Consider the following 144179-nt stretch of genomic DNA (forward strand, 5'->3'; position numbering starts at 1 on the left):
CTAAATGTGAGGAGGAACCGCTTTACTGTGAGAGTGGTAGAGCACTGGAACAAGCTGCCCAGAGAGGCGGTGGAGTCTCCTTCTTTGGAAACATTCAAAACCCGCCTCGATAAGTTCCTGTGCAACCTGCTGTAGGTGGACCCGCTCTGCCGGGGGGGCTGGACTAGATGATCTTGAGACATTCCTTCCAACCCCATATGATTCTATGATTCTATACATATACTTCACCATATGCAGTTTTAGTTATTCATATACATAATTCTTCTTTAGTGTAAGAAATAATTCTACTCTTTATGTACTTTTTTTTTTTTACTTACTGGCTTCACTAATCACATCTAATCTGTGTGCTTTGGCTTATAATTCTTGCTTGCATTTCTTGCTGTTTTCCGAGCCAATGGACCCAATCAACTTTGTCTTATGAACAAAGAACTGTCCTCTGTCTTCTTCTAAACTACATGCATTTGGCTGTGTGTGATAGTTTCAGTCAGGTATCAATCTGTTGATTAATCTTGAAAACTGAGCAAGATATGTATTTCCTTCACCCAAAAGGTCAGAAACAGCAGCAAGTAAGCTCTACTTGGAAGAATATGTAAGTGCCACTTGCTTCCCTGCTCCTTTTCACTACTGCAGCATATCTGGTTTCAAGTCACTGGGCAATGGGAGTGTTTCTGATTATTGAGCAACTAAAATATTGAAAATGCTGTTTGGTACTAATGTGTGTTGTTTTGTCTGTATCACTCTTCTGCCTTTCTGATAAGCCTTAGGGCAAGATCATCTCTGTCTCCTGCTCCCTGGCTATCTCTACAAATTACTTGGCAGCTTGTGGTCACCTAACTGTGAAGTAATATTGTACCAATGCGAGCCTCTGTCAGATACATGTTCAACATATTGTTCTCAACTGGAAAAGCTTTAGGCAATCAGTATGTGATAGCGCATCACGGCTTAGAACATTTCTATTTAATACCACTTCCAGCTATTGCTTCAGCTGTTGCTTTAGGTTTATTTTGCAGCCTGTTCTCACTAATTTCTTGTTACAGCTTTTATGCTTATGATAACCCAACAAAACATATATCTTTAAGCATACTAAATACATTGGATAAAACTGTTTAGTACCTCTTAAGAGTTCTCTTAATTTTTTTTTTTTTTTAATGTATGAAAGGAAAAAAAAGGTTGAAAGACCCCTAGTGTGGTAAGCCATTAATTCTGTAAATGATAGCAATGTATTTTAAAACAGGTCAATAAAAAAATAAGCTACAGCTGAAGCATACTTTAGAGAAGCATTTGCCCCATGTTGTCATGCACAGCATTTGTTAATATAGACTAGGTCTTCCTCCTTTAAAGAGATGATATACACAAGATAAACATTTGACTAAATTCTCCCATAGTAGTTCTGTCCTGGAAATAGTAAACTATCTAGAAAAGTAAGCAGAGGGATTTTTTTCAGTCTCTTTTAATTGTTGTTGTTCTGGTTTAAATACTTTTGTATACTTTTTCTTTTTATTTTTAAAACAAGGATTTGGAAACGGTACAGCAGGCATTGTACAAGGATGCAGATAAATACAAAAGCAGAAAGTAAAATTGCCAGTAAAGATCAGTGTGATTTGGAAATAGTTGCACTGTTGTCTTGCTTTCACTATCATATGAATTTATAATATGAATTAATGTATCAGTGTTTATTCCAGTTATTATATATGTCAAAAGAAGTAACTATTTTTCTGCATGTTAACTGAAAAAACAGGATCAATTCTAAACAACAACAAAAAATGAGAGATATTATTTTTGTATTAATATTAATATTACATATTTAATGATCAGAAAGAAAATTAAAAAACCAGAAAATTAGAAGATCTTTCACATAAAATTGGAGGAAGGGGTTATTTTTATGTATAGATTTTTTTTTATATTATATACTTCTTTTTTAAGTTATTTTTGCTGTTTTCAAGTTACACATCCCACACTTGATATTTCTTCATTGAAATTTATCAATACTTGCTTAAAAGTTCATAGCATGCAAGAAAGGAGGTATATATTTTAATTATTATTTACACACTTATTCTTTCTTTAGTTAATTGTCAAAATTTCAGCAATGAATTTTGATGGAGATCAAAGGTTTCATATTGAGCTGAGACAGAGAGCTCCATGTGACTGAGCTCTTATTTTAGCGAATATCTTCAAAAGACTGTCTATGGCAGTGCCAAACCTAAAATAAGTCACAGACAAAACTAATTATCTAAAATAATCTTATTAGCTAAAATAATGTCAGGTCTTGTCTTGGTTGTATTACCAGAAGAAAAACTCTAACACATATCCTACTGAGCATCACTGGAACAAGCAGAGTTTTTATTTCAAATTAATTGCAGTTTTTAAAGTTGAAACATGTTACAATGTTTTTCCAAGAAGACAATACAATATCAATTTTTAAAGCACTTAATACATTTCCTTACAATTATACACAGTTTTGAAATCTGATGTAGTAAAGTTGCTGTGGTGAAGTTCTTCCAGTGATCCACCTTTAAAACAACCATTATCAGAAAACATCTATAAATGAACTGTGTAATTTGAGCTGTGTTCATTTATTGTCGTGAGCAACCTGTGAACTGCATTATTATAACACTGCCATTCCCCCTACAAAGCTTGTTCTCCTGCATATAGAACTTCTGTGTTTTGGGGTGTCCCCTTTCCTTCCCCCTCATATGCCAACTTACTGACTGGGTAAAAGTTATTCTTGGAATTCAAAAGAGAGTAGTTATCATCAGGTTGGCTGGACCTTCAACTCAATTATCTTAAGTTATGTGAAAATGCTCAAATGAGTAAGCTTCACAGAAGAGAGTTCCATGTTTTCTAATTAATGTTGTGTGTTTATTATAAACATTTGTGGCACCAGTTCCTGCCTTTTTTTAATCAGTGTGTGCAGGAGCACTCTGTAAATGCTAAGATTATTTCTTTCAGAGTCATTGGTGGTATTAGACTAGTGCCTATACTTAGGTTTAAACCCTAGTCAGTTCTGTTTAGTGGATACATACCAGTTTTCAATTGAAATCAGCAGATGAAGACTTAGCTCCAGATTGAATGAAATCCAAAAGATAGACTTGAATCCAAAGTGGTGATGTTCAGAATAAACACTCTAATCACCAAGTACTAAATAAAATGAGGTCACCACTACATTCTACTCTGAAAGGTACTTTTTCTGTTCATCAGAGACGTAAGGTTACATAAGAGATTGATTGCTGGAGATGAGAAAGACGAAGGAACATCTGATGTTTTTATTCTAGTAAGGCTTTAAAGGCTCTATTTCCACACTCAGAGGCTATGGGCAGTCTGGAAGTAGAAGGAATCCTACCAGCAGAAAATGTGATGCTAGGGCTAAATAAGCATGAGGAGCGAGAGCAGTTATGCTGTATGACTAATTTATTGAACTTTGCAGTTCTTTTTTGAGACATCTAAAAGAGTCATTCACCTTCTAGTGAAATAATTCAGATCTCAGACCACAGACTGTGCCTGAAATAAAGAAAACAAGATGCAGCTCTGGAGTGAAGCTCTGGTGTGGTTTCCTATCACATTTCTTGCAGCAAGGTGTTAACCACTAAGCTATAGGATGTTCTGGACAGAGCTGCTCTAGATACTCTGCGATGGAGTTGCTCTTTCTTAACAATAGTTTAATAATGGACATGAAGGGAAAAAATATTGAGCAGCCTCATTTCAGAAATTTCTTCATCTTTAGACTTGAATAATTGTCTAATATCAAGCATATACAGCACAGAATAAAAGAGAGTGATTTTTTTTAGATGAGTTTAAGCTGTAAGACAAGTCTTTCTGAAAAATTTAAATTACCATATTTTATTAGGTAATTCCTATTACAGTATCGTAGTTTTGGTAAAAAATAAGATTAGACTCTGGTTTAAAAATTCTGTGTAGATATGAAACCTACATTACCATATAGAAAATAATCAGCATGATCTCTGAATAGAGTCTTTTATCTTCTACATTTATTTCTGTGGTAAAGTAAACATTTTTCATATTCTGAAAAAACCCCACATTTTGCTTCTAACTTTTTTAAGTATAAAGACAGAACTCTGAAATCATCAGACTCTTACTGCTGCAGAATCTGTTTATATTGCAGTCAGAGCTACACTTATTTGTACTTTTAAATGGATTCAATAAATCTATTTCTACTAACTGTAAGGAGTATTTCACAAGGTAACTTATTCTGCATCTGCTGTCTTGATACTCATTTTTTATAGTGATGTAGCCCATCAGAACCTCATATTACTACACTACTATTATTTTTTTGTGTGTAATAACTCAAAATGACATAAAGGAAAGCAGTAATTATAGGCATGAGAGCTATTTTATGCTACTTTTTCTAGTACAGACACTTTCTCCTGTGTGCACAACAGTAGTAATTAGTTTTGGTTTGTTTTCTCCCTCATCTGGGAGTTAGCAGGAATTTGGCCATAACTAATAAGTGCCTGATTAGTTTAGAACCTTTTAATCCATGCACTCCTTTCCACTGACATCCCTAATAATATTTCTAGAGGCTCCACTGGGATTCTGAGTGGTGTAATCATGTTAATACAATCAGAAAACACATTCTAGTAATCCTGCATTTATTAAATAGGATTCCCATTAGAAGAATAAATGCAGCTATTCTCATACTGGTAGATTTCAAGAAAAAATAAGTAACTTGCTTCAGGTTTCCAACTATTTCCAGTGGTTCACTAGCATTTTCATTCAAATGTAAAATGTACTCAATGCAGCCAAAACCCTGAAATCAAATGTAACTTTCCTTCCCAAGATCATATATATAACAACACATATTGGTAACAATTTAGTGATTTAGGGGGTTAATTGAATAAAGGTCTAATTTGATGAGGTCATTCTCAGATCTGTTTAAAGTCAGAATGAAAGGTTTCATCTATCTTTGCAGTCTTATGTAGACATTCAGAATATGTAGCTAAGACCAGGAACATCCACTCTTAGATGCAGCAAATACAATGAAAGACTGTCATTGCACTAAGATGTTTAGAATGGAAAAAAAAAAATACTGATCACTTTACAGAGTGGAGATGAAGAAACAAGAAGCTAAGTGACTCACTCAAGGTCATAAGCCTAGAGCAGGAACAGAAACCTACTTTACTACAAAAGTATTGAACCAGTGTTTTCTGACAGTGAAATGAATTTGAACATAAAGTATATCATTAGATAGAAGTTCTATAAAAATATAGTAACACCACTTCAGTATTATTATTAGCTTGAATGCTTGTAAACTTCAGTTATATAGCACATACCAGCTAGGGAATAGACAGTTTTGATTAACCAATACATCAACACATATATTGTGATTAAATAATAAAAGATTTCTGTAATGCAAAAAAACCCCAAGTATATGAGAAAGGGTAAAAGGAATTTTTATTGAGATGCAGTGAGGACAAGCAGGTGACCAGGCCCAGTCAGCAGGGGTTTATGAAAGGCAGGTCCTGCTTGACTGACCTGATCTCCTTCTATGACAAGGTGACTCGCTTAGTGGATGAGGGAAAGGTTGTTCTAAATGTAGAATATATTGAAATTATCTTGATTAGACATGCAAAGTAATACTGTATTCCATTTGTGCTACAATAATGCATTACTATTGCACCATACAGTACACTTAATAAGCTATTTGATCACTCTTATTGAAGAAGTTAGTATCATCGTAATTGGGTATAATTCTTACTGTGGTATTTTTGCACGTGATCTAAGAAAAGTTGACTTCAGTTTGAGAATATACCGTGTTTTGTTCTAGGAATCCTTTCATTTTTTTCCTTTTTTTTTTTTTTCACCCACGACCGTAGAAGAGCAAATAATTATTAATATGACAATTGAGGAGGGTCATGTTCCATGAGGTAGGCTGACTTGGCAACTAGTGAAGAAAAAGCAGTCAGATGGGACACGTCCTCCAGAGTTTAAGCAGAGCTAAGACATTCCTGAGTCTGTCCTGGCAGATGCTTTTACCTTGGGACAGCACTGTGCCTCTAGATAATAGGATACTGGTGAATCATTCTGGTGAAAATGAAATTACATTTTCCTTCTCCTTCCTTATAATTGATCCAATTACTGGGTTTAGAGTGTTGGAAAGAACTCTGAATGTTTAAGGCAGACATAGACTAATTCTTAGGAAAATGTGCTTATCTGGAAATAATTTGTATTGCTTCATCAGTTCAGGATGTTGGTATCAGCTCTTCTTCAATTATTATGCCACAAAGAGATAGAAAATCATATAATTATTCTTCCTTAAGCAAAGTTTAAAGGACTGCTGAAATTCATCGCCTTATTCCCGTATCTTCTATGATAATAGAGGAATACTGAAAAGAAAGATATGAAAGGAATTTATTTTTTTTTTAAGAAAAGGTAGTCTAGGCCAGTTTCACAAAACAGTGAATTATTCGTACTAGTAATAAAAGTTTTTTTTTCCAGTTTTACTGAATCACTTCAAGAGATTGTAAATTCTGCTAGTTATATAACTACTCAAATAGTTCTGTAAGAAGAATTCCATTAATCATACCCAGGATGGAACTGCCAGCAGAGCAGGAAGGGAAACCATGCTAATGCACAGAACAATTAACAGGTACATAAAATTCCTTACCTCCACTCCCAGCAATATTTATTTGTACACAAACTATGTCTGCTGCCCAGATTTAGAAAAAAAAAATTACTTCCTCAGTCTCATAACTTTGGTCACCAGGAGACATGGACTTGATGCTAAGCAACAAACTGGTTAGATTTCCCTGCTAGTTATTTTTCAGCTCCTTATGAAATGACTTTTTACATGAGCGAGTATACTGTACTTTTTCCAGAACTGGGGTGTGCCTAACTGATAAAATTAAATCACATTTATCCATTTTGACTATAATTTGTCTTCAGGCCTTACCACTTCTCTAAGAGTGGAATTTTGTTTATCTGTTAAAAGACTTGCAGTTTAGCTGCAGGTCTGGTTTCCATTCTTCACTGATATTTCCAGATTTCACAGATCTATTTGATACATATAAACTGCGAGATTTCACTGTGTCATCAGCAAAGCTGTTTCATACTCATTTCCTCCAGAATCTCTCATAAACAGATGTGTGTTAAATTGCTCAGTATTAATATTATCTGTCTCATACATAAAGACCTCAGGAAATTAGAAACACAATGCAGATGAGCAAAACTAATGTTTGTGAAATTCTGTTTCTGAAGGTTATTTTTAGAGAAACTCTTGAACAGCTTGGTTTGTTTTAAGTAATCACAGTAATGGTGCTGCAAAGCATCAATCATAAATGTTCAATTTTTACCGTTTCCCCAGAAGGTGTTTCTACTTTGCTTCCTGCTTTTCAGTCTTCAGTGATGCCTTTAGAATTACAGAGAGCATAGGTATCCGCGCTGCACCAGCAATTTAAAACACCATTGCTATCATTAACTTGCTGAAAATGAGGAATTTATGGAAGGAGAAAGGATTGATGAAACAATATTAATTTTTTTCCCATGCAATACTGGTTATTGTAAAATACCCCAAACATGTCAGGAACTAATTCCACTGTCCACTACTGTGAACTCATTTCATAGCATCTAGCCTCAAACCATTCCTGAGAAACTTTCGTCCTGAATGTTTTTTCTTGCCTGGTTCTTCTTGCCCGTAGTGTCACAATCTGGTGGAAAACAATGGTCGAAAAAAACCACTTACACAAGTGTTTGCTTTGAACATAGGCTAATGGCTGCTTTTAGAGAGAAGGAATCATTCCTGTCTACTTCACTACATAAAAAATTTGGGTTTGTTCATTGTAAATGAAAATGTTACAACACCATTCTGAGAATCCTAAAAACATCTCAAAAATTGCCCATAAACAAACAAACAAACAAATCAAAACAAAAAAACAACCACTGACCAAAGTTTTTCAGGATCTATTATTTCACCTGAAATCAGAACTAAAAGCTACATAAGGTGCTATTTGCACATTTATGTCAAACCATTAAACACAGGATGATGGTATGAAGAAAATCCACTTCTGATCCTGATATAGACATTTTTCTCATAATGGAATAATTCATGTTCACTGACTTCACTTGTTCCTTTTGCCTCAATGAATGTCAATTTTATTAGTCCAGAGATATAGACAAAAAATAAGTACCAAACATGTTCTACAGAGCTGTAGTGACCAGTGAGCTTTCTGATCCATCATAAAGGTGTGTATTAAAGAAACACTTTCCAAAGCAAACCAACAAACTAAAAACCTAAACACAAAAATTCGGAGATCTTTTGCTTTCACAGTGGATGATTTGTGGTGTGTATGTATCACTTTAATTTTCTGAGCTTTTCAAAGTATATTATGAAAAATTTGTTTTTCAAGTGTGTAGACAGCAGAGGCAGAATGTACAAAGCTTCCCTCCCTGTGGCTGCCAGTTAGCTTCAGCAACATTTCCTTTGTTTACAGTGTTTTGCAGGATGGTGTGTTTTGCTAATGAATGATAACGCCAACAAAAACAGCAAAGTAAGTTCCAGTATTTTGCCAATGTGTGTCAAAAATGATCTGTAAGGTCTCTCCCCCATATTTTAAAGATGGGACACTTTGAGGGGGAACTATATATTTTGATAGATGATGCAGTATGTTTACGACAGTGACAAACTGGTATCTGTTCTGAGAAGCTGAGACAATGTTTTGCACTAGGCTGAGGTAAAACAATGCATTTCACACATTTCATATGATCGATGTTCAAGTCTGCATGAAGCAATGAAACCACTACTAAATCAAGTATCCTAAGGTTTTAAAATGAATATAATCATACCTGGCTTTTAGAAAGTTAGACAGTTTTTAGAGAAGAAAGTAATTCAGTCTTCAGATTTAGGACTTAATTTAAAAAGAAAATATGCAAACCTACACTTCAATATTTATGTTCAATCTAGTTAAATCTGATGGAAAATACATATCTAAACTCTCTGTGAAGTCTTCTTTCTTGGCAGATACCAATGCATATGTAAAAAATACACTTAAAAAACCAATGCAAGCTAAAATCATACTGACATTGAAGTCTAAGTGTACCTTGCTTTTTTTTTGCCTTTTTTTTTTCTCCATGGAGTAAAATCATAACCACAACATACCAGTTTTGTTCTGGGTAGTTGAACCCATCATTGTGCAATGTCTGGAATTTTACATGTTTTAAGCAGAATGTTGCCAAGCTTGTAAATCTCTTGAAGGAAGCCAAGCCATCTACAATCTTAAAACAGAGGTTTATTTAAATGCTTTCAGGAAGAAATTACCATGTTATTAAACTAAGTAAGCAAAATTGTGGAAGGTTGGATTCCACTGACAATGAGATAAAACAAGAAGAACAGCGATAAAATCTAATTCTTGTAATACCGTATGTATCCTAAAAGTCTGACACAATGCAGTAAATATAAATTGATTCTCACTTATGGCAATGAAAGTGTACTGACCAAATATTCGCAATCCATTACGAATGGAAAATCTAGCTTGTACAGACACTAATTGATGCCATTACTTGGACACAGCAGGTGAATACACAAAGAATCATTGCATTGACTTTAATTAAACTGGAAACCTAGAATCAGTTCCTCAAGAATGTGATGTAGAATTCTGATGTGAAAAGGTTTTACAGATGCCAACCCTGATTCACATCTGAACATAAATGCTCACAGTTACATGCTATCACAACCACTTCTGTGAATATTTTAATTTCTGTGATGATAAACACAAATGCTTGATGAGTTATGTTAAATACGTCTTATAGACTCTTCTGGGCCGCTCCTATGGAAGAAATTACTCATACAGCTTGGTGATATATAAGGAAGGAAGGAACCTCTTCTTGACTGAAGAAGTGAGGTCACATAAATGAAATGCCCTAGCTTCTCATGTGAATATTCCAAATCTCTAAAAAGGCAGAAAAGGTTTTGCTTAAACCATGCTTAGTCTCTAGGTTAGAGTGATACAGCATAACCATACTTGAACAGCCTTCAGTACGAGCCCATAAAGTTTCATCAACTGTAGTTTGGATAATGCCAATGTCAGGAAGCAAAGCAGATGGTGATGGTGATGGACCCCTATATATTTCTTTACCAATATACTAGTTTTAGTATACTGGTAAAATCTAGCAGTGGAATCTAACAGAAAAATCTAACAGTGGAATCCTGTTCTAGTTGCCATTTATCAAAGATGTGAAATACTTTGACCCACTGTGACAGCCACATGCAGTGAAAATATTAATCTGTTTCAAGGACAAACTAACAAAGTTATGTAAGATGTTGCTGCTTCCGAATTTCAAAGCAGACCTCTGTGTCTTCCACCACCAAGGCACCCACCTCATTCATCAGTGGGCCTACATTTTCCCTAGCCTGCATGTTTTTACTGATGTACTGAAAAAAACTCTTCTTGTTATTTTTAACTGTTGTTCCCAAGTTAAGTTCTGCTTGGACTTTTGCCCTTCTAAATTTTCCCCTACATATCTTCACTACATCTTGATATTGTTCGTAAGTAGCCGACCCCCTTTTCCAGAGACTGTAGACCTTCCTTTCTCCCTGACGTCCAGCCAAAGCTCTCTATTTAGCCAGGCTGGCCTTCTTCCCTGGCGGTTCATTTTATGGGACCCGGGCATGGCCTTATCCTGAGCTTTTGAGAGCTCCTCCTTGAAGTATGACCAGCGGGCTGGCCTCAGGAGCGGACCAGCCCTTGTTGGCTGCTTCCCACAGGCCCTGCGCACGCACGCGCACGCACGCGCGCGCGCGCACGCACGCACGCGCACGCACGCACGCCCGGCACGCGCTCTTCCGCTGCCGCGGCCATAGCCGCCTTTAAATTTGCCGCGGCTCGTGCGACTCGCTCTCAGACACGTCAGCCTCTCGCTCCCTCGCGAGATTCCCGAGTCCTTTCGGGCCTCTCCGCTCTCCCTCGGCATCTCCCTCAGCGGGAAGCGCCCTCTCCGACTCGATCTAGCTCAAGTTTAAAGCCGCAGCACTCACCGCTGTCGCTGTCCGCGTGGTCATCAGCTGTCCTTGCTGATGTTTTAAGATTACTAAAATGTACTATAAAGTGCGTGTAGTAATGAAGCACACGTGTTCTCTAGGGATCTGCCGAGACTTTTCTTCAACTGCTTGGAGCAGCTGGTGTAAATAGGGTAGGGAGGAAGGGTTTTCTAGTCCCAGCTACAGTAACATATAAGGCTCTGGTCTTGATTCTTGACTGTCTAATATGTTAGCAGAAAACTTTCCAGATATTCCTGAGGTGCATTCTCTGCATTAAGAAATCATTTCTATCACAGATTCTGCAAAACCTGTATTCTACCAAACTTGAATATTTTTAACGAATATAGTTGTTCAGGATCCTTGGCTTTTGACAAACCTTTTCACATCTGTGGCAGCATATATAGACACACACATTGGCTCCGCTCAAGACAGTAGACTAAAAGAACATTTTTGTCCAGGTTCATGCAGTAAATAAAGAGTTTGGCCTTGCCAAAGTATGGTATTTGGGTTATGCTTCCACACATTTGGCATATTTAGGTGTACCTATGCCATGTAAATGTCCTGGCTTTGTTTTCTGTTTCCTGTTGCTTGTCTTCAGTGTGCAGAGCATGAAGACACAGTTTCTCCATTTTTGAATCAAAAACTGAGAACACTTAACCCTAACTTATCTAAAAAAAATTTCTTGAAGAGGTTGCTCTTTTTGCAGAGGCATGAATTTGCTCATTCCCAGAGCCAAAAAAAAAAAAAAAAAAAAAGATTCTAGGCTAGTTTGGTCAACAAACACCCTCACGATGCATTCTAGAATTCAGAGGCTATTCCTTTGCTACTGCTGTGATCATGAGGAAAGAGGAAATACAATAATATTTCGTTTCTCCCTCTCACACTAAGTTTGGTTGGACCATTAATGTGCTTAACAGCAACCACAGATCGTGAGAATGCCTTTCTATAAACTAACTGAAACAATGCGTTAGGGTGTTTCTTCCAGTGAAGGCTTTAAGTCTGACATCAGTGCCTGGAAAGGTTATGGAACAGAGTGCCATCACAGGTGATCAGGCCCAGTCAGCAGGGATTTATGAAAGGCAGGTCCTGCTTGACTGACCTGATCTCCTTCTATGACAAGATGACTTGCTTAGTGGATGAGGGAAAGGTTGTGGATGTTGTTTACCTGGACTTCAGTAAAGTCTTTGACACTGTTTCCCACAACATTCTCCTGGAGAAACTGGCTGCTCATGGCTTGGATGGGAATACTCTTTCCTGGGTAAAAAAAGCTGGCTGGATTACTGGGCCCAAGAGTGGTGGTGAATGGAGTTAAATCCAATGACTTGCTTAGTGGATGAGGGAAAGGTTGTGGATGTTGTTTACCTGGACTTCAGTAAAGTCTTTGACACTGTTTCCCACAACATTCTCCTGGAGAAACTGGCTGCTCATGGCTTGGATGGGAATACTCTTTCCTGGGTAAAAAAAGCTGGCTGGATTACTGGGCCCAAGAGTGGTGGTGAATGGAGTTAAATCCAGTCAGTGGCTGGTCACAAGTGGTGTTCCCCAGGGCCCAGTATTGGGGCTTGTTCTCCTTAATATCTTTATCAATGATGTGGATGAGGGGATCGAGTGCACTCTCAGTAAGTTTGCAGACACCACCAAGTTAGGCAGGACTGTTGATCTGCTGGAGGGTAGAAAGGCTTTACAGCGGAATCTGGACAGGCTGGATTGATGGGCCCAGGCCAGTTGCATGAGACTCAACAAGGCCAAGTGCTGGGTCCTGCACTTGGGTCATAACAACCCCATGGAGTGCTACAGGCTTGAGGAAGAGTGGCTGGAGAGCTGCTTGGCAGAAAAGGACCTGGGGATGTTGGTCAACTGTTGGCTGAACATGAGCCAGCAGTGTGCCCAGGTGGCCAAGAAGGCCAACAGCACCCTGGCCTGTATCAGGAAGTGTGTGGTGAATTGGAGTACGGAAGTGATCATCCCACTTTATTTGGCACTAGTGAGGCTCCAACTTGTTGGGTTTTTTTCCAGCCAACACGTTTCTCTCTCGCTTACTCTCTCTCACTTCCCTTCTGGGAAGGGAGAGGGCTTAACAGAGAACATCTGTCATTTGTTTAGTGGCCAGCCCAGCCTACACCTTGACACTCTCTTCCAAAAACATTTGCTCATGTGTCTTCTAATTCCATTTCTTCTTCTAGGACTGCAGGTTGGTTTCAGATGGAAATCACTGGTCTGTAATTCTCCAGAAAACGTCAGGAGATCCTTATGAACACTAATTTTATTTGCCACATTCTGTTCTTCTCATTTAGGAGCTAATTTAAATGGTATTTTGTACATCGGAGTTTGTAGTTCAGTGAGTTTACGTTCCTCTAGCATTTCTTCAGTAACTATAATCAAGTAGTGACAAGTTACTATTATTTGAATTAGTAGTTTTGAATACTTTCTATTGACACTTTTATCTGAGGCAGTTCCTCAGGTTTCTTCTCTCTGCTGTAGGAAGTCCTTCAATTTCCCTGTAGTAAATAGGTGTAGTAAACACTGAAATTACCTTCTTTGAGTATAGCGTTTCTTATGTATGCTACTTTTTCATCTTAACTATATACTGGGTTAGTGCTAGCCAGTAGAAAGCTGTTTGCTTATTATAAGATGAAAAATTTTATTATTAGTTTTAATGCCTTGAGCAATCTCCTTCTCAAAATCTCTAAAAGGTTCTTTTCTATTCTACTCATTTTGATATGGTTTCTACTTTTAAAAGGTGTTTTTTATCCACTAATGGCTTCTTCTAGGCTGCTGTCTAATCATGCTGAGGAATTATTTGCTTCTTTATGTGATCTTCTTAAAGTCCATTTTGTATGGCAATCTACATTTAGCCTATGCTTCTAATATTGTACCCTTCTGCAAGCGTGCAATGAGTAAGTATTTTATTCTTTCAGGTGAACAGTTTAATTTCTTTCTAATGCAACTCTTCATCCTCAAAGAGCAAAAGTAGAATATTTGGTCTTCACAACTATGAGAAAGCTTGTTTTATGTTCATGTTTTTTCTAATGTGAAATGGCTTTTATATTCTAACATCTGGGACTAGGTTTTGGGTACTTTTGGGTACTGGGATTAAATCAGATATTTTTCTCATGTGACTTTTCCAAGTAACGATTATTTATAACTTTTAATCACTTAATCTACATTATGTCCTAATGTGTAATTTCCCTGACTGTACAGTGCCAGTCTACAGTTATTACCTTGTTTTCAGTGATGCAGATTGTCTGATCTCCCGTAGTGTTTCATGGTCCTTGTCCTAACCATTCACCTATGCCAGGGAAACCGTGCCAGGTCCTTCCATACACTGGAACCAGGTCAGGCATATACATGGTGGAACAGTGGATTTACTGTCCTGTTCCAAACTGCTGTATTCAAATGCAGAGCTGCTTGACATGGGCCATCAAACCTCACTTATCACACAATTTGCCACTTCTTGTTTTCCTTGTTTCCTCCCTTTCTTTTCCCTGTTTCATCCCCCTTTATCATTCTTAGCCCCTCCCAGAGAAGTTACTTCCCCACCCCACCGTTGTTGCTTTACTACATCTGTACCCAAGTTTTATATTTCTGATACTGCTAAGTGAATTACCGTGATGGTGCACAGTGTTACTGGCATGGTTACTCTGGTGCTGCTTACCTTGGTCTGTTGCACTCCCTGAGGGGCTCCAGCACCTCCTCCAAGGGTCTGTGAGGCTTAGCCCTTTTCCATGTAACTCCTCTTGCATCCTCACGAGATACAGATGTCCTTTGCATAGCTGTCTGTAACTTTCATTAGCTTTTCACAGTTACCTGTTTCATCCAGTGTTTTTCTCACGTCATGTGCGGCAGTTTCTCATGTCCAGTTCAATTAGCTTAACTGCAGTCTAGGGCCAAATAGACATCTCAGACATCTGTCTGCAGCCTTAAAGCTCTGGTAAAGTTCAAAGATATTGATAATCCCCAAAATTTAAGGGAAAGGCTTGAACTGCTCTCAAAGTGTCAGATCTGTTGCTACCTTGTACTGGAATTTTATTCATTAGTAACAAGATTTTAGGGATTGGATAGCTCATTTGTTTATATTTCTAATCCCATTGTTTCTTCTGAAAGATTACAGAAAATATAGACAGCCACAACTAGGTGAATGTCATAATACTGTGTGATTGCACCAGCTCATAAATAGTACCACTCACAGAAAAAGAGAAATAGAACAAAATGAGCCACTCCTTGGCTGGCACATAGAAACAATAACAAACCCAACTGTCTGAAGCTGAAGAAGAGACCAAACAATTATTTGCAGATAAAAAAGCCAGTTCTGCTCTCTTTATAGTTTTAGAAAATCTTTGGAAACTGAGAAAAAAAATCCAAAACACCGGATACAGGGCTTCAAAGGGTATCCTGGGATTCATCTTCAAAGGTGAGTCCTGGGAATTACTATGGGAAGTTATTGAAGACTGTGCTAGAATTAGATTGAATCAGATAAACAGAAAATGTAAGAACTCTCCTAGTTGAGGAGAAACAAAAAATACCAGTATTAATGTTCCACTAATCCATCCTAGAACATTGCAGGGCTATGTCATATCACCATAGATTTTATTTCAGTGGATTTTGAGTAAATGAAGGGTATTTATTCCCTCCCATAGCACAAAACCCAGAAGTATCACTGGGAGTCTTTTGCGGAAAGTAAAAACCACACATGCAGAGGCCATATGCTTCCCATGGGCTTAGAATTAAATTTTGGAAATGAAATTTGTCAGGGTGAATGCAAAAGGCAGTTTACTCAGGAGGCCAATGACACAGGTTTCATCAGACAATTTTGCTAGTTTTTAGTTGCAGCATTCTGTCTCCAGGACTGACGAGGTATTTTCCTTATTCTTTTTTCTCCTCTTTCCTGTTTTCTAATCCATCTAATCCCTCATAATTACTAATATAGTGTCTTTTAGAGAATTTTTAAAGAAGTTAAAAGTAACTTCTAGGAGATATTTGATATGTGTATTTGGCTCACTTGTGTTGTATATTTTGCTATATGCCCTTTGCCTGTTTAGACAGTGATGTGCAAAAAGGTAAAAACTTCAATTGTAAGTGAGGTCAATAATTTATTTTCAGTTTATTTAAATTTTTTACTTGTTTAAAAAAATACAGCAAACAATTATTACTATTAGCCCAGTAACAATGATGCTAACACTCACTATCTAAATATCACTAAAGAAATCTCAATAACAATGCTGGTTTCAAGTTCTTATACAAAAATCATATAACATCTTCCACTTGTTTGCTGGTACTGTGCTGTGAACTTTCCATTGTTCCTCTGGGTCTTAATGTCAACAGCTTCTGTCTGGAGGGGAGAATTGCAACAAGTTCTCACATCCATAGCATGAGGGATATGCTTCCTTTTTGGAAGGAAGAGTAAGATGTTGATAATCATATTTTTTTCCTTCCAAACCTGAGGATTTGCTTAGGATTATTTCTATTCATTTGATTTACATGATTCACACCTTCTTTCTTAAAACCATAGAATAATTCCAGCATTTCACCACCCTCTTGCCTAAATCTCCCCCCTCTTAGTTTAAAACCATTACCCCTTGTCCTGTCAATACAGGGCCTACTAAAAATTTGTCCCCATCTTTCCTGTAGGCCCACTTTAAGTACTGAGAGGTCATAATAAGGTCTTCCCAGAGCCTTCTCTTTTCCAGGCTGAACAATCCCCGTTGTTCCAGCCTGTCCTCATAAGAAAAGTGTTCCATCCCTCTGATCATTTTTGTCACCTTCTTCATTGAAACACCATGTTATATCTCACTTTTCTACCTTTGGCATGTTTTACAGGTATATGTTGTTTTTCATTTTTATTACACTTAAAATTAGTTTTGTCCAGCTCCTATATTTGCATTATTATCAATATATGACCACTGGTGTCTTCTTGATAGTCTTGGAGTCTCCAGTGTCATCCCATGCTCACACTTTCAGCTGTCACTGTATGCCTGTATTCCTTTAGCTGCATCTTTGTGCTAGGGTCACTTCCCAGCATACAGCGTAACTATTTGTTATTCATGTCTACATCAAAAATTTTAACAATACTTTTTAAACCACACAAATACCTCAAGTTAAACAAAGCTAAAGCAAACCCGCTAACAGCTATATGGTTATTAGACAAATGGTTTTGCACATAAATAAGCTAAAACAAAGCTATAAGAAACACAAGATAAATTCAGAGAAAGTATGATAGGCCCAGCTCTGACACGTGATGTTAACTTAATACAAAGACTGTCCTGCTACTGTTATTACCAGTACTTTATTTAATGACTACAGAGCTAAAAGGGTTTCAGGTTTAAATTTTAGCTCTTCACAACTGCATAATATTATCAATTCATGGTCATATTGTGATCGACTAATATGTTCACATAGTTCTCCTCCTTATTTTAGATCATGAAATTTCAGTTTATCTGAAAAATTCTTAGTAATGTGCAAAAGCGAGAGCCATGCATTTAATAGATTTATTCTATTTCCTTTGTCTGTTTTCAAATTCAGCCTGTTTTTAAATCCACTCTTTTTCTTGATCTTTTTCATAATAATTATATGTCCTTTATGCAATATCACTAATGGAAAAATTAAACTAAATCAGTCCCCAAAGCATCCTTGAGGGATACTATCTTCCTCTTTCTTCCAGATCTCCAAGTTTTGTGATTAGACACCAGGAGAGGTATATAATATATACCTGTCAGTAGGTTATGCTACCATTTCTTTCATTTTCCTTTGGCAGGCTACATATCTTTAACAGCCATTTTAATTCCTTTCTATTAAATCGGGTTGTCTTTCTTTTCAGTGATCTACTGCTTGTCATTGCTCTTATAGTATTTCAAAAATGCTCATTAACTAAACTTTCCGTTACTAGGGTAATTCGGTATCAAAGGTTATAAACAAGGGAGAAACAGTCTCTCATTTCTAATTTCCTCTAATGTCAAGTAAAGCTAAAAAATGTATCAGTATCATGTGGTTTGTAAATTTGTCTTCAAGCATGTTGTTCCATAAACCAAGTTCCTGATTTGTAAACATACTCAGTAAATAAACATCTGTCATGTTTGCCATCTGTGCTAAAGCCATCAATACCCCTCTTTAAGAAAATAAAATCAACTCCTCTCCAAAGAAATTTTACCAGGGGAGAATTTTCTTTCCCTGCAATAATTATCTCAAAAGAAACAATCATGCATTCAGCTCATGAAGCAGAATATTGCTGTCTTGTGGGTGGGAAATCAACTTTTTTACCAAGTGACTTACACTCATCAAGTGTATCATTTGCTTTGTTAAATTCTACACATCAAAGGATGTTGTTTGCCCAATTGTGGTGTACAGAACGGGTACCTTTGCTGTCACCAAAATGCTGCCCAACATCTTCCCTTGGCGCTTTTCATATGCAATGTTGTGATAGTTACTTGGTCTAGGATACTGAGGAAAAATGGGTGTGACAGTGGAGAAATAGTATAAAGACTGATCTCACAGTAGTGAGATCCTTGATCTTTGTGATCTCACAGAGATCCTTGTTCTGTGTTTCCTTTGTTACCCCTAAAGCCAGTATTGCCCAGCATCCAAGGTGTCCTTCCTTTAATGACCAGTAATTGACCACTAATAATTTGTTACTTGCTTGGAACTCCTGGTTTCACATTGTGTTCATATTTTCAAGATCTCTGCTATCATCCTATGCTTTTACTCCTCAGTATGAACACACATAATAACCCCCCAGATATTCCTATTAGCTAGAGAAATGTATCAAAATTATTAGACCAGTAGGTGCTACATTGCACAATTGCACAAAACTAAGTCAAAACTGTAACAGGTAATAGTTATCTGGACATTACACAGTTGTTGTAAAGATAAACAAGAAAGATACTGGCAGGCCAATTTAAGTCCAGATCAGAGAAGTTTTTCCAATCCTACTTCTGAGGCCTTGCAGAGTTAATAAAAAGCTTGTTATCTTTTGATGCCTATGGTGATGGCACATTACAGGACAGAGAAAAGCCAGACGGTAGGTAAGAGAGATGAATCCCACATTGCATATAGAATACAGGTACTGGACATGTATGGCCGTTACAGATGGAATGCATTTTAAATGGTGCAGTAATATGTTGCAGTGTAAGAGAGGATGTCTTCACCAACCTCATTCGCTCATCACAACTCCCTTTGACAGATTATATAAAAAAAAGCAACTGTATATTTGTCACTGGCACTTATTAGAAAAGGATGTTGCTGCTGTAAAGCAACTATGTTTAAATTACATGAGGTTTGAAAGGCAATAAAAGCAGCAGCACTGAATGAAGTAATATGGGAATAAGCAGGGCTTCTTCAGTATACCAACAAATTATGATCCAGATGTATTTATACACTATTCTCAGCTTATAGTATGTCTTATCTTAATACTTCATCCAAAAAATGTCAGGTTGGTATTGAAGCTCGCAGTGTTCTCATATGGCAGAATTGTGCCAGGATTCCTCCTCTCTGTCCAGTTTACTATTTCACTATCTGTTTAAACGTGGAATTTGCTTTGAACTTCATGCCAGCCACCAAAAGTAGAAACACTTGTTAGACTGAACACTGATGTATACAGCTTTCTTTGTCAAGCCCATCCATAGCTTTCGGTTTCATGCCAATTCAAAGCCTTTTCCTGACTTATAATCCAAACTCCTCTCCGTAATTTTATGATACAGCTCCAAATGGGGTTCTTTCCTATCCCTAATGGAAAAGAACAAATCCAAAAATCATTGTTTGTTTTAGGATTTTCTACAGCTGCAGGAGCACTATCAGAAATAAATCTAAAGCAACATAGCTGTTAAAAGCTGACTATAATCAGACCTACTCATAGAATATTTATCTACTTATAGAAGTATTTATCTTCAACAATATTCTCTTTGAGTGGGCTCTAGACTAGTAAAGACAATTTCATTGGCAGTCACTTCCAGCTGCAAAAAAAATCATGGCTGGAAAGGAAAGAAAAAAAAAAAAAGGTGAGCAGTGCTTTTTATAACTCAATGTATTCAGCTGACAGTATTTTCAAGGTCTGATTTTCAGGAAGTGTTTAGGGAAGCCTTCTGAAAAGACCTTACAGAATTCTGAAATTACTGTGGGTAATCACTTCTAAGTGACTGAAATGCTCTTTATTTGAGAATCAAGATGTCTGCATTCTGTAAATGGGCCTCCATTTCTCCAAGCCCTCCATACTCTTTGGGAGCTTTTGTTTTGATACGGTTTTGGATTATTGTTTTTTTTCCTCCTCTTGACCTAACATTCTGACCAAGAAGAGATAGCCTTTTTTTTTTCCCATCAGAAAATATATACAGTTTTCTGTATATATCTATACCTCTTTAAAAGCACAGGACAAAGTAGCCTACATTTAAACTTACAGTGTTTACAGACCTTTGCCTGGTACTTTACTTCTTCAGGCAAGTGCACAGCTTGTTTTATGGACTCTGTCAACTCCAGTTTATTTCATAGCACTTTTGTCTGTTACAGATTGCTTGCAAACAGACTGCCTTAGGAACATATACTCTTGTCACATACATTTAAATATTGTAAGTGGTCTTCCTTTTGCAATAAGTTTTGCTGAGGGGAAGCCGTAAGTGACCAACAAATTTACCTCTTTTCTTTGCTCACTGTCAAATATCCTTTGTTTGTAAATAAGAAACATAAAATGTCTGCTTGCTACTTACCTTAACCAGGCCTGACAATGTTGACAGTATTGATCTGCCACATATATCATAGAAAAAATATGGATTTTTCCCCTCACTAAGTTTTCTTAGAGTAATTACAAGATCTCTGGGATATTTTTATATGAATAACAAGGTTATCAAGGCTGTTTATTTGTTATATATTCCTTCCATTCATCACAAAACTTCTTTCATGTTTTGCAATAGTTGTTCTAAGAATAAAAACAGTGTTAAATGGCTGGCTTGTGATACTGCACTTAAAATCTTCAGCAAAATTTAGCACATTGGAAACAGTATCTACTAGTCATAGTAGCACAGCACTCAGTAGACAGCCTTCGAAAAAGAAGCTGCTCCATGGGCTTAGATTGTTTGTAGTCAATATTGTTTGCAACGTTCCATTAATTGCCACAGCCTGTATAATTTGACTGTACAATTTCAAATCAGTATCAGTGAAAAGAAACCAAATAATAAAACTAATGTTTACCTTTTTACTATCTATCTTTATAATACTTGTTTATGCAACTACTGGAATTAGTGGTTTTGGTTTTAGTTTGGGTTAGGGTTGGGTTTGATTTTTTATCCTGTTTAAAGGAAATTGGATTTGGTCCTTGCTATTTTCCTAGCCTTTTTTGGCTACAGTTTATATTTTTCAATTTGAGAAATTGGACATTGAGACAGATTTAATAAGATTTTAAAGAATATTTGATAGGCATTAATAACCAGAATAATGGTGGCAGGAAGAAGCTTTCTGTCAAGAAAATGTAAACTATGGCCTGTTATTTGATTAGGAGCTGTATTTTACATGGATCCAGGTGACAGGTATATTTTTTCTCACGTCTCTGAAATTATAGCTTCTGGGTGGGTTCTGTTGCTTAGGGGATGTGGCACCTGTGAAATATCTCAAAGAGTTAGAAATTACTAGGAATCAATACAGTCTGGGAACTATGTTAATGAATATTTTCACAGTTTGAACTGCTTTTGATTCAGTCGTGTTTACCGTTTTATTTTCTCTACCACAAGCTCTTGTTAGCAGTTTTTTTTTGCTCAGATCTTTGAGGGAGTATTTTTCCCTGTTGTGTGGCAACATTTGCTGTTTATTTGTTGTCTATTTTTGGTCTTTCAAGTAGAGAAAAATAATAACACGTGATTGTATACTTCTTTTAAAGTCTCAGAAAGGTTATCTGTGGGAATACTAAGGTCAGGAAACTATCAGTGAGATGTGTAGCTGGGCAAACTTAAATGAATGAAGTTTGATTGAAGTATCAAGTTATAAAAGCAGGAGTTTAGTTCTTTTCCTTCAGAGTTTAGACTAATTGACTTGGATGCCAGTCTCATCCTTGGCTAGTGATGCAATTCCCTTAAAAAAACAAAGCTCATATACGCTTCACCTATAATGGAAGGGGAAGCATTACACCAGGTTGGTAGACTGTGTACAAAGATTTGAAAATCTGTGTTAATTCTGAAGTAGATTATATGGCTACTTCCACATTGTTAAATGCTTCTACTACAAGGAGTAATCCCTGCCCCTAGACCAAGGCTGTAAAGTGCTTGTGTTACCTGAGTATGAGCCACTTCTAGAGCTCATTGACTCTTACACGTTGTCTGGAGGTTCACAGACATAACTAAAATTTCAGAGGGCATTTCAATTCTAAGTTTCTGAGGTAAAATGAAGGATAAAGCATGCTCCAGTGACATACTTACAATAAATACAGAGGAACTGAGGTGTGACAGAATGTCAGAAAAGCTCTAGAGGTGCTCAAAAGTGCAACATCAGACAAAGCACTCCTAGTTCACTAAGTAGAGCAGAGGGACATACACATGGCGTATTCTCACCTGTAAACACAATTGAAAGGGTACCTGGAGTGGCTATCCCCAGAATCAAGCAATTGCATTTTGTTTTGGAAAAAGTTGTTTTTCTTCCCGGAAAAAAATCCGCAATGGTCTGCAATGTGAACAATCAGGAGATTGAGATGTGGGAGTGAGCTAGAAAACTGATTTATTTCACAGTCTAGATGTTTTCTCAATTTCATAGGGAGCACAGCAGAGCAAATGGCAAAATGAAATTATCTTCTTCTAGTGTATTGTTACTATTAACAAGAAGCTATTACATGCTAAATGAGAATAATTTCCTCAGATTTCCTGGCTCCATTACCATACCCAGAGGCAGAGTTGTGTAGTAAAATCATGTTGTTTCACAGATGAAGGGTCTGTCTGTACCCAATAATGTCAAATGTCCAGTAGGGAAACCTGGAAAACTGAAAGGAACGACAGCCTTGAAGAAAACACTTTGTTTAGGAGCACTTACTGTATTAACATAGCCAGAAGAATTACCAATGTTTTCACAAGTAAAATCAAATACCACCTTCTGTGGAAAAAAAAAAAACCACCTATAATTGTCAGATATGTCATTGTCACAAATATAGCTGTATGAGGCACACACAGAATCCTAAGGAATCTGGTTTGCAGCAGATATTTTTTGTTATTAAAACACCATGAAAATGGAAAGAAAAGTCCCATAATTCTCCATGCTTACTTGGTCAGCATATCTTTGACTTTTCCTGGAAGTAGAAATTACTCTATCTAGTCTGCATTTTGTGCATTGTAACTATTGAAGATAAGCTGTTTAATCCCTTGTGTATATCATCTGCAGAGATGTAAATAATCTGGATTGCATTCAGCAGTAATGTTACTTTCACTTCTGCAATAACTTGCACTTCACCTTCATGTGTGATGAAATCCCACAGAATCATTCCTATTCTAAGAACTGTTATTGTCCATATTACAAATAGGTTAGGTATATCTCAGAAACTTTCTATTTGAAGTTCATCATAAATTCAGTTTATTATAAGAATGACACAGTGAACACACTTAGAGAAAATGACTGAGTTATCTAATGTAGCAATTTTATTTTTTTTTTGCATATTTTAATGGCACTGTCACTCAACTGCTCTGGGATGTCCATCTTCATGATTGATACAGTATTGGCTGTGTACAGCTGACAACTTGACATTCCAAGAAATAGAACTTGAATTTCTCCATCAATCTCTCATGGCTGCAATACTAAGCATATTTAAAATAATGAGATGTAATCCATTTTGGCAAAAACAGTTGGAAAAAACAAAGGCAGATTTGGTAATGTGGTCTGTATCTTAATGTTTATCAGATCTTCCATAACCTGTTGAAAGAACCAAAGGAACCTCAGAGTATACTGAAACACAAAAGTACTTGACCTTTCCATTTCTCATCCCATATCTTGCCTGAAGACATGTGGATGGGAGGCATAAACAGAAGATGCATCAGAAGTTATGAACTATGATTTAACTTAAGGTAAACAGAAATGTTTTAGTGTCAGCTACCAGAAAATATAAAACCCATATAAATGTTAACTCTGTTATGCTTATGTATTTTCTCCAGTACTTTCCTCAGGACAAAATAAATGAAAGATAAAATGAAAACTGAAATCGGATTTTTTTTAGTTTTGTAGGGTTTTCAAAAATCTGTTAGAAAGATGTATTTATCATCTAGGTAATGGCTGTAATAAACTAAAATAGGATATTAATAAAGTTTAATCAAATTTATAAAGTCATAAGGCATTGCTTCTTAAAATTAAGTAATCATAATGATTTAGTGAAAGTGGAGTTTGAAGAAAAGTAAGGTCTATATGCAAGAGCTGTGTTTCAGTAATGTTTTATATGTGAGCTGTTAAAATTCATTGAGGATATTCACAGGATAAAAGAAGAAAATTAGCACTTTGTGGATAGGAGAATCAAGCAATTTCTCCTGCTTCTTGTCCATATTGCTTTCTTGGAAGAAGTGTTCTTTACTTAAAGTATTTGACTTTATGACATAAAAAAGTGAATTCTGTCAAAGAAATGTCAAAAAGTCTGGCCTAAGAAACTTACTGCGTAATGCACATCAGTAATTAGGAAGCAAAATAAACAGATAGAATGATGCAGATGGAACGGTCCATTGTAAAAAGCGCATAAAGTGGTTCTCTTGGATTCATGTGTCATATTTGTGATATTCATTCTTACGTAAGTGTCTTGAACTTCCTTCTCAAAACTAAATAATAAAGGACTAGATTTAGTTAATGACTTTAGGTAGCCTCATTCTCAGCTCTGCAGTGCCTAAAAATGAGGTGACATAAGGTCCTGCATGAAAATAACAGCAAAGAAAAACATGTTTTAACTGTGACTTCCAGCATCTGTCAGCTGCTAAAAAGGCTGTAAGAAACAACAGAGAAAGGGCTCCCTCTGTTTTGTTATGCGCCTCTGTGAAAAAGTTGAATCTCAAATATTGTTACTGACTTATGTACACAGTTTGCTATTTTAATCTAAAAGAGTGGCTTGCATGATGGCCTAAATGGGTTGTTATTTCTTCTTGTCATGCCTCTGGCACTTCACTGCTTTATGCAACTGACTGCCATATGTGTGCTTTGAAGCTGACCTAACCAGAATGAAAAGTATTTTCAATCGTTACCACTGATGCTGGGCTATTACAAAACCAGGTTGCAAATTTCATGGAGACCAAAGGTGAGCAGAAAATAGCACTACTTACTAAGGCAGAAGAATTTCAGTGTTATTTGTTTAATGTAAATTATACAAGGAACAGATTGCAACACTAAATATTTTGTCTAGATATAAGGAAAAAATAAATCACAGAGATGACACTGCAATAGGATGACCAGAGCATGTGGAATCCCTACCCTTGTACATATTGAAAATTCAGCTAGACAAGACCCTGAGCAACCTTACCAAACTTCTAAGCTAGCCTTAGTCTGAGAAAGTGGTTGAACTAATTCACTTTCAGCTGTCTCACCCTATATTATTCTGTGAGTCTGAGTAGGCTTTCCAGAGAGGTTTTAAGCTCTGAAATATCAGTTTTCTGGATCATAAATAGCTCTTGATAGGAATTAGATGCATGCTCAGCAATGGCTGTGACTTTGTGTGTCTAATGAAGATTTAGACCCCTATGTTATAGACACGGCTTTTCTAACCTGTTCTTCTTAACTGAGGAAGGTATACTCTCACTAAATTGCAGCTTGGGTAGCCTAAGGGTCCATTTAAACACCTTGATGGACTGGACTGATCTTTAAGGTGTATAACCATTAAAAAATGAAAATAATTCTCCACAAAGTCCATGCAGAAATTTTAGTGTGATTTGCAATAACCATAAAACTGTATAGGAATCCACCCAAGCTAACCAATCGGAAACAGAAGGTTCTGAGTTGTGAAGGGATAGCTATTTCAGTTATTTCTTCTCATATAAAAATAAGCTTAAAACGAGGAGTGTATATCACCCTTAAAACACAGCAAAGGAAAACATGGTAGAATAATTTCTAAGGTGGGGGACATTTGCAATTAATGTTCTCCTGCTTGGAGGATTGAAATAATTTTTAATGTCTTAGAATATTTCTCTGACCTCTTAGCAGTGGGTCTATGGTTCATTGTGGTAGAGAGAAAAGAAATATGGCTGTAGCCTCATAGATACTCTGCTTATGACTGCTTATGCTTGTGATTGCCTAGATGTGGTAGACGTGAACGGTGAGATCCTCTATTGTTATACATCCTCAGGACGCACAAACATAAAGGAAGTTTATAATAGAAAAGCAATTTGTATTCTTAGTTGCAGCATCTTATTTGCTCAATTTTCCCTGGGCTTGAAAAAGGTGGGAATCACTGGTTTGCTGCCATGTGTCACTTTAAATAGATAAAAGGAAGAGGACAGTAGGCAAGAAGAAGTTGTAGCAACACTTTTAGTGTGCTATTAGAAAGGAGTTGAAAATATGTTAGCACTTGTCTTATTGTTTTTGAAAAGTAGCAATATCACATGCTTGTGTCCCCTGTGTATTAAATATTTTTATAATCCTCTAACAATACAGAATGTTATGAAATAATATCTGTTAGGAATAAACATTTTGAAATCATCATTTATGAATTAAAATAATGAATCATAATTCCTTTAACAGGAACGCTGCAAACTTCAAATATACACCTTGGTGCCATAACATTTCCCAGTATTATGGGGAAAATCCTCAAACTTGTTCTCTTACACACTCACAATTTTTCAGTATACCCAAGAACTTAGAAGGAAGGTGTCATGGTTTTTGGAGGTCTTTTAGCTAAAGTCAGTGCTTCAGCAGAAGCTGTGGCTTTGATCCTTTGATCCCCCAGTGTCTTTTGGTCAGGGAGATCTCTGCAGCAACAGAAACTGCCCACCCGATAAGCTCTAGAATAACAAATCAGAAGATCACAACCTGTTGAGCAGCACACTGAACATTACACTGGAGAGCAGAGGCTCTCAAAGTGATTTAGGTGGCGTTCTGGACAATAAATAGAACATAAGCATTCAGTTTAATGCTGTGAGAAACTACGTGATTCATGTCTTGGATGAATCAATGCAAGAGTAATGAGCAGGTCAATAAAATGTGAAAACCTATATTAAGCTTTAAGTCTTGATATCTCCAGCAAAAAACCTGAAGAGTTGAGGACAGTATGCAAAAGTGATGACATAATGGTTCAATAACTGGTAAAATGCCCTTATCATAAGCTTACTGTGTTTAATTTATTAAAGAGATCATGTTGCAGTATAAATTTCCCCATGATAAAGAGAATCCTCGGTGCAAAATATATCTTAAGAGCAGCAAAGGATGGTGTAATAATAACTAAAAGCTGAGAGCTGTAGCCAGTTATTTTAGAAATGTGGCCTTGTTCTTCAAAGGGAAAGTGATTTAATACGGAAACAATATGGTAATACTGGAAAAAATGCCATTGGAGGTGGTGCACAGATCTCCATTTCCTAACAATTTCACACTAAAATGAAACATTTTCTGAAACTTAAACTTTTATCCACTACTGTTCTTACATTTAATACAAGATTGATGAAGTAAAATACTTTTAAGTTGTGATGTATGTATGAATGAACTGATGTGAATTTCACCTGAATGTATGGTTTGCATTCTCTCTTTCCTAAAACGGTTCTTCACAATAGCACTGGCTTTTAAGATCTAGGGCTTTTTTATTTCTTCTTCCTATTGGAAATTGCTTGAAGAATTTCCTGTTCTGATCAGAAATCTTTCATCTTTTATTTCAAAATACTGTTTCCATGTTTTCAGAAGAATCATAACATTTACAAGCAAAACACATTTAAATAGAAAGTAGCAAGTTCCTTGATTTTACTAGTGATTCTGAACTGATGCACAAAGTAAAAGGTGAGCAAAGCTAGGTCTGTTTATTCCATATTCTGTGTATATCTTCTTGCTGAATATTTCATTCAGTACTATGTGTATGGAACCCATGATCATATATTTGAGTAAAGCTACATTCAGAACAATATCTCATACATTTTGAAGATACCAAAACACAGATATTTCACCATTTCTTGTGACTGTTCTTTATAGAAGTTAAACGTTCTTCTTAAACAAAAACAAACAAACAAAAAGAAACACAACAAAAAAACCCCACCAAACAGCTCTGGATTTAATTTCCTTTTCCTTTTTCAGTTGTTAAGTCCCAGATGCTATTTTTTTTTCTTGTATCTTTTTCTGTTGCCTTCTACAGAAATCTCTCTTTTTTCTGACAAGATGTCTGAACTGGTGCAATTTCCTTTGGGACTTTTTTTTAACCTTTCAGTTTCCTTTAAAAATGTTCACAATAAACTCATTAATGTCATAAGGGATCTTAAATCTCCTTCTTACTCTTATTCACTATTTTTCTATTTATTCCTCCGAAGATGTCACTACTTTTCTGCAGTGTTGCACAGGAGATGGCATTACCCCTAGAACTTATTGTAGTCGCTGCCTTCTGTGATACAGTTTCCTAGTCTATAGATACAATTTTCATACCCTATTCTTAGAAGATTTTTTAAATTTTTTATTCTTCAAATGCAGCCAGTTCATTTTTCAATACAAATTTTCCTGTATGACTACCCTCTCTTCATCATTATTTATCATCCTGTCAATCTTTGTGTCACCTGTAAATGTAATCAAGAGTGAATTGATATTTACTTCAAGACTATTCATGAAAATATTAATAATGTTGGTTTTAATATCATCCAGTTTGGACTCCGCCTAGGAAAAGTGCTGTTCAAACACGATTCCCAACAGGCAACCACGTTTTGAAATATGTCAGTCCAGTAATACATAATCCATGTGATATCTCCTGGTTTTCACAGAATCGCAGAATGGATGATGTTCTAAGACACTTGGAGATCTTGTAGTCCAAACCCTGTGCCTTAAATTAGGGGTAACTAGAGCAGGCTACTCAGGGCCATGTACAGTCAGGTTTTAAGCATTGCCAAGATGGAAGGAAACTCCACAACTTGAATAAACTCTTGGCAACACCTTCCAAGGTTTGATTCTCACAACCTCTCCCCATACTACAGGCGCTCTAAGGCCTTAATTACCTCCACAAACCTACTTCTCTTAAAACATACTACTTTTTAAAAATCAAAATCTCAAAACTGTGACACTGAATTGTGACCTGAGCAAGGGTCCAGTAATTTGTGGCTTTTTCAGTATCATCAAAAAAGAAGCCAGATTTTTAAGAGTAACGTTATCTAAAAAGCCATTCTGATTATTATGAATTCTTCTTCCTTTACTTTAATAAGCTTATTTGATTCTATATCAGGATTTCTATTAATATACTTAAAATAAAGTATTAAGTTAATTAGTTCTGGAATTACTTGAATTACCATATCTATCCTTTCTGAACATTGGCATAATTTTGTTTCCTTTTTAATGTTCCATAATTTTCCATGGAGTCTAACATTATTCATCCTTGTTTCCACCCGCTGTATGCCTCCTTTTTTGTGTTTGATTTTGGATAGGAGCTCCTTGTTCATCCATATAGGCCTGGCATTTTCAACTGATTTCTTGCTTGTTGAGATGGACCATTCTTGAACTCGGAGCAGGTGATCCTTGAATACTAACCAGCCTTCTCAGGCCCCTCTGCCCTCCAGGGCCTTGTTCCATGGGACTTTACTAAGATCCTTGAAAAGGCCAAATTCAGCTCTCCTGAATTCTGGCACTGTGATCTTGCTTTATGCCTTCCTCTCGGAATCCTTAACTCCATCATCTCACAGTCACTGCAATCTATGTCGCCTTCAGCCTTCACATTCCCCAGTAAGCTTCTCCTTATTTGTGAGTATGAAGTCCAGCAGAGCATCTCTCTTCCTTTGGCTCCTTTATCAGGAGTCAGGAAGCTGTCATTGATACTCTCCAGGAACCCCCTGGATAGCTTATGCCTGTTTGTGTTCTCCCTCCGGCAGATATCAGGGTGGCTAAAGTTCCCCACGAAACTTGGGGGCTTCACAGGGCTTGTGAACGTGAGGCAACTTACAGCTGTCTGTAGAGGGTCTGATCCACTTGTTCTTTCTGGTCAACTGACTTTAGCAGACACCTACTACAATGTCACCCATACCAGTCTTCACTTTATCCTCAGCCGTAACACAGGGAAACAGAATAGAGTTGTGAATTCTGAAGACACTTTTATATTCTGGGTTGAGAAATGGATGCACATTTCATTAAAATCAAACAAAGAATGAAGGACAATTAGAGATCTCTGGTGGAAAGAGGTTTTCTATGCTTTCATATAAAAACAGTTCCTTTCTTTAGAAAATTAATCATTTCCTTTAATATAATGTTTTGAAAACTGCTAATTCTGTCCAAATTAGCAAATTGCTGATATTAGTCTTAAGTAGCCATTCCATATGTTATTTTAGTAAGAATATCAAAGGTGTGAATTTGTGTGAGTGATCATAAGACGTTTCTAATTAGCTATATGAAGAAATCACTGCACTGTTTATAAATTTCCCTAATTAGCATATAGAATAATTATTGTTCAGGCAGTACAATACACACAGCCAGAGATAATATTTCTTTTTTTTATTGTCTTTACTTTTCCCACAAGGGCAGCTAATTATACATCTATATAGAAACTGATATGCATCATACCTGATTTGACAGATTTCAGTGAATTGTATAACTATCAGGTATTCAATTATTATGTTCAAATATTATGTAAAGATAATAGAGATTAAAACAGACATTAAACTATTTCACATGTATGTGACCTTTTAAGTAATACTGAATATACAGTATACATCATTTAATTTGGAATAACAACTTTCAGTATTTGAAATAAAAGAAAATTAGGAAAGAGTATAGAACAGCTAGCAACAAAATAATCTTATAATGATTTATAATTATATACGTATATACATGTACATATACATGTAGTCATGATACACATTACTAACTTCAACAGAAATAGTAATGACTTATTTACAAGATCTTCCCTTTAGTTATTTTGCATAACCCCAGCAATACATTGTGAAGCAGTAAGAACTCTTCCATTCACACCAGAGATACCGCCACATAAAATGAAAACTTTTTGATTTCTGGATTTTTGAAACACAAGTGTTATTCAGCAAATAAAAAACCTGTACTTCAGCATTTCAAATGTTAATTAATTGAATTAAATTAAACTTGGATGTTAAGATCCCTGTTTCCTCAAGTTTGCTGCTACTTCATTATTGTCCACTAATTATCTTTGAATAGCTCTTTGCATTTCGTGTTTAAAGTTAATTGTCATTTTCTACTGAAATTAGGATGTAGAATCAATTACAGTGTATCATCTGGTGACTGAATGGACTTAAGTCTTAAAACCAAGTTGTCATGAATAAAAACTACTTAACATTTTTGTTTTCACACTATTTCTACTAACCCTGTTATCAAGATCTTAATGAATTTGAGCACAGTGAATTAATTGCTTCCAGAAGCTGAGTGAATATATCTATAATTTTTCACTGCTATGATTTATATGGCAAATCATTTCTTCTATATCTTATGCTCTGAAGCATTCTGAATGTTCTTACCATGGAGACAGTGCACTCTGTAGCTGAATCACACATGAAATTGTTGATCAATAAAGTAGTGAGCTGTTTAGGACTGTACAGTCAAAGAGTATAGGGCAAAACTTAGAAGGACTTGCAACTAAAACTCTTGTGCCACTTGTACATTTAAAATGAGAAAAGAGAAAATTGAATGTAGAATCACTTTCTGGTTGTCGTAGGGATTTTTTTTCCAGTTCTGGTAGTTTCTACTTTTATTTTTTTCCTGGAGATATGTTTTTGGTTTTCCCTTCCCTCACCTTACCTTCCCAAGATCACTGTTTGAATAGGACTTAGTAAATCATGAAGTGCTGGTATGTATAGGCTAATATTCATGTATTGGCCTCCCAATAAAACCACGACAAATATTTTTGGAAAGGAATTTCCTTTCTCTCTAACGTATGCTAAAATATTAATGTTGCAAATATTCAAATAAAATGCCAACTGCTACATCATAGTTAGAAAACTATTAAATATATTAATTAAAAATTGATACCATTTACTGAATATCAGTCACCCTGGAAGAAAACCTGCTTCTCTAATATTTCCCTAATGATATCTTAAATATATATCTTATATATATATATATATATATTTAGAGTGATATTCTACATGGCAAAGATTATATTCTCCAAACACAAGGGCATCATACTGAAGAAGAAACACTTTTCCTGTTCAGTAATCAGCAATGTGCTATATAACCTTCCCTTCTAATTACAAAATTATATTCACTCATATACAATGAGAGATTCTAGCACCTGCTTTCTTTTCATCTCAGTCTGATGCTGTGGTCTCCACTGATGCTCTCACTACTTTCTTCAGATGATATGGAGTCATCTGAAACGTTCTCTACAGTCCCATGTCTGTGCTTGAATTAACTCAGATTCATTATCGCCCAGGAAAGCTATGCAGTCATAAGTTTTTTTATTTCAGAGTGCACTTTAGTATTTACTTTTCTATTGGATATTTTGGCTGAAATTTTCACACAAGAAGAATCCTCATATCCTGTGAAGCAAGAGAAACCAGATTTTTGATTTCATGACAAAATGGAATGAGTGGAGCAAAAATATACATGCCAATAACAAATGGCACAATTAAAAACAGAATTGGCTTGGCTGCATAACATGTTCTCATGTTATATATATGTTAGTAAGTAGATACTTAAGCCTGCCAAGTGTTAGCTTAGTGGCTGCTCTTAAAAAGTATGGATTAGTGTCTCAGTACAGTCTGAAAGGTTGATTTTACTAATGGAAATAAGGGTAGATAAGAGCTTGCTAACTAGATTGAAAATTAGGAAGTTAAATATAATATAAATATAATATAATCAAGAGAAAATGATGAAGGGAGACTAAAATTTAAAGTAGCATAAAGTGACTTCATATAACAAAAGCGTAACCAGATGGAACCAGTCGAATATATACATATATATGTATTGCATGTGCACTGACGCAAAGAGAGAGTTAAAGAAAATGTGCATTATTTATTTTCTTTAGTCTAAAAGAAAAAGGTTTTAGTTTAGTACAGAAAAAGTACTATTAAGTGCATGGAAAAATAACATCCAACTGTTTACACTCAAATCTATTTCAGACAGCACCTTGGCAGCTGTTGAACAGCGTAGGTAAGTGTAACACAGCCAGAGCCATCATCTCAAGCTGGTAACTTCAAGCTGAGTCACTTCTCTGGTGGAGACAGGAATTAAAAAAAAAACATTTGCACGTGACTTTGAGAGAGGGAGAATGTACCTTTCCCTGAACAAGACATGAAAGTTTTGCTTCATCCATCTGCCCTGAGTTTCCCTTCCTTACAGTATTTTTCTAAAATGCATATACAGCTCTGAAATAAAATACTGAGGGTATCTCTAGTGATCTTTTTACAATTCATTACACTACAGTGTGTTAGATCTTTTGTAAATTGTTGGAGACGTTTGGAATAATCTTTTAGTAACAGATCAAGCAGTAAAACAGAGACAATATTTTATTACTAGTATTGAGTTTAAAGAAAGCATCATTGCTAGAACATCAGGTTCAATTCAAAACTATACCAGTAAAAATCTGAAACTAAAGACACTTTCCATATAGAAAGTATCTGCATACATTCCAAATCACAGTTAAATATTTGACTTCTTTCTTGAACACATCGATTTCAACTGATATAAGATATACAGAGATATGATCTTTACTTTATTTCTAATATGAATCCACTGAACCAGATGTCAGAAAAAAAACCGTGAGGACTTTATAAGCTTTTCCTATGAAAAGAAATCTTTGGAAATGCAGTCTGCTACATAGTGTAGTATACTGCTATTAACTCTAATGTTTTTAAGTATTTCAGTGCATCAGAAACTTGTATTCAATATCCTCAGATATGTTTTTCACTCTTAAGAATTTATGTTATAGCATACAGGAGGAACTGAATCTATCACCCATCCATGCAGGCTTCATTTAGTTTCATCACAAATAATTTGGCTGGAAAGTTTCTTTTCAACTAAGGAAAGAAATATTTAATTAATGCAGAGATGCCATACACAGTACATTTTAAAAAATAATTGACAGTATGTGGGTGAGAAGATTATTTTTTCTAAAGGCATTATTTATTTCTGAGGAGCAGAAAACAGTAAAATTGCAGATGACCTTCTAGAATAGAGCAACTACTGTGGGGAAAGAAGCTGTTTTCATAAAATGTGTTTTACGTACAAAAGTTCATAGCCTAACCTATTCCCAGAGTAAGGTGGTATGTAATGAAAAATGGCTTTCAGTGACTACATTGGAGAGGAAAAAATGTTAGCCATCACAAATACTATATTCAATGCAGAAATAAAACCATATTATTTCCTTCTGCCTTCTTAAGTATAATATAATTTGTACATGGCATTGAATAATGTTTCACGCATTGTGCTCTCCGACGTTTAAATAAACCTTGCTCCCCTTGAATTTTTTATATCTAAACTTTTGGGAAACAGTCACTTTGAATTATTGTAACAAAAATTTCAAATATACTTTGCAATAAAAGTTAAAAGGTATACTTGAAAATAGAAAATCACTCTGCAGTCTGTGGTGTTCACAGAACATTTTCTGCACGTAGGTTTCATTTTGGTGACATCTACAAGAAGATACATTATGCGATGAAGCACCTTGCACCATGCCAAAGAAAGTCAGGATGTACAGTTAATTTATTTATTGAATTATTAGCCAAATTTTGAGAAAAGGAAGTTGTGGAGCAGGCTATCCAGAAAAAAAAAAAAGTACTCAGTGACAAATAAATGAAGGTCAAGATGCTCAAGAATGATGAATAAAGAAAGTACAGAGCAGTACTTCTCAGAATATTAGCCCCTTGTTAAATTGTCTCAGAAAGGATTCGTACAGATTGAGATGCTCTAGAATCCTAGTTATTCTGATATGTTATTAGTGATTCTAACATGTTATTCTAGGATGTTGGTCTAAGAATCTGAGCAGACACATGGGGAAAGACTGATGCATAAGATTCACTTAGTATGCATGATATGGTCTCGGAGCTGATATATTATGGCAATTTGATGTGATAGGCTTGAGGGCTTTTTTTGAAGGGGTATGTTAGATTTTATTTAAAAAAAAGCCTTAATACCTACATACAGTATGAAGAATCTAACAAGTGCCTGGAATGAAGTTAAACTGTTTGTACATATCTTTATTTTTAGTTTGCAATTATAAAACCTGTCCTATTCAAACCAATTATCACATTTGTAACTAAAGGCATTTTATAATATAGACAACATTACCATGAAAAATATGCCTCTTCAAGTTTCACTAACAATATAAGTTAAATTAAGCATGAAAATATTTATGCTTAGAAAGAATTAAACAAAAATAAAATAATTTGAATTACTACATTTATGCCTCATTAACTGTTAATTGGTTTATATCAATGCATCAGTTTTATTTTATTGTCCATGTCTACAGTGTTCTTAGTGTGTATGTGTCCCATTGATATTCATCAATGTTAGTATTCACTAATGTTATGTTAGTATTCACTAACATAATTTGTCAAGCACTCAGAATAAAGAATTTATGCCCTTTCTAAGACACTTCTAATTAAGACATTATAGTAAGTAGCAGAATAATAAGAAGTATTTTTGTGGGATGGATTTTGTAAATGAATTTTTGAAATGCCCTCAACATTATACTCTCAAGGGTAATGCAACAATTTGAAATTTTTGAAATGTTTTAAGTAATGCATAATTTCAGAAACAACACAGCCAACCACATCTACGTAGCATCTGGAATGGTGGCACTGTGGCAGATTCCAGATGAATTTGTATCACACCTTTCATAGTGCACTCTAAAGACATTTTATGAAGATACTTACTGTGCATTGGAATGTACCATTTAATATTTCTAAGATATAATCCATTGTGAATACTGCAAAATGTAGTGAATAAAATAAAATAGATAAAAATAAATAAAAATAAAAATGAAATAGAATAAGATAAAATAAAATAAAATATGAATACATTTGATACTGTACTTGCTCTGACTTGAGTGTTTTGCTTAAGTGCCATTTTCTTCCTCCAAAAAGTCCCTCTTTAAACATGTTAAAGCTTTTTAAAAAACTGTTGTAAAGGTACTGCATTCCTGAAGAATTCCTAACTGGTTCAAATGACTAATTTTAAAATGTAACGAATAAATTCAAATATTTTTGTGTTACAAGAGTGAAAAGACCTTGCAACTGATTATTTCTGAACTAAAGATATTTCCAATACATTGAAAGAAGAGAAAAAAATATCAAAGAAAAGTGGACAAAAAGTATTTCTTTATGAAAGCACCAAAGGTGGTGGACTTTATGGCAAAATGGAAAACATTTTTATCAATAAAATTCAGGAAGATTCTATAGCAAATATGATGTGTCATGATGCATTGTCTTTATTATCATGGCCATTGTGATTAAATGCATGTGGGAAACATGGTAATTCCAGAAACATTTAGTTTGTCTAGATTGCTCTAAGCCTAAATTAATCAAAAGTAGATATTACGCATGTATGCTACCTTCAATGGCTGTGATGCAATGGTAGGTTAGACAAAACTTTTCTGTCCTGAGGAAAAACAAAAAATCGTAGCTGAGCTTCTGATAACAGCACATAATTACATTCAGTTGGTATTTGTATAGCCGTATTCGCTACAAACACTTCCTACACTATAGCACGGACTCCCAGAGAGGTACTCAGTTATATCTCAATTTTACGAGTTTGGCTGTTGGCATTTTTTCCTCAAATTTATTTGTTCTTCTTCTCATAGTTCATTATTACTGTAAAGTTATTACAATTACATTAGAACAAAAACAGAAATTATTTACTCTAAAAAACCATATCTATTATCTGAGACAAACTTATTGCAAAATATGTTTGCCAAATGACAATATATATTAGCCATCTCCTGGATACTTTTTGTACCTTTTCTATCTTCATTTTTGTGATTTCACACCAAGACAAATAAACTTGATAACGTTAAAAGATTACCTTTCATAAACTCACTTCATGAATTCTTCTGACCTTGGTATCACAAAGCAAGTATTGACTTGCTTCATCACAATCACGATGAATAATAAAATCTTTACACTATCCTTTATGTTTCTTACATATAATCAAAGAATAATTTTAAATTAAATATTAAGGCTGCTTCCATTCCTAAATAAGGACGTTTATATATTTGTCCTTTGATAACAGGTGCATCTATTATACTTTTTTTCGTACTTCTTACTTCAGCTATCAGTTGTGTAAATGAAGCCTAACTTTTGTTTTTCTTTGAGTTCTTAACTGTGTAACCTTCAAGTTGTAAAAGAAAGAAAAGGATCTTGGGGTCACTTGCTTTCTTTTCTTCTTTTTTTTTTTCTTTCTTTCTTCCTTTTTCTTTTTCTTTCTTTTTCTTCTAAGAATGTGAAAAGAAAAAGGAAAAAGAGTGAATAACCTGCTTTAAAAGTATGGAGCAAAGAAAAACAACTAAAACTGGTTGCTGCTATCACCATTTGTAAAATATACTGCTTGTTAACTTACCATGCACCAAATATTTAGCACTGCTGAGTAAGGATGTGATTCTGCATCTGTTCTGAATTTTTTATAAAGCTAAACATCAAAAGCCTCCTCAAAACCTGCCTTCATTTTACTTCCTGTTGTTCATAGTCTTAAACACCTTGACAGAATTTTCTAATTTATGATCTTATAACAATCAGAAAGTGAATTTTCAAATTTTCCATGGAAAAGTATGCTGTAGGATTAAGCTCCCTAAAATTTATTGTTGCTCTTATTTAAATTGGATTAGAAAGAATAATGTTATCCAGTAAATGTTTGACTTCCCTATTTTCACAGTTGTTTCTATTTACATATTAGACTCTAGCATAGTAACAGTATTAAATTTAGCAGTTTATATCTTCTTATCATAGATAAAATTAAACATTAAATTATTTCTATCATAGACATAGTAAAACTAACTTTATTATGGTTGGGCATTTTAGGATGCAAATAACTAAAATAATTCTATTTAACCACAAGTAATTATGGAAATTCTTTTCATGACTGAGACATTTTCGTAATTATATTATTTATTTTCAAAAGAAACAGGCGCACATAAATTAAACTTCATAAGGTTTTTTGTGTGGAGCTATACTACTAAATGTGACACATACATGTAAGAGAATAATACAAAGAAAAATATTTATTTAAGGATCCCAAAGCAATCCAAATATTCAAAGTTATTATACTTAAAACAGATGAAAAGCTTAATAGAAATAATAGCCCAGTTCAAAATGCCTGAAGGCATTTATTAAATTAATTGTAAAATTTCATTATATAAGACAAAAAAGCTGTACCTTGCCATGATACATTTTAAATGTTGGTTTATTTTTTTTCCTTACATCCCCGGATAATGATTTTTCAGTTAGGGAGAATGCTTCTGTGTAAATAGGCTCTTCCTTCAGGAAAATAAGAAATGACTAATTAACAAGTTTGGCATTTTCAAAGGCAATTAGTGCAGCTTGAAATTAGATATGCAAATTAGCAATGCTCCAATAAATTGATGGTTGGTGCTCAAATTTTTCTCTTTAGAAATACAAAAAGCACAAGCTAAACCACAAAAGGAATGAATTTATGCTTCATTTTACTTTGAACTAGTCTAGAGGTTTTAGCATTCTACTCATGGTAAGTAACTGTTTATTATCACAGTTTGAGGGAGTTTCTTGTTTATGAGGCAATAACCATATTCTAGAACAATAAATTTTGGGGCCAAAGGTGCTTATTAGTCTCTATGCTACTTTTATTGGACCAACTTCTACTCTCAAATTACTTGCACACTATAATGCACATAAATACATATGTCATTGTTGCTGTTGTGGTTGTTATTGTTGTTAATGACATGTCTAGCAATTAAATTTTTTAGACATACTAATAATTGTGTTAATAATAGTGTTATCTCTAAACAGGAGGAAAAGCTGAAGGACTCTTGCTGTTACATTTTACTAGAAAAGAGCTGGGCTGACCAGGCCTCATGTCTGATTCAGGCATTTATTAGTTGGTCAGAGAGCAGAAACCTTTAAACAGCTTGGAATTATGTCTACTCCTCCATCCCTATAACTTAAAATATCATTACAAAAATCGGGTTCTGAAGTGAATTATTAAAAAGTTAACTGGGGAAGTCTGACCCACATTATTTAACACTAAAATACACACCTAAATTCTGTAATTGATTCATTTTATTAAGGATTCATTTTATAAAGGAACAATAGAAGATTGTTAGACGATCATGAAACCTCAAAGGGGAAAGATTTTACCAGGAATAACTGGAAAGCTTTGGTGAAAAAAAGGGGCAGCTGTTGCACTAGATGATGCAGGGGGACAAATACCTTTATGGCAAGCTTATGTTTAAAGCAGCTGGAGAATTTTAAAAAGTGGAGATAAGCTTTATTATATATTTCGAAGAGTTAAAACACCTTCAAACTATATTCAGTTCAAATAACTGACTGTGACTATGAAATATACATGTTGAAACTTGTTTAAAAGACAGCAAGAATTCCTATTACTTCCACATTATCTGTATGTGCTAAAAAGAGAAATAAGTTAATACACTCAGCTTGCCATCTACCATGTAACTGCTGCTGCTAATCCTTTATCTAATTACCATACAGAATTTGACAATAAAGCATAGTACCAATACTTATTTAAATGATATGAGTCAATTCAGGACATATGAAACATATCCTTTCAGTAGTATTTCTTTCAGTAAGCTTTCCCCCAGCATATGTTCAAGTGCTTTGTTTAGAGATTCTAGTCTTATGTACCTTAATTGACTGGATTTTGCTACTTCTCCTGAGACATTTTGCCAGACATAGACAGAATCATAGAATTGCTGAGGTTGGAATGGACCTTTTAAATCATCTAGTCCAACCATCAACCTAACGCTGACAAAACTGTATCGCTAAGCACTATGTCTACACATCTTTTAAATGCCTGCAGGGACGGTGGCTGAACCACTCCCCTGGGCAGCCTGTTCCCATGCTTAATAAACCTGTCAGTGTAGAAATTTTTCCTAATATCCAATCCAAACCTCCCATGGCACAACTTGAGGACATTTCCTCTTGTTTTATCACCTGTTACTTGGGAGAAGAGACTGACACCTACCTCTCTAAAACATCTGTTGAAGTAGTTGTAGAGAGCAATAAGGCCTCCCCTCAGCCTCCTTTTCTCCAGGCAAATCCTTCCTAGCTGGAATTTTCTTCACACTGAGGTTCAATTTTCCATTTCCTAACTGCATCTCTTTACTTCTTTTCTTTCCATAAACAGCATGTTCTTAATACTGCATCATTCTTTACTTTCCTTGACTGGTAAAAATATTCTCATATTTTTAGCAAGAATTTGAGAGAAAAAAATGCATTTTATTAACAATTAGTTGAGCTTTTATTTCCAATCTTCAAACTATGAATGTGAATGTTAAAATAATGCGTTTACCACTTATAACTTTAATAAAAGATAAATATTTGTAAGTCAATTACTCTCATATCAGAAATATTATATAGGCTTAGTTAATGGAGTTAAAATCCCAGAATTTATTTTTCTAATGCTATTTGTTATTTTACTAGCATACAGTTTTAGTCATTCAGTGGCATAGGTGAAAAGCCTCCCTTAACTTTAAGATTTCATAGTGATATGGGGATGATACTCATGAGAAGCTCATATTATTAGAAGCAAAAACTGAAACAGGTTTGCTGGTGATAAAGCACCTCATATTGACTATGGAGAGGAAACAGTCATTTGTGCTTAAAATACAGAAAATCCATCTCTGTTGTTGGAAACTTGTACATTTAAACTTACCTCTTTTATGTGTACCAGAAAATGATGGAAGTGGCACTGAAAGAGTTGCTTTCTGTTTGAAAGAATCTGGTGAGGATCATTGTAGCATAGGGTAGATGAAAAGAAGTTTTAAACATGGTCTGTAACAGATGACTAGAAAATCAGCATCTTCGAGATTAAAAGATTGGTCATCAGCTTCTACCATGATAATATCAAAATACTGCAACTTGAATGACTAGATTCTCCTCAGTACTGGCATGCAAACTACACATTGCAGGCTTTGCTGCTGTGATGTGTTTTACATTAGTACCTGATTCTTTCACTATGTTCTTTTGAATAAAAAGGGTATTCCCACGTAAATTCAAATGAAAGATCAAGTCCTCACAGAAATAACTGCAGAAGGACACTACTGCTGAGGCAAATTAACAGAGTGTAAACTATATATATGATTGTGATGATGTGAAGTGTTTTAGTTTTGCTTTTTTTTAGTAAGTGTAGATTGATATATTATGGAGGGTTTTTCTGTGTGTGTTTTTTCATTATGGATTCACGGATTTGACAGAGTTGGAAGGGACCTCTAGAGATCATCTAGTCCAACTCCCCTGCTAAAGCAGGATTGCCTAGAGCACATCACTCAGGATTGCATCAAGGTGGGAATTGAAAATCGCCAGAGAAGGGGACTCCACAACCTCTCTTGGCAGCCTGTTCCAGTGCTCTGTCACCCTCACCCTCTGAGTTCCTATCTAGCTTCAACAACAATTCTATACATAGTATGAAAACAATTAGGCTCTTGTTGATGGTATTACCAAAAGAAGGAACACTCAAGTTTATACAGGAGCTGTTGCATAGATTTTTAAAAGGGTCCTGAACCTCATCTATTTCTTTGGAAAAGCCAAAACATTATAGTTCAGTAGGGCAATGGTTAGGGAAGCCACAAGATAAATGGGAAATCCAGGTTTCTGTCTCTGTTCTGATGCAAAAGAAATGGATATATCCTGTTCCACAACATTCAACATCAATGGCTAGTATGCCTCTGTAGGATGATTAGCATTGAAATGCAAATCTCTGTTTCCAATAAGGCAAAACAGAGCTTTTGTCATCACACTTTTCTGTTAAACATCCTCACCACTGATGTGATTTATTCAAATGGCTTCTGGATTATTTCATTTTCTCTTTCTGACTTTTTTTCTGGATGCAGAATAAGAAATTTCTTCGATCTCAAAAAGCTTGAAGAGATTGGGAAAAATTCTTGCCCAGCTCCCTTTTGTTTTTTGAAAACAAAACCTTAAAACTGTAAGATGTCATAAAACAAGAATAAGAATCTACAGCATAATCTGAACTAGAAGAATGTACTACTTATAAAGCATGTGCAGTACTCACAAAGAAAGGAATGGGAGGAAAAATCTTTAGTTCTCAAAGCTTCAGTTGTTGCATTCAGCATATCACTCTAGTCTTCTTTAAGAAGCAAGTCCAACGTCATTGAAATTTCAAAATTAAAGACAATGAAGCATTTTAAATGGATGCTATCGTGTTCAACGTAATGAATCTTAGAAAATAATTACTTGTCTTGCTGAGAAGACAGCTGCAGGCAAGGCAATGCTTTAGTGTTAGAAGATACTGCCTTCCACAGACTACATAAAAATGTAAAAACCAATTTCTTGCTCTATAGAAGATAATACCTTGTTTTACATAACTTCTGTCTTCAAATTATAAGCTAATGTTAATGAAAATTACGTGCAATGTCATCATACTGCTTAGAGACTACTCATGGTCCCATGCATCCACTGGTACTGGGAAAGTAAAATGATATAAAATACATGCAAACAGATTCTGAACTACCCTTATTACTGTCCTGGTTTTTGCTGGGATAGAGCTAATTTTCTTATAGCAGCTGATATAGTGCAGTGTTTTGGATTTAGGATGAGAATAATAATGATAGCACTGAAAACTGATGTTTTCATTTGTTGCTAAGCAGTCAAGGACTTTCTCATCTTCCCATAGAAGCTGAGAGGAAGCATAGAGGGACAACTGACCCAAGCTGGCCGAAGGAATATTGCATACCATAGATGTCACACTCAGTATATAAATAGGGGTTGGCTGGCAGGCAGAGATCCAGGATCACTGCTCAGGGACAGGCTGGGCATCGGTCAGCGGGTGGTGGGCAATTGCATTTTGCATCACTTCTCTTGCATATTCTATAATAATAGATTATTATTATTATCGCAATAATAATAATTACTATTATTATACCTTACCTCACTGTCCTATTAAACTGTCTTTATCTCAACCCATGAGTTTTACTTTTTTTTCCCATCTTCCTCCCCGTTCCACTGCAAGGGGGAAGGTGTGTGAGAGTGAGTGGCTGCATGGTGCTTAGTTGCCAGCTGGACTTAAACCATGACAATTACAAAACATTTATTGTGTTTGCATGAATGTAAAGGATATCATAGAGTATTATAATCAGACAATATTATATCAAGCCTTTTATCAATATAGATTTTCTATTCAATGACTATTAAAAGAGTACCTATGATTGTGGTTTCTAGATATACTAGCAAAAGTTAATTTGAAATTTATTAAACTATCTAAATCCAAAGTTATTTGACTACATACCTAAAACCACCAAAATCCTGTATTAATAAATTAAAATGATTACAGTGAAAAACAGACCTCATCATTTTTTGTTGTGAGTAAACATTTATTGTCAAGAGAGAAACAGAATAAGAACTAGCATTATTAACTTGTATGACAATCATAACAAAGTCATTAATCCTAGAAAATTACATGTAACATAACAGGTGCAACACAGAGAAAATACAGAGCAAAATATTAAATACTCCATTAGTGTATTACAAGCCTCTTCCTCTTAAAATAATTCTCATGACTCACATTTTACCTTTTTCACTTGTTCTTGTGATATTCCCTATAGAATTTCTATATAAAAGTATTATCAGTTTTAATCATTTAATTATGCTGTATAATATTGATTCTCCAAATGAAAGGCATAGTTCCTTTAACAAGACTGTCATAACTGTGTAATACTCTGTTATGTAATACTGTTATGATAAGGGGGCAAATTTACAAGCAGAACTGTAAGATAGGGACTAATTTACTAGGCAGTAAATTGCTGCCCTCCAATAGTGATGTGTAATTAGAGTTATTAGACTAAACATTTATCAGTTATAAACTCATTGTTAGCTTTATTTAGAAGTTTTATGAAGTATTGCTTTGTATTGCTTCAGCTAAAAGATACCAGGATAAATACACTTCTTTTTCAAAATATTAGTCACTGCAGGCTTTCCTAAAAGGTTATTTGCAGCTCACTGAAGATTAACTGACGTGATTATGCTTTCTTTTTTCCAGTAGCTAAGTAAAGCTAGGAAAATATAAGGACACTAAAACTTTCCAAATATTAAGTTTTCGTGTAAACAACTGACTTGGTATTGAGGAAGGAGGGAGAAAATGATTGTGGGTCACAGGAGGGAGATTAACATTTTTGGACAAGAAAATAATTTATTAAAATAGAATCAAAGAATCATAGAATCATTTGGGTTGGAAAAGACCTTTAAGATCATTGAGTAGAATCGTAAATACAATCAGCACTTTCATCATATTTAGTCCAGTGCTGTTTGTTTTGAAAAGGTGGAAATTATGTTGAGACTAATAGGTATTTTTCCAGTAATTAATTTTAGGCATATATTCTTTTCTGGCTAGTGATTCCATGTAATGAGACATAAATATGTATAGTGTGATGGTGACTGTGAGATAAAGTTTTCTTCAGGTTCTTGCACATACAGCAACACTATAAAATAGCAAATTTCCATTGATTATCCAAATAGTGTTTAAAATACCTGGGAAGATCTTACATTTGATGCAATAGGAATGTACATGGGTACCCATGCTACATGGATGTATTTCTGCACAGATTTGGTAACAAAGCACTTATTAGTCTTTATGTTTTTAATGGAATGTAGAGGAAATAAGGAATTGAATATATTTCTGAGACATACTTACCCTGCAGAACCCATGACCATAGTTTTCCCATTTTGTCAACCACTGTGAAATACATGCTATACAAGGTTCTTATGACTCCTTGGAGACACACATCTCTACCTTCACCTGGCGAAATTGCCCGTAAAATTTCAATTTGCCTAGTGAAGTTGCCTGTGAAATACCACTGTTATATACTCAGTCACTTTTGCAGCCTTTTCTTTCCATAAAATACCAAAAGGCACTCAACATCCCTTTCCTGAAACTGTAGCATATGAAGGAAGAGACCCCGGTCAGTGATGCAACCAGAATAGTTTATTATAACAAACAGGCAGCTTATATAGTACTAATGTATATTCTTTCCCAACCAACACTCCCCTGCAACCCCCAACTGCCAGCCGGGCAGAATTCCCCTCAATCAGTCAGGCCACCAGGCGTTGTTTATGGGTCACTAGGACTTGCTCATGGGCCTTCCCCTGCCAGCGTTCCTGCTTCTCCTATTCCTTCTTCTGGTCTCTGCTTCTTCCACAATCCTGTTCACCCACATGAAACCATGTGATTTGAATCATCCTAGGGTGATCCGCAAAAGGATGCAGAAGTGCCACAATTTAGATTGCCATGGATTATGAAGGACCTTTCCAGCTGAGAAGGGAACAAGACGAAGGTGGTAAAGTTCTTTCATATATGTTTAGCAGGCTCCAAAGATCTATAAGCTGCCACTGTGAGTCCTGGAAAAGGTGAATGAGTTTTACCACTTAAGGGTGACATTGATATCTCTGATCACTTTTCTGGTAGATGGATACCAGTGGACAAAAAAAAGGGTAAGAGCTGGCAATGTGCACTTACAGCCCAGAAAGCAAGTTGTATCCTGGGTTGCATAAAAAGAAGCGTGACGAGAATCACTTATAAGGAGGTGATTCTTCCCCACTACTCTGCCCTCCTCTGAGCTCACCTGGAGTACTGCATCCAGCTCTGTGTCCCCAGTACAAGAAAGATGTGGACCTGTTAGAGTGGGTCCACAGAAGGGACACAAAAAATCTTGGAAATTATCTTGTTCTTGAAACACTTCTCCTATGAAAAAAAAGCTGAGAGTTAGAATTGTTTACCCTGAAGAAGAGAAGGCTCTGGGGAAACCTTTTTGTGGCCTTTCAATGTAGAAAGGGAGCTTATAAGAAAGGTCCTTTCCAACCCAAACCATTCTATGATTCTGTGATTCTACAATCACAAGTGGGTTAATTAATGCATGTATTTAAATGATGTGATCATTAATAGTCAGATGGGAAACCTTGGGTATATAATAGACAATTTAATGTAAAGATCAGATCAGTTTTCAGTATTAATCAACAAAGCAAAGAATAAGTTCTTTGAATAGAACAGAGTATATTATTATGATAAACCCCCAATTTACCTCCCAATGAATACATTCTGCAGCACTGTTCAAAGTAAGGGGAAGGCATCAAAAGTATCATTGTTCACCGTAATTTGATCAGGAAGTTGGACTAGAGATTTTCTGATGTCCCTTCTAACTTGAACTATCCTATTACCCTGTGAACTTTTAGTCTTTCAGAAATGACCTGTAGGACAGTTGGCAGTGTTTAGCAGATGTATAAAAACACAACACAAGCACGTGAAGCTATTAACTGAATATTAACTGCTCAGTATTTTGGTGAGCAAAGCATTGCTGAAGTCTTTAAGACAACCTAACAACAAACAAGGTCCAGAGTTATCTATAGAAGACTATGACAGGACAAAATGTAGGCAAGGAAATCAAGAGGCCAAGGTCTTGGTGAGCAACAGCATAAAAATACAAGTAAACAAATCACTCCAGAAGCTGCAAGGGACACATTACTTGTTAACTAGATATTCACTGAGACCAAAGTCAAACTAAAGCTATACCCTGGATGAGTCACTCTTAATTGGAAACTGATAAGGCCACTCTGACTAGAGCCTGTAGGCAAATGTTTTGTCTGTCAAGATATTCAGGATCAGGTATATGGCTCAGATTTCAGAATGCAATTGCAGGGAACAGACACTGTGTAATTTAACAGATATAAATGTTCCATGCTAGATGATGAAGTGAGTGTTGTTAAATTATGTGTGTATACTTCTCATCTTGTGCAATAAGGTCTAGAGAGGAACAGAGACTGAAGGGAATAATAGAACTACTAAAATTGCTGTCAGGGAAAAGAACAATGAAGTAATGATTTTTCAGGGAGCTTGGATCTTTGAGTTATAATATGGTTAGAGAAAAAAAATAATCAACAAACAACTCCAGAGACACACTAGAATTCACATATACATCTTGTAAAAGGGCACTGGGGTTAAACCATCTAGAAGTTGTCTTTTCAATTACTTTAAAAGGCTAAAAGAACTATGATCTTTTTCTAAGGCCTTGTTACACTGGATAGCCCCTGCAGGTGAAAAAAGATAATCAGACTGACAAAATTCAGTGAATGGACAGTTAGTGTTCTGCACTGCACAAGCCAACAGCCTGGAGACAAGGGAGGAATGTCAAGTCCCAGTTTATTATTGCTTCACTGGGCTTGTTAACTGTTGGTTTTTCCAGTTGCATAACATTGCTGATATTTTGGATGTCACTTGAATCTATTCCCACATACTCAACTCTTAAATGTTTGCTTTAAGCACTGGAGCTAACTGTAGTCTCAGTTACCACAGTGTAAATCAAGAGTAATTCCAATGCAGGCACTTGAGTGATATGGTATAAGGCTAAACTCAGTTTAGAAAGAAACTCACTGAATATATGTTATGAATTTGCTTAAGAGTCTTTCTGGCACAGGGGTACATGTGAAATTATCCCTGAAAAACCTTTATATAGCTAACTGCTATCTCTACATTATGTGTGTTAGTTATTCCTCCTGCAAACAAAGCTATTCTTTCCTGTGCTCCTGATTCATTCAGTCATTCTCCCACTCCCAGATTTTCTACTACGCTTGCGTGCCTTGTAAGGAACAGAGATGCTGGGAAAAGTCTCTCAAAATATTCCAAGAATTTTAATGCCAGAATGAGACAGGCTTATGGATATCTTTTCCCTAGGTTGTTACCCTCGAAGTCTTGGGTATGGGCAAAGAGAAAGAACACTTCACATATATATATATTTATCTCGCAAATATTTTATTGGTAGTGTAATTGAAATCTAATAATTGTTAGCCAGATAATTATTACAGTGAAAGAAAAAATAATAATTAAGTTAAAATAGTTATGCACACAATTCTTTGCTTCTACTTCTTCTCCTGATTTTATGGTCACCCTTCCGCTGCTCCAGTATCCTAATTTTTTTCTGGTGGTGGTGTGTGTGGTGGAGTGTTACTCTGAATTGTTAGCATCTGGAGTCCTTTGCCAAGAGGCAGATATGATGTTCGTGTTAGCAGTTTCTTCCTCCTGATACATTTGGTAGCATGTTCTTTCTTCAGTGGCCTGCAGCTCCAAGTTACATCCAAATTGGCTATATATGGTGCTTTTTGTATTCATTAAGTACATGTTCTCTGGTCTCTTTGTTACTCCCAGAATCGGTTTCACCCAGCTCCAAGTCTGCATTTCTTTAACTGATCATGGATAAGTTGTTTATAGACGAGGAGTGTCTAGTGAAAAGCTTATGTCCCGTCTCTTATCATCCCATGCCTGCACTCTTTTGTGCTGCATCCTGTTTCCACACTTTTCAAGGATTTTGTTATCATGTGATACCTGTATTTCTCCACCCTACATCACTTCTGTGACGGAGTGACTGCATCAGCAGACAAGGGACAAGCAACTGATGTCATCTGTCTTGACTTCTGTAAGACCTTTGATAGTTGTCGTCCACAGCATTCTTACCTCTAAATTGGAGAGATGTGTTGAGAGTAGGCCTGTGGATAAAGAGTTGGGGATACTGGTGGATTCCCATAGCGAAGGCCTGACAAACCCCAGTCCTGAGCCTGGCAATCATGGTATAAAGTCCACAGGCTGCTACTATATGACAAGGCTTAGATTAAAAGATACAGCTTGCAGTTCCTGCTCTGGCATATACTTTGTGGATTTTTGGAAGGACATCTGCAGCTGATATGTGATGTAATTGGATGTGTCTGTATCCCCCAAGAAAATAAGCTACTAATATTTTTTGCTTTATTTACTTTCAATTAAGGGTTTTCTTTTTTTCTACTGGGAAAGGATCATGTGGTCTCACTGCTTCTCAAATAGGCAGAGAAATATAGAATCTGTCTGTCATTGTCTACGTTTGTGCTGATGTAAAGGCCACAAAAACATTTTAAAAAAAAGATAAGATTATTTACCCCAGCCCAGATCAAGTGAGAAGAGCTACAATGTATTAGAAGAATTGCAGAATGTCAGCTTCTAAAATGTCTGCAGGTATTGAAAATTCCTTATAAAGAGTGAAGTAATGAAATATTTTTCTTCTGTACTCTGTTTTTGTACTCCATGCCATTTCCCCATTTCTGCTCTTTGCTGTCTGCCTGCCACATCATGAGGAAATACTAGCTGAGATAAAGTAAGTATAAAAGCACTGTGGAAATCAGCTAACTGATTTGGATTCCTAAATTGGTCATAATATAAATTGCAGGACTAATAACAAAACACTCTTTTTGGTCATGGAAAAGGCTGAACAAAGCTATGCTATCAAATGAGTATTCACAAAATTTATCAGCATTATTAACATTCTTGTTACACATTTGTGTAGCTAATTAGGCAACTTTACAAGTATGTTAGCAAGTAATTGCAACTAAAACCTTCCGCCTCATGGACAAAGAAATGAATTATTAACCTGGTATTTTCAATAGTTTGATAGCCACTTGGTTCATGTGGTTCTCTGTGTTATAGAAACACAGCGATGCATTCATAGTGATTGAATTTTTTTTTCCGATACTTACTATAAACAAAGTCTCAGGAACATGATTTTTAAAAGTAAAAGAAAATAAAGCAGAATTTTTAAAAATGTAATTTCTCTAGCAGCCAAACCCTTCAGTGGACTTTCAAATCATGACTTAGGTACCTAAACAATGTGGAGGGAAGAGTTAAACCACGTCAGAGTTCTAGCCATACACCTCAATATTCATATTTCAGTACCGTCTAATTACATGCACCTACACCACGTTTTGAAACAATTAAACAGCTAACTCTCTTTTCCTTCAAGGTACTGCTAAATAGGGTTTACAGAGCAGCTAGACCCTTACTAAGTATTTTGTTCTCTCCTCTCTCTGCATGAACTCTGAACCAGTTTTCATATCTGATAGATTCTTTACTCATTATAATGTTATAAGGCACTCTGCTATCATCTGGTTCCTGTGGAAGCAGTTTCATTTCATGCCATAATTAAAGACAGGGACAGAAAGAGGCAGAGAATATCTAATATTCCAGGAGGCTGTTCAGAGTCACCTGGGAGCCGGAGACAGAGGTTCTAGCTTGCTCCAGGTACTCTTTATAGTCTTATGTTGTTATACGATGACGGTGTAGTGTTAAAGTATATAACTAGTCTTTCATGAACAGTAATAGAGTTTAAACAAGGGAAAGGGCCTGTGATCTGCTTCAAGTAGTGCTAAGGAAGATGGGATTTTCTTCACTAGGTCTGTAACTGATGGAGTTGTATCTACTGTAAGTACATTACAAAGGCATATAGCAGCCACAGTCATATTTTCTGCAGCATTCAGTATGACAAGCATTCTCTGGTGGGCTGGGTAGAGGACCACCTAATCTATTGATTCCAATATACTCTATTTACTATGACAGCATCATGTCACTTAAAAATGCCAACAAACAGAATTTTATGTTCCAAGTGGGTTTAAATTAAGAAAATTTTAGATTATATTGAATTCTAAGTGCTTCTTTGTTTTATACTGTGGATGTGCAAGAAATCTGTTTTCATAAAGGTTCAGATACAGGCAAGTAAACTGGCCTAACATTCTGTGCCTGGTTTCTTATTTGGTTCTCAGTCATAGTAGCTAGCTTGATTAGAAAATATACTGGATTCTGCATATAGAAGTAAATTCAGGAAATATACTTGCTTTGCAGATCTCCCATGTATGTATGTGTAGTCATGTGTATTAGGATGGACAATTTTTTTTTACAATCATGAATTTAGAAGGGAATAAGCACCACAAAAAGAGAAATATATATTATTGCATCCAAAATCCATTGCTATTAATGAAAGTGTGGTTGTTGACCTTTGCAGTCTTTGAATCAGCTTCTCTAATGACTTAAGCTATTATTATTAATATGCATAATCTATTTTTGGCATTTTTGTTCTCCAGATTTAGTATCAACATTTTATCTGATAACAAAAAATACAATACACAACGCTCCAATATAAATTAAAAAAAAAAAAGAATACTAAGTTATATTTAAATATTTAAAATAGTTTTTATTTCTTGAAATATCTTTAAATTATTCCTCTAACCCAGAAAATGGTATCCATTACATGAGAACTTGAAAGAACTTGAATCCTTGAATCTTCAAGTTCAGCCATAGTCTTGGCTGCAGTGTTCATGAAATGGTAGAGTTAAAAATCCTTAGGGCAGCGAGGAGGGTGCACAGCAAGCTTACTAGCCTGGACTTCTACTATATTATTTGTTCATTCTCACTGAAAATTACTATAAATATCATCTCACACTCCAGCAGCTGCTTGAGTTACTTGTGCAATATGCATGTTACTGTGCATGTTAAAAGAAACAGTCAATTGATAGAATTCTGATTTTGATACACTGAGATATTTTTAAAAATAGAAGACAACCAAAACAGGAGTTATAATTTTTGCTTATGAGAGCAAATAAACACATTGTGACCACATAAAATAGAAATGTTTCTGGAGAGAGGGTGAACCAACGTACTGAGATTAAGGAATACCAAGGTAAGTGTTGTAGGAGACTTGGGTTTCCTGAAAAGAAAGAACAAAAAATATTTTATGCATATGAGAAAGACCTTTAACAAGGCTTGAAACATGGATCATTAGGGATTTCAACTGATGTGACACTGAGTACTCTGTAAGGATGTGTATTCCTGGAGGTATGGTATGTTTTCATAGATTTCTGAGAAATCTTCATAACTAGAGGATTTTAGTGACAAGACTTTAAAAAATAAACTATTATTTATGAATAATTAGAGGCTGATAATTTTATTAATTATTTTGATTTAACTATCAACTAATAAGAAAATTCCTAACATCTAATAAAGTATCTTGAAAGTTTATAGAAAGGTACATTTCAGAAATATGGAAGGAGGAAGAATGGTATATAAAAAGAATATTGGTCTAAAACCAATGACCTGCTTGTTGACTGTTCAGATACTTCAGTGATTAGTTTCACAAAACGTTTCTTCATTTAGGGAAAAACAATGGAAGTTTGAAAGTAGTTACAAAAAAAAGTGAAATCAATATTAAAATCAAATAAAATAAGTACTCTATGAGGAGAGAGATCCAACAGAAAATAGAAGAAGGGACATAATGGTCTCAGGCACAGGAATAAACCATAATTACAGTATAAAGAGGATTAACAAATGTTGAAAGGCAAATGTGAAATAATTTCTAGGGGACAGTTTTGTTTCGGTTCACCTCCCATCAAGCTTTTTTTGTAGGATAAACTGATAGAATGAAGAAGGAAAACCTTTCCTTACACATATTTTATGAATAATTTATTGATTCTACAAAAATAATATAAATATTGTACAAGGTTTTTCACTTCTTTCCTATATGTTTTGGTTCTTCCCTTACATGAAGTCAGTCACAAATCACTGTGGATCTGAGTGAATAGGACTGTTCTTCAGCCATAAAATTTTGAAACTTTCTTATTCAGTTTTATGACATTTCAATGTCGTCTGCATTACTTTAAGTATATAAAGAATATTACTTTTGTCAAATAAAACCAAAACAGAAAACTCAACAGAGAACTCAACAGAAAATATATATATGAGAACTGATGCTGACAAACTTTGTTTATAAAGTTTTATCTGGATCTTTACTGAATGTTCTTTGGTAAAGAAAGGGAATCAACATTATATAGATAAATATTCAGTTAGTGCGTATGACAAAAAATCTCTTTAATAGTTTAGCTTGGTCACAAACTTAGTAGTAGTCTCTATATGTCTACAACATACTCATTTTGCCTATATTTAAGTACTCATAGTCCCCCTCTTTCTTTCAAATGCCTACTTTATTTTTACCCACACCCTTTGCACCTGGGAAATGTTGCTGGTTTCTTCAAATGAAGTAAAGTTTCAACATTGAACATGACTTTCAGGATGTCATATAGGTAAACTTCCAGCAATAAGGGATCCATAAGGGATTCAGAAACTTGTGAGGTGTGAATTCAAGAATAGACACAGCAAAAGATAAAGGAACTGCATGAGAAGAGAATTTCAAACTTTCCAAGATATAATTTGCTCCAGATGGCAGTTTTCAGGTTGAGGTTATGAAAAATATATGATGCTAGACTTGTGCTAAATCCCAATGGCTATCTTACTGGTAGCTTTTTATTTGCTTTCAAATATCTCAAAATCCTAAATGTCTCACATGGATCTCTCAATTCAAGATTATATCATGTGGCTTTTAGTGTGCCTGAGTTGACTGAAAATGGCTTAACAACCCACTTCTCTAGCCGTATGAAGAATCAAGGGACTAGGAGCTACCAGAACTGATGTTGCTGAGATCTGGCTGCTTAATGACACCGGTGCAATCCTAGAGCAGAGAAGTTGACCTATGAAAAGCCAATACAGACTCAGCAACTCTTTACTTTTTAAGGTATTCATATCACGGACATGGCTTCTGAAGATTTGAGTTTGTGGCTTGTAACATCCAGGGGGGTTAATGCTACAATCCTGAGATATGTGTAAGTGAATCTTGCCTTTTTCTCACTTGTGATGTATTTCTTAAAGATTCTTTCTTGATCTTTACCATAAAGGCTATAGGAAAAGGAGTTTTTCCTTTCTTTTTGCTCTCCTTGAGATACTCTACTCTGCTGCATTGCCTAGAAGGAGTTTGACAACTCTGACTGTGCTGATGTTCTAAGATCAGGGTTCAAACTTCTCTTCTCCCCACTTATCTTTCTGCCTCATCTACTGTCTCTTTATTCATATCAGAATTGTAAGGAAATCATAAGGAAAACTCTTGTTCCGATTTTGCATTTGTACAGCACAGTAATTAACATGTGTTTGTGGGGAAGTCTCCAAGGTACTAAAAATGCAAATATGAAATTATAATTTATTAGTTCAGTACAGTCTGAAACAACAGTGCTCTAAGCAGTTTAGCTGGAAAAATTACAGTGCAATAGTATAAATAACTTATGTTCTTGTTTTCTGTTCTTTAATGAACAGATTTAATTTTCATTTATGATTGCCAATTTAGAAAAAACATTATGAAGTGCTAGAGTTATTGTTCATTTTTTAGGTGAAGTATTTTAAAAACAAATGTAAAAAACTATTATCTAATAACTTCCCTTCAGCAAGGGAGTGGATTTTATTTATTTTTACTTAGTTTTTTCTTCCAATGTTTCTGTGGAATATTCAGTATTTCTGAGTGTACTTTTTGCTTTATGTTATGTGTAAAATCCCACATTTTGACTGTGATGTTGGCAGCATCACATAATACTGAGGGAAACCCAAATTTCCTGTTGTAAGGTCTTGTTTTCAGTAAATGGCTGGTTTTCCAAACATTAGCTTTTCTAAATGAGATGTTTTATGATTCGTGAGAATATCAGGTCATTGGCTTTCACAGAATCACAGAATCACATGGGGTTGGAAGGGACCTCTGGAGATCATTGAGTCCAACCCCCCTGGCAAAGCAGGTCCACCTAGAGCAGGTTGCACAGGAACTTGTCCAGGCAGGTTTTGAATGTCTCCAGAGATTAATGTCTCCACCACCTCCCTGGGCAGCCTATTCCAGTGCTCTTCCATCCTCAAAGTAAAGAATTTCCTCCTCATGTTTAGGTGGAACTTCTTATATTCAAGTTTGTGCCCATTTCCTCTTGTCCTGTCCCTGGGCACCACTGAAAAAAGACTGGTCCCATCCTCTTGACGCCCATCCTTTAAGTATTCGTAAGCATTGATCAGATCTCCCCTGAGCCTTCTCTTCTGCAGACTAAAAAGACCCAAGTCCCTCAGCCTCTCCTCATAAGGGAGATGCTCCAAGCCCCTAATCATCTTTGTAGCTCTCCGCTGTACCCTCTCCAGCAGTTCCCCGTCCTTCTTGAACTGGGGGCCCCAGAACTGGACACAGTACTCCAGATGGGGTCTCACCAAGGCAGAGTAGAGGGGCAGGATAACCTCCCTCAACCTGCTGGTCACACTCTTCTTGATGCACCCCAGGATGCCGTTTGCCTTCTTGGCCAAAAGGGCACAGTGCTGGCTCATGGTCATCCTGTTGTCCACCAGGACTCCCAGGTCTTTCTCCTCAGAGCTGCTCTTCAGCAGGTCAGCACCCAACCTGTACTGGTTATTAGGAGAATTTTTTTCACAGAAAGGGTTATCAGACATTGGAATGGGCTGCCCAGGGAGGTGGTTGAGGCACCATCCCTGGAGGTGTTCAAAAGACAGGTTGATGTAGTGGTGGGAGGTATGGTTTAGTGATGGCGATGCTTCTTGTTTGTTTTGCAGGTGTCTATTTTTGTCAGTTAGGTTGACAGTTGGACAAGATGATCTTTAAGGTCCCTTCCAACCTAGAAGATTCTGTGATTCTTTGATTTTCAGACAGCTCATTTAATGTCTAACAGAAATATTCAATTGTTGCAGCCTTCAGAATAACACAGCTGCAGGAGCTATGGATGGTTTCCATCTCATATCTAACAACCAAGGAGTTAAAGAGTCATCCAAGACAAATTGGTTTCAAAAATTCTGCTACTTGAGGTGAAGTTAATCAGGCAGTTCCTATGAGGTATACATTAAATATTAGCCAGTTTTCATTAGTGACCCCCTGATTCTTCTTCCATTCTTTTCTGAAGCTGTGCCATTATACAGGGAAGAAAAATGCATTGAATGCTTCATGGGGTGAAATGTTGAACAAACAAAAGGCAACATTACTGTTTAATGTAGCAGTAGTCAGAGTATCCATGTATTCAGAGAATTTAGAGTTTCCAGTCCCTGGGTTGTCCTTGACTTTGGATTAAAAGAGTATAAATTTAGAAATACAAACAGCAAACAAAACACGCTCAGGGAAGCGCTTAAGAAGATGTTTTAAGAAGCTGGAGAGGTCTGAATCCAGGAAGGGCACTGAATTTTCTGCTCTTCAACTTCTTGAATGGAGGCTTTAAATGTTGGGTCAGTATAAAAAGTTGATGGTCTCTCTTCCTCCTCTACAATGAATTACATTTTCAAGCAAATACAGTACCAACTCTATTTCTGACATGTTCTGAATCTTCTGGCATGCTGTAGATTTCATCTAATCACATCTTAATAGACTGGGCCCTTGGGAGTGCAATTTTCCTCTGCCTCTGCCTGTGTTCATTATTTTTTCCTGTAATGCTGGCAGGATGTTGATAGCCATCTGCTGAGATATATATGCTCTAAAGAAGATCAGATGGCTACAACTAGAGAACATAGATATGTTTACTGAGTTTTAGGTAATTCCAGGGCATGAACCTGCTGAGCTGAGGGCCTGCTCAGTATTTTGCTTTAAGGTCTGAAAAAGTCCTTTTTTGGATCTATGGTCTTAGTGATTAAGATTGAAAGTACTCTTTATTTTAGGATAATAGCCATAGCCTTAACTCTGCTATGAACACGTAATCCCTTTGTTCTTGGGCAAAAGGGACATAAAAACAGATGGACAGTATTGATATGGATGGTGGCAAGTATCTGGGTAGTCCAGGAAAACAACATCTTTATTAAGGAGGTCTTGCATTTGAGAATTTTACTGTCCTCTTATCATATCCAGGAGAAAGTAAAGGAATTAATGCCCAGTCTAGATCAGGACAAATAAGCATTCTGTGGCTATAAGCATTCATTTTCTTTCATGAACAAAAAAGTCTGTCTTTCAGCTTGAAGAGTTCTTCAGACCTCTTCTTAAATAAAAAGAAATAGTAAATGTAGAGTCCTACATGCTGTATCTAGAACAGAAAATTATGCATTCCTTGGACTATTCTCTGGCATTGAGAGCATCCATTGTCCAAACTACCTCATTTTACTTATCCAAATAGCATCTCATCACATCTAAACTGCCCATGGGAAATTATCTCTAGTCAACGCTAACCTCTCAGTCTTGCTTGGGATTATTTTGATGTTTTTGTGAACACAAATCAAACCTAAAGTACGAGTTTAAGGCCATATTCAAACTGGAAACATGCTCCCAACTTAAAGAATCAAGTTCCAATGCATGGAAATATTCCCTGATGTAATTTAGAAATGTAAGCTGTTCTCCAGGGAGCTCAGATTCACCTCAGAGGAATCTGTGAATACAGTATTTCAAAAAATATCTTGCCTATGTTACCTGTAGTCGGTTTTTAAGAAATTTTACACAAATTTACCAAACACAGATGTCAAGTTTGTTACAACTGCTTTGTCCAGCATTATGTGCAAACAGTGCAGCAAATGCAAGCTTAAAATACAGTTCCAAAAGTAATATTTGGCTAACTATAAAAGATCATTTGTACTACTGTAATCTCCTGGCTCTAACTGCTTAATTTTAAGATTCAATTGCAAAGGGACACTTTGTTCTTCCAGGTAATAGGTATCCCATACTATCAAGATTCACATACAGCACAATTTTCTTTCTGCACAGAAAAAGGCAGAGATCTTGCAGAAAATATGAAATCTATTATCTCATAAAGACAGTATTGTAAAGAATATATGTAAATAAATTAAAGAATTAAAGAATACATATATGAATGAAAGCTGTACACGTCATTTCTCATTTTCTAGATTTGATGACATAAATTGTAAAGTTAAGAACTTAAAGAATCAATTTTGTAGGTTTAAACTCATCAAATGTGTATAAGCATGTACATTACATGCTTGTAGACATATTGGCTGATGTTGCAGTTTCAGATTAAAGTGTATATTATATTTTGATAAGAGATAAGTGTGTGTACTCAGATATGCAATTGACTTACATTATCAAATCCAAATATCAAGGTATACAGTAAACAAATTCTAGTTTAATATAGTATGCTCTGCTAAAAATTCTCAGCACTAAATACCAGAAACTACCAAATGAGGTCAGAAAATGATAATCAAGCCAATTAATGCGCTGTGACCAGGTGGAGAAAATGAAGCACTGTCATGCTTTAGAGAGGAAAATGTTGGCTGTTGTAAAGCTCCTAACAGAGCCATTTGCAGAATATGGTAATATGAGGCTTTTATCATGTATTTCATGTATATTCTGAATCCACTGCATGACAGAATTTAGCTTCTCTTTACATTCCTTTTTATTTCATTTTAACATTTCCTTTATATATAGCAGATTTTTAAGCTACCTGTGATGAGGAATTAAGATATAGACTTTACTGAGACAATGCACTTGTTCTTTAGGAAAAGGACAGTTATATAAAGCAATAAGCTGAAAAAAAAAATTTGTGCCCTAAAAACTGTGAAAGTTTCTGTTTTTCAGAAAAGTGGCATTTAAAACTAGTGGATGCTAGTTTTAAAAATAATAATTTTAGATTAATTAGTACTTGTAAAGACAGCACTTCATTTTGTTTTCTTTTCTGATCAGTTTGTGAAAATGCATTCAAAATGTCTAATCTTAAAATTCATAAACTTGTTTTTCACACTCAGATTACTTAATACTAAACAGGCTTAAGAAAAAAGTAATCCAAATCTCTAATTCTTTCTTACTATTTTGAGTGTCTAAAAGAGGCATAGAATACCCTGCTTATGAAATCCAAATTTTAAGATGTGAAAGAATGAATGAACATGATATGAAATTTAGAAAAAATAAGGAAAAAGGGTGAAAAAATTAAATCTAAGGCAAAAAGCATGTGTGTATGCACATGCACACACATATATGAAAATACATGATATTATATGATATTTTATGCTTCATATATTTATGCATCTATATGATGGATACAGTAAGACATGTAGACAGATACCAAAGATTTCAGGGAATATATTTTTATACATTTTACTTTTAGGGAAGCTAAGCAAGCCAGAAGAAGAAATCTGGCGTCAGGAGAGAACAGGTAGTCTTGAATTAGGAGATGCAATACAGTAGAAGTGAAATTATGGAGATGATGACAGACATGTTTGTAATCATTGATGTGAGAGGAGAATGAAATGGCAGATCAGCATTCATATTAAATAATGATGAAAGGACAAAGTATAATTACACTTTTTCTTATCTATAATTAACATAATAACATTCATAAAAACCTAAGGAAAAGTATAAAAAAGAGGAAGTACGCCAAATATTAAAGAGGTGATGAGCTCCATTACTGGGTCATACAAGGACCTTGATGACTTCATAAATGGCTAGTGTTTGCCCTGTATGTCAAGAACAAATGCACATCCTCTGGAATCTAAAGCACGGAGTGACAGATATTCAAAAGTTAATCAATTACTGTATGGTAAGGGTTCAGTGACAATTCTAGAAGGTCAGGAAGACGCAGCTTTGTTTTGGAAACTGGCAGAATCATGCAAAGGTTGGAATTATTTCTTTGGGGATACAGTAACTACATGGTAAGATACTATGAGAGATAGGACAGTGTGACACACGGTAAAATTTTGCCTGATCTAATTCTGGGCATCTACATGAGTGCTTATCAGGTAAATTATCTCTGGGAGAATAAAACCCTATCTTAGATCACTTACAACACAAGAATTGTCTTTCTGTTTCTTTAGTGACTATAAAGATAATCTACGTGACTGGTGAATGATAGTAGCTATTGGCAAGGAGGTAACGTTTTATGAACTGAATCCCTGTGATGTTTTTTTAATATATAGTGATATGTAACACCTCCAGAACAGATTGTCCTGCATTTCATTCAAAAACTAGGAAGACTGAGAATATCAAGAAATAAATTATTTTAGGTCAGAGTAGTCAGAAAATGAATGTCCATCATTCTTGTGGTAAGAAGCAAGATAACATAAAAATGCATTGCTTAAAGGAACTAAATATTTCATTTACATTACTTTAGTAGAAATAGAAATATTTTATATTATATCATAGTATATTAGGTTGAAATAATAAATTCTGAGAGTATGAAAGACATTCAAACAAGCAGGTCTTGCAATATTGTTCATTTTTAATGAACAGTATTGAAAATGCATAGACAAAATGTCGTACTGCAAGAAAGATTGGGCATGTTTTAAAAAATAAACTTGGCTAAATTAAGATGAATCTCAAACACAAAAAGATGCATCGAAAAAATGAAGCATAGGAGAAGGTACTAAGAATAATTTAAGATGAGCAAAATCAGAAAAGTTAATGCCCAAGTGAAATGTACTAAGGAAAGGAGGTATACAAGAAATTATTTTCTAAGAATATTAATAGCAAGATGGAAACTATGAAATTCATAGTAGTGCCAACAAAAATTAAGTAAACCTTATTATACCAAATTGACGAACACAGAACAGGTGGTAATTACAATGAGAAATATAAAATCTTAGTCAGGAAGAAGCAATAAACAACTTAGAAAGTGCTCACGTAATTTGAAAATTTTCATTTCACAAGTTAATTTCATATAAAAATACTTAGACTTGGCAAATGAAATCTCAGAACCAAAGCCTTTTATCTCCTGAGAACTCAAGGAAACTTGGTGAGATATTGAAAGACTCGAAAAAGCTGTATGGTCCCTATTTTTATGAAGTCAGAAAGGAGGAATCAGTAAATATAGATATACCTGGTTAATACCAGTTTCTGGAAAAATATTGAAAAAAAGTAATCAAACCAACTATATTTTCCTTTTTTCCTGTTTTCTATGTACCCATATGTAGCATGAATAATAACTGTAGCAAAGAAATGCAAGAGATGAGACATCTGGTGGTAAGGATAGAACAGTACTGCATTAGATTAGGAAGGCTGTGGAACCTTCACCACCACTGTTAAAAACAGAGTAGAAAGAACATCTGCCAAAAATGACTTAAAGCTATTTAAACAGAGAGTGAATTAGATAGAGCTCCCTTCTGACCCAGCAATTCTATGAATTGTGTAAAAAGAAAAATATTTCAGCAGCAGTAAAGAACCATCTGAAATCAAGTTTCTACATAATAATAGAAGGCGTTTCTGTTTATAAAATTAGTGAAATTACTTTATTTATCTAATTTATGTAACTTTTAAAATTGAGTTTCAGCTGACAAGAAACCATGAATTCTCCTTCTCTTGATTCAAAAATGTTAAATTTGGTTTTAATACAAAAATCTTCAAGGTATTGCTTATAGTATTTTAAACTACCCATATTGATGTAAAACTTAAAACCTCATTACTTTCTATAAATAATCATAATTCTAACATTACAGCCTTCATTAGCTGCCACATTATTTAATTTCCATGTGCTTGAAATTATTTTTATCTTGATTACTTGGCTTTAAAATCCATTACCTCTCTTACATCATCCCAAATATCATTTACCATGATTTTACCAAAGTTTTCATAGATTGCACTCCATATAATAGAAAATTAACTTTTATTTCTTTGGTAAAAGTTCAGAGAACAACTGTCTTAATGATACTAAATCAACATCTTCATAACTACTTGCTTTTAATACAGACTTTTCATTCATTGTGCTTTTTCCATTGTCCAGTACTATATTCAGATTACATAAGTAGAAAGGAAAAATAGTTAAGGAACAAGTCACAGATTCATTGACTATAATGCCAGAAGGCATTGGACTATGTAGCCTGAACTACTTTTTTTTCCCCTACTAAATCTGTATGAAGCCCAATTACTTGTAAAGAGGTGTTTGGGTTCTTTTTCCTTTTTTTTTCCCCTGAGGAGTCACATAAGGAAACTTCAAAGACGCTAACTTTATCTGATGAAGGTTAATCTCCTAGTTTCCTTGAATGTTCAATGTAAGGAAATCAAACTCTGAAAAGATGCTCTGAGGGAGTACAGAGACATAACTTTTCTGCATTAAAGATGGCATTTGCCAATACAATGAACAGTTTTCATGCTGTACAATGAAGAAAAGGAGAGTTGTCCTTGCTGGTTTCTTTCCTCAATGACAACCACATAAGTATAAAACCCATCTGTGTGCACACAGGTGTGAACCATCTCTCTGAAACCTGCAAAAATGTTGGGCATTAGTGTTATAATGCAGTGGTGGAAGGCCATTTACATTCTTGGCCTCTAAAATAAGTCATATAAACTGGAAACTATCCAGAAATTACTGGAAGAGAATGTAAAACTGTCACTGATGTACAGACCAAGGAAAGGGTAGTTCAAGGAGAGCATTTTTTAGAAAGCAAGTAAAACTGGGAAGTAATTTAGAAAAAATATCTCCTTGTTTGGAGAGAAATTACCTAAGGAAATTTCCATTTTTCTTGGGTATGTGATGCAAAGAAGCAACACAAGAGGAAAGGTATTGATATAGAGTAAACCAAGCACATAAAGGCTATAGGCAGCCACTATTCCTGCTTCTTAAAAAGAAAAGTTATTTTAAATTAACTTAGTCTTGAAATGTCTTGACCACTTAAGAAACCGATGAGACTGCTATTTACAGTTTTGTCTCCTAGTGACCTCTTGCTATCTTTTCCTCTATTACTTTATGTTTGATCTTTTCATTACGTATTTTATTCTGCTGAAATTTTAGACTCTTTCTTGTATTTTCGTTTCTCTGTAACACTACATCAGAGATCAAAAGGTATATTCCTCTTCTTGTCATATTACCTGTGAGATCTATTGATTTCCATATGATGAGGATACTCCAAATTCTATTTGATGTGATTTTACTTGACTATATGATCTGTACTTGATTTTTTTTTCATATTATGACATGTATTTTTTAAAATACTGTGTAGTATAGATTTTTGAATTGTGGATTAATACATATTTTTTTCTCCTGTGTTTGCATAGTACCTGGCACAACCACAGTCTCCTGAGTCATGACATAAGACAATAAATAATATTAATATTATTAATATATTAATAAAAATAATATATTGCAATTCTTTTGAGTAGATAATTACATCATTAACAATAGCTTGTTAATAAAATTTGTATATATACCTGCATATATTGAGAGAGACAGATTTATAGTTGCATCTTTATAAAAGAGAAGATTGGGAAGGCTCTTTGAATATGCCTTTTTCCTTCTATCACAAGAAACCTACAAGAAGCAACGTTGTAAAATCTATGATTGACATCTGTGCACTAAAGCAGGTCTAATTAATATAATTAAATTGCAGCATTTATAGTGCTATCATTTTACCCAACAAATATAATGAGAATGAAATTAGTTCCAGTTCCACCAGTTCATTTACTAACAGGAAAATCATATGAACAGAAAGTTGCTGACATGACTGTCTCATATAAAAATATTTATTTGTGGAATTTTTCCTACACTAAAATTGACAAGTATCCCCTTTCCTAAAATCTATTTCTTTTCACAGGCTTTTAAGAACCTTTATGCCACATCCCACAACTAATAATACTTTGAAAAATTTTGCTGAAGACTTCACATCTTTTAGTCCATGACACAAATCAATAAACTGGGCTTATCTGGCTGGTGTTGAAGAATGCACACGCACACATGCAGAGTTCACACTGAAGACCAGGTCATTTCCTAGCAAATACATTCTTTAAGAAGTAGAGAAGCTCTCTTTCTTTTTATACTATTGGGAGCATTTGTCTCTTCCAGATGCACTGGGGAAGACAACTAGCCTCCAAGAGGAAGAGAATACTTCCCAGTTCTCAGATTTTGACATCCTGAAACATATCTATGTGGAATGAAGTTCACAAGGAGAAATTAGAGTATAAATTACTTTTGCCTTGGACTTTTAACAAATTCACCATTGTCTGAAAAGAGAAATAACTATTCATAATCCCACACATATATAACATACATGTATAAACATATATTTATGTATGTAAGATTTAAAATATACCTAGTACATATTAGGTGTGCATGCGCTCATACATACATAAATTGCAATAAATCAGTCTTAAAAATTCATAAATCATGTGTTAACTGTGACTTTCCATATAGGCTATTACAAGTACTGCCATATTGAAGCCTAAGGAGAAGGTTCATCTATACTTTTCCCTTTGTCAGCTTTTAATAGATTTAATTATCTAATTATCTGCTCCAGTGCAATGGCGGAGTGTTTCTCCTCTCCCCCAGGGAACATGCACAGTCTCTGGGAAGTTGCCATCTGCTTCCATTTAGAATACTGGTGAAACACTCATTTAAGCACTAAGGGTTGCCAACTTCATCTGTCACTAATCTTCGTTCAGAAAGAATTGACCTTTTTATTATTATTCCGATTCCTGTTAGATGTTGTAAAGCACATCCTGGTAGGAAGACCAGTTTATCATCAGAAATGAAAAGACATATTTGTTATTGAAAATGACAACGAAACCTCATTGCTGGTAGAAAGCAACTAAAGTCAGACATTTCAACATCATTATTTTCACTTGGATGGTCCTGGTTTGATCAGTTTATGAAAAGCATGTTCTGAAATGTTTCAATGATCATGCACAGCAGACATTAAAAACAAACCAAAAAAACCCCCAAACACCACCTACTGGAAAGTAAGCATTTCTGGTCTATTTATGGTGCACAGTTCGACTCAGTTCAGTAGCTCATCTCAATTACTGCTTGTAAAATGTAGAGGAACTTGATTATTCTAACAGCCCATATGATTTGATGGTTATTAAATGGTGCAACTGGAACCAGTTCTAGTATAACCTGTTGTACTTCTCCCAAGAAATTCCACCTTCATTGTCTTCGTCTGGGTAACTTGCAGACATAGAATTGTTGTACCCGTAATACATTTTCTAGAAGATTAGAAGTAGAAATAATGAGAAACATTTTCTCCAAGGACATGACTGTCCATTTACTCAATTAATCAGAATAAGTGCAGGTATTAGTTGAAATATTTCCATCATTCTCCACACTGAGTTTGGAGACTAGTCAAATATCATACCATATAGCATTTTTGTAACAAAGGGATATAACAGCTAGTCACATTCAGAAAAATCTTCAAGCAATCTTTGACTGAGTAGGTAGTTCTAGTAAAGAAACGCTTGCCTGAATTAAGATCATATTTATAAGCTAGTGATCTGTAAGATCAGTCCGACTTTCTTGTCAAGATTTTAGGCCGTATAAGCAGCTTTTCCAACATAAATTCTGAGTGCCAGTTTCCCCTCTCATTTTTAATTCTTTGAAGTAGTTATAATCCTGACCTTTGCATCTCACCAGGATGCTTCCCCATCCAGTGTCAAGGCAGAGCCCCAGACTTTGTCTTTTTCAATATGTGACTTCTATGGCCAAACAACTGAGGTGAATTTGAGAAGTGTCATGCTACTTTGTTTAGCTACAGATATGGTTATGAAGTAAGCTGTAAAATGTTGTGGGAAATACTTTCCTGATTTTCTATATGTTTAGATACCAAGGTAATGGGGATAATACACCTTACATTTATAAGAATTGACCATCCTGCTGTATCATATACTCTTTCGCACAGCTTCCCTGAAAATGAAAGTAAAAACTGCTACAAGAAAGCAAATTCAATGCCTTAGGGACATTGTTTTATACTAGCTTACAATATGAATTCCATGCCAGTAGATTAGTTTTATTTTAGGTTTTTCCAAAACTTAGGTGGAAGTGATTAATTGTATAATCATGATACTGCAGCACCAAACTCCTCTAATATGAAGTAATTTTAGGTTATTAATTTTTCCCCAGAAGACACATTAATGTCATTGTTGAAACCACACAGTCGGTATCTTTATTACACCACAGCGTGTCTCTCTCTACTAAGATTAAAACTGGAAAAAAATTACTAATTGTAATCACTTTGAAATTGGTGTCCTACTGCTATTATGCAGTGTTCACATCAAGGAATTCAACTAGTGAGTTAAGAAATCTGTTTTTCAACTTAAATTCAGAAAGCAGTAAAGAATCCTTATCAAAAGGGGAGAAGCTTCCAGCATGAAACAGGAGCTGGTGTTGTGATTGCATTGTGATTATCATGTAGTCTTTCTGCAAATCCTGACCAAGCCTTTTTGCCTAGTAGAGGCCCTGGGAATAGAAAGATGGGGACAGGATGGAAAAAAACCAAACAAACTGGTTAATTAAAGTTTGTTACAAATTAAACTAAATAAGCCCCCCTAAACTCTCTGAAACCAAACTTCATTGTTAAAAAATTGCATCCTCTTCTCATCCTCCACTCCCAAAACAGCTGAACAAAACTATCAACATATAAAGCAAGTGTAATTTATTTTCTTCCTGTAAACCAATATTTATACATTTTTACAGGCTCTTTTTTAAGGTACTTAAGTTCCATGGTTGCAAATCAACACACTCAAAGAAGACTATAAGTCTTTGTCCCACCCTGAAATGAAATTGTGATTACACGCAGATGGATCTTTAGACATTGCCATCCATGTATTCTTTTTCATATCCTGATTTCCCTGCAGATCCTAGTTCCCCCAGATTTGACAATTTCTTATTTACAAATACCCTATCATTTACTTATACGTTTTACTTTCTGGCCTCAGTTCTGCCTTGGAGCTTACAGGCATGAGTTTATGACAACAGCTGGGCTCTGTGGCTCCCTTCATCACAGGTGCGTCTTCTTCAGCTCTATACAGATTGGCATATTTTATGAGATTAACTGTAATAACTTAAACTTTTCAATTTTTACAAGATTATGCCTGTTATTTCCCACCAAGATATTGTTCAGGTGTCATTGTTTCCTTGTAGCAGACATCTGTTCAAAACCCAGTAAATGCTCAAACCCTGTGAATTTCATTTTATTCTCAGAGCCCTTTATTGGGGTAATACATATTTTGGTATTTGGTCATTACTGCTACTTTTTGTTGCATGCCACTCATTCTCTCTACATCATGTACTTTTCATCGAGGAACCATGATTTCAAAAGCTGTATTAGTACATCAATAAAGTTGTCTTGCTATCAGTACCAAAAGTACTGATTTTATCTAGTCTTAATATTCCAAGGCCTTAAAGGCATCTTCCATTTGACTTAGAAATCCTCAGTGGTTGTACCTCTACATGGCCAATTAGTTCCCCAGTCTAAGCAACGTGATATCCAACTTCTGTCTAATCCAGTTAGGCTCCAGAAGCTTGGCACAGCAGCACTTAAGAACCCTCAGGACTCCAATTTAATAGTCTCTCACTAAATTATCTACCATAACTAGACAGGATCAGATCTTCACATTGTGAATCTTACCATATTCATTTGAATTCCTGGCCATTGTAGTGGCATGTACTATTGCCCTTTATCTATAAGAGTAAATGGATAAAATTCAGAAGTAACTTTGAGGTCAGGATCAAGCCACTAACCTTCCCAAACAAGTTCCTTTATGAAGAATCAATAAAATCATTCTCTGTCACTTCCTGAATCCATTAATAACTGTTTATTTCTAAATGGTGTCAGAACTTAAACAAGAGGGTTGAGAGTTTCTTCTTTCCTCCTTTGCTGTTTCCAGTCCAATGTCTGCTATGGCCTGATGTTTAAAGAAGTTCTCCTGGGAGGTAAGAAATGTGGTTCGCCTCCAAGTGTCCTATTTACAGGAAAAGCATGCTATCTGCTGAGAGTTCTGAGTTCATCAAAGGGATTAGTGTCATCTTATAGTAGTGTAGCTAAGGTGATAACTGCTACAGCAGGGTGGGAATTCAGTCAATTTTAATGAGTTCATAGCTGAATGCACCAGTCTATGTGTAATTATCTTTAGTTGAAAACTTGGCAACACCACTCATTTCATGAATCAGTCTGGTGTTGCTGCTGTTTTTTGGTGCATCCTTCTCTTTAAATCTTTCTTTTACAAATCATGCCATGTTCTCCTCTCGGTTTGAAGTTCTATTACCATCATTTCTCTTTCAAGAGCTTGAAAGAGTATGTCAGTAAATTAAGTATTCTTGAATTGCTTTTTTTAGTAGCTGCACTTTTTTCCTCATATCTTATAGGTCTTGTTTGGTTATTTGTGTATTTATCTTTCTGACTTACATTTTTCAGAATTGCCATATAGTCATATAGTACTCATGAGGAATTCTTGCTGATCAGCATTTCATACTATCATATTTGGTGGCAGAGCACACATATCTGACTGTGTTTCTTTAGATACTGGATGTCCAAGACATATTCATACAGTATCAAGATTTTTGTGACAAATTTGCCCATTTTTCATTTTATGGTGAGATTTGATGCCATGCAGAGTTTGGCATAGGGTAACATTTGCCATTTAACTCACTGAGTTCAAACAAGATAAGCAGTAACTGAGTCTGATAAATCATTAAAGAGTTCATTTCTTCCATGAGGGTGTTGTACGTGCCTTGTAACAGCAGTTCAAAGCCAAAACATGGAGATTTTCATGGACTTCAATGTATCTTCAAGTAGTGGTATTTGGAGAGTATAAGATTGTAAATGAGATTTATGCAATGCATTTTCCATTTGAAAGGAGAGTTTTGGCTTATGTGGCTGTTACATAATATGTAAAAGTTTCTTATTAAGAAACAGTTTCTTGTTAATAAACAATTTCTCATTGAGGTATGAGCAAATTGATAAATTGTATTCTACTGCCATTACATTTTCAAAAAGGGTACAGTAATTTAGAAAAGACCCCAACATGGCAAAAAAGAAGTCAGTATTCAGCAGTGAGCATGTATAATTTAGTTCAAATATCTATTGAAATCTGATATTGAACCCAATTATTGCCTAATTACTCGTGCTGTCCTATAGCATGCCTTTCAGAAAGGACTCTAGTATTTTCACCACTTCTGTTCAGATTCTATCATGAAGTTAATCACCTACTCTGTAACAAACATGATTCTTTATTTGACTTTCTCTAGACATAAAATTCCAAAGCCTCATTTATCAGTATGCTTACTTTTCTAGTAATCTACATTAGTGTTTTCATCCCATGAAAGTAGTTATCTGTTTGGAGTGCAGAGAGAGATTTCAATATTTGGAAGCTTGCTTTGTTTGAAAAACAGTGTGAAAATCATATATCTAAACATTTGCTGAATAAGAAGAGCCTCAGCTCAGGGGAAAGGGCACACTGACGTCACATCTCCTGCTTTATTACTAACAAGATAAGCATATTTAACTCCTGGGGAAAATACATTGTAGTGAAAACTTTAGCTCTACTTTTGTGCCCTCTCCAGACTCTCAAAACATCAAACAAGGAAACAGAAGAGAAGGTGTTCTGAAGGCAAAAATATAGGAAGATTAAGACCAGGACTTTTTCAGTAACATCCTCTGAAGTGGTCATGTGACCAGAGAGAGAAGAGAGGGTGTTTGGTGGGCAAAGATGGTACTGTAAGAAGCAGACTCAGAGACACAGGAAAAAAGTGTGCCAGTACAGGAGGAAAGTATTTCATTTGAATCATAAGGGAACGAAGCTGCTGTCACTTACAGTCAATAAGGTCATGAGAAGGAATTTAAACTGCAGAACAGGAGAAAGCTGGAAAGCACAGAAGCACAAATATTTTGGAATTATGTTCCTGTAACATAATAAGAAATTAAATTTTGTGTCTGTTAGAGGATCTGTTAGACTACTACTACTATTATTATTTTTTTTGTTGTTTTTATATTATTATTAGTATATTATATCTAATATATAACTGGCTCTTTCACATATGTTCCTCCAAGGCCACAGCCCCTCTCCAGTTGCTTGAACAGGCCATCTCACTCAGATATGCACACACACAGAGCTGGCTGGGACATCCTTGATCCCACAGTCAATCCCCTTGTGCTCTTGTCTTAGAGCCACACAGGTGCTCCTATACCTAGGATTATTCCCCTGAGGCTCATGTAAGTTGAAGACATCTCTTTGCAGACTTGGTTTGTTCTAAGCAACAGCAAATATAATAGTAAAATTAACTATGACTCAGATTTTAAAAATGTGACATGATTGAACCATCAGTTAGGATACCACATCCACAGTGGATGTCTTATGAAGTTTCCATGGTCTGTTGGATTGGATTGTGCATGAACATTGTCCTGACTTTTATTAGAATAATAGACACGTCAAAATTGTTCCAATATTATATAGTTTGCCCAATGCTTCTGAGAACCCATCTGAGATGTACACAGATACAGTATTGCCCAGTGCAGATTTGTATAAAATTGAAAACATTTTCATACCTTACGGATGTGAATTATTTTCAATATACCAAAAGTTATTAATGTGGCTGCTAGCTATTCACAGTCTACAAATGCCTGTGGTGTTTATGCTTGCATGTCAAATTTTGCAGATCACAAGAATTAGAATGAGACTCAAAGATCCTCTTAAGACAATATAGGAGTATCTCCTGTCTTGGTATATTTTCAGAATTAGTTCATTTCTAGCAGATGCCCTTCTGACATTAATGAGCTACCATATATTAATCTATATTTTTAAAAGAGAGATAACAGTTATCTTATTAGTGTGTGTGTGTGTGCATGTTTACTCCTCTGAATTTTGTGCCGTGTTTTAATGGAATAAAAGCAATTAAGATGTTTTTAAAGACCAACAGGAAGAAATGTTTCTGTATTAAGAACTATAGGCCAAATAAATAAGTCACTTTAAAAAATGCAGTTTATAGCATTGTGTGGTTTTTTTCTCTACTGAAAACCAGCTTCCTGATACTGCTACAGTGATGAATAATGAACTTTTTTTAAACACCAGCAGTTCTGGGTGTAGTGCAAATAAGCACAGTCTTGATTTCAAAACCAAGCTTTGAAAGTGAGAAAAATGACATGAAAAAATTTGATTTATTTTGCTTTAAATTCTATGGCACTCTCATTGTTAAAACATTTCCTTTTCGTTTACATAATGCACACTATTGGAATTTGATTTATAGAATATTTTTCAAAAAAGGAACTGTTTTGTAAAAAAACCAAAACCACAAGAGATTGGTAGAAGCACACACAGTCACATGTGTATCTTTCAGTGATCGTTAAATAGAGAGAGAAGGAAAAAACTATTTAGTTATTTATTTTGTTTTCCAAAAAGTCCCAGACTTCACCAAACTTTACAATAAACAGAAGACCAGATCCAACACAAAGGTTAGGCACCTAAACATATTTCAGGGGAAAAAACCTCAACAGAACAAACAAAAGTAAATGAACAAAGAAAAGCAAACAGACAAACAAACCAAAAAAGCCCAAAAGAACAAAACCCGAAAAGCTCCATAAAAACGAAAAAATCAAACACATTAGAGACAGTGAAGGGGTTCTTTATGTTCCTAGTTTTTTTTGTTTACATATTTTTAAAAAAAGGAAATCTTGCAGAGACAATAATTTTTTACATGTGTAATTTTTAAATCTCCAGGCAAACATTTTCTGACTTCTACATAAGAAATGAACATTTCAAAATGTAAACATTTGTGAAAGTTTTCAAAAGCATAAACATAGTTTGACAATGATATACATGAAGTAAATATACATAAAGTGTTTAAAAAAAAAACAAACAATCAGTCAGGTCCATAATTACAGACAGTAGAGGGAGACAAGAAGAGAGGAGGAGATGTATTATACAGGTATGGCTGTTTAAAATTCTACATTTCTAAAGGTGTTTTGATCTGGATTTATTTCCATTTTGTTTCATCACATGACTGAACCTGCTAAAAAACCAAACTTGCTAAGACTAAGAAGTGAGCTTCTGGTTGGGATACATTATGTGATCAGGCTGAACTGGCAGGGCACTGGTGGACAGCTAATATAAACCCCCTGCTGTAAAAGAAAATCAGTCAGCAGAGGCCATAGAGGTCAAATTCACCTGGTAGTTAGCTGTGTACCCAGAAAATATAAAAGACATTAAGACATATAAGACATTATGAAGGACACTGTTCTCTTCTGCCTTTGAACTCTCTCCAGGACTCTTCTTTTCAGACCTTTGATTTGTATGACATCTATCTTGCAGCTCCGACTGGATGAAAATTGAGATAAATGGTTCATAGTCTCAGGAAGTGGTGCCACAATTTATTCATAGTGAACTGCTCAGATAATAATGGATTTCTGTTCTAACCTGTGAGCAAGTGGAAGCCAACAAGATCTCTTCTATGTAAGACCAAAGAGCAAATTCCTGTATTGTTCTACAAAGTACAGAGAAATGGTAAGTTATTTCATTACCCCATACCTCACCACCCCCAAAAACCATTAATAATTCCTCCAAACCAGTGTTTTTTTTAATTTGGTGGTTCACATTGACTTATAAAAGCAAGTTCAGCCATGCAGATGTTCTGCCAAACTGTGCAAAATGTCCCTTGCCTCTGAGTCTCACAGAAAAACCTCTTAGAAATTTCTTAATGTCTAAAAAAATGTTCAAGCTGAGAGGTCATGTATGAAACAGGATGAGGAAGTCTTCAAACATAACTTGACTCAATAATCAAAATTCATTTATGAACTATACTTAGTCATAGATATCTTATTGACTATTGTTTGTTGAAATTATCATGTTTATGAAAAAGTGGTTGTTAAAAGGGAACAATGGAAGCGAAGATATTAAAAACACAAAATAAATATGGGAAATATAACTGCAAGTTGAGATAATTTTGAAACTCCGTTTCTCAACAGGAACAGGAACCAGGTGCATATCCATTAGCGCTCTCTCCTGTTAATGTTTCAGAAACAAGATATTCTGTATTCTTCTTTAAAGGAAGGGAAATGAATTAAAAAAAATAAAACCAACAAAAACCAACTGATTGAATTATAAATTTAACTCTTACCTCAAAAGCCAGTCAAATATTTACTGTTCTGGATCAGCTCAAAGTGGCTGGTCAAAGAGTAGCCCTGAAACTTGATTTGTATCTTAAGTTCAGTATGCAAAGGTGTGCCATTCCCAGCCTCATGTCTTAATTATTTTCAGATTCCTGCCTCCTTGTTTCAGCCAAAGGACTATGTTGAACAATTTTTATAAAACAAAAAAGAAATATTTATAATTAAATATTAAAATTAATAATAATGTTACTTACCTTTGTAGAAGAGAAGAATACATTACTGTAAAAATAAGCATAATATAACCCAAAGAATTATTTCATGAAAAGATTTCTTAGATTAAGGATAAGCATTATTCAAGCTGTTCTGCTTATAAAGTCTGTGGAGATCTTATTTAACAGTTTCTTTTAGTGAAAGTACAAGCTAATTAACATATCAACATCCTACTGCAGACTGGGATTTTCTGTGATATTTAATACTGATCTCGTACTTGAACTTTTCTAATTATTTTAATTAGCTTTGCCTTTTGTCCTACTTCATCTGACAGAGAGTGGAGGATGTTAAAAACAGCCTAACATCTGTACTTTATATTATGAATGTAAATCACAGTGAAAATGATGATTTATTATTATTACTGTCAGCAATAGTAATTCTGAGACTGAACCAAAAAAGGTGGATGAAGAACTGCAGAAGCACAGTAAGGTTTTCGTTGGAATTTGTATTTGTGCTGGAGAAAAGTAGGAACAAGCAATGGACTGCGAGATGCAAGTTCCCCGGGATGCAGGTAAAGGTAAAATGACCCCTCATACTATTCCACCAGAACATGATCATTAAAGGTAATGGACCTGTGGGCCAATATCCCAAGTAATGGAAACATGCCAGAAAGCAGTCAACAAAGAAGTGCATGAATTGAATAGCTTGTGGAAAGGGTGATGGAAAGACAATGAAAATCAATTATCTATGATGAAAATTAGGAAAAGTATAAAACCAAGTGTTCGTACAAGACTTCTGTTTGCACAGATGCAGAAACAGTCTGCAAGTTAGGACAACAAACTGAGGCTATATTTATTGTCTATATTGTATATATTACCTGTCAAGGTAAGTAGGTCAAAAGGAGGTCCTTTGCAACTTTTACGCATCTTCTGGGATATATGTTAGCTTTCAACCTGCCATCTAATCTTCACAGAAAGACACATGCAGTTTCATGCAACTGAGAGGAACCTTGATTGCATTTAAGGTCCTTTCAGTTGATTAAATTGCAGGAATACTGTTTAAAAGAGGTCATATTAAGGTCACATGATGAGACCGCAGTAAGTAAGCAAGGCTCCTCCCTCACTTCAGTAAGCTCAAAAGTTCCAATGATGTTTCCCTAATGATTGCTTTAAATATAATCCTGTCTTATTATTGATATGCAAAATTGTTCTTACTAAGAAATGGGCATGCTGAATTTCTGTTTAGTTTAGCAAGGTGTTCCTTTGCTATAGTTGTTAAAGAAGAGTTACTGGACTCTAAATTCATTCCTTCATTTTTATTTGTGTTAAATTTTAGGAAAGGGCAAGCTCTGCAATTTATATTTTACTATTTTCAAGGTGTGTTCTCTTTAACCTTGTTTCAACAATGGCTATTCCCTGAGAATTTTAATTAAAAAGCCCCAAGTTTTGTTATATGCTGAGATGAAAATTAAGATCTATTGAACCAAGAGGTAAATATTGTCCAAGATTTCCCCCTTCATGAATAGCTTTTCAAGGCGTGTGTTTGTCCAGACTCAATATGAATATTTTATGTGTGCATATTTCTACTTGCCTATAGCTGTTGAATCTGCTTTGGTTTTGCTATTTGAAAAAATTGCAAAACCAAAATATGATTTTTTTTTTTTATATATTATGATAGTCTTCATTAATCTTGACATGACTTTTTTTTTCACTTTTGAACCTCTCCCATTTCTTTACAATGTTAAGAAAAACTTCTATTAAATTTCTATTATTACAGCTGGCTAAATAAAATAAGTAAGTACAACAAAGAAACACTCAGTAGTTTACGTGCCCCTATTATTACATACCTTTATGTAATTCAATGCTAAAGAGTGGTATATCTAATCACAGTGTTTTCACCTATTCAAGAGCCAATATGTTTCATGCATATACCAATCACTGTGCAGTTACAGCAGTTTCCAGCGCAGCATGTGTTAACAGGTATCTCAGGTACAGACATCTCATGGCAAAAGGGCTTAGAGAAAATGGGGAATAATTGTACTTTTGATCTTCTTGATGGTTGGCTGGTCAGGCTCATCAAAGCTTGTCACACTTGAGTAACGCCCGTGAAAATGTGCAGGCCCCAGACTTCTCCACTAAGCATTCAACCATAGAAAGAAAGTAGCTCTGATATAAACTAAAGAGAAGTAACAAACTTCCTAAGAGAAGTAACAAATTTCCTAACAATATTCAAATCACGAGTCCACTTTTTTTCTCCAGGAGCAACTTATTTTAGATATCAAAAAGAGCTTTAAAAACATGCTTAGGGATAATACTCAAATAAGAATAATAGAATCATGGAATGGTTAGAGTTGCAAGCAACCTTAAAGATCACGTAGTTCCAATCCCCTGCCACGGGTAGGGACACCTCCCACTAGACCAGGTTACTCAAAGCCACACCCAAGCTGGCCTTGAACACTTCCAGAGATGGGGCATCTACAACTTCTCTGGGCAACATATTGCAGAGTCTCTCCACCCTCATAGTAAAGAATTTCTTCCTAACATCTTATCTAAATCTATCGTCTTCCAGTCCAGTTTGAAGCCATTACCCCATCTGTCTCTATTCTCTCTGTCTGTAGAATTGTTGTCTTTAAATCTTAGAAAGCCATTCACTGGAAGCACTCATTCTATGCAATCTCATTAGGAGTTCATTAGTCCAAATAGAAATGTTCTTATTTTGTGGCTTGTCCAACATCCCGACGTTGCTTTTGACTCTTCTGATGTTAATTATCTTAGTTTTGACTAGTTCCATTATTTGTATATTATATGAATATATAATATTCATATTATATATGAATATTCTATATGAATAATATATATGAATATTGAAACTTTCCTAAGCCTAACAAAGAAAACAAATACATTCCCCTCCTCACATGTGTTCCAGTGAATATTCAGTACTCTAGTTTCTTTCAGTTTTCTCACATTCTTACAGATTTCTTAGGATTTTCACTTTCTAAATATATTCAGGGAAGAAAATATCACTCTATTCTCATGAAAAATCAATAAAGACTATATGGAAATTAATTTAGTTTCACGAATACCTCTTTGTAAGTTTCATTATATAGCACCAGACATCCCTAATATATATACTTACAATACAATTTCCTCCAGTCAGAATTTCAATTAATACTATCAGATATATCATTATTTATCAGTTTCCCACACCTGTATAACCTTTCATTACAGCTGAATTCAAATGATATGACCGGATCATGCATACACGCAACTGTAATCAGCATAACTGTAACAATATCTGAACAAATAATATGTAAGTTATTTCTGGTACCAACTGAGTTTATCAAAATTTCCTGCAAGACTTCCTAAAAGCTAAGACAGATTACTTAAAAAATTATATTGTCACTGTATCACTCATATATTCTTTATTGTTGTATGCATGTGATTCCCTAGCATTGAAAAGTAAGTAAATACAAGAGGTGTGTCAGGTGTTTCAGTCTGTGACTATGTATTGCTTGTGTTGGAAAAGTGGAAATTTTTAAATGTACTATTGCACTAGAAACAATTGATATTGACTCAAAATAAACCAAAGAAAAGAAACTACAGGTCAGAGGCTGGATCTACATATATTCATTACATCTAATGAATGAACACAGGCCTGTCTTGTAAAAACTGGTCTAGTAGCAGGGTAGCAATCACTACAATTCAGGGTGATGTTTTAAAAAGAAATTTACTGAATTTCCTTATTATCCTAAAAAAAAAGAAAAAAAGCCACCAATCTGGTGAGGGGTCTAGAGAACAAATCATAAGAGGAGAGGCTGAGGGAACTGGGCATGTTTAGCTTGGAGAAGAGGAGGCTGAGGGGGGACCTCATTGCCCTCTACAACTACCTGAAAGGAGGTTGTAGAGAGGTGGGTGTTGGCCTCTTCTCCCAAGTGAATAATGACAGGACCAGAGGAAATGGTCTGAAGTTGCAGCAGGGTAGGTTTAGATTAGATATTCGGAAGAATTACTTTCCTGAGAGGGGGGTCAGGCGCTGGAACATCCTGCCCAGGGAGGTTGTGAAGTCCGCGTCCCTGGAGGTATTTAAGAAATGTGTAGACATGGCTCTTCAGGGCATGCTCTAGTGCCCGAGATTGTTGGTATTTGTCTGTCTGTGGGTAGATGTGGTGTTATTGCAAGAAGCTTTACAGCCTAACTTGAAAAGTCAAACACAAACTTTATACTTGTGTGAGCAAAACTTAATGTGAAGTCAGCAGAACTTTCCTATTATTATTTTAAATGAGTTTTCAAATTATAAAAGCTACTTTAAATGAACCAATGACTGCAATAATTATGCTAGGAGGACAAAAAATGTTTTATCAGGGTTAAATGGTCTAAAAACTTCATACTAGTCCTTGTAACTGAAGGTTCTATATGTTGTTACCTTGAAGCATTCCAAAAAGAATTTACTTATAATACCCTTTTAAAAAAGCTCTGTTGAAAATTGTATTTTGTAATGTAATAAATGTTTTAACAACAGTCATCCATGTTATTTACTACAGTAGCAATTTTCTCTAAAGAAAGAGATTCAATATGAATTTGCTTCTGTCATATGTCCCACCACTGAATTTTAGATGAACCATGGAGGAGAGCAGGCTTGCTTGAACCCATGATTTACAAGGTGAGAAACAGTAAAAAAGAGGGAAATCCCTATTCATTTTAGCTGAGATGGTAAAAAAAAAAAAAAGCCTCTGCATAATACCCAAGTGACACATCAGCTTACTTACAAGAAACAATGAGGCATTTTTCATGTGAGGCCAACAATTTGGTATCAGAGAACTGCTACTGACATTGCATTGTCATTTTCAAGTGGTTTTTTTTAGTCTCTAGTTACATGCTGCTTCTGCCATCCTTGAAGTTTTTGATTTTTTCTTCTGTCATATATGAAAAGGGCGTCAGCCATGTGGAAAATCTGATTTTGAGCTGGAACGGAGCTCATGTTTCACATGGGACCTGCTAGGACATTGAGATTGGGAATCGAACTGCTAGCAATATCTTCAGATTTTCAGTCAGAAGGAACTGAGTAGAAAAAACACTTTTTCTAAACCCATCTTCTGTATGGCTCCTAGTTTGCAGTGATATTGATGCTGAAATACATTAAAATTTTATTTATCTGCTTTAGGGAGTGAAATTCCACAGGAGTCTAAGATTTGTGCTGAATGGGCTGGCTTCACTCCAGATCAGAAGCATTTTGGAAATACCGTACTTCAGAAATGAAAGATTTTCCAGCTAGATTGACCCCCAAGTGAGATACTGTTGTCGGTGAGAAAATGCTTACACATTGATTTCTCTAATGAAAAGCTGTAGATCTTATATTGTTATGTTAAACTTCCTTTGCAGTTCAATAACATGAAAACTAAAGACTTGTTTTTCCCTTTTCGCCCAGTTAATATTTTATGTAAATGTGAGCATCCATGTGATTAAATGGATAAAAAATATGTATTCTCTAAGTTTAGAGGTTTAATATACAAAAAAGGGTAAAAGATAACTTCATCTTCATGCTTACTGAGACTACCACAACCACTGTTTCCCTTCAACATGAAGATGAAGCAAATTTTCTGTAGGAGAAAGTGTCTGTAACTGTTACCACCTGCCTAGGGAAAAACAATAATTCCAACATTAATACTTTTGAAGTATATTTTTGTCAGTATAGGAATGATCATAATGTGACAATAGCTGACTGTATTTGTTTTGCATCTACTATTTTTTATAGCTACTTTTGACACCCTTTTTTTAAGCAAGCCATTATTTGTTTGGGTATATTAGGTATGTTATAGGCACTTCAGACGTTTACATGACTCCTCTAGATTAATATGCTTGTTTGTAATTATTTCCTGTAATGGAAAGAGACAGTGCAGACCATTTTGGATTCACAGAATATAAGTCATCATGATTATTAACCTGCAAGACTGCAAAAGGTCATGAAAGTAGAAAAAACTATTTGACAGCAAGAGATTACAGCGAGCTTCCGCACTTCCTGCCCATGTGCTGCTAATAACAGTGAGGTCTTGTCTGTGAGATTAAATTTATGCATAGCTTCATCCTTTACTGACACCTAAAACATGTCAGATAAGGGAAGAGTTGACCCCTAAAAACATCTTTTTCTTTTCATTTTAGCTGGGGCATTTTGATCCCCTTTCATAAGAGGATATAAATGTCAATTTAATGGAAGTTGATTTGAAAGGAAAGGAAGGCTTCTTCGCCGTAATTTTGTTCCTTCTTGTCGTGGCTATTTCAAGCTTATTGATGAAGGTTTTGTATTCTAGTTACTTTTTCTGGTCCTGACAAAAGAAGGATCCTGATATCCCTCTATTTAAACTTCATAAATTACATCATAATATTATGTTCTCTGTACTTTCATATGATAGTGTAAATATCTTTATTTCATGTCCGTAAGCTAGTCTGCTTTCTTGTCAGAATGCTTGGAATAGGCACTAAATTCTAAGCCAATGCTGGTTATATTTCAGCAGGTGAAGAGTAATCCCTGTACATCTATACATTATGATTTGAACAAGCTAGTAAATAAATCATTGCAGCATATTTAGAAGTAAACTTGTAAGCAGCTTAAACTGCAAATGCAAGCTGCATGTTAGCATTATTAACAGGACATTGACTATTTTATCAGTAATTGGAATTAAAACAGGGAGAATGAAACAGTATTACATTGTGGTTGATATTACTGGTATTTGCGTTATTTTAAGCAGGATGGTAGATGATGTTTTGTACTTCCAAGTGCTGTCTCAGACTATCAACTTCAAAATATCCTGAAGGTAAGATACTGCAGTACGTGATTAACTGCCAAACTTGCTGCATTTCATGGTAAGTAATGCTTCTCTGTTGACTTTAGTCATGAATAAAAGCAACAAACAAAAGTTTAAAAAATTGTGCTGCCTTTGTCTCCAAGTGATTAGAAGAAAAGTGAAAGGAAAAAACCTGTTGCTTTAAAGGAACAACATAAAAGGATGCAATATGAAACAAAACTTCCACAAATGTAATTTACAAAAAAACAAAACAAAACAAAAAACCAACAACCTTCTAAAAGTTTCTGGGTTTTCCTTTTTCTGAAGAAATGCCGGAATTCATTCCAGCCATTAAACAGGATAGTATATTACTTTAAAAGAAAATTACGTTCATTTTGCTGAGAACAGCATTCAGAAACTTAACAAGGATTAAAAAGCATGCATTAGAAAGAGAAATATAAAATATTAGCATGTTTTTCTTGAGTATGTAGGGCAGCAAAATCTCTGCTTCTCATTTTCTTTTTTTAAGTATCTCAAGATGGCAGCGTTTCAGAACACTTCCAATTTCTCTATTCTACATATTCTTGAAACTTGTTTTATTAGTGTATCCATCATAATAAATTCCTGTACCCTAGAGTCTGAATAAGGTGCGGGCAAAACATCAGGTATTGGAGAGATCAACACCTTCTATGATGTTATAGAAAGTCCATTGTAGGAAAGGTATGTAAAATACAGATCCTACTTGCAAAGGCCAGTGGAATGTCCTTTCTTACACTTGAGTCTATAAATTTTGTTGGGGAAAAAGTTTTTACTTCTAACAACTGAATCATGATTAAATTTGTTAAGCAGAGCTCCCGCCTTGTGCCCAGGCAATCCATTGACTCGCAGACATGCTAGCTGAAGCAGAATTTCAGATCTGAAGCTGAGGACTTAACAGTGAGGTTGGTCCACTCATGCCTAAGTATGAGTTTGACAGGAGCTGTCAGAAATAAAGAAAAATAAATGGGCTTGAGCAGCAGTCAGTCTCAAATGGTTCTGAATCAATTGGACACTCTCCTGTGCCAGTTCAGGGATCGCATGGCTGTGATGGACATAGGGTGGGTATGCATGACCAAGTGACTCTCCAGCCAGGTATGATAATGCAGTTTCATTTTGTGGACTTCCCAGTACCTAGAGAGAGCCAGGAAGGGCTGTTAGCTCTTGAAAGAGGTGTTAGCTTGTGATAAACATGATCTGGATGGAATTTCCAGAGCAGTGGTTCTCTGGAACCTCTTTTTAATTTCCAGGAGAAGCAGCCTTCTACAAGTCCCTTGACTCAGCCCGGCACTAACAGCAATTACTAATTCTCTGTTGGCAGCACCCCAAAAAGAGATTCTAAATTAAGAGCCCCTTTTGGTTAACACACACAAATCTAAAATAATTCCTTAAGAATTAATGGACATTTCTCATATAAGTATAGGTTTGGCACATAGGGAGGGGAGTGTGGAGGGGAGAGAGAGCTAGGGGGCAAGAGAGAAGGGAACTTGACTCCACTCACCACAATACTTAAGGACAAATATTATTATTCTTATTTTATTCACATGAGGAAGAAAAGGTCCCACTCTCTCTCTCACTCTTTCCTTCTCTTTTCATGATGCTTTCAGAGACTTATAACTTTGCTATAAATTTCTTTAAATTGTAATTGGATTATCTTCCAGATTCTGGCAGGCCCCTTTGTCAGTGTAATTCTTAGGGTTATAGCCCCTATTTGATGAAATTAAGAGTTACTAAATTTACAAAGGATTAACAGACCATGTTTTTTTTGTTCTTAGTTGAAACCCCATTTTGCCAGCAAGCATTTTTAAAGGACCAAATAACAAAATATATGTTTTGTGCTCATACTTCCAATGTTTCGTTTCTGTTTCCACTCAATTTAATACAAAAAGATTCATTAATAATAGTAATATCGAAATTTTTATAGGAAAAAAACAACTTCCTAATAGTTACCCTTTTCCTCAAGTATTTGTGCTCATACTTCCAATGCCTCTCCAGATTTCAAGGTCAATGGCAGCAGTCTTTCCCAAGCACAGAGTTGATGTGGTGTCATAAGGAGTCTTCAGTTTCCTGAGTTCTTCACTTGGCTCATGGTTGGGGTCCCTTGCTCCCTAGTTTCAGAATCTGCTTGGAGCTCTTGTTATGGGCTTTGTTATCACAGCCTGCTTTCTTTTCATTCATCCCCAGGCGCAGTCTGACTGTTCAGTTTGCTGCACAATAGCCTCCACCAACTCCAGTTAACATAAAAGTCTACTACTTGTTGTGAAGTGACTACCTGGATTTATCAGAACTTTACCATATTTGATAGTCAGAAAAAGTCATCTCAGACAAGCTAATTAAGAATAACTTAGCCATTTGGAAGTTTTTAAAAGAAGGGAAAAACAGATCTAGCCAAGGCAAGCCCAGACGTTTCCCAAGTCCCTGCACTAAGGGATCAATGCATGTTTTCTATTAGTACTGGTAAATCATATTTAGTGAGCTATGCCAATAAGCCTATTTTTGTATCATTTATAATGCTGATTTGGTCTGCTTGCCACAAAGGCCATCTTGAAAGTCCAGAGTCTGTTGCTTGTCTCTGCAGAACTACTCTATCTGACATGTCAACTGAACGAAAAAAAAGGTATACTCTGCAATTATGGTATAAACAAATGTTGTAAACAGAAAAGATAGGATCCAGTGCAAATGCAGATGACCATGTGTGCTGGGAGGCATTTTAGATTTGGGGCAAAGGATTGATGAGTCAATAATTAATGACTGCACTATTCAGTTTATAGTGGGGCTTCATCTTTATGTGGGGACAGATTTTCAACATACTTTCACAGTTGCTCTCAGAAAAGCAGTGCAGGTCACTGATATCTCAATTTTTGAAAATCTGGCTATTAACCTAATTTACAAACTTAGTCAAATTCCACTTAGGAATTTGATTTTACACCCCTTGATTTGAAGATTCAGAGAGCTTTTCCCTCACTAGCCGATGTCATTACCTTTTCTCTTGATTCTGCCTTTTAAAGGGCAAGATTAACATACCTTCTTTGACATGGGCAGATTTTACGACAATGGTACTAATCAGAGAATAGCTGGAAACATTCAGTAATAAAGAAAATTAATAGCTTAATTCTATGAAAAGTTCCAGGGATAGCCATTTAAGTACTGGAATACTTTCAGAAAAGATAAGTAGAAGTTTCTTTGCAACTCAGCCTGTCTCAAAGTTGACTGCTACCTTAAGCTTTGTTTATTATATCTACAGGCAAAAGAACCCAGTACTGAGCCCTGGGGAACACCACTTGTGACTGGCCGCCAACTGGATTTAACTCCATTCACCACCATTCTCTGTGCCCACCCCCCCAGCCAGTTTTTTACCCAGTGAAGAGTACTCCCATTCAAGCCATCAGCAGCCAGTTTCTCCAGGAAAATGCTGTAGGAAATGATGTCAAAACTAGAAATCAAATCTGGAACGTGGGTACAACTTTGAAGAGTCCCTTGTTTTCAACTCAAATATTCTTTTCTCCTTAAAAAGTTTGAGGTCATGAACAGGTGCTTGTAATATTTCAAGTGGTCAAGAAAATACACTATACATATTTTTATAATTAAATACACATTGACTGCAGGTACATTGACTAATTATACATTGATTATGCATACATCAATTAATTATACTATTTATTAAATATACCTTGATTACGCAGCAGTCAGACGGCATACATCATACAGACATATGACCCTGGATTAGCCATTATGTGGATCACTAACCGCTCACACACTCATCTTCTGAGCTGAATACTACATAGATCTGCAGGACACATAACGCGAGGTACCTTTTCCAGTTCCTGTCACTCACACACCTTACAGCTCTCACACATAGTGTAGAGTCAGATTACGTAGAAAAAAAATAGTTAAGAAATAGCTAATAATAGTTCATAAGATAAGATAGACTGCTGCTATCAGGTGTAGGGCTGTAAAACAGATGTCTGGTCCTTGCAGTCAAACTCCTCGGTCCTCAGGTCTCAGGGATATTTATGAAAAGACAGCTTCTTAATTGCAAGTTAAAAACCATAGCAGCATTGTAAAACCCACAAAGCAGGCTATACCCTTGCTCCCACTTTTAGAAAAAGTGAGTCAGTATAGATCTGTAGCAATGTTGCTATCTCTAGAAGGTTGAGCTTATACTTCACATTTTGTTTAAGAAATTTGAGGTTTTCCCGAGGATACACAGCACCACCTTTAATACTTTAAATGACTGTAGTTGAAATGTTCTGAAATAGCAAATGATCAACTACATGAAAAAAGGACAGTGTTAATGAGACGAGGCCAAAGTGCTGAAATATCAGACAAGAATGGTGAGAGAAATTCCCTCCAGAATTTGTGATGAACAGTCACAAGAGGCAGATCTGACCCTAGTCTCACTTATAAGAATGAATTATATCTTCTTAAGGCTGACCTGTTTCATTGCTGCTATTTTTCATGTTTCGGTGATTCTACACCTTATGGTTTAATTTGAAGAGGAGTTATTGGTGTTTTTGAGAAAGAATGCCCAAACAGCTCTCAGCATGTATCTATAGCCTGAGGCAAAATTAACACTGCAGAAGTACATGCGCCTTTCTGCCCTTTTAAGTATATTATGCAACAAAATGTGATGCTTCTGAGGCAATCTTGCATAGACTTGTGCCTGGTTTCTGTTTTATTTTTCTTCTCTTAAGTTATGGCTGGCTTTTTTACAACACCTGGAAATTTTGATGGTTTAAATGATTCCTTGCAATCTTTTTGGATGCTGATTTGATTTCTCCAGGTGATTTCTTTACTCACTGTTTCTATCTTCTGGGAGGATTCTTTACTTACTAATTTATGTATGTATTTATTTATTTATATATTACATTAAATGTTGGAAAGCTCCCACTGAAGTCTGTGGACTATATTAACTCTTCTCCAAACAGCTTCGCATGCTGAACTGAAGAAGCTTCTTGTCCAATGGTCTCCAGTGTCAGCAGCAAATGGGTGGAAAGCAGGAAAAACCATTCTGTTTTCCATGTTTCCCATCTAGAGCATAAGGAATCACAGCAAAGTGTATAGTGTTTCCCAAAATAGAGTAAATTGTCTATATTGACCTCAGTGTATTCACCTCCTGCCTCACTGAATGTCACTGTTAATTTCATGGTAGTTTGTTTGTGGGTTTTTTTAAAAAAAGGGCATAGTCCCAGAACACCTACTTCTTCTTCAGTTTCCAGTGAGGATTTTCTTTTCTTCCAGTAGCTGTAATTCCCAGAATGGTACCCAGAAATGAAAATTTTATATCATGATTAAATAAAACAGAATTAAAACAAAATACTGCACTCTCACTGCAAAACACCCATCTTAAATACTCTGTCTTATCTCAAATTATAGGTCTCTTGAGTTCACTGCTTTGTCTCTGATTACAAGTGGTGTTTTCAGAAAACCATTTCTATAAGGATTATGTAAGGCAACAGAAATAATATCATGCAAGTAAAGTGACTGATATTGCAGTCCCAATAAAATTATGTGAAATCTGGGTTCACCAATTAGATGCATCAAAAAACACTTATTCAGCACTCCATTTGCTAAAATTTGTATATGCTAATGAGTCACTGAAAACTGGTTAAAAATTATTAAACAGATAAATTCCAAAACCTTCACTTAAACTTAACCAATGTAAAAGGCATGGATGCTATGAATAAATTAATTCTGAGACTTCTGTTAAGTGTTAGTAAAAATTTTGAAACTTGCCTGATAAAGCATTAGACAAGGTTCCAGTAAAATAAAAGACAAATAGCTAAAGAAAAGTAGAAACATTATTTCATTTTTTTTTAATACATTGTTATCTAGTGTTAGTGGAAGTTACTACCATGTTGGCAGTATTCTGCAAGATTATTTAAAAGCAAAATATGGTGTTTAGGATACGATGAGCCAAAGGAAAAATTTTCATTATTATACTTAGTTCTCAAACCATGACAATTCTGAATACTTCTAGCCATTTTATATTTCAGATCCTTCACAGGAAAATACTCTTAAAATCTACTTAATTACTTCAAGCTCAGAGAAGTGAGAACACATCAAAATTCAGAATTGAGTAAACATAGCAAGTGAAATTTTGATGAGAAGTCCAAATCATCAATACTACCTGACAGAAATAAAGAGGAATTCTTAATCACCTGCACAAGAGAAGGAAAATAACCAAATAAATATTCAAGGAACACTGTCCAGGCAAATATATTCAGCTTTCTTAAAAAAAAACAAAAAACAGAGAGGGCCAAACCCAGCTTTCCTTCTCACTTTTTTTAATTCTACTGTAGTTAATTTGCCTCCAATATCCCCATTTAACTACTAGGTAAGAAAATTTCTTTAAAATGTCTAAAAAAATCTTAGCTCCCTTTGAACATTCAGACAACTACATTTTCTGTAAGTAAAGAGAACAATACTGAGGTATCTCATTAATCGCCTATGGTAAGGTTTAGCTCTTAATATTTAAACTATCTTTATAAGCATCCTAGCCTCTGTTCACCTGAAGTCAGTTTAAATCATCTTTACTCCAATCATGTAAAAAAATGAAAGTTATACCTCCAAAAATTCCAGATAAAAGATACACTGTCATCTTCACATGTTCAAGAGGCAATCACAAATTCAAATAAGAAAACATGAAGATAATTATTAATGCTTTACATTACTGATCCTCTTGCTAGCATACTTTATATGCTTTTGTCTTTCATCATATTGTATGATTTAGAATTTTTATGTTTAGATATTTCATGTGTACAGTTGCTGTGAACTACTATAATATAAATAACTAATCATAGCAGCAATACAAAATATATGTAAATGGAGGCAATTTTTGATATGGGAACTGACATTAATATCTGCTTAATAAATCACTTACTAAATGGATTTTTCAAACCCTAGGAACAATTGGTCATGTGCTAGATTAATGAATGATGTAAGTGTATATGCATGTATATGTACACATGTATATATATAAATAAATCTGGGGGGAAAAAGTGGGTTTTTTCCATGTGCAAACAGTATCAGCAAACCAGGACAGTGTCAATCTGTGTTACAGAGGTGAAAAAGAGCAACAGCGACAGAAGAACAGGAATTTCCTAAATTAATATTGCTGTAAGATCAGAAAACTAATTACTCGGAAAGGATGATGTTCCAATGCAGTTTTTCATGCTTTCATCTAGCTGAAGATTCAGACATTTCAGTTTTTATGGAGGGATGTTTTATACTCAGTTTACATGCATTTGGCCAAGACTCCTATGAAAAGGCAGGTTATATAGCTCAGTCTGTCTCTGAGTCCAACTGTTCTCCTGTCACATCCCCCCCGTAAGATTTTAAGTAGTTGAAATTCCCAGCCAACTCACAAGAAGTTTTGGAGATTTTCTACAACTTTCATAAGATATAGATGATCCCTCATAGCACAGATTAGGATTCCAATATTTTCTATTTTACGTTTGAAGTCTTTGATCCTTTCAACCCCTTAATGCAATAGCTTGCACATTGCTGCCAAATATGGGCATATCACAGGATACAACTTATGCATAAAATGAGTAATCTCTCAAATCAAGCGCTAGGCAGTGAATCTTTAGATTATACTAAAATTTAAGAGAAGCATAGAGGTACCCTGACCATCAAATGAGAAAGGATGAATCTTCAGAGACATAGACATAGAACTACTCGAGGCCAAAAATACAAGCCGTTGGGAAGAAGTCAGATAATAGCAGTCAATGTATTAATGTTTATGGTTCATCGTATCCTAGCATGGTTGCCATTGCCTGTAATTATGTCATAGGATTAAATCACAAGGAAAGAAAGGCAAGATGATCAGAACAGGTTTTGATAAAGGGTATTGAACAGAGGTTATGATGAGGAAAATCTACTTGGGTCTGCACTGAAAGAGGGAAGATTTAGTCTTCTTTAGATTCTGTACTGTAAGGGTGGTGAAATCCTGGGGCAAGTTGCCCAGAGAGGTGATAGATGCATCATCCCTGGAAGCATCTAAGGTCAGGTTGAGTGGGGTTCTGAGCAACCTGATCTGGTTGAAGTTGTCCCTTCTCATTTCAGGGGAGGTTGGACTAGTTGATCTTAAAGGTCCTTTCCAACCCAAAGTATTCTATGATACAGCAGTGAGACTGCAAAGCAGTACTGCTGTATAATTAGTAATATAAATTATATAGAAATTTCAGTAAGATGGACTGAAAAGTTATGGTTTTTTTAATTATTTCCGATGTCTTTGAGTTTCATGGTTTTTAAATGTTTGAGGCTCTTTAAAGCAAAATAAAACATGAAGTTTTAGATTCTTCAAATTTCCATTGCAATGTAATTTATAAGAAACCAAAGAAGGTTTAATAAATAATCCTGGGTGCTCTTTTTTTCCTGAGGAACTAAATTTTGGTCAGTCATCTGTATTTATTTAACTTGGAGGAAGGTATTTCTCTCATTTCAAGTTTAAATTACATATTTGATATATCAGGTTCAGTTGCTTGTTTACATAGCTTGAAATTTACTAACATTTTAGATAAGTTAAAGATACCGGTGACATGGCATAATTTAGAAATCCTTATTCTGCTGTGCTCAGTGTTAAAAATCAAATGAACACCAGCCTTTTTCAAAGCAGCAAAGATACCACAGTGTATGATATTAAAATATTCTGATATATTTTATGCCACTGCTGATAGAATATCAGTGCTGGCATATTTAGAATGAGCATCAATCACACATGGAGACAATAACAAGCACTTCGCTGACAGTTTTGTGACCCAGATAACCTTAAAATGAAATATTAGAATAGAGAGTGGAAAAAATAGCATCATCTGACCATTATGTGTATTACCATTACACCTAATATACTGGCTAATGTGTAATAATAACATATTTATGGACATGTTTTCATTCTTTGTTTAAATCATGAAATGTTGAGAATTTGGAGTTTTGGGTTTGTTTCTGGTTTTGTTTTTGTTGGTTTTGTGGGGGGTTTTTTCTCAAAAAGATTTACTTATTTCTTATGGGTTGGACTTGCCTTTGAGATATATATTCAGAGATAGTCTACCTGATGGAGATTAAGACTTATATTTAAATGGATATTGATCACTGTATTCCTGTTGTTCCTCTGTTAAGAAGAATACAAAAGCTATTTATGACCTGTTAAAATCTTGGAATATTTTTTTTTCTTCCTTGAATGGAGGAAAATAATATGTTTATAATAGAACTTACCATTCTTCACTCCAAATTTCAGAGTGCCACACATAGGACATAATATTTCTATGCTCTACAGCCTAATGAAAAGAAGTCTTTTTCATACTCATGTCCATAGAAGGCATACAGGAGTCCTTCAATACTTATGCAACAAAGAAGAAACAAGTAAAGAGACATAACAGTGCCAGCTTGAGCTAGACAAAGAATTTCTCTGTGAGGTGTAAATCCCGCCCAATTTCTTTACTTATCAAAATGAATGATTTCACATTTTATCAAACCATGTAGGAAACAAAATATCATTTAAGAGATTCAGAAACTCTTTCAAAATAGGGCTCATAAAGATTAATAAAGGCAAGAAAAGTAAGTTTTTTCAAACCTTAAAAGTAATGAGAGACGTATGCCATTATGCCATAGAGACAGCATTAAGATTGCAGATAATCTAGATATTCCTTAAAAACTGCATAAATTCTTTATTTCAGATATCAAAAAACCCAATAATTTTGAACACAGGGCAAAAGTAGAATGGCTAACGGAAATGGAAGTATATTTATGGAACTCTACTTCATTTGACTGTAGTTGAGAGAATGTAGATTAATCTCCTTCCCATAACACTAAAATAAATGTATTACAAAACTACTGAGACTTTTAGCAGGAGATCATAATAAATCTATTGATTTAGGTATGGTATTATCACACTGGAGAATTAACAACGTGGTAAAGAATCTGTCTTGGGACTGATCATACTGATATTAAAATTTTTGTTAGCCTTCTTGATGCAAGAAGTATGATAATGTACTTAATTTATAACATGAAACTAGAAGGCATGAGCAAGACATGAGAGAATTGGAATATTATTCATGAAGGGGTTGATAATCTTTAGGGATGGAAAAGGAAGAGTGAAATTCAGTGGAACAATGCCTAGTAATTTACTCAATGCTAATAAGAGACTGGGGACTCATTGGATAGGAGCAGAAGAGAAACAAGACCAGGATATATTAGCTGTTAATAAGGTGGTTGTAAACTACCAACCTGATGAAGATATGAAAATAAACAAATGTAATGTCAGGATATAGCAAACACAATATAGACATAAGGTAATATTACTGTCAATGTACAAGATTTGTACAAGAAGGAAGAGGGAATTGTTTAAGCTAAAGGAAAATGAAGACAACAAAATAATATAAACTGACAGTGGATAAACTCATGATTGCTTCTTAGAAAATAACTAAGAAATGAAACACAGAATTATGAAAAACAACATCAAATCTGACTAGTGAAGAACAAGAGGCAATTGGTCATCCCTGTTGCCAGAACTCATATCTGCTACGCACTACTAGAAGTTCCACAGCAGGCTATTAGAACATAGATGCTCTCTGTCTCAAATCGGACACTTTTTTTTTGTGAGTGGGGTTGGATTTCTAAAAATTGCCAGTATTTTCCTTCATACTAAAACCCTGAAATTAATACTTATGGATTTCTCCTGACCTACACAAAGTGATTTTATTCATCATAATCCAGTTCCCAGGAGAGAGTTATTCACAAGATTAAAAAATAAAACCATCAACACAATCACACTTTTCTTCCGTAAAAGACAACCTATAGAAAGCATTAAAAGACTTGGTATCATGAAGCTGGGAAGACTCTTTTATCCTAGGGGGATTACTGAAATATAGTTTAAATGAGTTTGGTACATGATGGAACAAATGAGAGGATACATGATGGAACCCGTGAAGACTTGTGTTGATTTATCTAGTTTCTCTTATTTATGAGCAAGCTAATAAAGACAGCAGAATATTCTTTGTCTGTGGTCATGGCTTTTTAATTCATTATGACTGTTAGTGCACTTTAATGTTAAATGCCTCCATAAAAGCTTGAAACTACTTTGAAAAGGATTAATTCTGACACCTTAATTTTAGGTAGGCTAATTAGGTGAAAATAATTTCTCCTCTCCTCTTCTATCCAAAGGATGTTACTTGTGTGTTACTGTAAATTAAATTTGAATTCAACCAGAAACTGCTAGATTCTCTTTGGATTCCTTTATTGTGTGTCATTTAGCATCTTTCACCTACAGGCGAAAAAGGGTAATGATATTTTCTCAGATATAGGGCTTGGTTTTGTTTGTTTGTTTGTTTGCTTTCTTAAATGAATTATTATTATATGAATGAAGACGAAGTGTAGTTTAATGTAGTGAATTTCCATGTGATACAGAAAGGAAGCAGCTTTCTGCAGTAAGGTCAGCTAGATGACTCTATGAGATTTAAAATTTTAGAAAACTTTCAAAAAGAGTTTTAAGATGAGGCAGAATGCAAAAAAAAAAAAAAAAAAAAACCAAAAAAATAAAACCAAACCAAAAAAAACCAAACCAAAAAAAACCAAACCAAAAAAACCAAACCAACCTTGGCAATAACCATTCATCTTTTGAATCTGTTTGAATTATTACTACCATTCTCTAGGTCAGAGAGGTCAGACAGACAGGCCTGTAGTTCCCCAGATTCTACTTGCAGCCTTTCTTGTAGATTGGTGTCACATTCACTATCTTCCAGCCTACTGGTACCTTCCCAGTTAGCCAGGACTGCTGACAAATGATGGAAAGGGGTTTGGTGAGCTCTTCCACCAGTCTCAGACAAGAAGGACTTGCATAGTGCTAACAGGAAGCAAGATTTGGGAACATGAAAAGAAGACAGTATAATATTTATATTGATATATATATGCTTGTATACATTTATATAAATATATATTTATAATATTTATATTTGATATTTCAATAGCACATGACTTCTACAGGAGAATAAAGTAGAAAAACGGCTTACACAGGAAAAAAAAGAATTAATCTCTTTTGCATTTCTTTCTAAAAGATTAAAAAAAGCATGCCTGTAGTTGTAACAATAAAAGAGAAATGTGCTTACAGGGAAGATTTAAACACTCAAACAGCTTAGGAAACACAAATTTATGTCTCCACTGCAAGATTTCAATGTTAGAAGAGAGCATTCCTTTCCTGGCAAAGTATGGGCATTTGATAGAAGAGCACAAATTACACATTTATGATTGCAGTGGCCAAGACTACTTACGAACACTCTGAAAATCTCTGAAGTATTCTGGAATTGGACAACCCTAAGTTCAAGGAAAGCAGCTGAGACTAATTCCTTAACATGGGGAGATATCTCAACATGAAAGGTTTGTAGTAGATTTGTGTGTGTACACACATGTGTTTGTGTGTGTGTGTATATGTGCATGTCTGCTTATATTTTGGGCTGTTTTCAGAGGATTGTTGCCAGGAGGTTAAGAGAGGTGGTCTTTCTCATCTACTCAGTGAGGCCATATTAGAAGTAGTGTGCTCAGTTTTGGACTCTCCAGTTCAAGAGAGACATGAATGAGCCATGAAAATGACTAGGAGACTGGAACATTTTTCAGAAGAGGGAAGATTGAGAGAGTTGTGACTGTTCAGCCTCAGGGTGAAAAGTGAAGTTCTGGCAAGTTTCTCCTACCTTTAATAAACTTACAGCACAATTTCAGTTCATCTTTGGTCTATCTAAGCTCCTGTCCATCTTTCCAGTGGCATTGTGCCTCCAATGAATCTTTTTTCTTTTTTTTTTTTTTTCATTTCAGTGCAAGACATCTGCCAAGACAATGTGCATTTAGTTGGTTAGTGTGCAAATGAGTTTAAAGCCTTCTCCCCTGTTCTGCAGAAGCTCCTTCCTCTGAGACTTCATTGCCTCATTATTTCAAGTGCATCTCTTCTGGACAATATTCGATTTGCATGAGCCGAAAAATATTACCTGAATAGAACAGAGGAAAAAAGAAGGATTTTATACATGCATGTGGTTGCCAGTAAGGCAGAATGTATTCCACTGGACACATGGGAAACCCATTAACAGTTGTGATGTCATAATACATGCAGCTCAAGAGAGCAGTCAAACATTCCATCCTAGGTTTGCAACTGGGAAACGGCAATATCAATGAAAAATGCCATATCACGAGAACTGCATAATCAAAGAACTCACTTTTTGCTGATTATGTGCTTAGCTATTCAGTAGACTCAGATCTTAGCTTTCCCTAATTCCTATGAAATTCTACCTATTTAAGGGTGAAAAAAAAAAAAAAAAGTTGTACACACCTACATAATCTTAAAATATAATTAGCAGGGAAAAGGAAAAGGGATGTTATCTTGGATTTTTTTAATATGAAAAATTACATAAGTAGCACAACCATTTTGCAACAGTAGGGGCAGAAGGAGTTTACAAATAATTTCTAGAATCTTAAAAGGTAATTACTGAATTTTGACCCAGCCAAACTATAAGAATTAGAAAGATCATAATTCCTTGTTGTGGATCCACATTTCCTATGTGACTGGGCATCTAGTTTTAAAGGCAAATTTAGTTTGCAGCCAGTACATTACACATGCAAATCTTATTTCTCCTAGTATTCCCAGTGCAGTTCTTAGAAAAATAAGTAAACCAAGATCTTGACTCAAGGCAATTTACAGCCTATGTGATAGAAGACGACCCTTTGGTTTAAAACCATGAATATGCAAAACCAAACAAAATGCTGTCAAAATGACATGTCATCAACAGCACAAAACAACGTTGTTAATTTGATTTTGTTGTAATTAATAATATATTTGTTTTATTTATTTAATTATAGTGTTTAATGCTATCAAATTCTTCATTTACATCTGGACTCTCCTATTAAAATCTAGCAGTAAATCAGATTAAGTGAAGAATGCTGCCACAGGATAGAGGTATGAAGGTAATTCATCTTAAAAAGAATTTTGTATATTTGAATTTCATAAAGTGAGAATTCTAAAGTAAGAAGTAAGAAGTAAGAAGTAAGAAATTACTAAAGTCATATCTCAGATGCCATCTTCTATTAAAAAAACAAAGAACTTAATGCAAAATTATCTCTACTCATGTACTGAGATATATTTACTATTGGTTTTACTGTTGTTATTATTATTATTATTAACTGCAAAGAAAATTAGTGCCCCGGTATTTATGTTCAAAGAATACTTTTATTATAACATATTTGGGGCTTATAGATTTTTAATGTTTGGCTAGAAAACTGTCAAGAAAATTTTTCTTCATCTAGTGCCAAAAATTTATTTCTTATGTTTCAAAAGTAAATGATCACTTATGGTATCATTCTACACTGAAAAAACAGTTTTCAAGTTGTTATTTTATAGCTTGCTTTTTCCTCTTCAACATCAAATGTGCTCATATCTTCAAAATATTATTTGGCTTCTACCTGGTAGCTTTCTATTTATAAAAATCCATGGTATTCATATTATTACATGCAGACTCTAATAACTGCATTGCTCTAGATGGTTTCATCAGCCACTGAGAACTGTCAGTTGTTGACAAGAGGGTTGGAATGCTGACAGTAAGAGTTTCCAGAGTGGTCTTGCACAGGATGTGAAGTCAGTTGCTATGAGGTTATTTTTAACATCTGAATATGCAAGCGTTTCTGGGAGGAGAAATAATAGATTAAGAAATCAGCCCTGGGGAAAAAACATAAGAAGCATGTTTTATATGTTTCCAAATATAAAATTTATATTGAAATCCTACATTATTATTTCCATCAAAAGTCTGGGTACTGTACAAGATGAATACTAGCAGACTTATTATCACTTTTTTTTTATTTTAGAAGTTACCCACATTATTCTGTATAATACAAAACATCTTAAAAAGTGCTAAAAATATTTTCTATGTAGGTTATTTTTTTTTCTTGACTGCAAAATTATACTTTGAAAGGCAGCAGGGAACTACTGTTGCATGCTTATAATTGCCCTGAGGTTTGATTCCTTTTTTAATAAACTCTGAAAAGTCAGAATGCTGATTTGTGCTTCAGTAAATCAATCCCATCCAAGTGCATGTCGTCAGGGGAACAGAGCAGCTTCTTTTGCTGCGTTCAGTCTTCGGGTCATCACAGAGTCTGTAAAATTTAGGTTTCTTCATTCATAAGGGCCAACTGCGCAGAAACCTTCAGCAGACTAATACCTATTTGAAAAGTACTATAATTCATATTCCAAAGAATGGCTAAAATTATGACCATTGATGAATGCAATTTCTCTCACCAGGTTAAATGTATAAACAAGGACAACAAAACTCCAGAGATTTTTGTACATTGGGAAACTAGAGTCAGAGAAGATCTCTTTAACTAATGTTAGTGTTAACTGCTCGTTACAATCACGTGCTGGTGCTGTATTGTCAAATAGAGATGCTTTTATACATGAATGGCTCACACCATTCCTGTTTATGGATGAAAGTAGCTGTATACTGATTGCACACGTTGAGGAGTGCTAAGCAGAAGAACAGTATTTTGCAAGTGAATAGCAGATGGCAAATGCAGTCATTCAAAGGATTCATGTAATATCACCCCATGCTGCTGCAGCTAACTTGGTAAGAAGATAATTATGCGTCCTGATTTTGGCATCTGTTTTCCTCAGGTTTTTTTGTTAGGTCACTCTAATCCAGGTCACAGCACGACCAGGTGTGGGCCATACCTCAGGCATTAAAAGAAACATTTACTACTTGTTTAGCAAAGCCTTGTGAAAATGGAAGACACTTGTCACTTGTTTTTTTGCAGTAGGTGGAGGGCATTGCCTTTCACAGTGTATATCCTGTCAGGGTCCTGGACATGGGCCTGCGGCTTTGACTGCTGGCCTCGGGGTGAAGTGTTAGGCCAGCTGGTAAGAAAGCCAGAAGAGGCCTCTGCGAGGGCCTGCTCATCCTTCTCGGGGGAGCTGCTTTTAAGCTGGGGCTCTACAATTGCTTCTCCCCGAGCTACAGCTCCTGCCATGTTGCAGCTCAGCCCTGCCCAGCCATGGGACCATCTGATCCTGATCCCCTCCCACACGCTGACATCCTGGCCTGGTTTCAGCCCAACCTACAGCACTGCCTGGTGACCCCGGGGATGTGTTTGACCCCCATTCCTTCCAGGGTTCTTCATTAGGACCCCAGCAGGCCTGTCCTGGTCTGGCCTTGGTCTGCCCTGCCCTGCCCTGCCCCTCGGTCAATGGGGAGGTGCCCGATACCCAGGTCTGGGGCTGCCTCTGGCTGCCCCCAGTCTGCCCTGCTCCCCGGCTGGAGTAGTGGGCCTGGCTGTGATGCCCTGTCTGCTGATACCATGGGACCTCTGAGCAGTCATATTGCTCAGTCTATTTATTTTTTTTTTTCATTCCATGTCTCTATCTTCGTACTGGATGACCACCAATCTTTGAAAGGTACAAACTACTTATCTAATCACTCTTTCTGGTAACACAGATTAAGGACTGTGGTTCTGCTTTCTGACTTGGCCAGGCCGTAAAGCATAATCCTGTTACCTCTCTACTGAATTCTGCAATAAAAGATCAATGAAAAAACTTTGCTGGTGAAAGAATATTTAAGAATGCATTTGTCTGTCTGCTAGTTTGTTCTAATGACTACTAGCCTCTTGCACTGAAAATGTGTTCTTAATTTCTCACTTAAATTTGACTTATTTAGGTTACCTCTCCAATCTAATTCAGGTACTTCTCATGCACACATTGATGGATACATAACTATGGCGTCTGGCATCCATCTGACCTCTCTCATGGCCAGTGTCTGGACATCTTCTAATTAAAGCAAAATTACATGTAGCACATGAAAAAAGCATTTTTCTACTTCACATTAACAAAAAACAAATATTTTTGTCACAAGTCACTTTATGTATGAAGAATCAGGAAGCAAATAAAAGAGGAAGACACAGCCAAGCTGAATCTAGGCTGATCAAAAACTTCACCTGTCCAAAGGCACCACAGATTCTTACGATGCCTACTGAGATTATGCTTCACCACAGAGCTTGGCAAAATCTAAAGATGTTGGATCATGGGCAAAACAATATCTGATAATCAGAAAAAGAAGAGCTATCCTTGGTTCTTTTTAAAAAGTGTACCTCTCATGCCATGAACTGTTCTGTCCAAATTAGTTCTGCTTCCAACATATCGATTCATATATATCTGTTGTATCAGAAATTAAGAAAGTGTTTCTTAAAATAGGGATGCAAAAATTCCCCTGATCTACTTTCGAAAATCTAGTTTATCATAATATGCTAAGTTTTTGTGTATATGCTTTTGTGTATATAATATGCTAAGGATTATGTGTAATTACACAAACATAAAATACCAGAAAATTCCAGACAAAACTTCTTAAATATTCTGATTTTACTATTTATTCCTGAGAAAAGCTAAAACCAAAATAAAAATTTAGTCTTTAATGTTTTCTTTTATTTCTCAGGATAGCCAATACACAAAATAGCACTGTTGAAAGACAGACACTTAGAATTAAACATAAAGATAGAAACAGAAAGGCATTTAATAATGAATGACAAGACTCTCTGTGAGCACCAGGCTGACAGGTGCTACGTTACAGCTGTGTGAGAAGTCAGTTTTCAGAACACAGTGATTCGACAGTATTTGTCTTTCTGTTAAATTATTTTAATGTTCTGCACATTTCCAAGAAATAACAGCCATGGGGAATATGTTTTATGTTTTTGCTGATCACTTAGTAAAAGTTGGTTTTGGTTGGGTTTTTTTTCACTAGTATCTGTTGTATTAGCCATCATGAAAGGTAGGTAATTTAAAATTTAAAAAGCAAGTGTAGCATTTTCCATATCACAGTGAGAAACATGGATCTGAAACATAGCCCAATACTGTATATCTCTTATGCCCAGATACAGCATCATGTTACAATTGTGTGTTGTATCTGGTTTTTATGAGAAGTATGAGATAGCAAACAAAACATCATACCATATATTTTGGATGTACAGTAATGCATAGAAATACAGAAATATCACACACATGAAATAAGTTCCTTTATATAATTTTTTATTTTACTGAAACTTTTTTTGAGGGGTTCGGGGGGCTCCAATCTCCTCAGACATAATCATTGCTTATTTTTGGACTCTTCAACATATGTAATCAGGAAAGTTTCCTGCCCTCAAAAGAGCATATCTAAAAAGCCCCACGAAACAAAAACACACAAAAAACCCAACCAACAAACAAAAAGCCCAAACCCCATGAACAAACAAAAAAAACCACAAAACAGAACTTGTAAACTTCTAAATGATGCGATGTGACAATGAAGTTACTTGGCTAAGGCTTATGAATACTATGATTACATCTGAGCACCTCCTGGGTGATAATGTGTCTTTGCTCATTTTATAATTTAAATAACATGTGACATCTTTACACTTTGCCAAAGATGCTCATCCACTCATTTCTCATTGAGGCACACACATATCTTTGGAGGTGCCTTACAGGCCTGATTATTTCCTGTGTAGGAAGAAATCAAGAGTTCTTTTGGAAATGTTTTTATGCCCCATTTAGTTCTGTGCTATATATCTGTAGTTGGAGGATTCCTCTATTGGTCACAGTGAAATTATTGTACCAGACACTGACAGAGAAAAGGATTCTACCTTGTCCATTACAGTGCAGAAGCATGAACTGAAATTTTTAGAGCACCTGACTGAGCCTCTTTTTCTGGATGCCAAAGACAGGTGATGTTCTACCAAATTCTTTGAAGCCTGTTAGACTCCTTTGGAAAGCAACAAATGAAAAGAGTTTGGTATAAGTCTGGCAAACTGACAACTGAGAAAATAACTTAAATTACTAATATTTAAATAAGAATGCTAAGAATATGCATGATAAATAGAACATATACCAAAGGGTGACACGGTAGTCAATGCATTTGATTTGAAAATGTAGCCTAGGCAGTACAGAAAATAATTATAAATAATCATCAGGGGAAAGATTGCTTGCACGGTGACAGTCAATAACTGCTAAAATCTATAAAAAATGAGAAAACAAAAATTCTTTAGAAAAAAAAACTCAAGTGAAGTAATCAATATGACACTTTGTAACATCTAAGGCTTAGCGAGAAATGTTATTCACACCTAACAGAAAAACAGCATTATTTTTAACGTTTACCTTGTCAGTCAAAGTCTCAAACCTTTTTGAAGACCCAAGAACCAGTCTGTACACAACCCTGCTTTGCTTCTTGATATTTCAGTTGTGTCATCTGTGTTAAATAGCCTGATGTTGATTATTGATTATGGCATAAAGAGCATTCATATTTTGCAATTGAATTTATAAAGCACTGTAAGAATGTTTATGGTCACACTGACTATTGATGATGTTGCACTGTTTAAATACAGGAGCACAGTTCCTACATTGAATTTGTGTTAAATACATCTTTGAGGTTACACTTTTCATTCAACAATTCAGTGAAGTCTGCTTTTGAAATATATTTTAGCTACAGGGGCTTTTTTAATTTTTGAACCTCCTTCACATCCTACAGCTTCATTTTCACTGGTCAGTTATTGGGCCAGTGGCTAATACATTTAACAAAACCCAGAATTTCCTTGGAAGCTTCACAGATCACTTGTGATTTTGTAATAACTCAACATTTTTCAGGACAGAACCTAATATTGGTTTTGTTTGAGAGCTCATGGCATTTTCAAAGATCTTTATCTGCCTTTCTGTTCTTTGGTGTGAACCAAATATCAGGATATAAGAGCAAATACTTGAAACTAGTTATACACTACAGCTGGGTGAAAATTTGTGTTGAAAATTTTCACGTGAGACTTCCTTTCAGAGAGATGCCTAGACTTTTGAAAGATATGGGGGTGTTTTTAAACAAATACCAATTTATTCCAGAAACAAAAATCCTTCAGGTGAAGTGAGGAAGCCATGTCATGATTAGCTTTTGTTTCTGTGCTGCTGCTGTTCTCTCCAAGTCACACTGAGGTGACTGGATTTTGAGCTTTACTCTTTCAAAATTCTTTGTCTATTGGCTTTGTCTCTAGCACCAAGGAATGTTTTCTTTTTTGGTCGGAAGGAAAATACACAAGCATTTGATTTGTAGAGTCCATTCACAGTGTCAGTGTAGGGGGTTTTGTTTTGATTTGATTTTCACATACAAAATTGAACAACCAGGGTCTTATTCTGTTTTTTCTGTCTTGTTTTCTCTTCCTTTTCACACATACTTCATGTATATACAAAACACAATGAATGCATTGCTCATTCTCATGTTTGTCTTTAGTGACTGCTCTTCTATTTGCTCAGTAAATTTGACTGTCTTTCAGAAACTGCAGTGAGAACCAAAGGATAATCATTCTAGAGATACAGAAAAATCCTCAAATAAATGAGTGGAGAATGAATTTTAACATTGAAATCTAGACCACCAGGAATAAAAACTCAGAAGTACTTTCTAGACTAGTCTGAACTCCATAAAACCTGATCAAAGTCAAAAGGTTTTATATCTAAGATAAGCAGACTTTATTGAGTGGTAAAGAGAACTCTCCAAAAGACTAGCTGGCTTTTTTTTTTTTTTAATTAGTTTTACTTTTTTATTTCCTTAAAGCTTAAGTTTTAAATACCTTGGAAAAAACTTTTACTTGAACTTCAAGACCTTGTCTTCATTTTAAGCTTATCGAAGTTATAAGACTAATGTGCTGACTCCTGAGATCTCACATCATAAGATTTTAATGGCAGCTTAGAGTATAAATCCTACTGCCAAACATAGTAAATCATGGTTATACCCTAATCAGCCATGGTGAAGGATAGTTCTTGTCCGTTGTTAATTCAGATTTCTTCTTCCAATATTTTCAAACTGAGACTCATTATGTTATAATTGAGTGTTATGTTTATATTGGGGTCCCATCCTCCTTCAGGCTCATCCAGCTGCTGTGGCAAGAGGTCGTCCATGAACTGCATGTGGCTATTTGTTCCATCATTAGCCTCTGTGGCCTGCAGAGGGACAGCCTGCCTCACCATGGTCTTCACCATGGGCTGCAGGGGAATCTCTGCTCTAGTGTCCTCTTTGACCTTGGTGTCTGCAGAGTTGTTTCTCTCATATAGTCTCACTCCTCTCTCTGGCTGCTGTTGTTGTGCAACTATTTTTTTTCTCCTTCTTAAGTATGTCATCACAGAGGCACTACCACTGCCCCTGATGGGCTCAGCCTTGACCAGTGGTGGGTCTGTCTTGGAGCCAGCTGGCATTGCCTCTATTGGACACAGAGGAAGCTTCTAACAGCTTCTCATAGAAGCCACTCCTGCAGCCCTCCAACTACGAAAACAATGCCATGCAAAACCAACGCAGCCACATACGCAGAAAAGTCTATGTTTTTCATTGTATTAAGAGGTATTAAATTCAGATTTCACTGTTTTTTTTTAAAGGAAGTTAGTATTTTTTTCCTCTTCTGAGATTCAGAGAGATACATACATACATCAAATAAATACAGAGTAAGATAAGATGTACACAATTGGCACTACACCTGAGGAACTTTCTAGCTTCAGGAAGGAGAAAAAAATGAAAAAGTTGACTAGCTGGGCTAATCCAGCAAGGAAATAAGAGAGTTTAGAGGATCTGAGAAGTGACTACTAAATATTCTTCAGTTTCCTTACTTCCAAGGATATTCCTAGATTAAAGTTTCATTGGGAGACATTAAAACCTGGGAAAGGTCTTATTTCTATCAGAGGAATTTTTTTGACAGATGATCTGAGTTAAACCACAATATTTTTATTTCCTTGATTAAAATATTTTAATTCAGCCTTCCCTTTGAATCTGGCTGGAAAAAAACCTTGTTCCTATTTCTCTGTTAGTTGGTGAAAACATGTGAGAATAGTACTTAGAAGGAAATTACAGAGGATCAGAAATCAAAGAACACTTTCCACAGTACTTTGCTCTTATTTCTGCTGGCTGTGCAGCTACCATCCATACATAACTGAGAAAGAAGTGATAGGTCACCTTGATACTATAGCAACAATTATAGACTGAACCTTTTTGTGGGAAGAGGCACCATTGTGCAATTGGCTCCAGAACTTCATCTTTATGTATGAAAATGAGATTTTTTTTAAAAGGCAAAAAATAGGACAATATTAGGTGATGGAAAAAAGTTGTGTCATCTACCTACATGGTATTGACGGGAGCAATACTTGAAAGGTGTGTGCAATTAGACATTCAAAAAAACAAAGGGGACTACCAAGGTCACTGGGTCCAGAATTTTGCAATTTGATCCTGAAGAGAAGAGAGAATTTCACAGTTTGCAATTCACAATTCTGACTTGAAATAAACTTTAGAGTTTTAACATAGTGTTAATCATGAACAGCTAAAAACAAACGTAAGTCTCCTAAAAGAAAAAAAGCCCAAAAACCTTAGTGTAATCCACACTTCAGCTCATTGTTGAACTCATAAACAAAACTATATGGAAGAGTTAATTAACATCTCAGTAAGAAGACCAGTATGATCCTTCTGACCTTAAAATGCCTGATGTAACCACAATGACCTAATCACTTCTAATCACTAATGGTTAATCACTTCTCTCCAAATGTACCACTGTCCCTACAAGTTCTCTAACCCATCTCCTATGCTGCTTTGCAAATATAATTCTCTCAATCTGAAATTGTAACTTTAACAGGACTGCCAGATGTTGGGTTAATTCAAGAGACTAGATTACATAACTAAGGACCTTCACAAGTCCAGTGTCAACAAATTGATCTTTATCCAAGCGATTCCAATAGCATGGAATACCTTTTCTGGGTATGCATACAAACAACATTTTCTTAACAAAAATAGGCTATGAAATAATTATAACTTTAAGGAACAGGGGACATACAACAGCTTTGTAGAGAAAAAAATCAACAGTGACAAGAATTATTTTTGAGAAAAATAAAGCATTCACACCAGTTAAATATATGATAAAGATATAACCATTTAAACTTAATTTCTCCATTTCTTTTAACTGAATATGACATTCCTATTTAATCCCTAAGGAAAATGCAGTGCGTGAATCCAAGTTCTTTTCATCCAAGTGAAAAAAATGTTTGCTTGGAGTTTAATTCTCTTTAAATTGTGTTTTGAAAGGTATAGCGTGTACAACTTCAACTGTTATCAATGGAAGAACAGCTACCTAAACAATATACTACCCAGAGCCCATTCAAACTATGCCAGATATTTGTGTGAGATTTTTAAAACAAAAAGTAGAACTTAAGCCATGTAACTCAGTTCAGTCTTTATGAAGATATATGCAATGTCCTTTAAAACTGTTGCCCTGATACCGGTTTTTAAATAAGAAAAACTGCTAAGAACCGAAAACTTTCACAGGAAATAAAAAAAAAAAAAAAAATTAAAAAAACCAAACCAAAAGCAAAGAGCAAAGACCTGTTGGAAGACACATGCAGTTTTAATAGGAACACATTACCATGGTCTGCTATAAAACTGTCTGAACATATACTTCAGTGGCAGGCTAGCAGAGATATGCTAGCCTCATGCTGTAATCCCAGCTCACTACTGGACGATGGGTGGAACTTTTATCCATGCAGAGTCAAAGGGAAATGAACTGTGAACATGAGAGCTCAGCAGAGCAGTTCCAGATAAAAAGCAGAGATGACAAGGATAACAGGGGAATAAAATGAAATAATTTGGAGTAAAGGAATAGACCAGGATAGCGATTAAAAACAGAATGGGCACACACTGAGTCTTTGTTGTGAATAGTGAGGGAGGAGAGTGATTACCAGAGGGCAGAATAGACAGTAGTGGATGGCAGAATATCTTTTACTTTATATTCAGGAGAACAGCCCTGTTGGCAGGGAAGAAGAATAACACAATGGCTTCCCACTGATTGTGGATGGAGTCACCTAACAGCCCAGCTGAAGAGTGGCTGAAGAACAGGGGGAATGGGGATAGCTATCAACCCTCAAAAGATAATATTCAAGGAGAAAATGACCTTAAGTTTCAGACCAGTAGAGACCTGGGTAAGACTTCAAAAGTTAGTATCTTGAAGGAACTTAAAACAACGGATTACAAAGAAAGACCATGATCTTCCGCTTTGTCAAATTTCAAATATTTCAAGAGTCCTACTAAAATATAGCAGCAGCATGTGTTTTTGGTACTTAAGGAGGTCAATGAAAGTTTTATGTCTACAAAAATAAAATTCCTGATTAAGTAATTTCTTCCAGAAGAGGGAGTAAAAATATTTCTCAGAATATTTGGTCTTTTTTTCTCTTTTTTTTTTTTTTTTTTCATTTGTCCTTTACCTCACAAAAGCTGAATCTTACTACTCTAGTTGGGAAACTCTCAGTGAGGAAAATTATATTAAATGAGGTTTGAAGTGATTTTACATCATGTTATTGATGTGTACTTCTCATCTCCCTTTTCACTTTCCCTCTTACATGACTTGTAAATGCTAAGAAAAAAGCCAAGTTTAGTCATAGATTTCTATAGCTAAAAAACTGCAGTCACCCTACAAGTGCTTATAAGTGGTCCTTACAGAAATAACTAATTTGTTACTATTTAAATATTCATAGGTCCTTCTTTTCTGAGCTACAAGAATATGTCTATAACTTTCCATTAAGGGCTACATCAAATTCAATTGGGAGATCAGAGTATTTTTTTCCACTGCTTATGAACAATAATTCTTTATTGTCCTGGTTCTTGAAAAACTAAAAGATACAGTTTTATCAACTAATATTTAGCTCAACACTTAGAAATCTAAATACTTATATTAAATGTCAAAATATTTAAACTGAAGTACAACTAGTTAAATAATTTATTTAGTACTATTTTTTTTAAAGAAACATATTCATTAATACAGAGAAGAAAAATAAAATTCTTTTGAACCACTATGAATGAAAAATGCTAGAAAGACTAAGAAAGGAATATCATGATTTTATTCTGCTATTTACAAAGTCTCTGTTCTTCCATAATATGATTTTTTTCCTGCAGGAATAAATTAATAACACCACAGAAAAATAAGGAAAATACTCAGAACTGTGAACCTATGAACCAATATCCTTGCACTATAACCAGCAAAAAATGCTAATTTATAGTTTGATTCCATCACTTTGTTCTGTAAAGTCTGACTTGAAACAGATTGCATCTGTTTACTTACTCTATAGTGCTGAAGTATTATTATTACAGATTGTCCTACATTTTTTTTGTAGAATACTTATTCACCAAAAATGCAGTTTTATGTAATGTGGTACTATTCACAATTTAAGGAATAGATGTCACGAATTTTTGCCCTCCCCACAAAAAAAAAATAAAAGAAGAAATTAACATGATATAACAGTTTATCTCCATCTTTTAAGAAATTCACAGTTTTTCAAGATAAATTCTAAACAGTAATTTAATCATTACTCACAAAGTACAGAAAGTTGTTGACTATCAGTCTTCATCACCCTATGTTAGTGCTTAGGACATTAGTATAGAATAGGAGATATAACATAAAATGTCCTGATTTATAAGGCATACTTGAACTTTTATTTGCTTTTTCTCTAGTGATTATCCTAACCACTGCATAGTAAGTTATATTAAGCATTTCTCTTCTTTTTTTTTTTTTTTCCACTTCTCCAAATAATCTTTTGCTATTTATCCAAACTAGTATAATTTAAGTAAGATGAAAATAATGAAAAACACACTGGTGTACATTTTATACCTTCTGGTACAGATTTTTGACCTCCCGAATAAGTACTGTCTTTGGAGTAACAAGGTCCATGGCCTTGAAGGAGTGTGGAGCTCTTGATTCTCATTCCAGGAAGACACTTCTTTGAAGTTCAGAGTGAGGCAGGCACTGCGATAACAGAGGCTGATTACCTATAGTACCCTTTTCCCTATAGTTTAAGCAAGACTAATTTACTGACTGGCTTTTATGGATGCATTCTCAGCATATCCTATAAAATGCCTATTGCTATACTAACAAAGTAGACAGGGGTGCATGTTTTAAACATAATTTCAAAATAGTTCATGTTATTTTATCATTAGCATGCCTCCAGAAATTGTTTTGGCCTTTTTCAACTCGTACTCTGCCAGATGATGTTCAGGAAGTTTGGGGCACTTTGTATTCCAGGTCTTGTTCCTTCCAGGCAGTATGGGTGACAGATCCCTGGTTGTAGCAAGGTGAGAGTTTAGCTTAATGACTGCAAGCCATGCTGAAACTCCTGCCCTCAAGTTCAGAGAATGATCCAAAGCCCATTTCTAGAAGATATCATAGTGTCTATCTAAAGATTTTGGATTCCAGCATGTTATTTCCCTGAGCACCAGGTACTTTGCCTTTTTCCAGAGCTACTCCTTAGTGATTTTCAAGATATTTTGAATATTTTTCAGGCCAAATACATATCCTTTGAAGAATTCTGGGCTAATCTCCAGGAACGATACAGAAGAGAAAGCAGGAGTTAGTTTTATATCCTCAGACTTCATATCCACACTTGAAATTCTACAATCCTCGAATTCGCCTGATTACATAACCTTCTAAGACATCTCTGTCATCAACAATGGATAATAAATGATTCCCTCCTGCCCAAAAAGAGAAAATTGAAATAAAGAGGTGAGTGATGAAATATGTGACTTAGAGCAAAGAAAAAGAAGTTCTTCTTTATGGAAAAATTCGGAAAGACACTTAATAATATGCTTAACATTAAGCATGTATTTCAGTTTTATCAATTGGACTTATGCATATGTTAAAATTGGATGTATAAAGCTCGATCTGCAGACTGATTCTGACTGTGTGAATTCAAGTATTATCATTCCAGGTGACACTAAACAGATGCATCATATTAGTGACATCCTGGAGAAAAAAAATACTTTTGTGTGTTTAGTAAAAGTGTTACATATTTTGTTCCAAACAATAAAACAATAAGGTATTTCCTTGGGAGGTAAAATAAAGAAAAATATGTAAACTAGCTAGTTAGGGTAGCAGATATCTAAACTGTATTTTCATGGGTGAGTACTTCTTAAGTGAACTCACTATCTAATCTTTCATTATATTAATGTAATTTTTTAAAGTACAATAGCACAATTTTTCTCCTGTATTTTCTTGAGTGTGCTCTCTTTTCCATAAATAACCTGTTTACATTTTTTCCTTCCATCATACATTATAAATATTCTAAAAATACTTGATAAATACCTTAGTTGTGCATTTTTTACACTTTTGAAAATGTAACTTAATTTTACTCTATAGCTTAGAAACCAAGAGATAAAATACAAACAAATAACCAAAAACCCCATGCTTTAAAAATTACAAAAAGTTGTCTTATGTTCAGTTACCTAGAAATCTCAAGGTTTTGATAGACAGAGCTGATTAATTCATAATTTTTAGCTCTTCAGAATGACAACTGCAATCTTGTTCTTAAAATTACTGTTATTACTGTAAAATTATTATTTAATACGTGAATAAAGAAGATTTAGAGAAAGTTTTTGCTATGACTGAGGGAAAAAATAAAACTAAATAAGTTCTGTATTTTAACTGTTAAATTGCATAATTTAGCAATTGAATCCACACTTCAAATGATACTACTAAAGAATTGAAACTGTAGATCAGTTGCAGAAGCAGGATTAGAAATTAATTCTCTAGTTTCCCAGTTCAGCATCTTGCTGAACCATAGGACCATAAGGCTTTCCTTAAGGCCAAATACTGATACTGTTTCTGTTGTAATCTGTTCAATCACTCTTGAGTGATTCTGGTGGCACTAGAAGGGGAGTTTGGCTCTAAGGTTTTAATACAATTCTGATTCACTTTAGATCAACGAACATACATTTTTCATTCATTTTATAAAAAAAACAACAAACACCCACATTTGGAGTACTGGTATGCACATTGTTATGTCAGGGTACTCTGTGTTGGCCTGTTTGTATTGCCAAAGTATTCATTTTAATAGAAGGTCTGTCTTGGTGCTGCATTATTTTAGTAGTCAGAGTGGAGATTAGCACCAGATGGTGTTTTGCTACTCCTATCAAGCTGGGGAAAAAAGAAAAATAATGAAAAACAAAAACAACCCCCCCCAAGCTACAGTCTATTTTGTGGGCAGGTGTGAATGTATACGTGCTTTCCTTTTTGAAATGTAGAGAAGCAGACAATGATGCTGACATTATACGACAGTGACGTCGCAGTAGAGCTATAATTATCTGAAGATTGTGAGAGACACCAGAAACCTTTGGATAATCAGAGGAAATGTGCTACATCTTCACTCATGCACTGCAATGACCTTCTCTTCCAAATACTTCACTTACACATTAAACTCTTTCATCAGATTGACAGTGAAGATGACAAAGCCTCGAGGACATATCTGATCACTAACAAATACAATATTTTTGAATAAAATAATATATATTATTTTATTTATTTATAATATATAATGATTAATTTTTAAACCTGCAGCCATTAATATTTTACATATACACAGAGCTAGAAAATAAATTAAAAAACATTAAAATAGATGGAAACAGCTTTTTGTGAAGTAGTTAAGATAAAGAGTGTCCAATAGTAAAGTACAAAATTCCATGACACATTATGTCAAATACTATGGGCAAATTAAATCAGCCCATGGAGCTAATAGGAACAAATTTCTCTGAAATGATCTATTTAAAAGATTATTATATATTTTACTATCTTCTTTTCCCTAGAGGTAGATGATATATAGCTTAGTAAGGGTAGGACATCATATTATTTCATTTCTGTTTGATTCTCATAGATAGAAACAAATACACCCTCATCCCTTCCCTCATTATCCTGCCTTTTTTCATAGAATTGTGTCATAATTTAGCAGTCCATATCAAAATAATTATCTTTTTTGAAAATTGGCATTTTAAAGATGTATTTCCAAAGCATTGGCAGTTCAGTGGGATCCATTAACTAGCTTCAGAAATGGTGTATAATTCATATAATTGTTCTACAGGACACTCTATCCATCAAAAAAAATTTAAAATAACCCATTGAAGAGATGAGTAGTGAGATGCTTGAAGACAGAAAAGCTGAACTTAAGTTATCACAGTATACAAAAACTAAATATAAGAAGAAGCAAGTTGGCTTTATCTCATAAGAAACTCACACTATTTTTAAAAATGTCTCATTTTACCCTTCAAGTGACATGAAATCAGAGATTCTGAGCTTCACATCCAAAAGGATGTGTCTCTGCTTTTATTTTTCTTTGTCTGATGTCCACACTGATAGGCACTTTCTCCTGCAGTCCGTTTAATGACAGTGTATTTTCAACTTCATTATCTTAATTTACCTCACAAGCACACTCTGTCTGAAATGGATATTCACTAAGCATAGATACATTTGTATGTCAAGTGTATACAGTTATGCCAGATAAAAATAATTTGGAAAATTTAGGCCCAGCCAATCAACATATTAAGGCTATTTCTAAACAACTAAATGAAACAGTGCCAGAAAAAAAGAAACTATGGAACTGTTAAATTTACAGATACAGTCTTATCCTAAATTTTGCCCCAGGCATCAGGGTGCTCTCCTCAAATAGGAGTTGCATTTGATATTCTCAGAAATGCCTGAGTCTTCAAAACTGTTTGTCATAAACATTATAGACAGCCTGTAATGACCTTGGTCTTACTCAAACATGGTAAAAGCTTCTGCATACATGAGCACACACTTACACTGCTGGCCAGACTGCTCTTACATTTCCCTGTCCACCCAGTCATGGATGGACAGTTTCATCCTAAAACTGAAATAGAGTATTAAGACTGATCATAGCAACATTTAGTGCTTTCAGGAACTTCACAACATTGTAAGAACTCAAAGAGTAGGTGTAGGAAATTATATACAATGGCAATATCATGCATGTATAGATAAAATAAATGCTTAGATGCTAAGATAGTTAACATGTGAAAGTTTTTAATTTGTAAAGGTGATTAATTCTAAACCATATTAAATGATTCCTTAACACAAAATTAAGGAAGAAATCCAAGGTTGATCAAAAGAGACTTCAGCACCTTGAAAGGACTGGTTAAGGGTTTAGGAGCATAAGTAACGTTTTCCTCCATCTTTCCAGATGCAGGAAATTATGAAGGAAGAAACAAGAAGCCCCAGGTGATCAATACCTGTCTCTGTGACTGGTGTCATGGGCAGAATTTCGGATTTTTTGATCATGGGTCGGTCTACACGACGCCAGGCCTTCAGGCAACTGAAAAGGTATACCTTTCTCAAAGGGGGAAAAGGATTTTTGTGAAAGAGCTAGCTAGGCTCATTGAAAGAGCTTTAAACTAGATTTGAAGGGGGAAAGGGAGCAACTTATTCTGAGAGTTAACGAAAAACACTTCAGATACAATGCAGCAGCTGCTCATAGTCAGCACAGGTTCATGAGGGGAACATCATGTTTAACTAACCTAACTTCCTTTTATGACAAGCTTACCTATCTATTGACCAAAGGAAGCTAGCAGCTGTGGGGTTTTTTGATTTTAGCAAAGCTTTTGACACTGTATCTCACAATATCCTGCTGGACAAAATGTCCAGCATACATCTAGACAATTGTTGAATGAACAACTGGTTGACAGGTTTGCCTCAAAGAGTTACAATAAATAACATCAGGCTGCCAGGCAATCACCAGTGGGGTTCCGCGGGGCTCAGTTTTGTGGCCTGTGCTCTTTAATGTTTTTATAAATTATCTGGATGCAGGAGTTGAATGTACATTAAGTTTGCTGATGATACTAAATTAGGAGGAGCTGTGGATTCTCTCAAGAGTAGAGAGGCCTTATAGAGAGATCCGTATAGACTAGAGAGCTGCAAAATCACCAACCATACGAAATTTAACAAAAACGCTGAATTCTGCACCTGGGACAGTGTAATCTTGGTTATATATACAAATTGTGGAATGAGAGGATGGAGAGCTGCCCTGCAGAAAGAGATCTGGGCATTTGTGTTGATGGCAAGTTGAATATGAGTCAACAGTGTGCCCTGGCAACCAAGAGGGCCAACTGTATCAAGCACAGCATAGCTAGCTGGTCAAGGGAGGTGACTGTCCCATTCTACACCACATTGTTGCAGCCCCACCTCAAGTACTGTGTGCAGTTTTGGGTGCCTCAAGATAAGAAGGACATCAGCCTTCTAGAGTGTGTCCAGAGGAGGGTGACCAAGACAGTGAAAGGCCGTGAGGACAAGACTTATAAGGAGTGGCTGAGGTCACTTGGTTTGTTCAGCTTGGAGAAGAGTAGGCTGAGGGGTTACCCTATTGCAGTCTATAGTCGGTCACTGAAACAGGTTCTCCAGAGAAGCGGTCACTGCACCAAGCCTGTCAGAGTTCAAGGACCATCTGGATCATGCTCTTAATCATATGATTTAAATTTAGGTAGTCCTTCAAAAAGCAGAGAGTTGGACTCGATGATCCTTATGGATCCCTTCCAAGTTGAGATATTCTAAGTCTCTAACATTAGTTAATGCTTACCAACTCCACAATTGCATGAAATACATATATATTTTAAAAAAAGAAATGTTCAGCAGATTAAAATGGAGCCAGAAGTGAAATGTTCCAATACCAAAAATCAGGAAGGAGCTATACATTCATTTCCAAGAAGAATGATTTGGAGTGTAAGTATGCTTAAGTATGATGGTTAGGATCAGAAAAGTAGAAAGTCAACAGCCTCTGGGAATTGTAGAAAATTTAATGTTAAATTGAGCAACTCCCTTTTTTTTTTCAGTATTTGAATCAATTTTAGTTTCAAATGGTTTATGACATTTTCAGAACTCTGGAAGAATTTAAGAAATTAAGTCGGGGTTTTTTTCAGAAATTTTCAGTTAATTTGTTCAACAGTTTTCAAAAAAAAAAAAAGAGTAAGAGATCCATGCTTGATTGCAAACATGAAGATACAGATTTATGGTATATTTTCTAACTTTCTCCACTGGATTATATTAAAATTGAAAGTCATTGCTTCATGAATTATCATTTGCCAGCAGACCCACTGAACACCTTATTCTATCTTATATACTTTAAACAAAATAGAATAAATATTTAAGGAAGGTAGTGTAAGTTAACATGCATAGTAGAGGAGATAAGATGAGGATGAAACACTATGTATCATTCTAATGGTGTGGCTTTTAATCCTATTGTTTATGTATTTTTAATGAAAAAAGTGGGGGGGAAGTTAAAAGTCATGGTTATCATTACTATATCTTCTTGCCTCTTAGTTGGTTGTTCATTGCAGCAGACTGCTAGAAGCCAGATTTCTTACTGCATAAAAGAGAGTATCTCATTCATGGAAAAGATGACACTGACTTCAAGCCAGTTAATACACGTTAAAAAGGAAAAGTGCTGAGTACATAATGAACAACTGGAATGCGATACTGCAATAAGCAGAAAAAAAACTGGCTGGTGTTTCACAATATTACTTTTAACTTATACAGCAGCTAAAGATAGGACAGGTAGGATAATTCAGGCTGGAAGGGACCTCATGAGGTCTCTAGTCTAGCAAGGTCAGCTGTGAGAGCAGATCAGGGTGTTCAGGACTTCATCTAGGTGGCTTACCCAGGTCTAGAAAATGTCTAGGGATAGGGACTATATAATCTCTCTGGGCAGTCTCTTCTAATGGTGGGGAAAAAATTCAACTTATGCTCATTGCTCATCCACCCACCATGTACTGTTCTTATCAGGTCCCATCCTCAACCAGTACTGCACCCCCTCAAAGCTGTCTCTTCTGTAGGCTGATCAACCCAGACAGGTTGGTGGCCCTTCACTGAACTCACTCCAGTTTCTTCATGTTTTTTCTATAGTGGGAGCCCAAAAATGAATACAGTATTCTAGATGTGGTCTAGTAAGTGCTGAGTAACAGGGAATAATCACTTTCCTGAATCTATGTGCTATGCTTCAACCTCTAACTCTGTGAACCCTGGCTATGCGACAATACCAGCCTTTTAGCTTCCAGGGTTTTAACAGATAATGTATAAGGGAGACGTTCAATGTAATATTTAAAAAAAAAAAAAAAAACCAAACCACATGAATTTTCACACTGAAAATATATAGAGTTCACTGTTATTATTTCATTTTTCCCTTTAAGAACACATGAGGTTTTCCAACATATTACTGATTTCCTGTAACACTTTAAATTGCTCTGTACCTTCAGCTATTGTTTTTCTATTCCTTCTTTTCGTACTCTGGGATTTTCCTGTTCCCTTTTTTTATACCACATCGTTACTTTTATTCATCCCCAGATGGTGATTTTCTTGGAATAGGAGTATTCCCCTCCTGAATATTTGGAAAGAACCTAGTACACATATTGAAATGAATATTTAATTTAGTATTTATCAGCATTTATTACTTTTTTTATGGGAATACACAGAGATGCAGAAACAAATATTAATTAAAAAAACAACCAAACGAAATAGTCAAAAAACCCCAACGAAAGCAGAAATAAACAAGAGTTCTATTTTGTTTAAATGAGAGCGGATACTTCCAGCCTTTCAGACGCTAACCTTTTTCAGCTGAGTTTTGCATCCAATGCTGCCAGGGGCAGCTCTTCTGCAACCAACTGTACAGGTGGGGCTGTATCCAAACCTGGCTTTTCCACCATCAGGGAGCGGATGGAGCTCTGAGGAAAAGGGCACTTCAAACATGTTGCATTTTTTTAATTCTGACCCATCTTAATTGCTTGCCCACCAGGTGATGCCTGCAATGTTGCCAGCTCCCAGTACAGAATATTTTTTTTTTTCAGATACTTTGAATTTTCTGGTTTTTACCCAAATATTCCAGCTTTTGGAAGTAAGTGATTACAAAAGAGAGAAACGCTTCATGCTTACATATCTAAGATTTTTTTTCCCAAGAAATCGGTTGGAAAGCCCCCACTCCCTTTCCCGTAAGTAAAAAAACAGCATGTAAAAATATGTGGGAAGGATAACAAGTAATGACAAATAGCTCTAACACAAATTTAAAGTAGTAATTTTTGAAATTTCTATTAAAATTTTTAAACATTATTTAGGGGAAATTTTTTTAATTTTAAAAGTAATCTGCAAAACAATTAAGCCTTTGACTAGGAATTGAAATACAATAGAAAAACTTGTGGGCACAGGAAAACACAGGAAAGAGGATAAAAATTCTATTTTTTTCTTGTTAATGTAACAGTGCTCCATTTTCATCCAATGAAAGGATGGAAGAAGGTCAGTTGATCCCAGACATAACCATTTTATATCATCTTTAGGTCCTTATTTAGCTGGGCATAATGCAAGTCATTAGGCTTAAAATATGTGGTTATCATAAAAGTATCACTACAAGTGCTCAAGTGCTGACAATAAAATCGAAACAGACTTTCTCAGCTAGTGACCCAAAAGCAAGCAAACAGACAGTGTAATGCTGATACACATTATAAGCAATGCCAGCAAACGTGGATGGTTTTCCCAAAATTGCTGTAAGGAACTTGGAATATGAATAGCAGAAATGAAACTGAGTTGTATGTTCTGATTGCACAGGTGGATAATACTAAAATGGGTGGATACCTGTTTTTTTATATCAAATAATTTTCATATTTAAAAAAAATAAAATTTTAATTGAAAATATTAGAATAATTACTTTAGGAGGATCAAGGAGAACAATGAACTAGTATCCTTGATGCTCCCTTTCTAATATCTGTTTGCATACTGTATACTTTTATTTTGCAAAATATGGGATGCCATTATTCTTGAAAAAACAGTGTCAACATCTGGAACAAGTGTTTATATTGAGGTCATCTGAACCTCAGTTTTTTTAAAAAAAAAGATCCAAGACATCAGATGAATGTTTTCTATAAAGTTATTCTACATTTTAAAATTATCTATTTCCTTACTTTTTCTTATCCAAATATTAACCTATCAAATTATTGATTTATTTGAATTTCAGATTAGTGGACATATTAAAGCTAGTGATTCAGCTGGCAGATTGGAAGTTAAAAATCTACTTTGCATATGAATAAATGCAATTACCAACTTTCATCCAAATTTATTATCTAAATTATAACCAGCTTTTATATATTTGCATTACTTTCTAATTTCTGATACCATTATAATTTCATTTCTTTTCCTTACCATCTAAAAATAGCCTATAGTAATTTTAAGAGTTGGAAATAACATAAGACTTTTAGTGTTGCAATACATATGACCACACTACAATAGTTCCTCAAAATAAAAAGCAACTATTATCAATTTGGGATATAATGCTAGTTTAGTTTCTGACTATCTCTGGCATATTCAACAGTTTAAGGCAGAGAGAATGTAGTTCGACAGAATTGTGAGATTTTTTTTCTTATGAATGAGGTACAGTCTGATGTCTTCTGCTTTCAGTCTTTCATACTGCTTGATTGATCCAATATGCCCATGATAAAAATTGGTTAAGCTTTTATAAGGTCAGACAAGTCTATTGGCAACTGTGTGCCACTTAGTGTTAAAAGCATCTTTACTTTGTCCTTTCCTTCTCTTAGTCCTAGGCCAAGAACAATTTGTCTGCACTGATGAAAATGACCAAATGCTTTTGTGTGATAAAAATTGATGATTATTTCTAATACATATACACATTTAATTTCTAGTATTTTTTTCTTCAAGATGTTAATGACATCCCTTCCAGGAACCAATTATCTGGGTTTTGGGGGCAGTTGTTTTTCTTAAAAATGAAATATAATTCTTGCATAACTTTACTGAGAAACCCAGGAAGGAGTAGTGTATCTACTTTCTTTTGATTCCAAGACCCTAAATAATATGACAAGTGATAAATGGAACAATGTGCATTTATTGTGGGCACCAGGCTGACATGCAGAATAGATTATTATACCTTGGAGAGATGGTTTCTGTGTGCTAACAATATTTCAATTTCTTTGATGTAAGACTCTGTTAAAGTTGCACTCCAGATTCTGTACTTCTCTTGAGACCCATTTTAAATTTTGAACTGTTTTGCCATCAATATGTGAAAAATAATCTTGAAGACATGATTCAAGATCTTATAGCACATTATTTTTGGACTCGTCCTACTCTGGAACTCTTTTTGTCACAAATGCATGTATGTACCTTCCAAAAATATTTAGTGTTCATTGCTTTTGGAGCCCTTGTATTTCTGTTTAGAGGGATTGCATAATCACATATTTTCTACCACAGAGACATAAGGTAATTTTATTATCCTTAATACCTATTTTACTATTGATGAATTCTTAGGAAAGGAACAGGCAAGCCCAAATGTTCTCAACTGATTGCTATGCATAGGACACGCTACGCCAAAAATCACACTATTTCAGTCCAGTCTTATCCTATCTATTGGTTCCCAAAAGCCCCATACTGTGTACTTTACAGCTTCAGAAGCTGCTTATAGCTACCAAGGAGCTCATTCCCTATTTTCAGTTCTTTCATATCACGTAATTTGAATATTTCTGCCCTCAAGACGGCACAGTAGAAGAGTTGGACTTTCCATTTCCACTACCACTGTGGGATAGGAAGAGGGACAGAAACAAATAAAGTCACCTTTCCATGACATGAGTGACATCAGCATGTTGAGGAACTTTTATTGTACCCCTTCAGGTAAATTAAACACGCGTTTGTGCTTAAATATATATCAAAAAATGAACAATGCATTGGTCAGAGTCCTACTGCCATAAGTGGTTCTACAAGGAATCTGTAAAGATGCACTGTAAACCGGTTCTTTATACACATTTGCATCAGCACCATCCCTGTTAACCTTGACATGAGGCACCTCAGCCTAGCCTTGAGTTCAAATCCCAGCCCAGCTCTGCTGCCCAAAGGTGGTCCCTGAGTGCTCACGTTCCAGGATGGCTACAAGACAGGTTAATGCTGGTTGTCTCATCACCAAGGGAAACTTGACTCCTTTAAAGGGAATCCCTCTGTCTCCGACATTCCTGCTTCCAGCCAATCTAACTCCTTCTGCAGGTGGGACACCTTGCCCTCCATGGCAGATCATTCCTTGATCACAAATTACTGCTTGCTGGGCAGTTACAGTTTGAGTTTCCCCTTCAAGCATTAAGCAATCAGTCTGGTTTAGAAAAATCATAAATCAGCTGATTTGTTGTCACAGGATGTCTCATTGCCAGTTTTGTCTATGCTTAGAGACAAAATTATCAGCCCATTTAAAGAATGAAATTTGTCAAATTTAAAACATTAAACTGCTGTTTGTAATATCTTCATTCTGATAAGCTCTTTTATACAATTACATTCAGGCTTAGATGATGACAGGAGGTCAGAATATTAACAGCAGACATGAAATGCATATGCCACATCTGACTAAATGTAGAAGGCTAAGAAATTATTTCCTGATTCCACAATTAAGGTATGGACCAGAAAGGGAGAAGTGACAAACTGCTTCACACTAGAGGCATCACTGAGCAAGAAGACAAGACAGAAATTTTCATCCTGGGACTCCTGGAACTCCTCTTCTGAGACAGTTTTTGGTATGTTCTGATCCTTTTAAGGCAAATTTGAAGTCCAGCTCTCAGTGCCATGGCTATTTAATAAGCTTATGACAAAAAGAAAACAAAATATGAGATTCATAAGAACATCAGCACAATGGTTTGGATTTTTTCCTTAGAAAATAGAAGAGGTAGTATAAGCTCTTGCCCTGAGGTTCATCCCTGGCCAAGAGATACCTTTAGTCTTGACTTTGGTTTGATATTCCCTTGGCTTTTTACAGTTGTTCCCCATTCTTTCTAGCTGTTCTCTATTCAGGCAGATGGACACCATGCCGTTCCTAGCTCTGCTATACGCTTTTATAAGGTCATCGAGATCCCTTCTGATATTACTCCTGTCCTCTAGCCTTGCATCTCATTCCCTGGAAGCTCAACCAAAGGTCTTAAAAATTAAAAGTGACTCTTGGAGAAAATAGCACAGGAACTGTCACATTAAGCCCAACATCATCATGCCACTGTCAGTAGATAATAATACAATATATAAATGGTAGCACATATAATTTCATTCATATTTTAATATTCATTTCTGGTAAAAGAAGGCTATTCCTTTACATTTTTGCTGCTGAAAATGAATAATTTATCTTTGTGGCAGTGACAAGTATATTTTTTTTGCATTTTCAGGAACTTTTTCTTCCTTTCCTCTGGGAACAAGTTCTTGAATTCCACATTGTAATTTTTTATGTCAGTTTTCCATCATACTTATCATCACATGACTCAGTGGAATGATGGATTTTCTTCTAAAATACAAAGCAACCAAAAATATTACACTACAGGAACATTTTGTCGGCTTATTTTAGTGAATTGAATACAAAGAGTCAATATGCAATGGATGAAGTCCCAGAATCTAAATTCTTCTTTTTCTGCTACCTAGGCATGTCTGAGTTTCACAATTGCCTGTCAAAAATGCTAAACAGATTAAAAATTACAGCTTAAAGGTGCTGAATTCATCAAAACCTTTTTGGAAACTTATGTAAAACAGTCAATGAAAACTTATTTAATTCTGGTGACTGAGAAAAGACTCCATGAAGTTAGCTTTCCACTCCAGATCTCAGGGAGCATTTTATTTTTCAGAAGTACTTGCTGTATATCACACAGAACTTACTGCCAAGAGAGACCAGGTGCTGTATACATTGCGGGGATGGGGGCGCACCATGACACAGACAACACAACAAAACAGTGTCCCTGGTGAAGGCTTACTGGATCATAAGTTAACAACAATAAATAAAGACCTAACTGACATTTTATACTCCTCCAAATGTCTGGAGTGTCATATGTTCTGCATAAGTTTATCACTATTCACTGATCAGAAGATCCAAAAGATGATAGCACCATCCAGTTCAGTAAACTCAATTCATTCATTTTTAAGTGCTACAGAAGCATACATGCAAAAATGTTATCTCTTTCTCATGTAAGGAGGAGCTGATTCTTGAAGGCTCTGTTGGGTGTCATGTCAATTCAAAATTATATCAAATATGTGTACAAAAATCCAAAATTATGCTTGTATACAAATGTCAGCATATTTCTACATGTAGCTGTTCAACTTGTGCTTGCAAGTTCCATGACTGACAAACTGTGATATTTGAACAGTTCTCTTGTTATGTTTTATAATCTGATTTTAATAAGAAAGAACCCGGAGTAATTACTCTTCTCATGTTTTCTTTATATTTTATTCTAATGGAAATATTGCTGAAGACAGAAGGTAGACTTATAAACTGTAGGAAGCGACAGTACTTTCCTAGCTGCTGCCTTCTGCTTTAAACTTCCAATATAACTGGACTTGAATAATTTCATATTTTGGTATTGATCTATTGTGTGACTTATTCTATGTGTCTTAACTCCTTATTCCTCCATGCTTCAGTATGTTTTCCAAATATGAATGCAGTTAAAGCTGTATTAGTATTCATGGCTATCACATTTTTCACAAGAACTTGATCTTTACATTGTTAAATATTATTGAAAATCCACTACTGGGAGTAAAAGGCCTGCAGTATCTTGAAAGATTGCAACCTAAGCATACACTGATATACCAAATTCAGTTGTGATAACCATCCTGCTCATGAGGTTAAATTTTCTATGTCATTTGTGTAGGAAAGGCAAGTGAGAAGCGTACAAACAGTTTCGTTCTCCTTTGGCAGAGTTTTAAGAAGCATCAAGCATTTTTCTCTGTTCTAGAAAGTACAAAGGATGATTCTTGCTTACTTTTTGTGTCTTTGGTGAGGCTTATCCAATCTAGGTAGCCATCTAGGAAAACGCACACAAGGGCTTCACAAGGGCATATGTCTCATCAGAAGGAAGACTGTGTCAGGTCACATGACTGTTTTTTCCATAACAAAATTTTAAGTGTAACAAAACTGCTTTTAGGTAATGGATCCTGGCCAAACTTCACCTGGGAAATTCTTGCTGACAAGGCCAAGAATGACAATTGTCCTCTACTCAAAAGCTGTCACTACGCAGCTTTTGGATACCTATCTGTCATATCTTTGAATGAACAGAGCCAACACTTTACCCCTGAATAGCTGCTACCTTGAGATAGCATCCTCCCAAAGGGATCTGAAAGACCAAGGTTCAACACCTTTTTGCAAAAAATATGAACAATTTTTTTAATCTTCAACTTCCCTGATTATAGAGCAGAACATGTCTGCCAAAGGGATATACTGAGATATCTCAGAACAGAACAGAAGTCACCCTGGGACGTCTGTGTTTGGCTTCAGCTCATACAGATCTGGATGTTTTTAATATCTCCTCAAACAGCCAAAGCACGCACGAGGTAGCTGCAGATGAAAGGGTCTCTTCTGAGGCTAGCACCTGGGGAGCACTTAGCTTGGGATTTTCTCTCCAGAGGTCTCAGCTGAAATTTCTGTCACCTTGTTACCTTAAAAAGCTTGGTTCACATTCACCAAACAGGCAGATACCTAGTGAGTTAGTGATAGCTAACATACAGTTTGAAAGATGTCACAGGTGTTGGAGTAGTGGATTTAGGCACCTAATGAGTGCTATCTTGCATGATCTGAGGTGAAGGGACGAGGTAAATGCTGCTGTCTTTTAATGTTTGTCTTAAATATCAGCCGTTCACTACAGTGCAGCATTGAAAAACACAAATCACTTAGCACTAAGTCACCTTCTTTACATTTGGAAGCCCGGGGTGACAGGATTAAGTAAATACAATATATTTTCTGGGACATTTTTTCTCGTATAAATGATTGCATTATTGTAATGTTTATTCACGCTCTGGGGCTATTCTGCTTGCTTGCCAACATTTCCCTCACTTTTTTTTTTTTCTTCCATTGTATAGCAAACACTCCCAGCTTAGACAGCTACTGAATCAGACTGTATTGACTCTATTGGGCCACTATTGATCACTGTTAAATGTCTTCTCACAAAGAAAATCTTGCTTAAGTAATTTTCCCTATTTTGCAAACAGTAGACACCATGAATTAGGAATTAAATAACAAAAGAATAATATGAAAAAGTTTCTAGTTACAATGTAGATATTTTCCCTGTGATTTATATCTAAGTGATAAACATGTTTTTTTAAATAAATTGAATTCAATTTCTATCTGAACAATATGAATCACCATCTCTGCTTTGAAAAATCCATAAAGTTGTACCAAATCAAAACACCCAAGCTGAAGTAAGTAAAATTCGTTACTAAATTTCAGCCTAATAAATATTCACTTGGAAGAAACAGGCTACAAAAGGCTTTCTGGTTGCATTTCTGCCCTTCTGATTCTCTCCTGCGTCACACCAGGGAAGAATGAGCAAGTGGCTATGTGATGCTCAGTTGCCCACTTGGGTTAAACCGTGAAAATGGTGTTGTTTGGTTTAATTTCTGTAGATATAACTCTAGATTTCTTAGGTTTATATTACAATGAACATTTATTCAGAATAATTAATATTTGGTAGGCAATGGTTTTAAAAAAGAAATCTATAGTTCTAATTCTCTTGTTTTCTTTACAGATAATCAGCTAAGTTTTACTTTAAGAGTTAGAGATACCTCAACAGTGGCTTTAAAACATCCATGGGTTTAAACTAGTCATGGAAAATGGCCTGACACACCTGTTTTAAAATGCTAGTATAATGAATGAATGGGTTATCCAAGCTGATTTTTTTCTGTAAGCACCTAATCCTGTAGGTTTGGTTTTTTTCTTTCTTTTTTTCTATTGACTGAGTTTGAAAATATATGTGGTTTCCTGCCTTATAGCTAATGGAAGATTCAAAGAATAAAAAGTTCCTAAAAACAGAAATTCAAACTAACCTTTCTGTTCTCCATCCCATCAGCATAGCCTGTAGTTGCAAATACACTTTGAGCTTTCTCATGTCACAGGGAACGTGATAAAGTACCGCTGAGGTGCAATCTAGTGTAGCTATTAGCACAGAAACTCACATATGGCAATTTCTACCAGTGACTCTAGTCACTGACCTGATAAAGATTTTCCTTTGCTATTGCATTATGTTCTTGGCTAGAGAGAGCAACCAGCAGTCCTGCTTCTACTTGCTGTTATTGCCTGGCACAGCTTGTTCTCTTGCTCATGAGACAGAAAGGTGGCCCCACACTTGCATCCACACCGCTGTTTCATTCAGACTTCATTTATTTGTATAGTGCCTAGAACAGTGGAGCACCATACTCATTTGCATCTCAATTACACATATACAATAATAAATAAATAAAGGTGATCATATTCTTACATATGTATTTTTCTGCCTCAAGTACTCATAGTAATTGAAAATAATTTTGGAATTATTATTTATTGCTTCCCCGGTGGCAGCAGCAAACAGTACCCCTCATGCAATGAGGTGATGAGAATTCTGCAAAAAACATGCAATGCTGGACTTCAGAAAATTTTTTGAGGATTCAGTTTAAGTGGAAGAAAGATACATAATGAAAAATGATAATGAGGTTATGCAATGAAGAAAATATTGTTACTGATGACAAATTATGCCTTGCTAGGTATAGCAACCATTGTTAGAATAAGTGTTTATGGGGATTTTAAGCTCTTGTACCCTGTATTTGCAGAAAGCAAATTTGGAATGATATATTTTGATTATGATAATAAGATGTCCCACTGAGTTCATTAGTTAGAAAGCCAGCTCATCACAGAACAGAAAAAATACATAGAAACACACACAGCATGCATTTCATAGTTTGAATAACAACGAACTTTTTTGTGAAGTAATCATGTATGGTAAGTATTTCAGAAATAAGCCCTCAAAATTTCACCACCTTCTATTAAAGAAAAACAAGTTACATTTGATCAATAATTTTCTTATTTTCACCTATTTTCTCAAGCATTTAATAAATTAAATTAAAAAGATAAAGTTGCATTTAATTTCACCTTATCAGGTATTTGTAGGGTTCATTTACAGATTTTTTTTCCCTTAAAAAACAACACATCAATTTATTATTTAGTTTACCTTTTCAATTATTCCCTGTGGAATTGAAAGAGACAGTTGTTCCTATAGTAGAACAGCTTCCATACAAATTGATAATGTACTATTCATTCAACCATTTATTTACTTGCATCTGTTTGGCATCCCCACCATCTCCCAATTTGGTGAACTAATTAATTTGTATGACTTTAATTTTCTCTGATTATGCATTTCCATTTCATGCAAACAAGGATATTTATCATTATTAATTTTAATGAATGTGATTTATATTTCATTTAGAATAATGTAAACATTAATCTGAATTTTAAAAAAAGTTTCTAAAGAGAATTTTTAATGCAGATTCTAGTAGCAAGTCAGTGGGTTACTGGGGCAAACTACTAGGAAGATAATGAATTATATTTCTGGAAATACTGCATGGACAATTGGTTATTATTCTGAAATTATTTAAAAGTTAAATTGTTTCTGGCCTCCTGTTACTCCAAAATCTCTGGTGTGTTTTTTTGCTAACACACTAGAGCAATAGAATATGGGATTGATACACACACAAAGTGGACTTCTTTTTAAATGTAGAATTTTTTTCAGTTGCGAAACTCTCAATGAACACATACTTTATTGTGCATTGGATACAGGTGACAAATTTATTTCCAAGTTATTATATTCACAAAAAAGTCCCTAAATGCATCCCTAATCACACTGGAAAAACACAAGCTCAATGAAGTGAACTTACTTTATGAAATTATTTCAATATTATCAAATTATGACAGATTGTTAAACTGTGATTGACCTGTTTTATCTTTGACATTTCCTGATACCTGTGGTAACAGTTCTTCTACACAACAATTTAATGTATAGGAAAATGTCATAACACAGGCATTGCCAATATTTGTGACTATTATTAAAAATATAATTTATTATTTTCATGTTGTAGTAGAGGTGGGAACAATATTTTCAATATGCAGACAAACAGAATTCTTGCTTATGAAAAGCTGATATTTTGCAAGAACAGCTAAATACAGTAGAACACTGAAAGAATTTATTTTTTATTTAGAAATTTGAATAATGGGTGGCACAGATAGCCTTGGAATTTTTTTATCCCTGATGAATAGAAAAATTCATTCTACAAATCAGAATTACTGTTTTTATCCTTATAAAACACGTTATACGTTCTGTGGGTGGTTTTGATGTCAGCAGAGTGAACTCTACCAAACAGAAAATATCAAGGCACCAGCTTTTGAGTAGAATTCTTTACTGAAGTCAACTTCTGATATAAAAATGATTGTCTTATTCGGGCCATTAAATTCTCCCTAAGCCAAACAGATTTTTCTAGGACTTTAAAGAGCAGATCCAGATCCTGATTTAACTATCGGATGGGGATCAGGCTAGGTACATAGATTAACAGGACTAATAGTAATTTTTTGTCAAATGGTGTAGTTCCAATGACTTCAATGGACTTGTGCTAATCTGCTATGGCTGGCTGCCATTTGGAGAGGACAAGGGGAAACAATGCAAGTTGCACCGGGAGAGGTTTCACCTTGATAAATGAAAGAATTTTTTTATAGTGAAAACAATCAATTGCTGGAAAAACTTCCCCAGAGATGTGGTGAACTGCCCACCACTGGAGGTTTTCAAGATGTGATTCCCCCATCCCTGGAAGTGTTCAAGGCCAGGTTGGATGGGGCTTTGAGTAACTTGTTCAAATGGGTGGTGTCCCTGTCCATAGCACAAGGGTTGGAACTAGATGATCTTTAAGGTCATTGGATCCTCAACCCAATCCATTCTATTATTCTATGACGGGGTGTTAGATAATTTCATCAAGGCTCTCTTTCCCACAAAAGGTTGGACCAGATGATCTTTTGAGGGCTATTGTATGATTCTGTGATCTAATACCAGGGTAACTGTACTTCTCATCTGCTGTATATTACTCTGGAAGGAAGGATTTTTATTACGCTTAGTATTAGCACTGTAAAACATAGAACTCAGATAACAAAATTAATGTAAATATGTTTTCAAAATGGTAAGAAAATATTGTATGACATTTACCTCAATGAATTTAAATTTGGCCTTCTATGATAGTGGGTTTGGGTCTCTCCTGTAGTTATTTTTCAAGTGCAGAAATTCCCTAAAATCACTGGAAGATTGTCTAAATAATGGATAGTCTCAGTGCAACTCAGGCTGCCATGTCTCCTGCTGTCTTCTCCATCTCTGTATTTAACATAAATGTGGTGGCTGGGAGAAGTGCCATTAGGTCAAGGTATTAGCAAAGCCCACTGATGAAATTGCTTATTTCGGACTGTTCCAGACAATCTGTTGTTAAACAGAGTACTCTAGCTTTACTAGTACTGTTCACAAACTCAGTGTTGTAGGAATATACAGGTACTATTACTTACACTAAGACAAACATACACACACAGAGGTGATGCACCCTAACTAAGGATGTAAGTCATTCTTTCAAACAAACAAACAAGCCCAAAAGAAATCTATGGTCAATTCTGCCCTATGCAATAAATTTCCTAAAATTTTTTAGCTGTATAAGAACAGTGGCATTTAATATTTTTTTTTAAATTTACTGTATACTGTACATTTACTTGACACAATCCAGCAGGAAAACCAGCCATTTCACTTTCTTTATTGCCTTTTCCACTTGGAAATTATCACTGGATCTCTTTAGAGTGGATGAGCACAGAATGTCAATTTGAATTTATCTGTACTGAGATTAAAAAGAAATAATTCTTATAGCAATTTGATATATCATTAAATCACATTTTTGGCCTTTCTACATTCTTAATCCCTTTCCAATCCATGAAGACTGCTGAAGTCCAAAGAATTCCAGACCTGTCACACAGTCAGAAATAGAGCACCTCCTGGATCATTAGTAATTCAGTTTTGAGGGTCTTTTAGTGAGAGAAAGGTTGAAAGGTGAAGTCAGATTGTTTCACACATTGTAAGAAGGTGTTTGGGATGCTCTGTCTGCAATTTTATAGCTCTTTGTATAGATATATATAATCTATCTATATACAGAGATAAAAAAATCTATGAAGTATCCTTTCAGAATTTTTCAACTAGCAAAAAAAAGTCTCAATGTCATTGATGCCACTTTAATTTCATCTTTGTCCAGTGCCAAGAGAAAAAATATTAATTGTTATTCTCATACAGTCTGAAAAAGCCCACATTGAAATGCAAAGAGTAAAGAAAGTGCAGTTCTTTTTATGGATAAAATAGAAACATTTTTTATCTATGTTACCATTTATCTATCAGAGGATAAAATACTTTTCTCCTGATTACTTAGACAGGACGCTTCTGTCAGAAGTGAAATATGAAATGTAAAATCCACGTACAGATGGATTTCCAAAGACACTTAATAAAGATGACTATACAGTGATGGAATAGTGCTATTTACCCCACCATGTTACAATCATAAGTCGTTTTCTCTTTTAGATGACAAACACTACTCAGATGCCAGCTGAGAAAGATACTTTCCCTACAGCAGCATCTGGTTCATTGGCAGACTCTTCAGGCAGTTGCACTGGCATCTTCTGCACTGCCTGTAGGTCTCTCATATCATTATGTTGATCGTTTGTCTGGGCTACTGTGCCCTTCTGTTAAAATCTTCTTTTTTTTTCTCTTTTTTTTTCTAAACAATTTGTTCAATATATTAATTTATTAATTAGCTAATGTTTGTACACAGAATACCATCTTTGGGATCACTCACAGTAAAAATTAGTGATTACATATTTCTGCAGTTTCCAATTTGCTTCTTGTGTGAATCAGCACTAGAACTGCTTAATTATCAATATATTTTTTAGCAGAAGAATTCTTTCGCAGAAGTGAAAACAAAGACAACCAAAAAAGACTAATTAATATGAAGCAGAAATAAGTAAGTATATCAAAGCAACCTTATAGAGTAAGATCAAAGATCCCTCCAAATTTGTGTCCTGTCTCTAGAAGTAGCAAAAGCTAGATGCCCTGGAAGAGTGTAAGAGCAGCAGAAACATATATTTTTCCCCAAAATACTTCCTAAATTGCTCAGGAATTTATAAAATTTAAAAATATTTCTAAGTGTTTAAAAAATATCAACAAATTTCTCCTTCATAATTTTTTCTAATTTTCTCTAAAACGGTGTCATCTTTTGCATCCAAAGATTCCCGTAAAGCAGCCTCCACAACTTTATTTTGCATTTATGAACCCTATACAACATCCTAGGTATGCCTTCTGTAGCATTCTGTTCCAATTGTCCCAGACGTGACAGTTACTTCACTGGCACTTAAGCAGAATGAAAGAACAATTTTTCCTCCTTAATTTATTGATCACAGCCAGTCCACTTTCTCAGTTACTCTAATGCCTATCAAAAAAATGTTCTTCTTGTGGCAGTGATACCGACTATTGCCTAATTGCCTTAGCAAAGGATTCTCACTTTGCTTAAATTCTATTGAAGCAATCACATTTCCTTTGTACTGGTCACCAGTTCACACAGTATAAACTAGTACTATCTTCAGAAGACAAGGAAAGGTCTTTTAGAAAATCCACTTTTTTTTTTTTTTTTTCCCCCTCCCTCCTTCCCCCTCAAGTATATGGCTTTCTAGATAGTTGACTACACCAGTTACAACAATCTGAAGTGGGCAATTGATCACTGATTACTAGTCCTATCTAAATGACTTTGAGGTTGCTTCAAAAAACCAAAAAAAATTGCCAAAACTACTCTCTTGCTCATTAAACACATGACACCAGGAAAATTAATCTACTCGTGTGCCCTCTGACAGCCTCAAAATATTGAGAAATTCATATAATTTTTAGAGTAATTCATTGACACAACACAATGATATCTTATATGTTCCTTAAGACAGAAAAGACATACCTTTGCCTATTTGAAAGTTTATTTGAAAAGTTTTTGCATACAAAGATTTACATCATACGGTTTTTCTTATGTGTGCAGTGAGACTTCAGTAAGACATTAACTTTTCTCAAGAAAAGTCATATTGTCAATTTTTACCTTATGTAGAAGCTGTTAAAAGCAGATTTTTGTGGCGTTGAATACTATATCACTTTATGCACATTATGCAGAACAGGAGAAAATGTTTGATGAATCCTAAATGCAGCTGAAGGCTTGTATTTTTTATTAGATAGGAGGATAGGTAGGATATTCAGAATCTGAAAGAATGTAATCAGTCCATGCATACCCTGCCTATATGAATGGTGTGCAACTGTGGGAAAAGGCTGCATTTTTTATTAATAAAATCTAGTAAGCAAAAATACAGATTTTTTTTACATGGTTTCTAAATTAGTTATGGTGTTGGTAACTAACAGTGGTGAAAGCCATACAATAAAATTTCTTTTCAAGGATTTTTTGAGATTTACAAAACTAATTGTATGTGTAAATGCCATATGTTATTTGCCTTTTAGTATTTTTTTAAAATCTGTCTCTGCAGTTACCTATTTGGATTTTCCTGCTACGCACTTGTGCATTTGGAAACGTTTGTAAGAGTGTATATAACATGTTCTAAGTGGTGAACTGTAAAACCACAGGACGTTCAAGAACAAGATCCCTATCAGGCAGCCAAAGAAACAGTTGGTCCTTTTCTGTTTGGACACACTGTCTGGTGTGGATGGGCAACAAGTGGAAAGTGAACATCTTTATTCCATAATATTGTGTGCATTGTAGTCATGACTGCATAAGAAGGCAAAATTATCTGCCCATCTGTCCATTTTAATGTTATCTAATAAATTTGCAGTGCAGAAACCTTCAAAACCACAGATGGGATCTTTCATCTACTCCTATTTGATAAAGAATAAAACAAAGTATATAAATACTAGAGGGTCTCATGAAGTGGTACCAGTTGATTAATTTCCTGCAACACTTATTTGGAAATTAAACTTTATACTGGGTTTTCAGGAGTAAAATAAAATAAAATCTAAGTAAGAGAACAAGGAAATAAAAAAAAAACTGTGTTCAGTTATGTTCCTTCTCCTTCATGTCATTTTGACTTTTCCATAATTGTTTACCACCAAAAAAATGCAATACTTAGTTGTGAATAAATTTGAGCAAGAAGATGTGACAGAGAAATAACTTTTGCATCATTCTTTTGACCAATTATAATTTTTGTGACAAATCTTCATATATAGAAGATAGTCACGCAGTCTCTTTTCATAAACCTTTGCTGACTGGGCCTTATCTCCTGGTTGTCCTGTGCATGCTGTGTGATGGCACTCAAGATGACCTGCTCCATAACCTTCCCTGGCTGCAAGGTTAGACTGACAGGTCTGTAGTTCCCTGCATCCTCCTTCTGGCCCTTCTTGTAGATGGGTGTCACATTTGGTAACCTCCAGTCTACTGGTGACTCCCCGGTTTGCCAGGATGCTGATATATGATCGAAAGTCACTTAGTGAGAACTTCCACCAGCTACCTCAGTACCCTTGGGTGGATCCCATCTGGCCCCACAGACCTGTGTGTGTCTAAGTGCTGTAGCGCGTCACTGACCATCCCGCATGGTTACCAGGATGGTAAGCAACTTCTTTAAAGAAGAGGGCAAACTGCTAGATCTGGAGTTTTGTATTCCCTTTCTAGAACTCCATCTGTTCTTTTGGGTAATTTTAATGGTCTGCATATTAAGTCTTTCATTTAATGTCCTGCCGTCTCGTTCCCTGTATTTTACCAGCGATTCAATCTCTCAGCCATACTACAAGAACGTTTCCTGGGAACTTCAAAACCATGACAAACTCTATAGCATTATTTGTGCTCTACCTTCTGATGCTACAGTGTAGGCAGATACATTAAGAGGTTTTGGAGATTTTTGTTCTTGTCAAGAAAAGTTTTCACGACATGCTTAGTTACCTTTTACATAATTTTCTTTTGGGTGCGGGATAAAAATGCAACTTTATCTCAAACTCTGCCATGTGAGGGAGCTACCAATTAATTTGAGGGAACTGGAGATACTTAGAGGCAACCTTCACCTTCCCTGAAACCAGAACAAATTCTTACCAGACATTGGTAAGAACAGCACGGAGGGGTTTCCAAGATCAGGGACCCCCCCACCGCCCCAACAGCCCGAGCCCCGGCCGGAACCCGGAAGTCCGCGGCAGCCAATCAGGCGCGGAGCGGGCGCGGCCGCGGAGGTTTAAACACGGTCAGAGCAGACGGTCGGTCTTGTCGGCGAGGCAGTAGCACCGGCGGCAGCACCGGCAGCGAGAACTAAGGTGAGCTCGCAGGGAAGGCCGGATCGCGCTGTACGAAGGGGTTTCCGAGCTCAGGGACACCCTTCCCCCGCCCCTCACAGCCCGAGCCCCAGCCGGAACCCGGAAGTCCGCGGCAGCCAATCAGGCGCAGAGGGGCCGCCACAGACTGGGGCGCACGCGACAGGGAAGTGTGAGGGGAGAGGGGGAAGGAAAAAAAACGCACAAAAAAAAGAGAAACAAACGCATAAAATACGTCACTGCTTGAAGAGATCGAATCTAGTCATGGTTGGAACTCGGTCAAAGGCTATTAAAACAACTGTGGGTCCCCAAACAGAGGCCCCACACAAACACGCAGGCACCCAGGGAACTGACTGCAGTGAGTGTCGGAACCTGGCAATGGCGGATGATGGAGACAACACCTGTGTTAGGGGTGAGCAGATCGATGATCTGCTCCACATGGTGGCCGAACTGAGGGAAGAAGTGAATAGACTTAAGGTCTATAACTGAGGGAAGAAGTGAATAGACTATGGTCCATAAGGGAGTGTGAAAGGGAGTCAGATGTGTGGTATCAGGCTCTGCAGACCCCTGTAGCAAAGGGAGGTGACCCAAGGAACAGGGAGGAATGGGTACAGGTGCCTGTTGGAAGAGGCAAAAGGGAAACCCTTCACAGCCCCCCCCATCTTTCCATTTGCCCCTGCATAACAAGTATGGGGTACTGGAGGTTGAAACAAACGAGAAGGCAGAAGAAACACTACCTGGGGGTTGCCTAAAGCAAATCAGTCCCCCCCTCGCATCAAAATCAAAACCTCTACCCTCAAGAAAAAGAGGAGGGTAACTGTCATTGGTGACTCCCTTCTGAAGGGAACAGAGGGTGCCATATGTCGGCCGGATCCTTCCCATAGGGAGGTCTGCTGCCTCCCTGGGGCCCGTGTCAGAGGTGTAACCATAAGGTCTATAACTGAGGGAAGAAGTGAATAGACTATGGTCCATAAGGGAGTGTGAAAGGGAGTCAGATGTGTGGTATCAGGCTCTGCAGACCCCTGTAGCAAAGGGAGGTGACCCAAGGAACAGGGAGGAATGGGTACAGGTGCCTGTTGGAAGAGGCAAAAGGGAAACCCTTCACAGCCCCCCCCATCTTTCCATTTGCCCCTGCATAACAAGTATGGGGTACTGGAGGTTGAAACAAACGAGAAGGCAGAAGAAACACTACCTGGGGGTTGCCTAAAGCAAATCAGTCCCCCCCTCGCATCAAAATCAAAACCTCTACCCTCAAGAAAAAGAGGAGGGTAACTGTCATTGGTGACTCCCTTCTGAAGGGAACAGAGGGTGCCATATGTCGGCCGGATCCTTCCCATAGGGAGGTCTGCTGCCTCCCTGGGGCCCGTGTCAGAGGTGTAACCAGAAGGCTGCCTAGTCTGTTTTTCCCCCCGGCCGCCTCCAGCTCCTGCTCAGGCCATGGCCACCAGTACAGGTGCCTGTTGGAAGAGGCAAAAGGGAAACCCTTCACAGCCCCCCCCATCTTTCCATTTGCCCCTGCATAACAAGTATGGGGTACTGGAGGTTGAAACAAACGAGAAGGCAGAAGAAACACTACCTGGGGGTTGCCTAAAGCAAATCAGTCCCCCCCTCGCATCAAAATCAAAACCTCTACCCTCAAGAAAAAGAGGAGGGTAACTGTCATTGGTGACTCCCTTCTGAAGGGAACAGAGGGTGCCATATGTCGGCCGGATCCTTCCCATAGGGAGGTCTGCTGCCTCCCTGGGGCCCGTGTCAGAGGTGTAACCAGAAGGCTGCCTAGTCTGTTTTTCCCCCCGGCCGCCTCCAGCTCCTGCTCAGGCCATGGCCACCATCAGTTGCGATAAGTTGCATCTGGACTTTGGGGGATGGCTGGCAGCATCGCCAAACTACTGGCTGGAGTGGGGACCTAGATATTTTGTTCCCATGAGAGTATGACTATAGGTCAGTTAGCTTACTGTATAAATAGTGGACAGCCCAAGAGCCCTTTGAGCTCTCCTGTACGACAGCAGGCTGCACGCCAGGATCTCCCCTTTTGTGAGGACGCTCACTTAAGGCTCTACTCCTCAAGGTTGAGAGATTCCTTGCTGCAACAGATTCTCGGTAAGTGACTAATAGATTGCTAAACTTTGAAATCTTTAAGTAATATAAAGGGTTCTTCATAAATCATTCCAACCCAGACTGAAACTGATTTTGTACATCATTTAAGCTGTAAGTTATTACTTCTGTGTGTTGTAAACACTAAACAGTATTTATTACAAATATCCTAATATCTGTTTTTCAACTATTCCTGAGCATATTCTTCTTCCTTTCCATAAATTTAGAAAGCAGCATGTGAACTTGTAGTCCCTAGGGATGCAAAATTCCCATAAAAGGTAATAGCTGTTATGAAATAAAATTTTCAAGATTGGGCCCACAATGTGTATATAAGCACAATTCATTGTAATGTACTACCACTTTTCCTCATTATTTTCACACAGCATCTAGCACTGGTTCCCTATTCAAGGTAATATATCGCACTTTTCTTTTATTTGGTCTCTGCTCAATGCCCTGTGGCTTGTATCGAGAACATCACACAAAGACTGATATTTGGATACTAGTAGCAGTAGCATTGTACTGCTCAATTGGTGTGCTTTAGAGGCAATTACCAGAGTGTTAGCACTGGTTGCTTTTTCAGAAAATGGTACAGTAGACACACTGATAGTCTGCAGCTGAATTCTAGGAAGAATACCCTTTGCAATTTTGTAAAATGAGACTAATATTACCTAATATTAAAAGAGAACAAACTTGAAGATTACTATTTAAAGGTAACCTTTTGTTGGTTTTTTACAGCTTGTTCTATCCTCACTTTACTTGTTTGTGTTGCTTTCTTCTGGAGTACTTTATACCAGCTTCATAGAATCAAATGTAAAATTCTTCACTTGTCCAAACTTCTATATGCTGCATTCTTCATTCCAACTACTATCTGTTCTTATCCCTTTGCCTGAGTATATATCAGCTAATATTGTTCCAAAAGAGTTCTTTATTTGAATTCTTACTAACTGCTTATATATCTCTTTTCTAAGTCTATCTTCCAAATAGCTGCTCAAAGCTGTTCTGACTCAACAGCATCTGGAACCAAATTAACTGTGATGTTTGGGTGCATTCTTAAGTCTAGTGTTCTTTCAGGTAGCTGAGGAAGATGCAGATCTTTCATGATCTACCCTGTCTTATAAAGCGATTCCCTGTCATTTGTTTGTGCTAATGCTATAGATGGACAACAGAATTTAAATTGTTCTCACTAGCAATTGCAGGAGAGGCTTTTTAATCAAGAAATGACACAACAGATGGATTAAACAAATACAGGAAGGGGAAGGATATTGAAAGGATGAAATAAAATTATCAGAATGGGTTGTTTTTCTGCAGAAGTGTTTTAAGCATACACTGCAGCAGCAAGCTACACTTTTGCTATAATTAGGTGGGGAGGTGTTGATAATGGAGTAAATAAACAATTTAATAAACTAGGCTGCCTTTGCCCTTGTAGAGTGATTATACAGTAGAAAAAGGAATTAGGGGAATGGAGTTACTATGTTTATAGCTTTGATACATAGGTATTGAAGTTATAAAAAAACTAACACACAAAAATGTTCCATCATTCTATGACCTTTTATTCAAAAATTTGTTAAATTGCATGTTTTCTAACTTTGACGACACATTGAAATCATACAGTTTTCTTATAAGAATTTTTTTAAAGCAAGCGTTAGAAAATGTAATATTTTATTCTCATTTGTTTTCTCATGAGACATCATATTAATAGAGCATCAATGTACCTCAAGCAGCACTGAATTCAATTTACTACTGTTAGCTGACATTTTGTTAACTAGATCAATTATTCCTTTCCTAAGTAAAGAAATAATGGAGAGAGACAATACTGCAAATGTATTAATTTCACATTATTACTAGTGGAAAAAAGTGGTGGTCAAACATAGCTATCCTGAGGTGTATGGCACCATAATCCTAAGAGAAGAATTTACCCATAGCAGTTACTGGCAAAATTTCCATTGACATCCACAGAATTATTATAGAGTTATGAATGTGGGTAGTTTTCACCACCGTGGAGTAAGCATCAGTTCCTAGCAATTCATTCCTAACACTACATTTAGATTGCTTCTATTGGAAAAAAAAATATTGCTTTTTACTATCACAAAAACAATACCAAAGAACATTTGGTAGAATCATAAAGAAGTACCCATTGATTTTTAATATGCATAAACACAATAAAGGGTTACTTAAACTTTATTATCAAATGAGCGAAAACTATTTGGTTACTATGGTTTAATGAATTATCACGCATCAGCCGAGTTGTAATAGCTGCCTGTCTCAATTACAACACTTCAGTTATGAAGTAATTTTCTTTATCTTAAAGCACCAATAGGTTGAGTCAGTGAGCCATAGTTCCCTGGGATGTGTTAAAGAAATCACCTTTCATCATATGACCAAATAGTTAATAAATTGCAACTGGCACAAGAAATCATTCTCTAGTCTTAATTTTCGTAAGACAGATGTGAGAAATTTTATGCTCCTACCCATTTAGATAAAGATTTGTAGTTTATTATATTTACAAAATAGCAGGACATAAATTTGCTGAGGGAAAAAAATTTGCACATAACCAGTCATATACTTTCTGTGCAAACATGCTTTTAAATTTAACTGAGCTGAAAAAGCGAAAAATGATCAGTGTAGACATGGCCCTGTTAAATCAAAAATTCATTATATATTTTTACCAACAGTGATGATAATTGATAATCCTCTATAGTAGAGTGACTTGGTCTAATCATTATGAAATAGGTCCATTACCTTCTGAATCCTTTAAGAGGCATTTCTTCTAAAAAGGGGTATGTTTTTTTTAAGCTCTCTGATTTACTGTTATCTCTGAAGAATGACAATTTAATGATGTGTACCTGTAATCCTCTCATCTCACGCAGGGAGAAAATCTTTCTGCTGAGCAATGATTATTAAGTGTAGGCTTTCCTAAAACACAATGACATTTCACTTCAAGTATAATTTATGAATGCCAACACTTTGGAAAGCTTCCTGAGTTCCATAGTTCATACATTTTAATAACATGTGCATAATACCCCCACTTCTTTTTAATTAGTATTCCAGTAAGGTAATACAGAAAACTTTGAGTAAAATGCTTTCACTTTCAAATTTACAAAAAATATTGATTTACAAATATTTTTAAAAATTTGGCAAAGTGTTTAGTAGATATATTTGCTGAAAACTCCATGTTAAAAGAATTTCTGGTCCATATTAGAAGAATAGATTAAAGCTGGAGACAGATAAGGCTGAGGTACCAAATATGTTCTTTGTGTCAGCAAAGGGAGGCAAATGAAGACCTTCCATCTACAAGGTGCCTCTGGCCACTGTGGTAAAAGGCAGGGTTCAAGGGAAAGAGGTACCAGGAGTGGATGTGGGGGGAGTCAAGGATCACTTCAGAGAACTTGAGTCATGTAAGTCCCTGGAATGGACAGCTTGCATCCAAGGGTGTTGAGAGCTGCCCTTGCAAGGCAACTCTATAATTTTGAAAAGTTAGGTATGTCAGGGGAAATATTCAATTAATGGAGGAATGTAAATATTGCATCCATCCTCTAAAAAGCTTGAAAAGACAGTCAACTGGGCTCAAGGACAGGGCTGCCATTGAGGAGGATGTAGACAGGCTGCATAAATGGATCAACAGAAGTCACGGGACATTCTCAATGGGAGGTCCTGTACCTGGAAAGAGAATCCCTGGTAGTGAATCCTCCCCACAGGCCTTCAGTCCTAGCCTGGGTTATTTTGTAGGTGAAATGTACAGATTCCTTACATATTGCCTTTTAATATGAATTCCATGTACTATTGAACAGCAGTAGCCAAATATAATTTCAAATCTTCTACACTGACTTCAACCTTCTTCAGTGGATACGAAGATCTCTCACTTCAAATTCAGAGTAGCTTCATAAGTAGTGCAGTATAGAGATATGGTTTAGCATAATTCCAATAGCTTGTGTATTATATGGATAGGTACCTTCTCATAATTACCTGCATTACACTGGCAATCAGGTATACAAAGAAAGTGGCAGAAGTAATGAGAGAGCTCTTTTGCATATTAAAAAATCATCTGTCAAATGTGCACTACACTTGTCTAATGACCTAATAAAAAATTCAGTGTTTAAACTCTACTGTATTTCTTGATTTATCATATTCAACTACTAGCACTTTGATAGAAAGATGCACGATGTAGTTATTATATTATACTCTGATTATAGAACTGCTTGTATTTTAGTTGAAGATAACCAAAGGACAATAACTGATACAAATAACTCCAAATTCTATGCCAGTAAGGAAGCCAGTATACAGTACTCACATAGGCATCCAAATAATGAATAGAATGTGAGAAAAAAACACAGTATAAGGCTCTGCATAGGCTTGTTCGTGGTGTGCCTGTGACAGCATGGTTCTGCTCTATATCTGCCACACTTTGATTTGTCAAAGATAGTAATTTGACACTGGATTTGAGTACACTAGTACATGTGATGCCACTACTCAGAAAGGTCTCAAAGAACAACATGCTCAAAGTCTCAGTAAAAAGGTAGGAATAAGTTGTGGACCCTTTTGGAAGCAGAATAGAGAGGATTCTGACTAGACAAAGTTATTTTTATGAAAATTCATGTAAAGTCACTCTGGACTCTCCTTTGGTACTTCTATTGCCTGTTGGAGGAGCCTGAAAAAAAAATTGTTATTCTCCATTAATGACACATCAGTTAGTAGGAGGAAAATAAAAACCTATATAGAACATATTTCACAATTGTATGCATTTAAAAATAACTCTTTAAAATTATTGGTATTGTAGTTCTCATTTGAGAATAAAGGCTGCCAATTGTATTGCGTGTGATGTATAGAACAGCGATTTCTAGCTGACAAAAGCTAAGTAAATTTCCTACTGTGCTTAAAGCCAGCAAGACACTCTCTTTTAGCTGGCTTTGTAGTGTTTCTGCGTGGGGAGGACTGACATCCAATTCAAGGATGGGCAGCATATTCACTCTTTGACCACAAATCTAGGCATTATTTTAGCCTGGTCAACAGGTGACATTATAATAATCTGATTTCTATTGTACCTGTTTCCAAGTTAACATCACAGTTGCTTTCTTTAAAAATTAGTGATTAGCTTTCCCAACTGCTACAGCTCAGGAAAATATTTTTTCCCCTTTCCTTTTTCTACTTTTCATATAAGTCTTCTTTACATACAGGTCACACAGTACCTTAACGGAGAAGAGCTAATCCTGACTCTTAAGTATACTTTTACTGATTTTTTGACTGCTTATATCTTTGTCTCAAGAAAATGTTTTATGGTTGTTAGAAAGAAAAAAAAAAAGTAATTTTCTGAAATTGTTTTCATTATTACAATTTACCATGTTTAAATTTCCAAATCCTTCCTACTTCCTGTACCTTCCTCTGTGTGACGAACTAGGCAAGGCTTGAGAATAAATTATACAGCACAGAAAGAAGACATTCTTGCTTAACAGGTGTTGCAATGATAGCCTCCTTGTACTCCTTCAAAGCATGGAAGCTTAAAAGCTTGGATGCGTGGGCTGTGGTCTGACTGCAGTTTTGGCACTCAGACCCCAAACACACACACGCACACAGAATAGAGAGTCCCTCATCCAGTAAAAGAGTCAGAAATGGAGTTTAATGAGAAGACAGAACAGACTGTACTGGCCTGGCACAAAGCATGGTCAGGCAGACAGGCATGCTGACCAGCAAACTGTTCACAATTGATAAGTACCCTTTTATCCTTTGCTTCCTGCATTTTGCTCTTTATTGCTCCCCAAACCACCTGGATCCCTCATTTTTCTTGCCTTTGGTTTCTTCCTTGAGCATCCTATAAGACAACTTGCACAATCCCAGCATACTCTTCCCCCGCATGCTATAAAGAATTCCATCCCATAGGGCAGAAACCTCACCCCGACCCCAGTCTGTGTGGTGCTCCAGAGAGCCACCCCTGGGGATTCACAGCGCTGGGCATCATCCGTTCCATAGGGCTGGTGGTCTCCAGGACAGTCCTGGAGGGCTGGGGCAGGGGCTGGTACCTCTGACTGGTGTAGCTTATGAAGGCACAGACCCTGGTCAGTGATGCAACCAGAATCCTTTATGATAACAAACAGGCAGCTCATATAATACTAACGTATCTTCTTTCCCAACCAACACTCCCCTGCAACCCCCAACTGCCAGCCGGGCAGAATTCCCCTCCATCAGTCAGGCCACCAGGCGTTGTTTATGGGTCACTAGGACTTGCTTAAGGGCCTTCCCCTGCCAGCGTTCCTGCTGCTTCTATTCCTTCTTCTGGTCTCTGCTTCTTCCACGATCCTGTTCACCCACAGATGGGGGCACTGGGGCTCCCCTGCTGCCCTCTGCCTCTGCACTCCTCTGTGTGGGGAGGGGTGAGCCTGAATCTGTGAAATTCATTGAAAGATTTATTTAAAATCCACCTCAATATTGAGCAAATCTCACCACCTAGATTCCTAGAGTACTAAAATACTTTCATTAACATCAGAAGAATCCAACTGCTGCCCTAAAACTGTGAAGGTAATTACTTTAAAAAGCCTTTGACCCCAGGACTCTAGTCATGAACAGATAGTTTGCATTCCCTCTTCTTTCCTCATTCCACACATTTTCTCCACAGAGAGCTGTCTATTTACATAGAAATTGCAAAAATAACCTTTTATGAATGTAGCACTTACTGTGTGCTTTATTTGTACTGTTTTCCTGCTCAGGTCTTGTGAAGGATGAACATTACAATAATGCATACATATTCATAGAGCAATTTTTAGGCTAAATCTCACAAGGCTGTTATTATTCACAATTTATAAATGAATTATTAATAGCCACTCAAATCTATAAATAATAATCATACAGTAGGCTTTGTTGGTTAAATTAAGTCATTTAGCTTCAGTACCATGACTCAAGAATATGAAGAATTTAATAGCAAGTGTACTTTCTTTTAACGTAGAATTGAAAAAAGAATATAACATCAGTCAAAACATGTATTTGATGTGGAACACCTAACAGTATCACATGCACTAACTTTTGTCCATAAACTTGCATTCTACTACCACATTAGAATGGACGCGTACATTGCTGCAGAACAGTCAAGGATTCAGCTGACCAAATCCAGAGATCAGGCTTAAAATTACCATAATGTACCAGTGTCAGTGTTCATTATGACCTCAATAACAAAGGCATTCAGACTCCATATTCATTTAAATACCATTTATTGGAGCAAACACTCTAAAGAAAAAGAGGATAGATAATCTTACATGTCTTCAATGCTGCAATCCCTAGCTGTCCACACTGAATGGACCTCCAGTCATGGCATGACATGCTGCATGCCATGGGAAGGTTCACCAGTCAGTGTTATGGTGTTTAGAGTTCTTACAGGGTTTTCTTAGATGTAAACAATCCTATTCATAATTTCTATTGTCATGCAAAAGGATATTTTCATAAGAAAATGCTTCACTTTTGGACAGGGAAAAGGATTTATCAGTGAGGTAACCAAAGAGGAGCTGTCTACATGCTGCTCTATTATAATTAGCTAGCAAGTTTATCCTGTGGCCAAGATAGGACCTGTAGTTCCTTAACGCCTTTATACAGTGATTCATTTTATTATGAAGTAGAAGTCTAAAACAAGTACAATTAATTTATCCTCAGAATTATTTATTTCTTTTCTTTAATTATAAAGGGAGCCTTTGTGTTGATATTTACACTGTGGATTCCTTAATTTGCTGAGGTAGTTAAAAAAATTACTATTTTGTGTACACATTACCAGGCATGAGTTTCTGTAGCGTATCTCATTGTTTCTTTCTCCCTTAGTTTCATCAACCTGAGAAGAGTTGGTGAGTTTGTTAGACTCCATTCTAAGCATTAGGTCATTAAGGAAAAACTTCAGCTTCCATATCTCATAAAAAAATAATTTCTAGAGCTTTTATTAAATATTTGATAGTGTAAAGGCAAAAGACAAATAAGCAAATGGAAATAATCTAGTTATTATCTTCTATATATTATGATTTTGGGTAGGTGGGATGAAGTTCATTTTTAAGGCTACACCTGTATCAGTAAACTCAGAGGTATTGTGACCTATTCTCGAGTTAAAATTTTTAATCTTTTCCATAATATATTTCCTGAGCAGTTTATCCCCTAAAGAAGTCCTGGAATTTAGGAGAATGCTAGCTGACCTGGGATAAAACTGTACCAGAGATTAAGCAATTAAAGAGTAAGCCTAATGGTATATTTGCTTCTTGATTCCATGAAACTTTATCATTCGGACATAGCCTTGAAATCTTGACATTTTTACTGTCTCAGACAACAGGAGAAAGGTACACATGCATAAAAAAAGGAATATTGACTGAATTATTTTAAGGTATGATAAACCAATTCTGAATAGTATTTTGGAGCATGTTTGTTTACATGTTACTGATGAGAATTTCAGTATGATATCATGCTCTCTGGAAGCTCATAAATAAAACTGCACATTGGTGGAAGCTTTTCTGGTGAATGAAATGCAGAATTATAGCCTACACAGTTTTTATCATCTAAGTGCTAAAGCTGTGAAAAGATGACAATCTAGCTTATGGACTGAGGGCAATATAGTCTAGGACTGAGGTTCAGAAAATTCTTTAAAATTCTCAGTGTTTAAACAACCCATGTATTATTTCATCCTTTAATGTCACAGATAACAATTACATTTTTTTTTCTGCTCAGTTTTGTAGACAAGAAAAGTTTGCTGATAGTTACTTTTGCAGGGGGTAGAAGAACAGCTACAAACAACTGACCTGGGCATGCCTGTTCCAAAATTTTTACTGTTGCGTGCAACATACTGCATGATTTTTATGTATCAAGTGAAATGGCAGACCAGGTTCTGTCAACAGTTGAAAAGACACTATTATTGACATTGTGGTTTGGAACAAAAGTCCAAAAATGGGAGACTCAACTGCAAGAGTTTGAGAAAAGCTTGGCAAGCAATTGTTAATGTTGCAGCACTCAGCATAAAGAAAGGTGAAGAGAATGGGGAAAAGAGGATCATATCCTAGGAGATGGACATAATAATTATTAGAGGTGCTTGATTGTCTCCTTAAATCATGCATGTTATATGGTATTCACCAAATGGCCAAGGCAAGGGTCCAGTCTGATCACATGACTGCTAAAAGGCACAAACGGTCACTCGGCGTCGTCACAGTGTACAAAGCTACCAAATGTAGCAATGGGCAGGATTTTTTTGAAAGATTAATGTTAGGAGAAAAAGGTGTATTACAACTAAAGCCAAAATTAGCCTTGAACCAGAAACTTTGAAAAAGGACCTTTTTTAAAGGACTTTTTTTTTTTCCTAAAGAAGTACATACCAGTCAAAAAAAAAGTATTAAAAGTAATGAAACAGAAACACCTGGATTTGTCTGGCAAATTGTACCATCAAAGAACAGGTGAATATCTCTGAAATGCTGACAGACTGTGGAGAAGGAGCAGGAAGACAGACAGGACAGGTGAAAAAACCCTGTATTCTCTAAGAAAACGTCTTCTGTTCTTGTCATGCTGAAATACATTTTCAGAAAATAAAAATGCAATTTCATTAAATCCAATAGGAAATATCAAAAACCTTAGAGGAGAAAATGGATAGTGGAAATTGGAAAGCCAAAGTGGACATTTGAAGATCAAAGATGCTAACAGTATAAATGTGTGTCATGGGATACTCAATAAAAGAATTAGGAAAATTTGGTGAAGTTTGGTTAAGCATTGTGAATCAATGCAACGAAATGTATTCCTGACCAACACTCCCTGGAAGTAGCTTTATATAGATAAATTATAGCTCTGATTAAGAATAGAAACATAGACAAGAAACCAAATTATTTTTACAAGGCCACAATCTACCTTATCTTTCTTTTTAAAGGATTATCAGCAACTCAAGCATAAGAAAGGAAGAGGCTGAAATCCATAGTAAATTATGAAGATTAAATGTGTCAAAAGAAGTCACATAAACATATAAGAGCTGGACATATGAGATGGCTAAAATACTACCCATAAACTCTCATGAACATGTTTTTATTATAAAGGACTTGAGATAACGTACTTGATTTGAACTAGATAAGAGGAAGAAGACTAATAGAAATTGTTGCTACAACTGCATCACGGCAATACATTTATAGTGGTGGGTCCTGAGTATAACTGATGTTAGAAATATTTATCATGGATTTGCATATAAATATGCTTAGTAAAATCTGAGAAGATAGTGAAGACATTTGCAGAATTTAATTAAGGGTCTGGCATGGGCCAAATTTTGTTGTATGCTAATAAATGGTTGGGTTTTTCTTTCTTTTTTTTAAATGAAGAGATCACAGAGAAATTGTTCCAGGAAAAAATTCCATTGCCAGAAATTAAATAGAGATTAAATTAAGGCCACATTGAATTAGTGGGAATGTCAATGACTACAGCCTAAGTTTTTCTTCTACCTTATGCTGGAAATAAATGGTGCTGGATACTGTTAAGTAAAGGAGACCAGACAAACCAGACAAACCATTGGTCTGAATCACAGTGGGTGTCCATTCCCATATTTCTGCAGTAATCTTTTCCCTACCTGGCATCAACACTGTGCCTCTCTAATTATCTTTTGTTATCTCCTGTTTCATTCTTTGTTGCCAGTCTAGTAAATTGGAAGAGGAAAATAATCAAAAAATATGCTTAAAAAATATGATCACATCACACATCTTTTTGCTAGTGCTCTTGCCATTCCTAATTATTGCAGCTGATAGATTAATTCAAGGGAATAAACCAAAACCAAATGCAAGGACTTGCTTCTATTAGTTTTGCAGGATGGTTGTGGTATGCATCTGTGAAGCCATACGGATTTTCTTTTTTATTAATTATATGCTATGAACTCAAAGACATTGAAAAACCTGTAAATGTGTGTGAAAACAAAAAAGCTTAATAATATACACGCAAATGTATATGGCAGGTGTCACCCAAGACATAGCTAATAGCTGTTAAACTACACAATATATAAAAATAGCACTCAGGACAGGTAAGCATGAATTATATTGTAAATAAAACTATGAAATATCACAGCACAAAGTAGAGGAAAATATTTTGTTAATTTTATTTCATTTAATAGTTCAGGTTGCTTCCTAGGCAGAAACAGATTGCACTAATACAGTGAACAAAAGTACTATTACTAACCTTGTCACAGCCATTTTTCATTTTCAACCATCTGCAAACCGTTTAGCCATCTGCCTCTCCAGGTTCATGGATCTCAAAAATGGAAACACAGTGATATAAATGTTTAATGAAGTTAAATATCTTGAGGAAAAAATATGCATTACATGTATAGTGTCTGATGGGTTTAGTTTGTTGTGGTTTTTTTGTTTTGTTTATTTTTTTTAAATTACTAGAAGACATACAGTACAAGTCCTGGAAAAATACTGTTAGACCTAACCTGTGTCCTGGTTTCAGCTGGGATTGAGTTAATTTTCCTTCCAGTGGCTGCTGTGTTTCAGATTTGGTATGAAAGGCATGTCAATAATGCATATTGTTTTATTTGTTTCCAGGTGATTTTATATTAGTCAAGGACTTTTTTTAGCTTCCCAGAGAAGCTGAGAGGGAGCACAGACAGAATGAACCGGGCAATGGAATTTTCCATTGAATAGATGTCATGCTCAGTAAATAAATGGAGGTTGACTGGGGAGTGGGAATCTACCATCACTGCTTGGGCTGGGTAACCAACTCACTAGGTGATGAGGGTGATTTGTGTTGTATTATTTTATTGTCCTTTTCCCCTATTGTTCTATTACACTGTCTTTATCTCAACACACAAGTTTGGGTTTTTTCACCTTTCCACTCCTTTTTTCCCTCTTCTCCCTATCCTTCGAAGCGGGGAAAGGGTAGAACTGAGCGAGCAGCTGTGTGGTCCTAGCTGCCAGCTGAGCTTAGACCATGACACTCTGTTACAACAACAGCAGCGTGTCAGGCTCAGCCTACACTTAGGCTTGGAGTTTGGGCTGAGAAAAAAACAGCTACGCGTGCTATAGAGCTGGCAAGGCACTGTGAAGGGTAACAGCAGGCTGCAAAGATTCTTCCCCAGGACCATGGCTGGGGGTCTTATCTAAGGCACAAGGGAAGTATCGGGGTTAGAGTTAGGGTTGAGAACTTGTTGCAAGTTCTCTTGGGTAACTTGGTGACTCATTGTTAATGTTAGTGGTCTACTATCTGCTATTCTGTGACCTTTCTTTTTACTTATTTAGGTAGTATTTTCCACTGTGGCAGCACTTTTGCTTTTGAGTTCGTATACTGTTAGTCTCAGATTTCTTTTTCTCATTTTCATGCACCCATATACTTACATTTTGTTGCTTTGATGTGTTTGCATGGGAAGTAGAATACCAATAGTCTCAGAGTTGGGTCTCCCCACTTCCTTTCCATGTTTATTTGTGAACTTTGGCTTATATTAAAGAAATTAAACCATAATTCTCAACTGAGTGAATAATAGCCATTTGAATACTTGTCAAGTATTATCTAATAATATTGTGAACAGAAACTTAACAGCCAGTCAGTGTGCAAATTT

The sequence above is a fragment of the Calidris pugnax genome, unplaced genomic scaffold, assembly GCF_001431845.1.
Source record: "Calidris pugnax isolate Ruff unplaced genomic scaffold, ASM143184v1 scaffold41, whole genome shotgun sequence".
Lineage (NCBI taxonomy): Eukaryota > Metazoa > Chordata > Aves > Charadriiformes > Scolopacidae > Calidris > Calidris pugnax.